Genomic DNA, 144,179 nt, shown 5'->3' on the forward strand with positions numbered 1-144,179 from the left:
AGAAGGGTCTTTGGTTTCTTTCTGGCAACTGTAAATTCCACACGATGCCCACATGATCTATAGGATTCAGGCCCGGCCAGGCTGTTTCCTGGCCAGCTAACAGTTATAATGGACCGTTCTTCCAACCATTTTTCACCTGTAACAAATGTAAACACATTACTGTCGAACCTCTAATGCAGAAATGAAGCTAAAATAACTACAGAAGTGCCTACTTACACTTTTCGCCCGATGACAACGAGCAGAGTCGTCCAGAAAGATGTAGTTACTTTGGCAGGTTGAAATGGTCTCTAATGGTTGGCAGCAATTTGCCTTCCAATATAGCCAGGTATCCATTGGCATTTACGGAACCTTTTATAAACTGCAGGTGACCTACTCAGTGATACGAAATGTACCCCCATAGGGAATTTCACTGTAGACACAATACACTGAGTGATCATTGAATTATGACCACTTCGTAGGTCCTCCTTTTAAAATAAATTTTCTGTTTATACTCCGGCACGACAACCAAGTCAGTAGAGCTTACAATAAATCGTCAATACAAATATTTATTGTATTTAGTAGTCACGGGCTTGGACCCCGGTCCACTCAAGGAACGCGTGCTATGCACTCTCGCTCCTGATCCGACGTGGCATTGATTCAACAAGATGTCGGAAGCGTTCGCGAGGTACGGCCAACCAAGCTGTGTGTAATGCGGTCAGCAATGCAGATATGGAGGTGATTGGTGTATCCAGACGTCTGATATGCCTTTCCATAGTGTCCCACAAGTGCTCTATGGGATTGCTACAGGTGGGAGTTCGGAGGATAATCGATATGCTGAAAGTCAGAACTGTGTTCCTCAAACCATTCCTACAACAAATGCCCGATTGTTCAGCGCATTGTCTTCCTGGAAGACACCATCGCTATTCGAGAAAAAAGTGTAACATAGCGTTGTGTACACAGTCAGCAAGCAGTTGATAGCGGAGACCACTGATACGTTGTTCTACATGCACCAGGGGTCCAAGTTCCTGCCAATGAAACATGCCCCACACCACACAACCGCCTCCACCGGCCTGCACTTTTGATAACATGCATGATGGATGAAGAGCCTCATGTTGTTGATGCCAAATCTGTACACAACCATCCAAGGTGTGGAGTAAATAACGTGACTCATCCGACCAGCACACCTTCTTCCAGTCTTCTAACATCCAACTTTCATGCTCTTTGCACCAGGCGAGTCTTTTACAGCGATGAAACTTGGTAAGGAGAGGATGCCATAGGGGTCATCTGCTAGTATAGCCCATGCGTACCAGCGTGCGGAGCATAGTCATGCCAGATATTGTTCCGCGTTGGCCCATGTTGTATTGGGTAGTCAACTCTTCAACAGTGCTGTGCCTGTTCGCCTGTACGAGTAGTCGGACCCGGCGCTCACCTCTAACATCAACCTTTAGCTGACCTTTCCAGTTTTGCCGTCGGGTCGTTGTTTGACCATTTGGACGCTAGTCCTGGTACACTTTAACAACGGCGGTTCTCGAACACCCCACCAGTTCAGCCGTTTGGGAAATCAAGGCACCAGCTCGTCGAGCTCCCACAATCTGTCCTTTATCAAAGTCTGATAAATCCTTCCTTTTATCCATCACTCTCGGAATTTTACTACCTACTGAACCACTGATACCTTATCTATGCTACGTAGATCGACTAACTCCGCACTCTCGTACATCACGTGGTCAACGGGTCGGATTCAGTTTTCATAGGGGTGGTCATAATTCAGTGATCACTCAGTGTACAGTCTGGATGTTATTCTTCACCACGTCTACGGCGAATCGTTTGTCTCCCATCAGAGCCATGCAGGTTGAATTTCTTCTCATCTGAGAAAATAACTGATCGACTGCCCGGGAGCCCATTTGACACGAAATTAATCGGGCTTTTTTCAATTTTTGTGTGAAGAGGAGCTTCTTCTTAGGACGATGGGCTACAAGTCCATTTTTGAAAAGGCGTCTTCTGACTATTACTGCACTTGTTACCACTCCTGTATGTTCTTCCCATTCTCTTTTTAGCTCAGACGAAGAAGCTTTACGGTTTTTAAGGCATAAGCGCTTCAAAACGCGGTCTTATTTTGGCGTAGAGACTCGTTTGCGTTCCTTTCCTTTTTTCCTATCAGCAGAATCAGTATTGTTGAGTTTGGAAAGAAATCTACTCACAGTCGACTGATTACAAGACGCTCTATAAGCAATATGGCTGGAAGAACATCCTCCTCACGAAAAGCAACAATAGCACTCTTTCTTCGTGGCGTCAACTGCACGTAATTCGCCATCCTGACACGAGCAAGGAATGACTGCAACTCTTGTAGAGCGTGTTTATATAGCTGAAAGTAACAGCTGATGCAATATTACGTCATCACCTACGCTCGTCAAACTTATCTGATGCAATCTGTAAGAAATATTCCCATATACTTTACGTTATACGGACGACAATTATAAGTTTTAAGGGCTGATGCACTTTCTTTGAACACCAGTATGTAGGTAGATATACTTTTCAAAGTTCGCTTCAAATGTTGACGTATAAATCATCTTAGTTTTCCAAGTATTTGCTGCCATCTCTTATCTATGTTTCCAACTAATTGTAAACACAGTTTATAATACTGAACTGAACTGATGGCAAAATAATAGATTCGAGAAGGAAACAGTTATCCAATCAGTTGTCAGTATTGAGCTTACAAAAGTCAGCGACATTCGGGGAAACTCACTCATAAAATTGCTATAAAGGCTATCACCAGTTAGCTTGGAATTTACTTCAATTGTGTCTACCTAACAATGAGCACAGGGTACCTCCGCGTTTCAGGAATTAAAGCATTCTACGAGTAAATCGAAGAGATTTGTAACATGCTTTAATAAATCGGTCAACTACTGAGTGCCGGACGCTCAGGATGAAGGGTCCGTAGTCACGAATGGTTGTTAGTGTAGTATCTCAAATAGAGAGCTTTATGGTAAATGAAAAAAGTTTCTAGTACCCCGGCTTGACCTAAAACTGAGGAACTAACGAAACGTTGTCTATTTGAGTCTTTCCAGTTGTTGTGAATGACAAAGATGGGAGAGCGATTCCGATTTATTCCTGGAGAAGCGATTAAAGTCTTGAGGGAGAAGCGACTGGCAGGTAAGGACCGTGCATGACTCCGCGCAGTCGCCTCCCCACCACCGCCGCCTCAACACTGGCTCTCTGAGTACCTCCTTGCCGGGACAACTCCAGCTTTGAAAATTGAAAAATACTTCTCGTCGCAGAATTTATGAATGTCCTTTATAGAATTATTAACTAACTATTTAGCAACCTTGTTGTCACCAAAAGGAGAGTTACTTAGTACAAAGAAGCGCGCTATCGAAGTGCAATAAAAAATTTGTTTTTTTTTAATTTTAACACAAAAAGTAAGTGATCGATTTCAATCGGAATAGTTTTCCCTTGATAAGCATAAAATAACGCATAGTTAAAAAACTAAGCTAAACTATTATTCAGGCCAAAAAAATTCATCTGCCGTGCTGTGAATCTTATGTCTGTTAATTGCGTGTGTTCTATGGTCGATTTGTCTATTTTGCTGGACGAAAAACCCCAGTTTCTGGGGGAAACCTTGCTCTCTACGCCTGAGACCGACTAACTCAGCCAACGGAATGAAAAAAGGCCATTCAAGTTCCTCGCGTCATCGACGGTGATTCGAACCCGGGCCTTTTTTTTTCACCGGGTGTGGGGAAGACGGTGACGATAACACTGTGCTACTCGCGCAGCAAACTCATAGCTAATGTAATTTTTAAATTTTTAGCTCCATTAGCGACGGAAATAGATGGGGGAGGGACACGAAAATTACTCACATTTTCCTGTCTGACTCCGCCATTTTTAATTGTAAAAATATTTTAAAATTATATTTTAAACCTACTTGTTGTGCTCTTTCCAATGGTCTATAATAAGCTATAGGTTGCCAACAACATTTTGCCTCCCCCATATTTACCCCCTTCTATTTCTCAGACACATTTTTGTCAACAACGATCAATATGGCGTTATGTTGGCCCACATAATGTACAAACCCATTCAAAATTTCAAGTCAATAGGTTGAGTGGTTCCAGAGATACAATCCTGTGATAGACGGATGGACAGACAGACAGACAACCGAGTGGCATCATAAGGGTCCTTCGTTAGACTCCATAGCCGAGTGGTCAGGAATGGGAGTGCAGTAGCATACGCTCTTTGAGTAGACCGAGGTTCAAGCCCCTGACTGCTGAATACGGTCAATCTGCCAACCCTCACTGGACCAGTGTGGCAGATTATGGTCCATTTCCCTCAGCATGAATTGTTGAGGAGGCTTCCATCCTACAGTGGGTTGATAATGGCTGCAGTTTACCTTTTTTTACCATCAGACTACGGACCCTAAAAATGGAAGTCCATGGGCGACAGAGCCCAGAGAAACGACCAGGTAGTCGTAAAATAGTGACTGACGCGAGCCGACGCACTTTGAGACCAATGGCTGGTTAAAATTATTAACAGATAGATAAATCGAGTTGGAGCTGAGAGCAACTACAACCAAATTTAAATTTGGACAGCTCTCTTCGACGCTGAATCCCTCAAGATAGCTCTCTTCGAATCCCACAATCCTTCTATAACAAACAAATCCACGCCGTCATTGGCTTGCTACAAGGCACACACACACACACACACACACACACACACACACACACACACACACACACACAATCACGGAAATGGAAATAGGTCGTGTCACACTACATGCTCTTCCAGTCTGATAGATGTGACTGGGTATGCAGAATGGAGAACACTTCTTATCTGACTCGTTTCAACTGTCAAGAAGTTGTGGGAGAGGAGTTATAACCTAGTTGTGTTTCCCCATACTGTGGTTAGGTTTTGTAGGGGTATCAGCAACTAAGGCTCCGTACATACTGTCTGTAAATTGCATGTTTTCTGTGGTCGATTTTCTGTTATGGTCTTTTTTCATCCAGAGGAAAAAACAATCCTACCCTCGCCTGAGACTGACTAACTCAAGCACGGTGTGATAAAGGCCTATAAAAATTCCTCACATCATCCACGGGACTCGCTCGAACTCAGGTCTTTCTACCCGGTGTGAGAAGGACGACAATTCTACCAACTGTACTGTCCACGAGGGCTATGGTTAGGTAGAAGTGTGTGTGCTAAACGCCAAGTAACCTGAGGATATTAGGTGTCAGTATGATGTGTCTTTTTTCTTTTTTTTTTAATTATTTATTCATTTAAACTTAAACTTTACAGAATAAATCGAAATTGAAGAAGAAAGATATGCATATTATACCAAAATGCAGTTAAGAAAGTATAAAATATTAAAAATAAAGTAACTGTTAAACTCAATATTTAATAGCACTTTTAGTATAGCTTTAAAATTATTAAAGTTATCATATATATCCAATTTTAATCGATGTATAATCTCATACTATTTGATAAATTGATCAACAAAAAATATCCGAATTTTACACAATTTGAAGCTTCCTACCCTCAAATATTACACCAACCAACAAGAAATATACAGTATTTTCCATTACATTGTCCTGGTATGAACTCGTCCCGCTTGCCCCAATGTTGCACAACGTAATGTTCTTCTGTCACTCGGTTGTCCCACAAAGAAAAACAACAATATTTTGTGAACTCCCACCCACCCCCTGCAAACCAATAACCGATCACTGCATATGTGCCAACCATAATCCTGGTATTTTATAGCTTGTAGAACTTTAGACATGTTTTCATTACTTTCTATAAGTCCAACTGAATGAGACAGGAACTGATGGAAATTCGTTGCCAATTATGAAGCATAACTGCTTTTAAACTTAATTTTGAGGCATCTATAAAAAAACGCCATTCATCTTACTTATGCACGACACTTAGTTCTTTTAGAAGTCCAATGATGTCTTTGCAAAAACACATGATGTCCTCCGTAGCAAAATAATTCGAAAACTTTTCATGTCTTTTTCGAAACACTTAAATTTTTGTTCCTGCTGCGAGTATATTCCACTGCTGTAACCTAGAACCTAACAGTTTAGGTAGTTCTTTCGCAACTTTAAGTCTCAAACCAAATCATTCAACTCATCTTGTTTAATTAAATGTACCTCACAACCTGAAATTACTGGTCGATAGTCAACATCATTTGAAGTGGAGGCTTCCGGGGAATCCTCAACTTGAACTTGATCACTATTATCTTCCCCACTACACTATGGGTATCCCACGATTTCTGTCCACTGAGTGGACAGAAATGTACCACCTTTCGCCCGGATAAGGGCACGACGAGGCATTGATTGCACTAGTTCACGAAAGCGTTCCACAGGTATTTCCATCCAAGCTTGCTGCACCACTGTCCATAATTCTGTCGCATTCCTCGGTGGCGGATCCAAAGCGTGAACGGACCTTTCCACAGCATCCCAAAGATGCTCAGAGGGTTTATGTTCGGTGAACAGGGAGGGTACTCCATGGTGGTAAAATTTGCGGAATGCTCTTTGTACCATGTTCTAGTTACCACGGCTCTGTGGGCAGGCGCATTGTCCTGCTGGAAGAGTCAATTTCCCTTTGGGTGCACGATTGCCATGAAGGGAAGCAGATGGTTGCAAAAACGGACACATAACCTCGACCGTTCAGATGCATCTAGACGTACAAGAGGTCCCAACGTGTGCCAGTTGTACATGCACCAGACCATTATCGACCGTCCACTTGCCTGAACAGTTCCTTGATGACATGACGGCTGCATAGCTTCGTGCGATTTCTGCCAGATACACACCCTCCTGTCCACTCGAAATAACTGGAAACAGAACTCATCGGATCAGGAGACCCGTCTCCAATCATTCAAGGTCCAGTGCCGATGTTCTTTTACCCAGTTGAGTTATGTGTTGTGAGTTAGCAATGGGACTCTGGTGGGTCGGCAGCTACGATAACCTATTGCAGTTAATGATCGCCTGATAGTCTTGGTGGAGACGTTTCTGGCACCTCCCCCGTTGAGTCGGCGGTGATTTGTACCGCTGTCACTCTCCAGTTGGCTGAAACAATGCGAGACAGACGTCGACGGCCACGTTCATCCACCACCACCTTTTTCTCCCCGCAGCGCTAGTTTGCGCGGGTAGCACAGTGGTATCGTCGCCATCCTCTCCACACCGGATGGGTGGAAAAGGCCCGGGTTCGAATCCGGTTGATGACATGAGGAACTTTAATGGGCTTTGTTCACTCCCTGGCTGAGTTAGTCGGTCTCAGCCGTAGATAGAAAGATTTTTCGTCTAGCAAAACAGACGAACTGTCGAACGGGGATAGTGCAATTTATGTACCACCACCGCGATAGAGTGAGCCATGCGTCGGGCACCCGCTATCATCCCTTTTTCAAAGTCGGTTAACTCACGTCGTTTATCCATACTGACATCGAATTACCGTCTACGTGAATGCAGCGATGTAGTGTACCTGTATACCTGCCAAGCGGTGGATTCATCCACTAGCGAGAGGGCTGACAGCATCACATTGCCCAGGAACCAGGTATCCCATGAATTCTGTCATTTCAGTTATAGATTTGCGTGTGTTCTATGGTCGATTTGTCTGTTTTGCTGTACGAAAAACCTTGCTGTCTACGGCTAAGACCGAATAACTCAGCCAGGGAGTGAACAAAGCCCATTAAAATTGCTCGCGTCATTGACCGGATTCGAACACGGGCCTTTTGCACCCGGTGTCGACAGAACGGCGACGATACCACTGTGCTACTCATGCAGACTAGCGCTGCGGGCTGAAAAAGGTAGTGGTGGTCTGGAGGATAGATTTACATGTCACGATCAGTTAATACTTGGAGACCCTTGGCACAGCCTACAAAAATCCTCACCAAAAACGCTAAGGTGCTCTCTTTAAATTGTAAATTATTGCATCGGAATTTGAACCTAAGAACCATAGGTAAAAGTCTGATTATGTTTATCCCAAGAAAACCGAGGCCAGAATCGATTGCTAAGATTAAGAGAATTAGCTTATATCTGTTAAAATAAATCAGTATGTCATACATTACTGCTGGATTATGCGAAATAGGCATATTTTGGAGTGACATAACTCCCTCTATATTTAATAACTGTGACATGATGTGTGAAACTATCATGATAATTTTAGAAATCTACGCATAAAATTTGGTGAAAAACAGCATTTTTCAGCATTTCTTGGAGGTAAGAATTTCTCAAAACCTAGTTGTTCTTGTTGTAGGGTTTTAGGAGCATCAGTGACTGAGCTCATATTGCTTGGTGTATATTGTCTGTGAATTGCATGATTTTTGGGGTCTATTTTATGTTTCCTGGACGAAAAACCCGTTTCCGGGAGGAAAACCATGCAACTCTCGCCTAAGACCGACTACCTCAGACACGTTGTGGAAAAAAGTCCATAAAATGTTCCTCCAGTCATCGAACTCAGGTCTTTCCGCCCGGTGTAAATAAAATGGCAATCCTATCAACTGTACTACGCATGAGGGCCCACTTAAATGTAATTAATCTATTATTAAATCATGGTGAAATTACGTCTGTTTTATAGACTAGGCATGAAGAAGACTTGTTTTTGAATAGGGATCTCTCAAATTGTAAGGTAAACCACTAAGAGTTGTCTAGTGCTAACCATGATGACCACTGCGATGCTTGGTCGGCATGTCATCAGTGGGAATTTCCAAGGTCCTTGGGGTGCTTAGCCTCCCACTGAGCTACCAACAAGCATAAAAGCCAATATCTGCGGATGGCACTTCGCACTAATAAGGAACATTATACTTCTCTATTGGAGAGGTATAACTTATGATAGTGCAATACAAGGAAACTCGTGGTTAACCTTATGATTTAAGAGAGACCTGCTCAAATTCCGTCTTTTTCATACCCGGGCTATAAAACAGGAATATAATCTCACCATAGTAGTTTGTACTGTACATTGTGATTCTAATTGTGTGTATTCTTCAGTTGGTTTGCTGTGCATGGAACGAACACCAGAATTTCCGGAAGCAAAATCCATGAAACCGCAACGTTGTGGAAATAAGTCCATAAAAATTCCTCACTTCTTTGATGAGATTCAAACTAAAGTCCTTTTCCCAAAGTTGAGAGGGGGAGCCAGCTTTGATAAATTAATAAAAGTATTTTATTAATTAATAAAAATCTGAAGGGTGCCAAATACATTTCTGCTTAGGGGGAGCCAAAAACCCTAGCGCTGCGCTGGCCTTTTCCACACGGTTTGGGAGATCACTGATTACTAGTCTGCTACCCGCAATGACTTGTGCTATGGACTAGCCCTCGCGGGTAGCACATTTGGTATAATCAACACCCTCTTCACACTGGGAAGAAAAGAGCTGGGATCTAATTCTGTCATCGATGTGAGGAATTTTTACGGACTTTTTCACAGCGTGGCTAAGTTAATTGGCCTCAGGGATGTATCGACAACAGAACACGCCATTTACAGACGTTTTACATACGACGCAACCTAAGTTCTGATACGCCTTTAAAATCTACAACAGCTATGGATTGTCATAGTGCATGAGATAAAAACACTATATTGCAGAAAGTTTATGGAAGCAGCTCTAACACAGGGCTGCAGTGAAGGACATATGGTAGTGTACGTTGTATGCCACTGTCCTTTTGATTAATTACAATTGGTGTGGCTGTTTTACTTTTGTACACAGAGTATCATATTTTGTGGTCTACTCCTGGTTTTTTCGACTTTAACCCTGCCCCACACACCTTCCGATGTGACTATGCTGCGGACACAAAGGGGATTTTGAACAATTGGTTTATAGAGAATTACACTGAAATATTGCCAGCGCAGATTCCAGTTTCAACCTAACTGAACATCTTTGGAATGATTAGAATGCAGAATTAGGGTTATTTCGAGAGGGTCTTCTTTTTGGAGTTCACGAATATTTTATAGGAATAGAGCATAATACCACTTTCAACCAGACATCTTCCACTAACATTATATTTGAATAAATAGGTTTTGCCCTTAACTACAAGTATTTTGGCTGGATAATTACAGCATAATACCAATTTCAACCAGACATCTTCCATGGACATGTTAGCAGGGTGGTAAATGACAGGAATGAGAGTATGCTACTAAAACGAATCTAGAAAAGTTAGGCAGTTGAGCAGTTTTCCGACTGAGAAATGGCAATTGTAGTTTAATACTGACAAATACAAACTACTGCATATGGATAACAGTAACGTACCGTGTGGTATTACAATCAGGGTTGTGGAAAATGTAAGACTTGGGGGCAATTGTTCGGTCAGATATGAAGTTCTGAGCAAGGCAGACAACTGTCAGGGCATCTGATGGTTTTTTTTAATGATATGCAGGAATATTGCTAGCAGGGATAAGGTGATTATCCCATTGCATAAGGCAAGGGGTAAGTCACATATTGCATACAGGACTGAAAGTCACATTTTAGGATGTAGATCTGCTGGAACGGATGCAGAGGACAAGTAGACTGGTGAAGGGAACAAAAGGGTGCTCTTATCTAGAAAGGGTTCAGTTCTGCAAATTGCTTCTTCAGACTAGGAACCTGCAGGCAGGATCTGATTGGTGTATAAAGCCTTGAATAAACTGAATGTTAATGACATTCTTCCACTTGCTCAGAATACACGTGAGGGGAGTATAAAGTCAAGCTGAGGAAGGATGGTTGTAGGACAGATGTATGGAAGTTTTGGTTATGCCAGCAGGTGGCTGATTGTGGAAACAGGCTTTCATCCATCGTTGTATAAACAGATTGGCTGAATAAATTCAAAGAACTAGAGAACAAATTCTTGGAGGGTATGGATGGGTAAACTGAGTAGGTTTTTTGGCTGATGCTATAAGCTTGCTTTCTTGCATCATTTGCCATTACTACTTCTACTTCAAATATGAATCCGCAGACCCATTGTGCATGGTAGACCCACTATACACGAACCTGCCATGTTGCAGTTTTTCCGGACAGAAACAGCATCTTCCAAGTTGATAATGCACCGTGTAATCGGGTATTTACCATGCACGAGTGATTCAAGAAACAATGAAGATATCGCCCGTCTTGATTGCTCAAAATGTGCTTGATTTCAATCCAATGGGATTTTTTGGAACGGGAAGCCAGGTGCAACTCACATCTGTTCAGGCAGATTCTAAGAGTCAATGTCTGGCAAAGGATGGCTATTATCCATGCAAAACCCCGGGGGCTCACATCTGGTGAGAATGGGCTTGGCACACCCAGGGTCTGAGCTGGATATCATCATTCTTCTGTTTTTTGGTGATCTCCTAATTTTCTCTCTCTGTCAGAGTATTCAAATTTTTTTTTTGGCTGGTTCAGCATAAGCCTCAGGCTTCCTTGCACCATATGGCTAATAATAATAATAATAAAAGCTGGTCCAACATGGTATTAGGTAGGTGGTCACAATTCAGCGATCACTGTTTTTTTAAACAAAATCTTTGTACACAATAAATGCAGAAGTCTTCACTACAGTAAATACAAATCAATGGTCATATATTTACTGTACGTATTATGGTCACTTTCAGTAAACTAATTGGACAATAAAAATTAAGGCGAGTGGTTGCTATAATTATTGTTGTTTTCCAGCTCCTTCCGAACAACAATCTGTTGTCGATTGCGCGCTTTACTATCGGCACTTAGTGTCACTGTTGTTGAAGTTATGAATTTCTGCTATGGACCTAATCTGTAATGAAGGATTAACGTCATTACAAATCTTCAGGATTTGATGAATTACCAGATATCTGCTTTGCATTTTTGAAAATGGAAAAGTCACTTTCTTTCTCATTGTTTTCAGAGGAATTCTGAAACATTAGTAATGGTTACTACTCCAACTTGTGGTATGCAGCTTGCAATTTCAATCCCGGAAGTGCTTTGTGCACTTCTGGAATTGAAAGTGGTGGAGTCCTCTATATTGTAGTTGATACAGAATGAAAAATTTTAGACCAGTGGTCTGTTTCGATTACCAGTAGGGTGCAAAAGATATTTGATGATTGAACATGTTTATAACTCTCCTGCAGAAGTTGTGACAGCATTTTTGGCATGAATAAAGGCTATACATGTTATGATTCTTCTGAGGGAAGCACAGAGTATCATATCAAATGTAGTTTTTTATAATAATAATAAAATTTTTTATTAATAGAAATGTACAGTGACACGATTCCCGTTACAGGCAACCAGAGGAATCTAACAATTAATGACAAATTGCATTAAGTACATACAAAACCACGTAAGTACATAGCAAATACCTTGTTTCCATCAAGATAAGCTAAAATGATCAGTTTTGAATTAAAGCTAATTTAAAATTTCAGCTGGTTCTTTTGAAATAGTGATTATACAGGGTTTATATTGTATTATATTGTTATAACATGATACAACACATTGAGACAATCTGGAAATCTTTCACTGAGTCATTACTAGTTCCACTGACAATTGCAGGAATGTTGATGGTGCTTTTCCTCTCTGTAGGCCGAATCTCTAGACCACAGATCCAAATCAATGTTGGCAGAGCTCAGCGCATCGATGATGCTGTTTGGAAAGTGCCACTTGAAGGTTGAGCTTCTGCAGGTCAGAACAGCGTACTGGAGTTTCTGAGGGCTCGACCTGGGATTTTCCAGCCTATGATTCCCCAGATGTTAACGAAGTTGAGAACAGTGGAGCACAGATTAAGCGCATTGTGAGCTTCCTCGCATATTCCAAGTGCTGTGCTGGGGTGTATCTGAAATTTATGCAGAGCTGTGATTTTGATGTTGTATAGGGTATTTTATAGGGTAATTGAGCCCAATTGTTTGCCCACTTTAGGACCCAGAATTCTCAACCCCAGAGTTTCTTCAGACTGAACATAGCAGTAGCGGAGCAAACTTCAATATCATAACTGATGATAAAACTAAAGTAGCAGAGGAGAAATTTTCTGTTTGTTGCTTTTCTGTTTTCTGTTTCTGCTTGTTGTGTGCTCTACAGATCGAGTTTCATATCCCAGAAAGCCCATAATGCTCTAGAACGCAGTTGTTGGATTTGTTCCTTACACCTTAGGTTTTTGTCCATTACCACCCCTAAGATTTTATGGAATGAGTGGCAAAGGGAACATGCCCTGCAATGGAGGGATGCTGGATTGAGGTATGCTTGAACCCTAGGTGAGATGATATATTTAGATTTTTCAGGATTTGGTTTAAGCCCAAAATAGGTGGCATACTCACAGAAAGAAGAGATATCTGTTTTGGATAACAGAGTTCGATAATTCCTTTGCCTGGTCTAGTGAGGTATTAGCAGGGCTTGAGAGGTAACATACAATATCATCAGCGTAGGCCATAAACGCAGGTATCTCATTCATTAGCTGAATATTACTGAAAGTAGCAGTGCCAACAACAATCCGCCTTCGGGTATACAGACTTCCACCTGTTTTGTGATGCAGTTAGTCCCTTGCTGGAAGATAAGAAACCTCTCGGTTAGCAGATTTTTGAGGAGCTTCGAGACATTACCTATGAAACCGTAGTTCTCCAGGAGGCACATCAGAGGCTTAACTTGCACTGAGTCAAAGGCTGCTTTCAGATCCAGAAAAACAGCATGAACACTCCCACACTTGAAGGGTTTTCAAATTCAGAGCCTGTATGCATGTTATTGGTGATCTTTGTGAGAGTGCATAATGTGTAAGCTCAGGTCTCTGGGAAGGAATCTGATTGGCAACCACTTTGAACATGCATTTCTCTAGGCATTTGAGAAAAGGGGAGGAGATTGAAATAGGCCTATAGTCAGCCGTTCAGGTCGGATTTTGCACTTTTGGAAATGGGATGGCTATAATTCAGCCATGATGACTCCCCGTTGTAAAATGCTGTTATACAACTTCGCAAGCTCATTGCTGATGAAGCAGGAGTATTCAATCATCTTATGACATGATCCTAGGATAACTTGGAACAGATCTATGTAACATGATTTCTATTCTTGATCCTAATTTTCAATAAGATCAGATCATTCTGCAATCACTTTGTGTAAATTAACAGCAACAATAATTCAAGAATTAACATATTAGTTACAAAATTACCAGTCACAAGCATTTTGGGACAATCATTACATTCCAATTCAAGGGTTATCCCCAAAGTACTGTGCAAATGCTCCTTACACCTGTGCAACTAACATTTATAAAGATAATCTGAAGCTTAACCTCCATATTAGTGTGTTTGAAACAAAGCGATAATATAGATGTGGTATTGCTTCAGGTCAGATTACAGATTTAGATCAAAGGTCTTGTATCAGAAAGATCTTTAATCAAATTTGAAACTATATGTGCAAAACGCTGACAGATTTATAAATTGTTGTCGGACATGTGTAAACTAAATTGTAGCAGAAAATCATATTCATCTCAAAGGTTTCATCAAGGTCAGCCCAGTGTCAAAGACGAGCAACTCAGATAGACCAAAAACATCTATGGACAACACATCATTTTACAAACCATTACTGTGAAGAAATAGCCAATGAATCTGAAAGAAAGATGATTTGTTTACCAAATTTACCAAACTGAGGTGTTACAAAAACAAAACGTTGCTACCCTTTCATTTTTGAAATGAAATGAGTAAAGCATAAAGAAATTGTAACACAGTTACTCGCATGTTACTGCCAAGGTGAAACATTTTTAAAACACACTGCCATTGTTGAGACATGGAAACTCAAATTTGAACCTGAACTAGTCACAGCTCAGGATATGCATCCATCTTTGCCATGCCCTCTAAATGTTACTGACAATGATCAAAGGTGAAACAAATGGACTTCATGGCCTACATTTACAAGTGGCATTATTGCTATTGATCATGTGCCACTTAGAAGGTCAGTAATTGGAGACTGCTTACAATTTCATCAGAAATCATGCCTGAAAATTCATCAGAAGTGGCCACAGATGTTGGAAGCTGCTGTGCTCATACTCCATATGCATTCTTGCAATTATTTTTTCCCTTAAGCTGATCAATTCCTCAAGAACTGTTACATGCATAAAGATTCCTGCCCTTAGAGGTGTTGGGTGTAGTGACCCAATGGGGCAGACAGTTAAACAACATTCAAAAATTACTGAAATGTCGTGAAGCAGTCATGAGGTGTAGAGGTAACTAAGTTGAATGTTTCTAATGTAAATTATAAAATAATTTTGTTTTAAATTAACAACTTTTAATGCATTTCTTTTAAGATAACCTTTGTGTTTTACTTTATATTTAGCACTCTATATACACCGATGAGCCAAAACGTTATAACCACCTAATATGTTGGTCCTCCACGTACAGCCGAAACAGCTTGAACCCAGTGAGGCATGGACACTACAAGATTTCTAAGTGTCTTGTGGTATCTAGTACCAACACATAACCAGTTGATCCTTTAACTCCTGTAACGTCCATGCGTTAGACATTGCAGAATGGAGTTGCTGTTCCAACACAAACCACAATTGCTCAATGGGATTGATGTCTGGAGAATTTGTAGGCCAGGGCACTACCTGTAAGTCTTCCTCACGTTCCACAAAGCAGTCTCAAACAATCTGGGTGGCATGGCGCATTTTCCTGTTGAAAGATGGCACTACCAGAGGGGAAGACCGTTGCCATGAAGGGGTGTACCTGGTCAATAATGTCTACGTAGGTGGTAGACAGAGTACCTGGTACATGGATGACTGGACCCAGAGTATCCCAGCAGAACATCGCCCAAAGCATGAGACTGCCGCCACCAACTTGTTTTCGTCCCAGTGCATCCAGGCGGCATCACTTCCACAGGTAAACGACACACACACACACCTGGCCATTCACATGGTGTAACAAAAAACATGATTCATCAGACCAGATGACCTTCTTCCAATCACTCAAGGTCGTTTCTATGCTCGCATGCCCATTGTAGGTACTGTCACCAGAGAACCGTGGTTAACATGGGCACTCAGAGCGGCCTGCAGCTAGTCAGCCCCATTTTTCAGCAGAGTTCAATGTACTGTGTTGTGACATTACTCCCATCACCAGGAATTCCAATTACTGGCGAGTTGCACCACAGTTGCCGCATACCATCCAGGAGAGCCTTCGGTCACCTCATGGTCGTTCAAGACCTCACCGGTGGTTTGTGGGTTTTCCTTCCTTCGACCACTTTCAACAGGTACTAACCACAACTGAGCACCCCACCAGCTGTGCCATTTCAAATAGGCTCTGACCCAGTCGTCTGGCCACTGCAATTTGGCCTTGGTCAAACTCGCTTGTCTGCAACCTTTCCCATCTGAAGAACAAGAGTAACACTGATTAACGGAGCTCAGTATCAGGTGTTTTTTTACACATGTATCGACCTGTGCACGTGCTGTAGTTCACCTGCAGTTGCTTCGATTTGCATAACAACTCTCTGGTCAATGTTTTGGCTCATCGGTGTATAGTATTGCTCCCATTAATATATCTAGGCAATTTTCTATTTTTCCAATTGCCTAGATAATTTTCCAAGAAAATTATCTAGGCAATTTTCTATTTTTACTTGATCATTTACAATTGTCAAACATATCTTCCATTTGATAGGACTTTAGGACTCCACAGGCTTGTTCACCTTATCATGCTTAGAGCTATAGGCACTCCATATCAGGAACAACCAATAAAAGTAAATTTTTGAGTTGTATTTTCTAAGTATTTTTTTCAATAAATCTAAATATCAGACTTATTGAAAAGAATGCAATAAAATAAAAAATGATGTAACTAGATTGAAAAATAAAGCAATATACATCTCTCAAAATACTAATATACATCTCTCAAAATGATACATTTGACCTTTTAAATAGCATTTATTTCACACATACATGGTATGTATAACAGTTCCTTCAAAATTCATAAAAAATTGTGTACAAAAATACAACTGAAACTTTCAAGGAATTGTAATTTTATGCATAATAAAATAGTCACTTAATTATATTATAAACATGAAACCATTTGATAAAATACAAAATATAATTGTTTCATAATCACTTTGTAGATATATAAATGTTAATATATATTTGTAAATTAACAGCACATGAACTTTTCAGACTTATACAAATTCAACTATACAAAGGCATTGGATTTATTAAAAATCCAAAAATACTTTAATAGCAGAACAAACAAAAATCAGTTAGAATTCTGCAAAAATAATTATAGTGAACAAAAATCTAAATCACAGTTTTATAAATTTCAAAATAATAAACAGCAAGGTTCTTCAAACAACGTAAAAATTTTTCTGCAGTATTAAAGATTACTATTATTGAGCAAAGTACAGGATTTTCCAGACATAATTCAGAAATACCTATGTAGAAATTTTTCATATTGCTATCTGCACAGGGGCATTATATAAATTCAGGAAATGTATCTCTGGGAAAAGTTTCCACTCCATGGAAAAAAGCACTGAAAAAAATCAATCAGTGGACATCCATAATTTAAAATATGCAAAAGTTACTGGCTTAAGAAGTTTGAGGAAATCTTTATTTACATTAAAATACAGTTAAAGTATGACAAATTTACAGTTGCAACAAAATGATTCTGTCAGAACCTGATTTTATTTTAATCTCATAAAAATTAATACTGATCACATTAGAAATGTTATATAAATAATGGAAAGAATACTCAAAATGAAATTACACCCGTAACATAATTTAGTTTTTTTTTTGTCCATCAATAAGACTGGACATTTTATGTATACGGGAACTAAATGCAGGATCATTTAGACAAGACTTCAGTTATAGCTCAGACACAGCATGGTTTTGTTAAGGGGAAGTCTTGCCTGACCAACTTGATTGGATACTATGATGCAGTCACAAAAGAACTGGATGCAGGGAATAAATTTGATATTATATACTTGGATCTTAGAAAGGCTTTTGATACTGTTGCACATGGAAGACTGCTACACAAAGTGGAGCAGTGTGACATTGGAGGCAAATTGCTGCTATGGATAAAAGGGTGGTTGAGTGGGAGAAGACAGAGAGTGGTAATCAATGGACACTGCTCATCGTGGACTAATGTTATTAGTGGAGTCCCTCAGGGCTCAGTGTTGGGTCCATTATTGTTTTCTGTATTTATAAATGATATTGATGATGGTATATCAAGCTTAATGTCCAAGTTTGCAGATAATACAAAGGTTGGCAGGGTTGTCAAGGACACTACTGACACTACACTGCTGCAACAGGATCTGGAAAGGTTGAGCAGATGGGCTGAGAGGTGGCAAATGAAGTTTAACATTGACAAATGTAAAGTACTACACATGGGAAACAGCAACCCCAGAGCAACGTATCAACTCTGTGGTACTACACTGACAGTGGTAGAGAATGAAAGGGACTTGGGGGTGATTGTGCAGGCAGATATGAAGTTCTCTGAGCAGTGCAGACGGGCTGCAAGAGTAGCTCATGGAGTATTGTCAATGATATACAGGAATTTTTCCAGCAGGGATAAGGAGGTGATTATTCCATTGTACAAGGCAATGGTCAGGCCACACCTAGAGTACTGTATACAGGTCTGGAGGCCTCATTTCAAGAAGGATGTAGAGCTGCTGGAACGAGTACAGAGAAGGGCAACAAGATTAGTGAATGGAACAAAGGGGTGCTCTTACGAAGAAAGGCTTAAGTTTTGCAAATTACAGTGTCTGGAGACTAGGCACCAGCGAGGTGATCTGATAGAGGTGTATAAAGCCTTGAATGGTTTAAGCATGCTCAATGCTGATGGGATTCTTCCTCTTGCTCAGAAAAATCACCTGAGAGGGCATAAATTCAAATTGAGGAAAGACAGATGTAGGATAGACGTGCGGAAATTTGCCTTTAGCCAGCGGGTGGTTGGTTGGTGGAACAGACTGCCATCCCTTGTGGTGGAGGTTGATAGCCTAAATAAGTTTAAGGCTCAGCTGGACAGGTATTTTGAACGAACAGAGGGGTGAAGTGGAAGTGGGGTGTTTTTTTTTTTTTTTTTTTTTTTTTTGGCTGATGCTGCATAAGCTTGCTTTCTTGCATCAAATGCCTCTACTAATGCTAATGCTAATGCTAACTCCCTGACTTACGCAAGGGTTGTGGTCTGCAGAATGCTACATAAGTTAGAATTTTCCCCATGCTTGTGCAGCATTCGCAACTATGCTCGCTGACTTGATTGAATCAAAAATGAAATGTTCGATGAACATGTAAATAGAATTATTTATTGTATTTATTCAATTTTTTATCTCATGCGCAGAAAAAAATTTACAAAAGCATGCAGTTTAAAAAAATTTATTTCAAAATTATAAAATTACAAAAAAAATAAAGGAGACAGGCATAACATCAGCAAGTTTTACCTCTTGAGCATCGTCGCCAGAATCGACATCAGCTGATAAGTATGCCGCTGCGGAGATTTAGAAGGGGTTGGCCGCTCAACCTTACGAAAGAACATAATAATGGATGACTGGACGGTGGCTTTTTTCTTTTCATCATAGATTTCTTTGTAGCAAGCAAGCATATCATTCGCATTCACCCCTCTGTTAACTTTTAAGAATCATTCACTGTCAGGATAAATCTCAAACCTCGCCATTGCCGATGCAATTTCACGAAATGCCGTTGCCATCTCTCTGGTGATGAAACCTCTTGGCTCCTCATTTGGTTCATCTTGAGCTTCGTCAGCATTTACTTCTTTCACTATCACTGCCTGCAAGTCAATAAGTTCTTTGTTAGATAATTCCTTCTTTTCTTCCTCTATTAACTCCTCATCTTTGGCATCAACCTCCAACTGAAGCTCTGCAACCTTTATAATCTTATCTGTAACCTCTTCACATGATTTGTCTCTGTCAAATCCTTCGAAGCCTTTTACGTGCCGTGGGCATATTTCCTTCCATGTGCCATTTAAACAACTTTTAGTAATTTCTGCCCAGGCCTTATTAATGTTTAAGGCGACATGGTAAATACTGTAAGATTTCCAAAATGTAAACTCTTAATGTAAAATTTTTCTCATCGTCTACTGCAGAAAATGCCTGAGCAAATGTTGAGCATGAATAATATGCTTTTAAATTCGAAATAACACCCTGTTCTATAGGTTGGATGAATGAAGTCAAGTTTGGCAATAGAAATATGACTCACGTTCAAATTGAAATCATCTATATGTGTAGGATGTCCAGGAGCACTAATAGAAGCAAAATCTTGAAAGGAACGTCACTGTCTTTACAATAGTTTTCAACCGTGGGAATGAAGCAGCATTTAAACCAATTCTCAAAGAGATATTGTTATCCATGCTCTCTGGTTCGATCAGAAATACACAGGTAGGGTGGTTTTATTGATGTCCTTAAATGCACGAGGATTTCCAGAATGGTACACAAGCAGTGGTTTTAATCTGTAATCTCCCACTGCATTGGCGTGGCCCTATCTTTTGATGCCTTAAATAAAACCTGGCATTGTATTTTCCTCTTTGACAATGTATGTTCGATCCAGCATTTTTTACAAAGCAGTCTCGTCAACGTGAAAAATTTGCTGCGTTGAATAGCTGCCTTCGTGAATAATTTTTTCCAACAAATCAAACAATTTCTCTGCAGCTGCAGAATTGGCACTGGCGACTTCACTGCATACTTTAACATTGTAGAAACCAGCACAATGCTTGAACCTATTAGACCACCCAATGCTTGCCACAAACTTGGGTTGGGGTTTGACGTACTTATCCTTAATATTTTTATAAACACTTGTTGCTTTTGCTTGAATGGTCATTAGACTCAGGGGCACTCGCTTCTGAATCTGATTTTCGATCCATATTATTAACAGCTGTTCCATCTTCGATATGATGGTGCCATCTTCGATATGGCAGCGTTCTGGTGCCATCTTCGATATGGCACCAGAACGCTGTTTTGTGATCACTATTGATCGTAAAAACCCACAGAATTCTAGTTATCGGTATTATCGCAAATGCAATAAGATCAAGTTTACTACCAGTTTATAATCATATGCACTAACAGAAAAGCCCAATAAACCGGAAAGTACAAATTGTTTTTGTTATTTTATGGTCATGACCTCCAGAAACTTGGTTTGGAAAAATATCACAAAGGCATTCAAAATTGATTCTTATAACGGGAATATTTAATACAAAAATAAATGACCTTTCATAAATAGTGCAAAATTCTCTCTAATATTGCACTTCACAAGATTTTTTGATAAAACTAAGCACATACACAGCAGCATAAACAGGTGTGTTTAAATTGCATTTAAGAACTTCAATTCTAAAATTAAACTGAAACATAGGCATGTATCATTATCAATTTTGTAACAATGCCTTATTGGGAAAATTAAATGAACTAATCTTGTGTGCAACCCTTTAGCTCAAGTTCTACCGGTCATATTTCCTAGTTAAGAAAATTAACAAATTTTTAAAATTATTTAATAGCAATTATTTTCAGCTGATGACGACGAAAGTGTATTGCAATTTCCATTATAAATATGACCTTTTGGAGAGATAAATAGCTTAGAAATATAGTGAAATTTTCAACTTCCAAGGATTGGAACGAATTACAACAAAAAAAAAAAAAAAAACACAATATGTTATTGGTTCACATTACGATATTTTCACAATACCTCCATTTATTTCTACAGGATGCAAAATACATTTCCACGATTTTTTTAAGTTTGCACCGGCTGGAAAAAACTTACATAAAGTTGAATTTCGGTAAGAAATATTACTTAAGTCTGGGAGTTCCTGTATTTACAAAAACATGACATGGAAGGGGGGGGGAAGTAATATTAATTCCCTAAAATCAGTTCAAATATTATCAGGAAGTTAAATTTTATCTAATAATCTTGTGGTCTCTTATTTAAACTGAACTCAACTAAATAGATGAAAGCAAAACAACAATTCATAGTGTAAAATCCTGATCTAATAGTACAGTCTCATTTATCCAATATAAATGGGATTTAGAGTATCAGATAATGAAAATGGCAATTAAAATGAATAAACATGTGTCATCATGAGAGGATGGTGGAAGATATTTGAACTAATGATACTGTCATTAGTATGCATTGGTTTAAAATGGAATGTTAGTAAATGCCGATTCTGAGAGCTTTTCTCAGCTCTGTTTATTCCAAGAACTAACAGAAGTCAGTTACTCAATGAAAATCCATTAGCTTGCATTCTACATAATGACTTTTGACAATACTGCATTAACATAATAGGAAATATTTAATACAAAAATAAATGACCTTTCATAAATAGTGCAAAATTCTCTCTAAATATTGCATTTCACAAGATTTTTTGATAAAACTAAGCACATACACAGCAGCATAAACAGGTGTGTTTAAAATGCATTTAAAAACTTCAATTCTAAAATTAAACTGAAACATAGGCATGTATCTGTGTTATCAATTTTGTAACAATGCCTTATTGGGAAAATTAAATAAACTAATCTTGTGTGCAACCCTTTAGCTCAAGTTCTACCGGTCATGATTCCTAGTTAAGAAAATTAACAAATTTTTAAAATTATTTAATAGCAATTATTTTCAGCTGGAAATATTCTTTTGATGATAAATAAAAAAAAAAAAAAACATGGTTTGAGTACCCACATATTTTGTATTTATCTTCACAAAGTTGTTCTGTTGTTTTTCTTTTAAGTGTTAAGGTAACCAAAGCAATGATACTGTTACTGATGTGCACTTAATAAGAAAAATCTGCATTTCTGCTTGAGAATAATGGTAATTACAGCACTGGGCAGAAAAAGACTTTATAGAGAAATCCCCCAATCTGCAACCAAATCAAACCTGAAACAATTTCCACATAGATGACAAGTGGCAATTTTACTTGCCAACAGCCATCAGAAGAAAATATACAGTATATGCAAAGAAACACTCATTGTCCTATGCATTATATTGTTTTCTTCCTCAGGCAGAAGAGGGAGCAAAAAAAAAAATGCATAGTTGCTCTCAAGAAGTAAAAATTAAAACGATAGCTTCTGGATTGAAAACGGAAGACAGAAATTTAACAAAGAATAACAAAACATTCACTTGAAATTATCACTGTCACTTCTATAAAAATACTGCACAGTTTTTATAGAAATGACCAGTTTGTAAAAAACAAACATGTCAAAGAGTATGAAATTGGACTTAAGTAATTCTTGTATTTTATCAATTGAAGTCCCCCAGTATTTGTACAAAAATAAAAGGCCAAAGACTCAGCAGTGATGAATTGCTAGCTAATTTCACTGGGAAAAAAAATAATTAAAAAAATACATACATATATATATATATATATAGAGAGAGAGAGATTAAACAACATGAACACATCTGATAATAAAAATATTCTTTATTGAACAGCCTAGCAGTTATAATTCAAACCTATCCATGCTGAAAAATTTAATGACATTCTGTTTCAATACTTCCATAATTAAGCATTCTGAAGTTTTCATAATGCTAATAATGCAGTTAGATGCACTTATTGAGACTGCATTCTTTACATAATATGAATAAAACTCTGTTAGAAAAATAAGGGGGCATAGTACCAGAAAATGAATTCGATTTAACTGATTCAAAAAAAATTAAAAAAAATTTACACACCCAACATGTAACTATTATTCACATTATACAGGGTGTAATACAATTTTTCCATCTCTAATGGGCACATCCAAAAAAAAGTTTATGATATGGGTACAAACAAATTTTTCACACCGGTAGAAGCATATTTATCTAATATTATGAGCTTATTTATTTTTTTAATTCTAAAACAAGCAATGATGCAGACTGAAGGTCTAAAAAAAGAAGCATACTGGAATAAAATTCACACGAATATCACTCTAACAGACATTTTAATTTCAATTGGTTTTTTGGTGCATTGAACACCAGCATATCTGTTGGTGAGTTAGGAGAAAAACCAGAATGGGATAGGTTCTACATTGTAGAATTTCACCTTTTAAAAAGTAGATAAAAAATATATATCCATATCCTTCCCAAATCACAAATGCTAAATTTATAGGGTTCAATACACTGAAATTTCCAAATGAAAATGTGAAACTATAAATATATACTAGATATTTGATAAAAATGCAAAAATTATGCCAATATACACTTCAGCTTTGTATTTTATGTAAAATTACAATTATCCACTACAGTTTTCAGTGGACAATTAGTTGTGTATTTCGAAAGACATATATATCTACACATTTTTTTTTTCAAAATTAAAAACAGTAACTTAATTATTAAAATAAAGCACTGACATCAAGAAATTTCTGCATGGCAGTTTATACCTACCATTTCAAGCATTAAGTTCCAACACATTTCATATTTTTAATGAATAATAATTCTTATGTTACTACTTCTGTGATCATGTAGTTAATACTTTTGCATTCTATTTTAAAACCTGATGCAGCTGCTTCCAACTCAACTGGAAAACTTGCAGTCATTAGTAAAATGTTCACGTTTAAATAGACACAAATGAAACAGTCTTTGAATGATTATGCACCCAATATTCAAAGTTCGTTATCCCTGATGAATCTATTCCCTTCAGAATGCTTTCCAGAATAACGATATCGAAGAACACCATAAGCACCTAAGAAAATAACGTAATACAAGTGGTCAGGGTTAAGTTTAAGGGTTTAACGTCTCAATTTTTGTTTCCACAAATAAGCCCTTTATCTTATTACCAAGCTGATACTATGAAAAACTTGATATTTAAATATAAGGTCACTGAGGTTCAGATAATGAGATGCTTTATATGCTAATCCCAAAAGGATGGTTGTATATACTACAACAATCATAAAATAAAGATGTCTTTTTTTAATTATACCAGTACTACTTAAAAACAGAATAGCCTTGATTAATTAAAATTAATTTTAATTATTTTGATCATATTACATTTTATTTATTTTTTATAAAACTTCACCAGCATATCATTAAAGGGTACTGTAATAAATGCAATGTAATTAAAGTACTGTAATAAATGAAATCATTCCATTATTAATTAGCTGTAAACAATAAAATCAATTACTTAATTATATCATTATTTAATTGTTTCTGGGATATATACATACATACACATATATAAATGTACTTTAAAAAATGTGTGCGAGAGAGAGAGAGAGAATTTTTGTCACAAATTGTCAGGAAACTAAGTTTCTCTGTATGGCACCCATTTCCAGTGCTAGCATGGGTAAGATGGTGACCATATAAGGAGAAAGCTTGATGCAAGTTATGGTATGTGAAATAAATCTTTTGTGACTGTGCAATCTAATTTTTGGCAAATATAGAAGAGATCCTCCTAAAGCTATTTCTTGTTGGTATAATCAATTTAGAGAAAACAGCAGTGTTAAAAGGAGAAAAGCATGCACACCACATTGGTCAAAGGTAGTGATTGAATGCATCAGATTACTGTGGATATGGAGCCCTGGAAAGTCAATAACTACTGTAGTTCGGTAAATGTAGTACCAAAATCTACTATTCAAAAAGTGTTATGTAAATAACTAAACTTCACACTTGAAATATTCCATTTAAACATGAAATTACAACATCTGATTCAACTTAAGAAATCAATGTTCAACTCTGTTTCTTGAAAATTGACAATCCTAATTTCTTAAATCAGGTTTTTTATTCTTATGATGCCACAATGTGCAATTTATGCTGTAAATTGGCTTACAACTGCATTTAGGATTCTGAAAATCCTTGTGTTGTATTGGAGAAGCCAATGATTTGGCGTGAACTGACTGTTATTGGACCTTACCATTTTGCCAAAAACTAAAAAAACTGGACAATATGTACAGTAAGTTAGTTTCTCTTTCTCAGATTGATAAACCTGATTGGAATACCAGTTTTCTTTCAATAGATTTAAATAGCAAATTTGGAATCAGTGTATTGGAAGAGGTGGAGTGATCATCTGGCTCCTAGGGGGGGAGGGCAGAAAGTAGAGTGGGTCAGATATGCTAGGCTGAATGTGAATGGAAGCTGATTATTACATGGACATTTTTTAAGCAACAACTGGCACCCATATTGAAGTTTACTCAACAAAAAAATGGCAACAAACTTTCTTGACATTTTGTGACAATAATCACTTGTAGCTTAATTATTTAATAAATGACAGCATATTCAAATAGAGGGATTCTTTTCTAATGACTCACTACATTAAGAATCGCCACATGTTAGCAACAAATTAGGGATAAATTTTTAAAAACAAAAACTTCTTAGACAACACTTGAAAATAACCACAGTCGAGCTTGCAATCATATAGTTGAGATCAGTTTAAGTGTGACCTGATCAGAGCTCTACAAAGATGAAATAATGTATGTCAATCAGCACCCCATGACATGGAACAAAGAGATCAGAGTATATTTAATTTCTTTAAACAAATTATTCAAAGATAAGTCATGTGAGCTTCAAAGTTAAATTTCCTGTCTAATATCACACATAGAAAAGGCCTGATAAATAATGTACCTAATAAATAATGTGGACAAGTGGAACTAGTACATTATTATACTGTAGTTCTGAATCAGGATGGAGTGAATGATGTTTGCAAAAGTGAGTGGTGAATTTCTGTTCAACTAGGTGGTAGCCAATGTGTGAGGTCCAGGATTCGATTTTGACTACAGCAAGTTGGAGATGTCTTTCAATAGTTCTCATTCTCTGTGATTAACAGGATATAGTTAGCTTGGCTGCATACATATAAACTTCAATAGTTACTGGAAGGTCTTGTGTCATGCTGTTGGCCTGGATCACAAATAAGATTGCATTCAGTGTAGACTGAATGCAATCTTATTTGTGATCCAGGAATCTTCTCACAGGGATCTACACTGTAGACAGTGTAGATCCCTGTGAGATACTCTACTCTTGAAAATAAGATGTCAACAGCATATTCCTATATAATCTGAAAGGTATGTAACTGAAAAAATTTCTGTATTATTTTAAGAGAGGTGGCCTTTCAGTCTCAGGCAATGTGTGTCCATAACAATACAATGACTAAATGGTTTCAAATGCTTTCCTGATACCTAGGTTGGCCAAAACTTAATGCTGTCTCCCAATGAAAGCATTGCCTAGGACTGAGGATTAATTTTCAGATTGGATTCAATTTTTTTTTTTTTTTTTTTTCCCTAGGGTGAACCTTCTTCTACAAAAGCATACTGATAATGATCAAAGATTTTGTGGGTCCGAGCCTCTTATGGACCATATTTTCAAAATTTTTGCTCAAACTTGGCAATGATTGTGGTTAGTAGTTTTGAATGCTTACAGAAGACATTTTCTGTCACCTTTTGGGAATAGAAAGGCATCCTATTAACATACTACTGTATTGATCCAAACATGTAAATCATTCAGTGAACATGTTTACTGCATAGGCCTCTACATTTCCACTGTATGAATTTATTCATTGTCACCACATGAATTAATTCATCTGTTTTTGTTTGGATGAGGAAGATTGATTTGGCTGTGTGAGAGGCCAGATGTCCCATCTCCATGGTATCATTTGCATGCAATTCTAGCACTGTCATCATTGTCTTGGTGAATGTCTACCTCCATGTTGCCAGTATATGACTACACTTTTTTTCCAGGTTTTTACAATTTTAGGTTTTGTAGCTTTGTGCACAATAGTCTTGTGTGGGTCTCTGAAACTGCACACAAACTTGACCTGTATTTTTTGTATCCTCAAAAAATAAAATATAATTAAATGACATATAAAAACATATTTGCTGCTTATATTTGTGAAGGTCCTTTCTCTGTGCTCTGTGGTGCTGAAACAAGTAGGCACTGCTTTTTTGTAAATGGAAGGATTTCATCTGTGAAGAATCATCACTCCAAGTAACACTGGCATCTATTGTTTGCAGCATTCTAACATCAACAGATGCATTTGAGCAAGATTCAGAATCCACATCATTTGAATAGAAATCTGTTTCAGTATCAGATAACATATTATAAAGAACTGATTCAATGTCATCAGCTTCAACATACAGTCCATCTTGCATTCCTTTTCAGTCCTGAGGTCCCACGCTGTGAATCCATTATAACAACCCTTTGGAAAAAAATTTATAAGAAAACACTTTTCACACAAAATTTTATCAGTAGACGCACACTAAGGATGATGTTTTTTCCTTGCAAACTAAAGAATTAAAATTCAGCAAGCACTACTTCAAAAAATTTAACCGTTTCTTCTTGTGGAAAATACTAAACTATGTTAATAAGTTCAACATAAGCAATGAACATATGAGACTGTAAACCAAGTATACAGCTTTTATAGCACTCTCACTCTCAGAAATGATGAGGAGCCACCAACGCCATCCCAAGACAGCCTCTCAATGAAACTATGAACCACGTATACAGCTTTTAAAGTGCTCTCTAGACAGTGGAAGCTGCTAAGCAAAATCCTAGCTGTAATGCAAATAGTCCATAGTTCATCAGCATGTCACTACTGAACAGTTGTTCATTTCATGTGCCTTTCCTTTTACAGAATTTGTTTATTGACTGCAACTGAAAGGATATGTAGTTGCATCAAGGAACAAAAATTGTAGTTCATTTTTACAAAAGTATCATTTAGCAGCAAATGTGTTAAGAACAATTCATATTAAATTTTCTACACTTGAGTGTAGAAAATTTAGAAAATGTAGATAAAGCAATAGTCAATGAGTCAATAATATTAATATTTTATTGTAGCAGGCAGGCAGAAATATATTCATAATATAATTAATGTTACAAATTTTTTGATAAACTGCTGTGTAGAAATAGGATGTTGACAGTTTTCCCAGCTTGGATGTTCTTTCTTGAATTAGAGATCCAAATACAGAGAGGGAGAAAAAAAAAAAAAAAAAATCTCTTTTGCTTACTATGCTGTTGACAGGGATGACAAGAATTAAATCCCTTCCATTCTCCAATAGAAGGGAGGAATGCAATCGATAAAACTCAGCCACATTACTGCACATTACCTACCACATCAATGAGAATGATACTATACAATTTACACAGATCACTTAATCAGCCAAAAATACAATTGGCATTTGCAATGGGGTAACCATGTCCACTCAAATATAAGAGAAGAAGTATGTGATGGTCAGCACCTCATGATGTAGCTGATAATATTCTCAAGATGTTTAATTTCTTGAAGCAAGTAGTTTTAAGTTGTTTGATATTGTCAAGAAAGGTAATTTTTATCTAACTTTAAGCCAAGAAATACAGTAGGCTCAACAAGTATGACATGGTTGCCCAGCTTTAGAACTGGATCTTCTACAGAAATGAACTGCAACTGTTTTTTCAGATGATATAAGAAACCGTTATCCACAGCTCAAGTTATAATCCTGTTAATCCTCGAAGTGGTCTTTCAATTATTTTCAGGTTTTGAGAATGGCAAGATATACTAGTCATCTGTGCATAAAATAGAAAAACAGTGGTTGGAACATTCTCAGCTACTAGGTTGATTTTTTAATGAAGAGGGTGGCATTTAAAACTGAGCCCTGTGATACAGCTTCTTGGATGAAGTTACAAAATAGGGTGGATTGAATGCAGACCTGGAAAGGCTGCTGCTTCAAAAAGTTCTGTATAAACTTTGGGAGATCGCCCTGAAGTCTAATGTGTGTATAGATTGTGCAGAATTCATTAAAACCAAGCTGTGTGAAAAGCTTTCTCTATGTCTAAATAAACTGTAGTTAAATGTTCCTTTCTTATGAATGCATTAAAGAATCTGGGTTTCTGTTTGAATCAAGAGGTCTAGAGTTGATCTACCAGTACCACATTGGGATGAGCCGATTGTATTTGTTTATCAATCAGGTGAGATGGCAGTTTACCATTTTTTCATTATTTTGTCCATACAGCTGGTGAGAGAAATAGGCTGATAGTGGAGAGGATTCATTGAGTCTTTGCCAGGTTTTAATAATGCTATGACATGGGCATGGCACCAGATATCAAGGAAAGCATTTTCTGCAAAAATCCAGTTATACAGAAGAAGTAAGACACAAAGTGACTCTTCACTGAGCTCTTTTAATGTGGAGTAGTGAACTCCATCAGGTCCAGCAGCACTAGGTCTTTAAATGTCAAGAGAAAGCCATAATTCAATTATTTTTGGGAAGGGACAGTTGTATGGTTGATGGGGATCAGTGTCAAAATTTATTGTCTGTTTTTCGGCAAGGGATTTTAATATCTGGAAAGCTGGAAGTATAAGAATAGGGAAGAAGTTTGAGCAAAAGAATCTCCAAGAGTGTTGCCAATGTCTTAAGGAAATGCAAAATGTGATTCCTATTCACATTCAGAATGCATAATATTAAGGGAGGATATTTATTATGCATTTTTCTGATACTTTTTCCTGATGGTTTGTGTTTTAGTGGAGACCTCACAGTCGTTAAAGTGAAACGTTTCTATGATTTCACTTTTGCTTGCTTACTGAATATACCTGGCACTGGCCTCTGGCTTTCTTAAACTGCATTAGATTTGAAGTGGTATATGATTCTTACAAAAGTTATTCCAGGTTTTATTTTTCTCTCATCTGGTTTGGTTGCATTTATTGTTCCGGCAGAGTTCTGGGCATATTCAATGATTTGTGAGAATTCTTGATATTGTTATTTCTGTAGCCTGCAATATTCAAATTTGTTATATAAGTTACAGCATTGTTAACTGATATGTTCAATACAACTGCTTTGTCTAAGATTGTTAGCTGCCTGTATTTTTCCCAATAAACTTTTGCAAATTCCCATATGATTGGGACAGGGTGGTATATTTGCCAAACAGGGGAAAAAGCCAGTGAGCATGTGGAGATGTCGACTGCTGAACTTGACCAAGAAGGCAAGTGAAAATAAGTGGGTAATGCAGTATTCGGTAGTATCAGATTTAGCTTATGAAGAAACCTTTCTAAATTTTTCTTCCTGTTTATCGTGTATCCTACCACCCACATAAAGGATAGCTGGCATTAAAATCCCCCATAATGCAGAAGGGAGCTGAGATACAAGACTTTCAAGGTTACTATAAGAGATGTTTTGGTTAGGGGGAAGATTATTAGCTATATTGTGCAAGGAAGCCTGAGGCTTATGCTGCACCAGCCAAAAAAAAATTTGCAAGTTACCCTGAGAGAGAGTGTCAAAAGTAAAAAGAAGGGAATCGCCAAGAAAGAAAAAAAATGATGATATCCAGCTCTCTCTCTCGAATTTTTTTTGGCTGGTGCAGCATAAGCCTCAGGCTTCCTTGTTTGCACAATATAGCTAATAATAATAATATAAGAAGAGAGTGGTAAGAGAAAAAGATTGGAACTCATTACAATTGCAATGCCTCCATCAGATGGATTGGTTACATGAAAAACTATTTTCTGTAGATGATGTGATGTTTAAGTGAGGTAGTAACAGATTTTGCTAAGTTAGTTTCTTAAGACAAAAGGCAACTGGATTATACTGTAGAAGAAGTTCCCAAATGTCATCATTTCTGTGATATCCACTACAATTCCATTGAAGGAAACTAGGCATTATTTAGGTTTAGTGCACACCTCGATCTTCTCTGGCTTAAAATCTCTCTACCTCATTGTGTAAAATTCATCTGTTGTCTCTACCGTTCTCCCAACTCCACTAATCACTTGGAGCTCTTTGACTTCCTCTCTTTGCAACTTGACTTTCTCCAGTCCAACTTTCCTAACAGTGAGGTAATTTTCCTTGGTGATTTTAACGTTCACAACTCCAGCTGGCTTCCGTTTTCTAGTCACACCGACCCAGCAGGTCGAGATGCTGAGGCTTTTGCAATTACTAATGACCTAGCACAGATTGTTCATTTACCTACAAGAATACCAGACAATCCTAATCATACAGCCAATACGCTTGATCTTTTTCTCACAAACAACCCTTCTAAGTTGTTTGTGAGAAAGGTTGAAGTGAGAGGTCCTTTAGGCACTTCATATCACAACTTGGTGATTGCCTCTTCTCCAATGGAACCTTTATCTCATGGCTATTCCCAACCTCGTATTGTTTGGCATTACAAGAATGCAAAATGGGATGACCTGCGAGACTTCTTTTCTTCTTTTCCTTGGTCTGATTACTGTTTCAAAACTTCTGATGTCAACGTTTGCTCAGATCGTGTCAGTGAAATTATTCTTGCAGGAATGGAATCCTTTATCCCACACTCCACTTTAAAATCTCGTCCTTTATCTAAACCTTGGTTCTCCAATAAATGTGCTAAGGCTGTCCAAGAGAAGAAAATTGCATATCGTAATTGGCTTGTTTCTAATTCTTCAGTTTCATTTTCTGCCTACACCAAAGCTCGCAACAATTGTAAAGCAGTTATTAATCAGTCCAAACTAGAGTTTGAACAGGCTAAGAGTAGAAAACTTGCTTCTTGCCCTAATGGTAGCCGAGCATTCTGGTCTCTTGCCAAAGCTATTGGCCGCAACTTTTGCCCATCTCTGCTCCCACCTCTGTCCAAACCAGATGGTTCTGTTGTCACTTCAGCCAAGGTTAAAGCTGACCTGCTAGCATCCCATTTTTCTTTGAGCTCATGTATTAATGATCTTGGTAAAACACCTCCCACCATTCCTAACACGTTCCATTCAATGCCTCCTGTGGTCTTCCGTCAAAAGGATATCAAAAGGATTTTGATGAATCTTGATGCTAAGAAAGCTCCAGGTCCTGATGGTATTTCTCCACTTGTTCTCAAAACCTTGCTCCTGAACTTACTCCTATTCTTTGCCGCCTTTTTTTCACTTTCTTATTCCAAAGGTGTTTTTCCTTCTGCTTGGAAATTTGCTCATATCCAGCCAGTTCCTAAAAAGGGTGACAAATCCCTCCCATCCAATTATCGTCCCATTGCAATTACTTCTACTCTTTCTAAAGTAATGGAGAAATCAATTTTTTTTTTTTTTTTTTTTTTTTATGAAAACCCCAAACACGAAAGGTATCAAAACCTATAGTACTTAGTACCGTGCATGGGTTGAAGGAGAAGTATGGGGGGGGGATGCCGGAAACTTTGCTCTGGAGACTAAACATGGGTTTCGCCACTTCAAGCCTCCAATAAGCAAAGTGGTGGTATTTCACCGGTTGATGAAAGTCATCTACCACCTACTAATTTAACCGCCAACTCTTAAACTACTTAGAAACCTTCTGTCTGATCAACGATCGCCAGTATGGATTCCGTCAGTGTTGATCCACTGGTGATATTCTGGCTTATGTTACCCATTTATGGACTAATTCAATGGAAAAGTTCGGTGAAACACAAGTAGTTGCTCTTAACATCTCAAAGGCTTTTGATCGTGTTTGGCATAAAGGTCTTCTAAACAAGCTTCCATCTTATGGTTTGCCAACTGTTTTTAGTAATTGGTTATCCAGTTTTCTCTCTGATCGCTCACTGAGGGTGATGGTAGATGGCTCTCTGTCTTCTAACTTCTTCACTAATGCCGGTGTCCCCCAAGGTTTAGTTCTTTCCCCCACTCTTTTCCTCTTGTATATCAATGACCTTCTTCCATTGACTGGAAATCCTATCCATAGTTTTGCCGATGATAGCACATTGCATTCAACTTTCCATTTTGAGAAACCTTGTCCAGCTCAATCAGCTTCAAGTTCTCGAAAATCTGCTGCCAATTCCTTAAATGCCGATCTTCAGGTAATTCTCCGGTGGGGCAAAGACAACTTAGTTGATTTCAACCCTTCTAAAACTCAATCTTGTCTTATATCTCGCAAAAAGGATTCTTCTGCTCCTATGCTTATCTTTAGTGACACTCCGATTTCTAGGCAAAATGATATATCTCTTTTGGGGATTACCCTGACTTCTAATCTCTCTTGGCACAAGCACATTACAAATATTGCTTCCTCTGCATCTAAAAAACTTGGTTTTATCTTTCGCTCTCGGCGTTACTTTTCTTCCAAACAGCTGCTCACTCTGTATAAATCGCAAATCCACCCTGCCATGGAATATTGTTCCCACATCTGGGGTGGTGCCCCCAAAACCTCTCTCAGGCTTCTTGATTCCATTCAGAAGAGGGCAGTTATGTTAATTAATGACTCATCTCTAACAGAATCTCTCCACTCACTTTCTCATAGACGCACTGTTTCTGCTGCATGCCTCTTCTACAGATACTTCCATGGGCACTGTTCTTCTGAATTGGCTTCTATAATTCCCTCTCTCTCTTTCAAAACAGTCCGAACACGTGCCGCCACCAGCCAACATCCATTTACTGTCCAACTTCAAACCCACAGAACCAACTTTTCATCTTCCTCATTTATTCATTCAACTGCCGTTTTCTGGTACAACCTTCCTTCATACGTATTTCCTGAAAATTACAATCTACAGAAGTTCAAGTCCAATATCAACAAATATCTTCTTTCGTGTTCTCAACCTCCAACCCAAGCACGGTACTAAGTACTATAGGTTATAATACCTCTCGTGTTTGGGGTTCTCATAAAAAAAAAAAAAAAGCCCCCCCCCCAGTTTGTGTCAAAGCAGCTGGTGACTTATAGCAATCAGATTCCCCCCCCCCCCGGGAAGGATGGTCTCCCTATGTCCATAATCCAGTTCTTGACCTCTTCCTCTGGGAAGAGGTCAAGAACTGGATTTTCTTGGTGAGTGTTTTCTTCAAGGCCTGCTCAGTGAGTCTGCATACCATTATCATCAGAAGCAGTGCTTTCTAAATACTTTGGATGAGCATTGGTATGCGGAACAATGTGGTATGTTAATGGCCTTGCTTATCTTAGTTGTTTTACTAGGTAAGGGAGGGTATACGTTCCAAAAGTGATTGAGCCCAGTCTGAGATTGATCGGTTTGAGGGAAATGTTACTTCTGTTTGGGTACTAGCCATTGTTGTTCCTTGCACAGAAGTGGTTATTGGTGCTAGCTTTTGGATTAATTGAGCAAAAGCAGGTTGGATGTTATTTTGAGGTTGTACTGATTTTTTGACCTTTTTGTGAATGTTTTGTTCAGTTCTGACCCGTGAATATTTTTTTGGGAATGGGCAAATTTTTTGAATTTGAAACAATGTACTGGGTTAGGAATATACAGTTTTATCAAACAGTTGAGATATCCTGCTTTGATAGATGCTGGAAGTCTAGGGCTATCAAATCTCAGGATTATGTTCCAGGTCAGAACAATAGCATTGTCATGTTTAGTATAAAATGCACTCTACATGCACAATTCCCTGGTCTTGTAATTCATTTTTTAACCCTTCTTTTCAGAGGTTTATGAGACACATCACACTCCTAGAGGTGTTTAGAGTAGCATGAGGGGAAACAGTAATGGACAATCCTCCAAAGGATGTAATTTTCTGGAGCTGCTCTGACTGAAATTCATCTGAGACCCTCAATGAGCAAAAAGCCAAATCTCAGATACTTGGCTGATTTTGCAGATCCTATGAGGCTTTCTAGGTATTTCTGGATTTTAAAAGGTGAGACAAGTATCTGAGTGAAAAGAATCTATTATTGGCATCTGGTACTTCATTTTCATGGTAAAAGCAGAAAGAAGAAGATTCACTCTCTTCTACTTCTAGGAGAGATCCCATGTTCTCTACAGATATAAATGATTTAATCAATGTACAGGTATTTTGTATGATACAACAGAATGGAGACTTCATTGACAACTCAATGCTAAGCTTAAAAAGGAGTTCTTTTAATATAAAACTGGGAACATGTTACCCTTCATTCCAGATGCCTATTTCATACACTTAAAATGAAACTTAAAGAGCTGAAAATGCTTGTTAGAAAAAGTAAAATGTGATTATGAATGGACAATGTGTGGTGATTTGGGGGTGTTATCCAAATTCTTAGAAAACAGTCTGGTTATATCTTTTGCTTGCAATTTCTTTGCTTTCTGTGTGAATGATACAGCAGGACTATCATGAGTACTGGTGATAGCCGACTACTATTCGTGTTTCAAAAGGGTCACATGCAATGAACATAAAAGGGTTTTACAACAGTTCAAATTCATCTATGCACAAAAAAAAAAGAAAAGAAAAAAGTGAACCACTGCTAAAGGTTCAATTGGTTAAATTATTTTAATTTGTATTTAGTGCAAAAAATTCATGAGACAGAACAAAATCAATTACAGGTTTGGAATAAATACCAAAATTTGTAGGTGTTTATTCCAAAGTACAAGCTCACATACTTGACTTACAAAAGCTTGTTTGTTTGTTATTTGGAGCATTAGCAACTAAGGCCATATTGCTCCGGGGATATGCAGTGGTCATTCCCTGACCTTTCCGCATCCTCCATATTTGGTGGTGATGGGCTCGAACCCCGGTCTAATCAAGAAGCGTGTGCTACCGCACTGCTGCTCCTTCCCACCTGGCTAGGAAACGCCTACTTACAAAAGCAATGTTTTAAAAATGAAATCAGCTTTATAGGAGGTGTCTTTTTTTTTTTTTTTGCTGTATTTGTCACTACTAATACTAAATGATTAAACAACTAAATCTGAGTTCATACCTCTATGTGATCCTTCTTCAGATGGTGATGGGGGCAGAGGATTATATACAGAAACTGAATCAAGAGCATCCTCCACATCATTGGCTTCCTCTTGCAGCTGTAAAATAGTTTGTACCATAACACAATACTCTTCTAACTAGGTGGAGGGGGAAAAAAAAAAAAAATTTCTATTTCATTATCTGATTTTTAAACAATACATTAATTTGCACTAACAATGGGTGCGCCTAACCATGACTTTCCTGAATAGCCAAATAAGCTGCAGTCAAACCAACCGCTATTTCTCAGATATCATAAGGACTTGCATTCCAAAATTGTACAATCCCATTTCCCATCTGTAATTATTATATATCAATTTGTTAAACTGCAATCAATTGTTTTTGTTACAATTTTGATCCACAGCTTTCTTTTAATTCAAAAATCATTCTGCTCATTCAATAGTTTCCTGTACTTCTCCATAAAAAATCCAAGATATTTTTACTGAATAAGTTCAAAATGATCACCAATGACAGATATTTTGTTTGACTGCCAGTAGATTAAAAGTATAAGATGACAAAAAAAAAAAAAAAAAAAAAATTACCCACATTACAGCATAAATAAAAAAAAAAAAAAAAAAAAGGGAATTGTTTATAGTCCAGCATGACCACCAGCGCAGAAAGGTTTACAAGAAATCGTGAATACGCCCAATCATGAATACATACACTCACACGGGACTGAACCACAGTTAACTCATGGAGCGTGTGCTACTGTACTCTTGCTCATGACCACCATTACATCAAGGCTTTAGGTAATTAGTAATCACATAAATATGATAACTGCATTATCATTAGTAGAGGCATAGGATGCAGGAAAGCAACGGTCATGCAGCATCAGCCAAAAAAACCCCTGCCATTTCAACCCTCCATTCGTTTGAAATGCATGTCCAGCTCAACCTTAAATTCATTTAGGCCATCAACTTCCACAACAAAAGATGGAAGTCTGTTCCACCAATCAACCACCCACTGGCTAAAAGCAAATTTCTGCACATCTATTCTACAACTGTCTTTCCCCAATTTGAATCTATGCCCCCTCAAGTTCTTAATCTGAGCAAGTGGAAGAATCCCATCAGCATTCAGCTTGCTCAACCCATTCAAGGCCTTATACACCTCAATCAGATCACCTCGCTGGTGCCTACTCTCCAGGTGCTGAACTTTGTAGAACTAAGCCTTTCTTGATAAGAGCACCCCTTTGTTCCCTCACCACTTGTTGCCTTTCTTTGTACTCGTTCTAGCAACTCTACATCCTAAAATGAGGCCTCCAGACCTGTACACAGTATTCTAGGTATGGCCCGACCATTGCCTTGTATAACAGGATAATCACCTCACTGTTCCTGCTAGCAAAATTCCTATATATCATTGACAAGATTACATGACTTGCCCTGGCAGCTCCTCTGCACTGCTCAGTGAACTTCGTATTTGACTGCACAATTAACGCCAGGTCTTTTTTTCATTTTCCACTTCCCTGAGTGTAGTACCAGACATTTGGTACGTTTCTGTTGGGTTATTGCTACCCAAATGCAGTACTCTGCATCTGTCAATGTTAAAATTCAGTTGCCGCTTCACAGCCCATATGCCCAAATTTTCTAGATCCTGTTGTAGTAGCACACTGCCATTACTGTCATTAACAACCCTGCCAACCTTTGAATCATCTGAAAACTTGGACATTAATCCTGATATACTTTCATCAATATAATTGATGAATACACAAAACAACAATGGGCCCAGCACTGAACCCTGGGGAACTCCACTAATAACATTTGTCCAAGAAGAGCAGTGTCCAGTGATTACCACTCTCTGTCGTCTCCCACTCAACCATCCCTTTATCCATTGTAGCAGCTTACCCGTAATGCCACGCTGCTTCAATTTGTACATAGTCTTCCAAGTGCAACAGTATCAAAGGTTTTCCTGAAATCCAAGTATATGATATCAAAATTATTTTTGACATTCAGTTCCTTTGTGACCACATCATAGTATCCAATGAAATTGGTCAGACAAGACCTCCCTTTAACAAACCCATCATCATCATCATCATCATCATCAGCCATTTTCAATCCACTGCAGGATGAAGGCCTCTCCAGCAACTTTCCAGTTCCTTCTGTTTTCAGCACTGGCCATCCATTTACTACCCACAAACTCATGAATTTAATCTATCCATCTCCGCCTTTGTCTTCCAGGTTTTCTTCTAGCTCCTCTTGGGTACCATTCTGTTATTTTCTTAGTCCATCTGTCATCATGTCTCCAAGCTATGTGTCCTGCCCAAGACCATTTTATTTCTTTAGTTTTGTTAAGAATGTCCTTTACTTGAGTTTGCTGCCTAATCCATGTGTTTCTCTTCTTATCTAACAGTCTGATTCCCAATATAATTCGTTCCATTCTTCGCTGTGTAGTTCTCAGCTTCTCTTCCATTCTTTTAGTGAGCGCCCAAGTTTCACTTCCATAAGTCATGGTGGGGAGTATACATTGGTTCATTCTTTTACGTTTCAGACAAACTGGGATATTGCTCTTCAGTATGTGACTATATTTCCTGAATGCTATCCATCCAAAATTTATTCTTCTCTTGACTTCCAGCCATTTATCATTATTACAGCTAATAACTTGTCCCAGATAAGTATATGACTCCACCTTTTCAATTACTGCTCCTTCAATCATTATTTCCCTTTCTGTGGCATACTTGTTCATCATTACTTTTGTTTTAGCCATATTCATCTTTAGTCCAAAATCCTTACTAACTGTCCATAACTGATTAAGATTTTCCTCTAATTCTTTGAGATCGTGGCTTATGACCACAATGTCATCTGCAAATCGCAAATGGTTTAGGTACTCTCCGTTCACATTGACTCCTTTCTGCGACCAGTCTAATCTTCTGAAAGCTTCCTCAAGGGCAGCAGCAAACAGCTTTTTTTTTTTTTTTTTATGTGAATCCCAAACACGACAGGTATTAGAACCTATATAGTACTTAGTACCGTGCTTGGGTTGTAGGTTGAGAAGACGAAACAAGATATTTGTTGACATTGGACTTGAACTTCTGTAGATTGTAATTTTCAGGAAATACGTATGAAGGAAGGTTGTTCCAGAAAACGGCAGTTGAATGAATAAATGATCAATCAAAAGTCATCAATCATACTGCATGATGGAAGAGATGGGGAAGGGTTGACCGGAACTTAGCTCTAGAGACTAAACATGGGTTCCACCACTTCAAGCCTCCAATAAAACATTGAAAAAAAAAAATAAATAAATAAAATAAAATAAATAATAATAATTAATAAAAGAAAAGGAAATTAAACCTATCTTCCTATGTGCTTCCCTGACCCAAACGTACTATCCAGATGACCTTTGAATTTCCCCAAACTGTCAGCCTCTACCACCCATGAAGGCAACTTATTCCAGTAATTTATAACTCGCTGGCTAAAATAAAACTTCCTGCAGTCCAATCTAAACATTTCTCCCCATAACTTGAATTTATGTCCTCTAGTTCTAGCATCATTTATAATCTTGAAAATTTCGTCCTCATTCATTTTACTGATGCCTCTCAGAGCCTTAAACACCTCAATCAAATCTCCTCTAAGGTGTCTAGTTTCCAAGCTCTGGAACCAACATATTCGAAGTCTTTCTTCATAAGGAAGCCCTTTTGCCGATCTCACCAGGCGAGTTACCCGTCTTTGCACCCTTTCAAGAAGCTTGATATCTTTCTTTAGGTGCGGTCTCCACACTTGAATTCCAATAGTATTCCAATATTTAATGGTAGTAAATGATATCTACTACTTATCAAGGGCCTCCGTAGCCGAGTGGTCAGGAGCGGGAGTGCATACCACACGCTCCTTGAGTAGACCGGGGTTCAAGCCCCTGACTGCTGAATACGGTCGATCTGCCAATCCGCACTGGACCAGCGTGGCAGATTATGGTCCATTTCCCTCAGCATGAATTGTTGAGGAGGCTTCCATCCTGCAGTGGGTTGATAATGGCTGCACTTTACCTTTACTACTTATCAACAATAACCAGAGCAAATGTAACTGAATTTTATTCTTTTAACCATGTGTAATGTGATATAGGATTTTAAGATCGACAACTATAATGGCCCGTTTCACGGAGATGGTTTCTATTTTGAAATAAAAACAATAAAATTCAGTTATACATTTGCTCTGGTCACTGTAGATAAGTAGTAGATATTTACTACCGTGCTGATTTCGCCACTGGAGGGCGCTGGAAGTCCTTCGAACCTTGTCAGCAGAATGAGACTCTAAGGACCCGTAGAAAATACATTACGGGATAGGGTCGTTGCAGAGGGCTGGTCTGTACACGGCAATGCACTCTGCCTTGCGCCAAGGTGTTTATATTTCATATGTTGCCATACGCCTGCGTCCCACCTGCAATCTAGGGTCCCCAGATATGGGACTGAAATTTAATTTCAGACTTTTTTTACTACAAAAATGAGTTCATAGAATATTGATTTGGCAAAAAAGGGCAATTGCCCTTTTTGCGTATAGGAGATAATGCACTGCTGCATGTAACTACAAAATCCCAGATTCTTCAATTCTGCTGCATAGTTTGGATGGCAATAGGTCATTCTTTGCAAAAGCTGAATCTTTCAGTCATTTGCTGCACACTGGACCTTCTATTTTGATGCACATTTTACTTTAAATTCACAGTCTCATTGTTGGAATATAAATCAAAACTACATGGCATATGCACATAGGTTTGATGATGTACAGAATTGGGATGAATGTCTTCTGTTTTGTATTTTATCAGTTTTGTCTAACCTCTGTTTATACTTAGTAGACAGAAATTCCAAAAGCCACTGGGTAGGTAGTCTTCTAGGTATTTCACAATGACAATGTGTAATTTTTTTTCTAATCAGTCTCAATATATTAATTTTAACATAAAAAAAATACAAGAGAAAAGAAATCCTAACCTCATCATCTTTTGGACGAATAACTTTCATGAAGCGTCCAACTCTGCATGATTCTTGCCTTTCACTTCTTTTCACAGGTCTAGAATCCAGGAATTTCAAGCAGGGTAATTTATATATGACATAGTACCTAATAAAAATACATCAAGAAAGTAAGGCTGACTCAACACTAAAGTGATTTAATACTTTTAGTTCAACTTTTCAAAAAATGGAAACTAGTTTATATATCACTGACAACAAAAACACTAACTAAATATACAAATATTTAGGAACATATTTTTTTAAAATTGGTGTCAGTGTATATCTCAATACATAAAAGCATTCTTTTATGCATATTGATACACTTTTCTCATTAGCATATGAATAAATGTTTAAAGGATGAGACTGCTGTGACAGCCCATTTCAAGATGGTCTCCCACTAGATTACAGGTGGTCTCTAGTGACAACTCACAACAAAACAGTTGTAAAGAGGTTGTGTGATGTCAGATACCATGTGGTTTAGCATTAGTAGAGGCATATGATGTAAGAAAGCAAACTTATGCAGCATCAGCCCAAAAAAAAAAAATAAAATAAAAAATTACTTCCACTTCACTCCTCCGTTCATTCGAAATACCTGTCCAGCTGAGCCTTAAATTTATTTTAGGCTATCAACTTCCACAACAAGGGATGGAAGTCTGGTCCACCAACCAACTACCCACCAGCTAAAGGCAAATTTCTGCACATCTATCCTACATCTATCTTTCCTCAATTTGAATTTATACCCTCTCAGGTGATTATTCTGAGCAAGAGGCAGAATCCCATCAGCATTGAGCATGCTCAAACCATTCAAGGCTTTATACACCTCTATCAGATCACCTTGCCGGTGCCTAGTCTCCAGATACTGTAATTTGCAAAACTTAAGCCTTTCTTCGTAAGAGCAACCCTTTGTTCCATTCACTAATCTTGTTGCCCTTCTCTGTACTCGTTCCAACAGTTCTACATCCTTCTTGAAATGAGGCCTCCAGACCTGTATACAGTACTCAAGGTGTGGCCTGACCACTGCCTTATACAAGGGAATAATCACCTCCTTATCCCTGCTAGAAAAATTCCTGTATATCATTGATAAGACACCATGAGCTACTCTTGCAGCCCGTCTGCACTGCTCAGAGAACTTCATATCTGCCTGCACAATTACCCCAGGTCCTTTTCATTCTCTACCACTGTCAGTGTAGTACCACACAGTTGATACATTGCTCTGGGGTTGCTGTTTCCCATATGTAGTACTTTACATTTGTCAATGTTAAACTTCATTTGCCGCCTCTCAGCCGATCTGCTCAACCTTTCCAGATCCTGTTGCAGCAGCATAGCATCAGTAGTGTCCTTAACAACCCTGCCAACCTTTGTATCGACTGCAAACTTGGACATTAAGCTTGATATACCATCATCAATATTATTTATAAATACAGAAAACAATCATGGACCCAACACTGAGCCCTGAGGGACTCCACTAATAACATTAGTCCACGATGAGCAGTGTCCATTGATTAACACTCTCTGTCTTCTCCCTCTCAACCACCCCTTTATCTACAGCAGCAATTTGCCTCCAATGCCACACTGCTCCAATTTGTGGAGCAGTCTTCCATGTGCAACAGAATCAAAAGCCTTTCTAAGATCTAAGTATATAATATCAAAGTTATTCCCTGCATCCAGTTCTTTTGTGACTGCATCATAATATCCAATCAAATTGGTCAGGCAAGACTTCCCCTTAACAAAACCATGCTTTTTTTTGTTTGTTTGTTATTTGGTTTTTAGGAGCATCAGCAACTAAGGCCATATTGCTCTGGGATATGCGGTGGTCATTCGCTGACCTGTCCACATCCTCCGTATTTGGTGGTGACGTGCTCGAACCCCGGTCTAATCAAGAAGCGTGTGCTACGCACTGATGCTCCTTCCCACCTGGCTACGGAGGCGCCTAAAAACCATGCTGTGTCCGAGCTACAACTGAAGTCTTGTCTAGATGATCCTGCAGTGCTTCTTTAACCAGTGCCTCCATTAATTTTCCTGGTACAGAAGTTACACTCACAGGTCTATAATTACTTGTGTCATCCTTTGACCTCCTTTGTGAATTGGGGTTACATTTGCACATCTCCAGTCTATGGGTACCTCCGCTGAGTCCAAAGAAGCTCTCATAATTATGGTTAAGGGTTCGCTTACTTCCTTTGCTGCCTCCTTTAATATAACTAGATAGATCCCATCCATCCCAGGTGCCTTTCTTGTGCTTATCTTCAATAAGTTCTCCTCCACTTTACTCTCAGTTATTACAAGATTATCTAGCTTACTGCGACAGTTAAATACACCTCTGGCATTCCCCTCGCTGAATAACTCCTCATGTGTGAATGTCGATGCAAAATATTCATTTAGTTTGTTAGCTACCTGAGCAGGATCATCAACAGTTGAACCATCGATATCAAGTGGACAAATCTGATTCATCCCCTTCCTTCTAGAGTTTACATAAATAAAGAACTCCTTGCTGTTTTTCTTTGCATCCCCTGCCAAAGATTTCTCGTAATCTGCCTTCGCCTGCCTAACCTCCTATGTAACTTGGTTACAGATCACCTTATATCTATCATAGGCTTCTGTGTCACATGTTAATTTATATGTATCCCATGCATTTTTCTTCTCTGCCATATGTCTCATTAGTTCATATGACATCCATTTAGGCCTAAATCTTAAACAATATTTCTTAGTTGGTATATAAAGCCTAGTAGCTTCCAAGATAAGTTCTTTGAATGCTTCCCATTTTGAATTTGCTGTTGGTAACATCATCAGTTGGTCCCACTGTATAGAATTTAAATACTATCTCAGATCATCGTAGTCGTCTTTATGAAAGCAATAACCCTTCCCTTTACCCCTGGTGGTAGTTACCTCTTTGAGTAAATCCCACTTCATCACACTGTGATCACTGCCACCTTGTGGTTCCTGTATCTGCAGATTCTTAATGCATGAAGAATCACTACTGATAATCAAATCAAGAGTATTACTCCCTCAAGTTGCCTCCCGAACATGCTGATGTAGAAAACAATCATCCAATAAATCCACAAAAGCCTTGCTAGTGTGTGAGTGACTAACCCAAAAATTCCAGTCAATATCAGGGAAATTAAAATCTCCCATTATAAGACTCTATGATTTACTGGCCCACTCTATTTCCCTGTACAGTTTCTTATTATACTCATCAGAGTCATTAGGCATTTAGCACACTCCTACTCTCAATTTTGATCTCCCAGTGCTTATGTCACACCAAACTGACTCGACACTGCACTGTCCTGCGATGTCGCCTGGCTTCTCTTTTATGCATATTGATATACTTTTCTCATTAGCATATGAATAAATGTTTAAAGGATGAGACTGCTGTGACAGCCCATTTCAAGATGGTCTCCCACTAGATTACAGATAGTCTCTAGTGACAACTCGTGTGATGTCAGCTGTCATGTGGTTTATGAAATACAGTCAGTCCTCATATAGCACGATAGTTGTGTTCCTAGAAACCCTCGTGCAATGCAAAATCATGCAATATAAACAATAGGCCGTATGGGAAAAATAGGGTTAGGTGCCGACCACCCAAGATTGAACACACATTTGTAACCAAAACATTACCAAACACAATAAATAATCGTAACAAAATACTTATATATTTTATTACGACTATTACGTAATAAAATATTGCTAATGCTTTTGCTTCTATCTTAAGCAAACTTGTGTTTTGTTTGATTTTCTATCCAAACAGATGACAGCCATTCCATCTCTTCCAATTCTTTGTGTCTTAATCTAATGGATTTTAATTACACTGAGTTGTTCCTGCTATGAAAGTTGTTTTTATTTTCTCTGCATTCTTTGTAATTCTTGGCATTTCCTCATTTAGGTCTGTAGCACGTGCAATATCACATGGTCTTTCATTTCGCTCAAAGCGTTTCACAATTTCATATTTTTTCTCTATCGACAGAGGTGGACTGGCCATAAGCCTTACCGGGGAAACCCCGGTGGGCCAGAGGCCAGCGTGATTTTGGCCATAAACGCTAGTATGAGGCCACTATAAATTTTCCCGGGTAAGAATTATTGACCCAGTCTGCCTCTGTTTATCGATATTGCTTTCCTTTTTCTCTCTGAATCTGCAGTGTCTTCACCAGGACGCTTCCTTTTCACACCTTTAAAGTATTTTACTCATTTTTAGGGAATAAAGCACAATTACAAAATGAGGAGGCACGCTTGATACACAAACAAAGATGCGCACGTGTAGCAACTGAATAAACAACACAGGCAGAGATACACTATTAACAACTCACATTTTACCAAAGCACATTTCTGGGGGTTACTACCAGAAAACAATAAAAACAATTTCCAGTTGCGTTTCTGCTAGTGGAATCTGTTATAAACTGGTAGTAAATTCGATCTAATTGCATTTGCGATAATACCAATAGCTGGAATTGTGTTGGTTGTTGTTGTTATTATTTGGTTTTTAGGAGCATTAGCAACTAAGGCCATATTGCTCCGGTGCGGTGGTCATTCCCTGACCTTTCCGCATGCTCCGTATTTGGTGGTGACGGGCTCGAACCCCGGTCTAATCAAGAAGCGTGTGCTACGCACTGCTGCTCCTTCCCACCTGGCTACGGAGGCGCCGAATTGTGTTGGTTTTTACGTTATTATGGTGAAATGCGTTTCCCCTTCACTGATATAAAAAACAAATACATTTTCAGAATCTTCTCTTCATTCCTATCGTGTTGCGTTCGGTTGGGGTGATTCTGCATTCGACTGCCATTTCTTGTAAATGCAAAGGCAAATCGTGCATAAGCGAATTCAGTTCGTGTTATATAAGAAATCATTCGCCTATTTATAAATCGTGTAGGATTGAATTCGTGTAGTGTAAACACATGTTATACGAGGACTGACCGTACTAATTTTTGAAAAGTGTTTTCACAGTTTTAATACGGTGCAATAGCAGGGCAACTCATTTAAAAGGCAAGTTTGCTCTGCTGTGAAAATTAACACCACTGCATTATCCATGCAGTTTAAATCCTTCCCACAAAAACACATGGAAAAGATACAATAGTCAATATACAGGTTCACAGATATAAGTTCAGTTGATTGTGCTTACCATTAATTGAAATGTGCTCCTCTAAAATGTACTCAACCACTAGGGACATGAGTCTAAAATTCAGAACCTCTAAGCCTTAAGGGTGACAGATCTTAGAGTTTACTGTATTACTTTTATATCTTTTTTTTTGGCTGGTGCTGCAAAAGCTTATAGCTTCCTTGACTATATATAATTATAAGGTTCATCAGTTTTCAGAAAACTGTAGATTATGTTGACTAATATCAACAAAAGGTTTAGGCTATGAAAGATATATAAAAGAGTTACTGTATATGTTGGGCATAGCCTCTTTCTGTATATTATTGTGAAAAACTGGGTTTACTACTTAGTGCACTGATCTCGTATTGTGGAGGTACTACTTGGCCACAAGATGCTTTGGTATTGCACTAGTTCAACAGAGAAATACACTGCTTTTTAATTGAAGCATATGCCACTTTAAATATGCCTCCACAATATGAAATCAATGCACTAAGTTGCAAATCATTTGCTCACAGCTATGTACATTTTCCGTTTTTTTTTCATTTATTTGTACACACAATTATTACATAAATATATATATATATATATATATATATATATATATATACACACACACACACACACACACAATACTTACAAAAAGATATATACAGGGTGATTCACTACCAGTGCTAATGCTCCTAAAAAAAAAAACTACCAGTGTGAGAAACTTGCAGGAGGTGTAGGGGCAGAAAAACAAATCGGAATCACATAGCATTGCAGGATCTGAAATTCCTTCGTCATGTGGTAGACAACGTTGAACGGGAGGTCACGTGAACGGCGATCCCGCTGGAAGTCAGCATTTGCGAACCGTTTCTGTTGAAGAAACCAAGTAGCAAAAGTCCTCTGGAGTGGATAATCCGCAGGCTCCAACGATTGGACACGTTGCAGATGGTATGAACTCATTTGGTTTGTTGACAGTATCCTCCATACAATGGATTGGGAAATACCCAATCGTTGGCCTATCGCTCGAGTACTCGTACTTGGATTGCCTTCTGCAAGACGTAGGACATTCTCCTCATTGCCTGGCGTCCTCGTCGTTCGCTCTCGATTCATGGTACCTCTCATGAAACAACCAGTCTCACATAACCTTCTGTGCACAATTGCGAAAATCGTATGATGAGGAGCACGCCTGTGCGGGAAACGTTCCTGGTACAAGCGCAGAGCGGCACGCCCGTTACAGTCTGCAGCTCCATACATGAGGTGCATGTCGGCCAGTTCAACGTTTGAATACTCATCCATCCTACTGCCTCGGGAACCGGTTCGCAAATGCTGACTTCCAGCGGGATCGCTGTTCATGCGACCTCCCGTTCAACATCCTCTACCACATGACGAAGGCATTTCGGACCTTGCAATGCTATGTGATTCCGATTCGTCTTTGTGCCCCCTACACCTCCTGTAAGTTTGTCGCACTGGTAGTGAATCACCCTGTATACAATTTTATATATATTAACATTCTCATTACCCATATATAAGACATTATATTATACCTCCTGGTGTACTTCGTACGTGTATCCCAGAGTCAAGGGTGGCTCCTAGGCAAAAGTCCATCTCCACCTAGTTCATCTGTTTTGGCGTAGAACCTCAACAAATCTAGCCTAAAAACATGCGAGGTATTTTACCACCACCAATATAAGACAGCTGTTGTCCGGTGCCCTTCTCTAGGCTCAGGTTTACATTATGTATTTGTGCCGAATGCACAAGTCCCACCCTCACCGGATGTAGTGCAATACCAGTGGGTGTCAACAAATGAATTACTAGTGGAGAACTTCCACAAATTATCCCCACTTACACCCACTAATTATTATATTAAACCGATATATACAATACTTTTTTTTTTAAAATATGCTCAGAGTCTCTGAATTACTGAGAACCAAGAAAACAATATATAACATACAATGGACAATTAACAACACTGTCTATTCTGATCACTTAAACTTTCAAACCTGTCAACAAGCACAATCAGCTACTAAATGATTCTCATAAACCTTGTGTTTCACAGAAACCAATCTTTACAATAACAAATTGACATAAATCAACACAATAACAATTAACTTAAATCTTCTGTTTACACTTAAACCTTTTGTCTTTTGGTCATTTGTGAAGTCAATTCCCAGAAGAAGCTGAAGTTCTTAGCTGAGCCCGCAATATGAAAACTGATCTTGAGAAGGTTTGCAGAGCAGTAAAGTTATTATGGTCTTCAACTAAGATATTTACATTGTCCTGCAATAAGTTTGGAACTGCAGAAGACGTTAAATCCGTTCTATGTTGAGAGTACAATGGACAGGTCAGAAGTATATGAATCCATGTTTCATATTACCTACATGTGCAGTACGGATCAGGCTCCAGGCCACAATCACTGAGTCATCCGCATAGGCTATCTTACTGATACCATTGTGTTCCTGCGTTAACCATCGATCCAGAACAGTGTTCCACAGCTATGTACAGAAAGAAGCTAAGTCCATCATGTGAAATGATATTAAAATTACACAACTTCTGTTAGTGCTACTAATTTTTATGAATATCAAAGTGGCTTTGTCCATAATGCTCCATCTTGTATTACGTTACATCCCAGACATTTCCAACTGGATTCAGATCTGTGGAGTTAGGTAACCAGGGAAGATGGTGGAAATCTTGGGAATGTTACTAGCACTATTCATATACAATATTTGAACAGTGGATAGCTGCACTGTAGTCTTGAAAGAATTCATTGCAATCTGGATAAAAATTAAACATTCGATTCTGTAAAAATGTATACTCACAGGCAACTTTGCATGGTGTGTGTGCGGGCTAAAAAACCAGGAATAATTAAGGGGAACAAACTGCTATAGCCTACAATATATCATATTATTACTACTCCTTCCACCTGATATTGTCTAACTACAGCCTTGATTGAGGAGACTATTACGAAATTGCTCCAGTTATTGACAAGATTCGAACCCAGACCTCTCCAAATGAGTGACAACTGGTAAAACCACTATACTGTCACAGCGATATAGTTTAAAAAAGGCTGCATATCATTTGCAATAATCAGTTGTTTTTACATGTTGTTGTATAAATCAATCATGTTGCTTATACATGAAGTGTATAAACAACAATATCAATCTCTTATTTCTTCCATTTCCATTATGGCTATTTCTGTATTCTGTTGATGATCGCCAAGATTAATATAAAGTGAAGGATACTGAAAACTGAAGATGACTGCTTTTTAGCCTTAAAACTACAATATATCATATTATGCAGAAAAAAAGTAGGTGGTCCAGCATTCTTTTGTTTAACACAGATATATATACAGAAAAATGCTTCTTGCAGACTAACTGCCAGGTAAAATTACATATGTTGTGTTTGTCGGCAAAATTTGATTCTGTAAAGTGATTTGTCATTATTATAATCATGAAACTAAGCTAACGAAAAATAACTAAGTTCATGTAAAAGTACAAATCAGTATAAAACTCCTTGCACCTACCTATAACGCTGGTAATCTTCTTCATCTTTATCACAGCATGTAATCTGATCTGGGCAGGCTGCATTTCCTAGTAGGCTGAAGTAAGTGAGATTGGGAAAACATCTAGTAATCTGTTCCATCAAGTGATAGAGATCCTTAAACTGTACAAGCAATTATTAGTACAATTAATTCATTTCATTAAATACAGTATAAATAAAATAAATTTTTTGTTTATACTCTGGGATAACCAGAGGAGTTCACAAGATATTCAAGAAATAGTGCCATTTGACTGCCTATATAAAAGATCACAGCCCATACAATAAAAATACAATACTTTAGCATGCATTTAAACAAACTGAATGCATTTTACAACCTTAAGAACTTTCCTTAGTATTATTTTTAAATATATAGTCTTCAGCTATGCTATTATATTGTGCCAGTTATAAATGGTACTTTAAGAGATCTACAATTTTCGAATTGTCAAAATATATAGTCTTAATATTTATAACTCATATCAGGGAGGCAATGATGCAAAGTTTTTTTTTTGTTTTTTTTTTCGTTTAATTATGGTTTACTACCATGAAAATATTCATGCAGGCAAAAATTTTGGTACAGGTGATTCCATTTATTTATGGCAAACTGTCAGTCAAAATATGCACTAACAGTTTGGAAAGAATAAATAAATAGAGGGCTTCTCTGGTGTTAATACAATATACAGGGCCATTCTGGGAAGTGGAGAGCAGAAGCTTATTAAACTAACAGGGAGCTAAATGATTTTGTAATAACTGAGAGTAAAGTGGAGGAGAAATTGTCACCTGCGGTGGATGGATCTATCCAGTTATATTAAAGGAGGTGGTAAAGGAAGTAAGCAAACCCTTAGCCATAATTATGAGAGTATCATTGGACTCGGGAGGGGGGGTCTCCACGGACAGAAGATGTGCAAATCTATCTCCCATTCACAAAGGGGGGATCAAAGAGTGTCATGAGGAATTATAGACCTGTTAGTTTAACTTCTCATCCAGTGAAATTAATGGAGTCACTGGTTAAAGAAGCATTGAAAGATCATCTAGACAAGACACAGCATGGGTTTGTTAAGAGTCTCGTATGACCAATTTGATTGGATACTATGATGTGGTCACAAAGGAACTGAATGCAAAAAATAATTTTGATATCATATACTTGGATTTTGGGAAAGCTTTTGATACTGTTGCACTTGGAAGACTACAGTACAAACTGGAGCAGTATGGCATTAAGGGAAAGTTGCTACAATGAATAAAAGGATGGTTGAGCAGGAGAAGAAAGAGTGGTAATCAATGGACACTGCTCTTCGTGGACTAATTTTATTACTGGAGGTCCCCCCCCAGGGTTCGGTGTTGGGTCCACTGTTTTCTGTATTTATCAATGATATTGATGAAGGTATATCAGGCTTATTGTCGAAGATTGCAGATGATACAAAGGTTGACAGGATTGTTAATGGAGTCACAGTATGCTGCTGCAACAGGATCTAGAAAAGTTGGACAGATGGGCTGAAAGTGGCAACTGATGTTTAACATTAACAAATGCAAAGTACTGCATATGGGTAGCAGTAACCCCAGAGAAATGTGTACCAACTGTGTGGTGTTACATTCAGGGTAGTGGAGAATGAAAGAGACCTGGGAGTAATTGTGCAGTAAGATTAGGCAACGCTGTCCCAGTAGAGAAGACTGTTGTTACCTATTCTCGGAAATGCCGTGAATATCAGGCTCCCCCTTGGCTTTTCATCGGTAGGTGGGCAGGTACCCTGTTGCAACAGTGACAACCCAGTTATGAAGTATAACTCCATAATATGAGAGATGCTTGATGGTATATGCACGGTTTAATCAAAAAAATATTTCTTAACTGAATGTCTAAGAGTATGAAAGAGGTTGTTTATGATGGGTATGGCACTTCCATCATTTCTACTACCCAGTTAGTATGAATGCATCGTTTATTCATATTTCATATTGTGAACACCTTCACAACGAATAAGTTTTTTTTTTTTTTTTTTTCAGGAGCATTAGCAACTAAGGCCATATTGCTCCGTGATCTGCGGTGGTTATTCCCTGACCTTTCCGCATACTCCGTATTTGGTGGTGACGGGCTCGAACCCCAGTCTAATCAAGAAGCGTGTGCTACGCACTGCCGCTCCTTCCCACCTGGCTACGGAGGCGGCTCTACAACGAATAAGTAATACTTCTCTGGTAGTGAAGTGTTACTTATTTGAAGTAACTATTACCTGGGTAGTAGAAATGATGGAAGTGCCATACCCATCATAAACAACCTCTTCCATACTCTTAGACATTCAGTCAAGAAATATTTTTCCCCATCACTAATGTTAACTATTCATGAGCATTATTTATGTCCTTAATTAACTATTAGCTATTTATGTCCTTAAAGCAGAAATTAACTGCTATCATATTAATAAATTTCCTGCTACATAATTTTTTAAAGGTTATTTTTAAGCCACTTACCTTATTTTTATTCATAGACAGGATTCGTAGCCGTGGGTTATGTTTAAAGTGAACAGCATCATCCAAATCATTATTATCCAAAATTAGTTCTTCCAGCACAGTAAACATATCAAGTCCATCCAATGTGCTACAAAAGATATTATAAAAAATTTATCCATCTATATAGGAAACTACACATCAGTGCTAGTGCTGTCTTAGAAGTTAATTACAATACTATTTTTTTTCCAACTTTCCTTAAGGCCAACTTACTAAACTAACTAAATAACGAAACTAAACTTAACTTAATAATTATTCAAAATAAAAGTATTAGTATTAGCTGCATGGTGCAAGAAAGCCTTTGGCTTATGCTGCACCAGCCAAAAAAAAAAAAAAAAAAAAAAAAACACAATGATAAAAAAAATAATAATAATAAAATAAATAAATAATAATTAATAAAAGAAAAGAAAATTAAACCTATCATCCTATGCACTTCCCTCACCTGATGGTACTATCCAGATGACCTTTGAATTTCCCCAAACTGTCAGCCTCTACCACCCATGTAGGCAACTTATTCTAGTAATTTATAACTCGCTGGCTAAAATAAAACTTCCTGCAGTCCAATCTAAACATTTCCCCCCCGTAACTTGAATTTATATCCCCTAGTTCTAGAATGAGGACGAAATCTTGAAAATTTCGTCCTCATTCATTTTACTGATGCCTCTCAGAGCCTTAAACACCTCAATCAAATCTCCTCTAAGGCATCTAGTTTCCAAACTCTGCAACCCACAAGTATAATATTATAGTATAAGTCTATGATATTCTTAAATTTTTAGAACTAAAATAATGAAAGAATAATTAAAAAACCTTAATTAATAAAAATAATTAATTAACCTTACAAAACTATTGCATATTACCTGAAAGAATCAACTCAGTTGATTGATTAAATAAATTAAATCTCTGGAATTTGTAAATAACATTATTTTAACTTGAATAAATAAATTAAAATTATTGATTAATAAATTCAAGTTATCATAACTTTATTAATCTAATCTAATCTCTCAACATGGTTAGCTGTCAGATATTTTAGATCCAACAAACCAAGTAATTTAACTGTCTGAGTACCATAAAATAAACTAATTTTGTCAATGTGCTTTTTTTATTTTAAAATGAAAGTAATGCCAAAGCAAAACTAATTTTGCTTCACTATTACTAAAATAAAAATTAAATGAACCACTCACATCACATTGCGTGCTAATTTATTTTCTTTGGTTACTGATAGATGCTCACTTAATGTAATATATTCAATGTCTGAAACAGAAACAGTATTTACACGGAAACACAAAAATGTATCATTTATGCAAAATTATGATAAAAAGGACTATATTCAGATTATAAAACAAGATATTGATTAAAACATTACCTGATAGCATTGTAACTAAGATCTAGCCTTTTTGTACTGTGCCCATAAACTTGGCCCAGTATTTCAGGTATTTTATAGCAGTCTTTTCCTATATAAGATAACTGAAAGAAAGTAATGTTAATGATTTAATTGTCACTAAACAATAATACATTTTTAAGATTTATAGAAAGTTCTTTTTTTAAGATAACATAAATAAAACAATGCAAGAATGCCAGAATAATATAATAGTAAGTCTTAAATGCATTTCCTGTTGCATTGTTTTCACCTATTTAATCCATCTACTTTCTTCAAATTTGCGAGTCTTCCACTTTCATAAGATTGTGTCAATTTGTACAAACAGCTAATTAATCTCTGGCTTGAGGAGGAAAATCTGAAAAACTGTAGTATATTAGTCACTAAACAGTGAGCCTGCTACCACTGAATCAAAGATATTTGGTTCAGTGGTAGCAGACTAGCTGTAATGGGCAACTCTTGTGAGAAGCTCTGATCAATAACCAAGGACTTCAAAAGTTTTTAATCCACAAAGCAGATATTTGAAAGTCTACTATATTACTATTCAAAAAATAAACAATTGTTTTCTATGTCATAAGCACATCCCTTATATGGCCTTAATCTCATCTCACCTCCCCCACTATCTGACAAAATTGTGTATCACAGAACAGACAAAAAAAAAAAAAATGATAGTCCGTCTGTATTGCTAATGACACTTCACATCAGATTATATTATTAACTGTGCATCTTTTTCATCAAGAAGCAGAATAACTCAGAGCTGATCACATAGGCTTCAAGATCCCCCCCCCCAAGCAATTACATCAACTTCATGCTCTTTGTCTACTTTGGCTGTGTGGACTTCGTCTACTTGGTCCACACAGCCAACGTTCCCAATAACTTTCAACAGAAGTGTTTTCTTTGATTTCTCCATTGAAAATTGCCAGAAATCACTGTTAATTATCACACAAAAATGAAAAATGCAAAACCAAGTTAAACCAATTCTCGATAATACATGTGCACACTGAAAAACATGAATTTAAAATTAGCAGCATCTCTCACATCCAATTATCAAAACATGCAACCTTTGTTTTATGGAAGAATCTGGCTGGCATCCAATTGTCAAAGCACATGAACCTCGTGATTAATATTTCTCTCACTCAGTAAAGTTAATAAAGGAAATAATACGCAACTATTTGGATATGAGATGATGAAAAAAAATGAATTAAGAAGATAGAGGGTGTTTTATTTTCAAAAAAAATAATGTTTAATTTCAAAGAAACCGTGGTCCATTGAAATGAAACATTTTTTAAACATTGAAATGAAATTAAATATACATGGAGAATGTGCAGAGAATTATAATAATACACTCCTGTCAAAGTGTATTATTATAATCTTGATCTCTTTTGATCACAAAGCTTGGGAAGTGGTCTGATGGCATGGGACTGTTGATGTAGTACCAACAACCACTCATCCATACATAAGACATGGGAGTCAGAGATGCACAAAAGGATGGCAAGGAATGGAAAAGTCAGGGTCTTCACAGATATGCAGTATTAGAATTTTGTTTGGACAAGTAGGAATTCTGTACTTGAAGTAGATACCTTATGGATTAAGAAAGACAATGGGGCTTTGTACCTAAATATGGCTCCCCTAAAAGTGCATTCTTTTGAGGATAGACTCAACCTGATCCTATTTTTTTGATATGCATTCAGTTAACACATATGAGGTTATAGGAGTTTGCTAGTTTTACCTTATTGCAATAGCTTCTATATGGGGAACACAACTTATGCCAATTCTCACTTACATGGAGTCATCAGAAATCTAACCCTTATATATAGATCAGTGTTTCTCAATCAACCTTTTTTAAATTACCGCCCCTAAAAGGCTTTTTAGCCAATTTTTTTCCTAATTGTCACCATGAAATTTTAAACAAAAAAATACTTTATATTCAATGGGATCTCTGACCCAGATGCTTCTTAGCTAAAAGTTCAATGTTCGGTATGCTGTTAGTAAGTTTCATTGTGTCTCCTCTTGAACATATATCAATTCTGCTTCTTTCCATTGTTAATATTTTATTTACTGAACTAAAACCACTTTCACCCATATAAGACAATGGAAAACACAGAAGTACTTTTGCCATTTCAGACCACATAGTTAGATAAAGAAGTTTAGTTGTTTTTGATACCCACAACTCAGCCAATCCAAATTTTTTGAATTTATATTTGCATTCTTCGTTACATTTTAATTCAATGAGTTCTTGAATTTCTTCACTAGCAGACCTGGCATTGCATCCAATTGGATCTAACATCTTTGGCTTCACTTCAAAAGAAAATAAATCTGAAAATCTATTTTTCATTTCACCTTTTAAAGAACACAAATGATCTGAATAATTCTTAAGATCATTCTCGGTGAGATATTCGTTGATTTCAGATAACTCTTGCATACCATGAAATTGTTTTCTAATTAAACTGTTTTCAAATTTTTCCAGTTTTTCAGTGAAGACTTTTAATACATGTTTACAGTCTATCACTGTAATTAATTTCCCTTGAAGTTTCCCTTCATTAAGTTTTCAAAAAATCCAAGCCACACAGTATACATTGTTTTTGTGTTTGCTGATCTCCTTTTCTAAATCTGTTTCCTTTGCTTTCTAAAAAACTAATTATCATGTCAAAAAGGTTTACAAATCTTGTTAGGCAGTTTCCTTTATAAAGCCATATGAGTATTGTATGTAAAAGAAGCCTCACATACTGTTCTTCATTATCAACACAAAATTTTCTGAAAATGCAATCATATTTGCTATGTGACTTTATTTTATTGATGGTTTTAATAACTATACTGAGAAATTGATAAAGAACTGGACTAATATTTTTTGCAACCAGAGGATGTTGGTGCACAATGCAGTGTATTGTAAGAACTTCGGGATATACTTCCCAGTGGGTTATAAAAGCTTTGTGTCTTCCAACCATTTTTACCAACTTTATCAGGATGTTTCCTTTTTAAGTGATCTAAAAGTCTTGATGGTTTCATAGCCTCATTATAAAAAAGAACTATTACACATAAGACACATAGGCTGCCTAGAGTTGAATGGGCTTTCAATAAAACCATAAGCTAGATATTCATCCAGATACTGTTAACACTTTTTTTTTTCTTTTCAGCACTAGACATGACTGATGATGAGTTGAATGAATAACTACAAAGAATTAAATAATAAAAAATATAAACTATTTTTATTTAACTCTCATAGCCCATGCCACTCACAAAAGCACTGTGGATCAAAAATAAACAACTTACACAAGGAAACAATAAATCTTCACTTAGAAAGTGGAAACAATAGACAAACACTTCCTCATCCCATCCATTCCTTATATATTGACTAATGAAACAAAACAATAAATAAAAAAAACCACACTGCCACCAAGGTCGTAGCTGTCAGAAAGGCACAGTAGTCAAAGATTGCAGAGACATTACCTCTGAAAGCACTTAGGCATTTAATGCCTATGAAAAGCAAAAGTGGTTGAATTAAATCACTCCCACTGTCTTCTTTTTATCAAAATTTCTCACTCATTCCTAATATGATATACCTATATGTTAAAAATAAGTTGTCTCAGAAGAAAATAAAACCCAATGAGAGAAATGAAATATTAAGGAATAAGATGTCATTGGGTACGGCTGAACTTTGGAGAGCCACGAGCCACTGCAATACCTATGATTTTTTCACCCCCCCCCAAAAAAAAAACCAATTTTTACCTCCGTTGAGAATGACGGATATAGACAGATAAAGTATATTACTTTGAAATTCCCATATTTGCACCCCTGATTTGGATTTGCACAGAACAAATCCCCATTTGTCACACCCTAATTACAGCTGCAGTCTAGCACGTGAAACTACTAATCATATGAAAATGCAATGACATCATAACACTAATTTACTACAACATGGTAATTTCTCCATAGGTATAACAGTGGAAATAGTTCATTGGTTGCACATAGTGTCGATCAAATGATCAATAATATATATCTATATTCTTTCAACTCATGTATTAATGATCTTGGTAAAACACCTCCCGCCATTCAATTCCTCCTGTGGTCTTCTGTCAAAAGAATGTCAGAAGGATTTTGATGAAACTTGATGCTCAGAAAGCCCAAGGTCCTGATGATATTTCTCCACTTGTTCTCAAAACCAGTGCTCCTGAACTTACTCCTGTTCTTTGCCACCTTTTTTCACTTTCTTATTCCAAAGGTGTTTTTCCTTCTGCTTGGAAATTTGCTCATATCCAGCCAGTTCCTAAAAAGGGCGACAAATCCCTCCCATCCAATTATTGTCCCATTGAAATTACTTCTACTCTTTCTAAAGTAATGGAGAAATCAATTAACCGCCAACTCTTAAACTACCTAGAAACCTTCCGTCTGATCAACGGTCGCTAGTATGGATTCCATTAGTGTCGATCCACTGGTGATATTCTGGCTTATGTTATCCATTTATGAAAAAATTCAATGGAAAAGTTTGGTGAAACACAAGCAATTGCTCTCGACATCTCAAAGGCTTTCGATCACGTTTGGCATAAAGGTCTTCTACATAAGCTTCCATCTTATGGTTTGCCAACTGTTCTTTGTAATTGGTATCCAGTTTTCTCTCTGTTCGCTCATTGAGGGTGATGGTAGATGGCTCTCTGTCTTCTAACTTCTCCACTAATGCTAGTGTCCCCCAAGACACAGTTCTTTCCCCCACTCTTTACCACTTGTATATTAATGACCTTCTTCCATTGACTGCAAATCCCATCCATACTTTTGCCGATGATAGCACCTTGCATTCCACTTTCCAGTTTGAGAAACCATGCCCTGATCAATCAGCTTCAACTTCTCGTATATATCCGCTACCAATTCCTTAAATGCCGATCTGCAGGTAATTCTCCAGTGGGGCAAAGACAACTTAGTTGATTTCAATCCTTCTAAAATTCAGTCTTGTCTTATATCTCGTAAAAAGGAATCTTCTGCTCCTATGCTTATCTTTGGTGACACTCCGATTTCTAGGCAAAATGATATATCTCTTTTGGGGATTACCTTGACTTCTAATCTCTCCTGGCACAAGCACATTACAAATATTGCTTCCTCTGCATCTAAAAAACTTGGTTTTCTCTTTTGCTCTCGGCGTTACTTTTCTTCCAAACAGCTGTTAACCCTGTACAAATCGTAAATCCACCCTACCATGGAATATTATTCGCACATCTGGGGTGGTGCCCCCAAAACCTCTCTCAGGCTTCTATATTCCATTCAGAAGAGGGAAGTCAGGTTAATTAATGACTCCTCTCTAACAGAGTCTTTCCACTCTCTGTCTCAGACGTACTGTTTCTGCTGCATGCCTTTTCTACAGATACTTCCATGGGCACTGTTCTTCTGAATTAGTTTTTATAATTCCTGTTCTCTCTCTCTCTCTCTCTTTCAAAACAGTCCGAACACGTGCCGCCACCAGCCAAAATCCATTTACTGGCCAATTTCAAACTAACAGAACCAACTTTTCATCTTCCTCGTTTATTTATTCAACTGCCATTTTCTGGAACAACTTTTCTTCATACTAGTAAAGGATAGCGAATGCTCAGAAAGCAGTATTCACCTTGAATTAATCTACGATGGCTTACTTAGGCAACGTGGTTAATATTTAGGTTGAATTGTTAAGTTGAATAAAATTAAAAGGGGGGAAATAGGTAAGTGTTGACTGAGTTAAAATAGGCACAAGGAAACAGAAGCATACACATCCAATCCTTGGTTGTCATTGAAGAAAAGAAGCAAAAGAATAATTGAAAATTAAATAGGTGAATACGGTGAAGCCAGCAGTCATTACGGGGACTTTTGTTGGTTAAAACGTCTTCAGTTGGCAATGTGTGGAGAGAGAACGAGAATGGTATTTAAGAGATAAATTATATTCTCGTGATGCCTTTTTTGACATGTGGGAACTTTAATCATGAGATGTTCCAAATTGGGGAAAGATTGAAGGGGAGTTTGGAATTTAGAATTTTAAGGTTTGAGTGGTGCCGATACCATTCAATAGCTAGGGCTTCATATTGAAGTATTCTGTAGCTGGATTTTAGTTTAATGATGGAAATAGTAGTAGTAGTAGTGGCATGTGATGCAAGAAAGCAAGTGTATGCAGCATCAGCAAAAAAAAAAAAAAAAAAAAGAAACACACCATTCCCTCCAAATGCCTGTCCAATTCCTCCTTAAATTTATTTAACCTGTCAACTTCCACAACGACAGATGGAAGTTTGTTCCAGCAATTAACCACCCGCTGGCTAAAGGCAAATTTCCGCACATCTATTCTACATCTGTCTTTTATTAATCTGAATTTGTGCCCCCTTAGATTCGTAATCTGAACAAGTGGAAGGATCCCATCAGAATTCAGCGTGCTCAACCCATTCAAGGCCTTATACACCTCAATCAGATCACTGCGCAGGTGCCTAGTCTCTAGCAACTGCAATTTGCAGAACTTAAGCCTCGCTTGGTAAGAGGATCCCTTCATTCCCCTCACCAATCTTGTTGCCCTTCTCTGTACACGCTCACGTAAATCTATATCCTTCCTAAAATGAGGCCTCCAGACCTGTATGCAGTACTCAAGGCTTGGCCTGACCATTGCCTTATACAGAGGGACAATCACCTCCTTCTCCCTGCTAGCAAAATTCCTATATATCATTGACAAAACCCCATGACCTGCCCTGGCAGCCTGTCTGCATTGCTCAGAAAACTTCATATCTGACTGCACAATTACTACCGGGTCTTTTTCATTTTCTACCACCTTAAGTGAAGTACCACACAGTTGGTACACTTCTCTGGGGTTACTTTTACCCATATGCAGTACTTTGCATTTGTCAAGGTTAAACTTCAGTTGCCACTTCTTAGCCCATCTGCCCAAATTATCTAGATCCTGTTGCAGTAGCACACTGCCATTACTGTCATTAACAACCCTGCCAACCTTTGTATCATCTGCAAACTTCGACATTAAGCCTGATATACCTTCATCAATATCATTGATAAATATACAAAACAGTGGACCTAACACCGAATCCTGTGGGACTCCACTAATAACATTAGTCCACGAAGAGCAGCACCCATTGATTACCACCCTCTGTCTTCTCCCACTTAACCATCCTTTTATCCATTGAAGCAACTTACCCTTAATATCATTCTGCTCCAATTTGTACAATAGTCATCCATGCGCAACAGTGTCAAAACCTTTCCTGAAATCCAAATATATGATATCAAAATTATTTTTTGCATCCAGTTCCTTTGTAACCACATCATAATATCCTATCAAATTTGTCAGACAAGACTTTCCCTTAACAAACCCATGCTGTGTCTGAATTATTGCTGCAGTCTTGTCTAGATGATCCTGCAATGCATCTTTAACCAGTGACTCCATTATTTGACCAGAAACAGAAGTTAAACTAACTGGTCTGTAATTACTCGTGTTACCCTTCGATCCCCCATTTGTGAATTGGGGATACATTTGCACATCTCCAGTACGTGGGAACCTCCCCTGAGTCCAAGGATGCTCTCATAATTATGGCTAAGGGTTTGCTTAGTTGCTTTGCCGCCTCCTTTAATATAACTGGATAGATCCCATCCACCCCAGGTGCTTTTCTTATGTTTAACTTCAACAATTTCTCCTCCACTTTGCTCTCAGTTATTACAAAATCATTAAGTATCCTGCTACAATTTGCTGAAATGGCAGAGTCAATGAGGGTGGTGTGGTTGTGGGTCTGGGCATGAATTGTAAGTTCTGTAACAGACTGGTTAGATATGAGACTATGGAAATGATAGTATGCACGGGTGTTGGATGTTTTTGACGAGCCAAATTTGGTAGTAGTACTTCCAATGTAACATGTATTACAGTTTGGTTGATAATTAATGAGGTATATTATATTATTGAGGTCGTTTGTACGATATATTTGTGTGTGTCTTTATAGGAGCTAAAGAAGGATCCTAATTTGTTGTAGGTGGAAAAAACAAGGGAGAGATCAGTGTCGTTAAATAGGCAGCGGAACTGTCCTATGAGTTCATTGTGATAAGGGAGGACTATGTGGATATTTGTTTTATTGAGTTTAATTTTATTTTTAGCGATGGAGATTGTTTTTTATTTGTTTTTTTTTTAGGAGCATTAGCAACTAAGGCCATATTGCTCCAGGAATATGCGGTGGTCATTCCCTGACCTTTCCGCATCCTCTGTATTTAGTGGTGATGGGATCGAACCCCAGTCTAATCAAGAAGCGTGTGTTACGCACTGCTGCTCCTTCCCACCTGGCTACGGAGGTGCTGCGATGGAGATTGTGTTTAAAATAAGTTGGTGGGGGTAACCTCTGGATATTGGATTTCGTTATAAAAGGTCGGTTGGTGAGGAGCTGTACTTTAGTGCATTGTGAATTTGATTATATAAAACTGCTTTTTTAGTGTTTAGTGGGTGATGAGAGGCAAAATGTAGGTATTTACCGGTGTTTATATTTTTCCTGAAAATGTTCGTATTTAATTTGGTGCCTGTTATATAGATAGTGAGATAGAGGAAATTTATCTGATTGTTTTGTCCAATTTCAACGGTGAATTAAAGTCTGTCGTGTATAGAGTTGAGTTTTACGAAGACGTTATCAATGATGGATCTGTTGCCTATTACAAGAATGTCGTTGGTGTAGCGCATGTATAGTTTTAGTTCAGAGGAAACGGGTGTAGAATTTGAACTAAAACTATACATGCGCTACAAAACCAACGAAAGTCCCCGTAACGACTATTGGCTTCACTGTATTCACCTATTTAGTTTTGAATTATTCTTTTGCTTCTTTACTTCAATGACAACCAAGGATTGGATGTGTACGCTTCTGTTTCCTTGCGTCTATTTTAACTCAGTCAACACTTAACTACTTCCCCCCTTTTAATTTTATTCAACTTAACAATTCAACTAAATATTAAACACGCTGCCTAAGTAAGCCATCACAGATTAATTCAAGGTGAGTACTGCTTTCTAAGCATTCACTATCCTTTACTAGTCTATGAACACGGTACTTGAAGATCTCTAAAACTTCGCCTTTCTTCATACGTATTTCCTGAAAATTACAGTCTTCAGAAGTTCAAGTCTAATGACAACGAATATCTTCTTTCGTCTTCTCAACCTCCAACCCAAGCACAGTACTAAGTACTATAGGTTCTAACACCTCTCGTGTTTGGGGTTTTCATAAAAAAATTATATATATAAAAAAAAAAAAAAAAAATACACTGGTGTTCACAGAAAGCGCATCACCTAGGAATTTCACATTTCTAACCCTTATTCGCAATGGTAAAAAAAAAAAAAAAAAAAAAAACGGCAGCCATTATTAACCCACTGTTGGTGGCAGCCTCCTCAACAATTCATGCTGAGTGAAATGGACCATAATCTGCCACGCTGGTCCAGTGCAGGTTGGCAGATTGACCGCATTTAGCAGTTAGGGGTTTGAACCCTGGCCTACTCAATGAGCATGTGCAACTGAACTCCTGCTCCTGACCACTCAGTACAGAGGCCGTTTTTCACAATGGTATGTTACATTAATGACTAGCATCACAAATAGAAATATAAACAAAAGATATTTATTAATAGTTAAGGCAAAGCTAAGTAATATTTGACAGGTGCTTTCAAAATATTCCAAAATGAGCATTTGCAAGCTTTATACAACAGTTTTTTTAAACTTGACAATTAAGGCTGAAATTTTATTTTATTATTATTAGCCATATGATGCCTTTTATTATTATTAGCCATATGATGCCAAGGAAGCCTGAGGCTTATGCTGCACCAGTCGAAAAAAAAAAAATGTCTGAATTACCCTGAGAGAGAGAGAGAGAGAAGTAGAAGAGAATCACCAAGAAAGAGAAGAATGATGATATCCAGCTCAGGACCCTGGGAGTGCCAAGCCCGTACTCACCAGATGTGAGCCCCTGGGGGTTGATGTTATCAGAAGTCCTCAATTTGCTTCAGTTTATCATTTTAAATGGAAAACAAAATGAAAAGTTCACCAGGTGCAAACTAATATTTTGTTGAACTGCCTCTGGCCCCAATGACAGCAGCACACTGTCGAGGCAATGACAAGATCAATTTCTGAAGACAATCATCTGATAGTTCATGATTCCAAACATGAATTATGGCTTGCTGGAATTCACAAAGGGTTTTAGTTTACTTCTCGTAACTGCAGATTCCACACAATGCCAACAGTTCTCTATAGGATTCAGGTCCAGACTGTTTCCTGTCCAGCTACAAGTCCATTTCTGAAGAGGCATCTTCTGACTGTAATGGACCATTCTTCCAGCCATTTTTTCACCTGTAACAAATGTAAACACATTACTGTGGAACCTCTAAAGCAGAAATGAAGCTAAAGTAACTACAGAAGTGCCTACTTACACTTTTTGCCCAATGACAAGAAGCAGTCACCCTGAAAGATGCAGTTATTTAGCAGACTGAAATGGTCTGTAATGGATGGCAGCAATTTGCCTTCCAAAATAGCCATTCGTATTTACAGAACCTTTTATAAACTGCAGGTGACCTACTCCGTGATACGAAGTGCACCCCCATATCATTTGGCTGGTGGAGAATTTCACTGTACACACCATATGGTCTGGATGGTTAATCTTTACTTCTATGGCAAATCGTTTGTCTCTCATTAGAGCCATCCAGGTTGAATTTCTTCTCATCTGAGAAAATAACTAGACTTCCACTACATGGGGGTCCATTTGACATGCTCCTTACACCAAATTAATCGGGCCTTTTTCATTTTTTGTATGACAAGGGGCTTCTTCTTAGGACAACAGGCTACAAGTCCATTTCTGAAGAGGCATCTTCTGACTGTTACTACACTTGCTATCACTACTGTATGTTCTTCCCATTCTCTTTTCAGCTCAGACAAAAAAGCTTTACAGTTTTTAAGGCACAAGAGCTTCAAAAGCCAGTCCTATTTTGGCATAGAGACTCTGTTGTATCCAGTTCCTTTTTTCCTATCAGCAGAACCAGTATTATTGAGTTTGGAAATAAATCTACTCACTGTCGACTGATTACAAGACACTCTATAAGCAATATGATGGGAAGAACATCCTTCCTCACGTGAAGCAACAATAGCTCTCTTTATTCATGGCATCAACTGCACATAACTCACCCTCCTGACAAGCAAGGAATGACTGCAACTCTTGAAGAGCATGCTTATATAGCTGAAAATAACAGCTGAAGCAATATTACGTCATCACCTACGCCTGTCAATCTTATCTGATGCAATCTGTAAGAAATATTGCCATATACTTATGTTATTCGGATGATAATTACAATTTTAAGGGGCGATGCATTTTCTTTGAACACCAGTGTATATATGTGTTGCATATCCTAAATGCATGTTCCAGAAGCTGCCATTTCTGTGCATTCCAAAAAAAAAAAAAAAAATCATCCATTTCGAGGCTATATAATACTTACATTAGACATCTATAGGCCAGACAAAATGTATGTCAAAATGGTTGAAACCAAAGGCCATTATATTCGCTGCTTAAAATAATAAGATCATAGCAACAGATGGTTTGACTCATTTAATACTACAACTACTATTTTGATTATCAAATAACAATGGTTACATGATGTTAGGTAACTCTGTGAAAAGAATACTTAGCAAAATAATACTTACTTTGCTTATATGTGGTATTATGACATTTGATAATGCAACATAATTTTGCTAGCAGGGATAAAGAGGTGATTATCCGCTTGCATAAGGCTATGGCCAGGCCACACCTTGCATACTGCATGCAGGTCTGGTAGTCTCATTTTAGGAAGGATGTAGAGTTGCATGAATAAGTACAGAGAAAGGCAACAAGATTGGTAAGGGGAATGAAGGGGTGCTCTTACCAAGAAAGTCTTAAGTTCTGCAAACTGCATTGTCTGGAGACTAAGCACCTGCAAGGTGAGATCTGATTGAGATGTATAAGGCCTTGAATGGATTGAGCAGGCTCCATGCTAATGGGATTTTCTCTCTTGCTCAGATTACGAACCTGAGGGGGCATAAATTTAAATTGAGGAAAGATAGATGTAGAATAGATGTGCGGACTGGACAGACTTTTGGAGTAAACAGATGGATGAAATTAGGTTTTTTTTTTTTTTTTTTTTTGCTGATGCCGTATAAGCTTGCTTTCTTGCATCATATGCTTCTATTAATGCTAATTTAACTTAACTAATGTCTGGTTATGATCAATCTGATTTTATAATTACAGTAATAATGCATTACATTTTTTTTTTTTTTTTTTTTTTACAATATTAATCTACCCTTACAAGCCCAAAATTTTGTTTCCAATTGTACTTTATATAATTAATTACAAGGACTCTGTTGCTCTACCAATGAACCTATCACACTTCAATTGACAGCACAAGAAACCAAATAACGAAAGGGAATATTTGACTAAAAGCAACTGCCCGGTTAATAACAGCCAAAATAATACTGAAGCCTCGGGGAAAAAAAAAAAAAAAAAAAAAATTACTAAAGTTTTTCAACATAAACATCTCATTACAAACTATTGCAAAAAAAAAAAAAGAAGTAAAAAACTTCTTTTTGAAAAAAAATTTTTTCGAATCTGCACGCCACTGGTGGCGTGCTGATTCGAAAATGCAAAGTGCACAGGAGCATGCTCAAGCGAACAAGTTTATTAGTATTTTGTAAATATCATTTACTGGTTATTTTAAAAATACGAATGTTTTAACATATTATTTTTCCGGTTTAAAATTAGGAGAAATTTTTCTTACAGTTTTGTCTCTGCCAATTGCATTCCCCATTGTCGCGCCGGTTCGGATGTTGCGACACATGAAAAAAGTTCAATTCTAAAAAGTCCTCCTTACCGTGGCGAGAGAAAGCACGTTATGAATATACTTAGTGTTTAGCAGATTATTGTGCAACATCTGCTAAAATTCAACATCCCTGCATCTTGGATCATGAATTTCAAGACGTTCCGCACTGGCAGTTATTAACGCTCATAATGAAACAAATCTTTCTCAAAATGTAAACTGTTTTCGGTTGTGGTTTAGAAAAGACATATACCACTCTCTTAATTAAAGGACTACATACAGTAGTACATCAGGTTGAAGAATTTAATGACTCCACTCAAAAAAATGAATTGCCAAGAACGTTTTCTTAACCACTACCCTTTACAGACCAACGAACGGGAACTGTATAAGTTCAGTTCGTATGGCGCAACAGACGTCTACATGTCAGCCGAAACGACATTCTATAACACAAATTAACCTTGAACTTTCCTACTACTTCAGCTCATCAGTTTCCTTCTTTTTCAAGCAATTACTTAAAAAATAAACAAAGAGGAAAGAATAACAAGCGGTTTTTCACCAGTGTTGGCTCAAAACACATTCTCTAAAATGCTGTCGTTATAAAAATCAAGTAGGAGGTTTTTTAGAGCGCCTTCGTATATTATGCGTATGTTGTCTTCACCATGTCCGTTCAAATGTAATAACTCCACTCCCAGTGGACATTTTCATGAAAATGTTTGGTTCTTCGGAATAATTTGTAGAGCCATCACAAATTTCATTAATATTGGAAAAACAGAAATCCACAATTATTTTATTTATTATTATTATTTTTTTTTCCCATAAATATTACATCGTATACGAAGCTTACACACTGGATATGTTTGTTTGCTTCCGTGCTGACTGGACGAATAAATAGCAAACATGGCAGATGATGCACAGAAAAGAAATGTTTTTGGTTCGGATGTGGTATGAAGTGGTTGCTCTTTGATGAGCTTTTTTTTTTTTTTTTTATCAATTTACGAAATATGAAAATCATGAATCATTACTATTTACTTATTAATCATATCAGGTAGGTCAATTTTATTAAACTCACGGGGAAAATAAAGTACATTACAAAAACGTTGCCTGCGTACAAAGATCTGAGTACAGTATACGTTGCTATTTATTTCATTCTATCAGAATAACCAAGAAACACGTGGAATTAAATTTTTTTTTATAAAAAATCCTGGAAGAAGGTAAGTACCGTACAATACAGTATTATAAAACGTTGAGTGAATATTGCGTTGTGCGGTACATGCAGTGATGTGAAAAAAAAAATTACTTTTACATATATTATTAGTTAATTAATAAGTAACAAAATCAGTTATTATAACTGTCATTCTGAAGTGTTTTAATTATTATTACAACAATTACACGACAAGTCCCCCGACTAACATTATACCCTGGTTATTAAAATATTAATAACCATAGTGTTAGTCGAACGCGAACTTCCCTTATGAAATAGTCCCAGCGCCCTAAAGTGGTCGATAGGGATATACTTTGCTTTTCGTTTTTTTTTTTTTTTTTTTCGCTTGTTATGGTTATTTCTTATATTTTTAAAGAAAAATTAAAGAGTGATAAAGGTAGGAAATTAAAAAAAAAATTCATGCATGCAACTGTTTACTTACAGGCAAATTAATACTTTTAACTGCTATTGCGAGGGGAGGGCGCAAAAAACAGCCTTAACATGTTTAGATAAAGTCTGCACGACAAAAGGACGTACTGGAGTAAGTATCAGCTGTCCATACTTACAGTCTTTGGAGTATTCCTTATATGAGGCAGAGGTTCCCAACCACCGGTACGCCGGCTGCAACTTCCCTCAAGGGAGAGTAAACTTTTTAAATGTTATATATATTACTAAAGCCAAAACTTTATTTTTCACAGTTCGTATCTATGCGAGTATTTCAGTCTTTCTTCTTCGAAAATATACCTCTTTTCTTTCTTGTACTTCTTAATTCACAGAACTTTATCTCTTTACAACCCCAGGGGCTCAACATCTGGTGAGTATGGGCTTGGCACACCCAGGGTCTTGAGCTGGATATCATCATTCTTCTCTTTCTCACTCTCAGGGTAACTCGGGATTTTTTTTTTTTTTTTTTTTGGCTGGTGCAGCATAAGCCTCAGGCTTCCTTGCACCATATGGCTAATAATAATACTTTCTCCTCTTTTTTAGGGTCCGTAGTCTAACGAAGGACCCTTATAATATCACTCGGTTGTCTGTCTGTCCGTCCGTCTGTCAGAGCATTGTATCTCTGGAACCACGCAACCTATTCACTTGAAATTTTGAATGGGTTTGTACATCATGTGGGCCACCATAACGCCATATTGATCACTGTTGACAAAAAATTGTCTGAGAAATAGGGGAGGATAAAATATGGGGGACAAAAATTTTTTTTCGGCAACCTACAGCTTATTATATACCGTTGGAAAGAGCTCAAACAAGTAAGTTTAAAATATAATTTTAAAATATTTTTAAAATTAAAAATGGCGGCGCCAGACAGGAAAATGTGAGTAATTTTCATGTCCTCCCCCTCTCTATTTCCGTCGCTAATGGAGCTAAAAATTTAAAAATCACATTAGAAAGCAAAGAACTTTCTCACGATATCACCTGCGAAAACCTCATCCATTTTCCTTAAAGGCTCTCTCGACCTGCGTATACCACCCCAAATTAAAATTGATGAAGCACGATAACATTGGGGCCACAGCTCAGATATTTAGGTATTCTCCTAGACAGCAAACTATCCTTTCAGCCACACCTTAAATACACCAGAACGAAGATCAGGAACTACTCGGCCTGGTAGCCAGGGGCCTCAACAAGAGAACGCTGGCACTCTATAAGACCACGCTAGTAGTAAATAGAAGAACGCTGGATTCTACCTAGCGATCCATCCTCTGCGCATAACCAGCCTTATAAGTAATAGCAGGAATGCTCCCAATAGATCTAGAAATCGTTAGAACTGGAATGCTCTATTACCTTTCCAAGGGAGTCCCAGTTACCTTCCTGAATTTTACAACTGATCCCACTAATAATAGGAAGGCAGAAAAAGTACGCCTACAGAACCACCTGCTGCAGGAGTGGCAAAACAGATGGACCGGTACCACCAAAGGAGAGATCACCCGCAAATTTTTTCCACAGACAAATAGAGTATACCCGAAATCACCATCGTGGTTTTTCCCAGGACTTCATACAACGTACTTAATAACAGGGCCCCTTCAATGCAAAGCTCGCTGGCTTCAGACTCACAGAAAACCCACATTGCTCTTGTGGAGAGATAGACTGGAACCATCTTACGTTTTACTGTCCCATCTACGAATACCTAAGATGTATTCTGATTACAAAAGTGAGATATCTTCCAAGAGGACAAGAATTTCTCCTCCTTGAAAGGGAAGATTATAAAGCATTGTCACGATTCGCCCAGGACCTCTTCGCGAGAAGAAAGGTGCAAATTGCCATACACTGAGGAAAAGAGGAAATGCCACCCAACTATGATAACCAAAGACAAAACATATCACCAACCAGGACTTCTGCTTTAAACGGAAGAAGATTAAAACCGAAAACTTCATGACAGACTGCAAGCGCAACCTCAACAACCTGACCTGCAAGTATGGGATTTGTCCCAGGAATGACCCACAACCATAGAAGTTGACGTCTCTTTAGAAGAACTAGAACTTAAATAGATGACCTACCATGGACTTGACCTCATTGCAACTCTGCAACGCCACAGGAGATCCTATACCTATGCTCTCTTGCACGGTACTTTCTTTCCACTTCCCCGGGGAGGGGAGGGGAGGAGATGGTTTCACTGTCTCTTCCCCCTCCTTTTCCTCCTGGTGGGACATGGGCCTGCCCCACTAACCACAGGGGTCACCTCTATCGACCCCTTACTTCCTGTTTCCTTCCCCCCAGCCTTCAGTCTCTCCCCTACTCTGTTCACTTTCAGTGTAACCCCACAGTCTACATTTAAATCTAAAACTTTGACCTCGGGTCGCCTTCATTATTGGCTCCATATTTCTGACTTTCCCCCTGTCTTCAGTTTCCCCCCCCTACTCTGCCTAAACACCAGCGAACGCTCCATACAATGTCAAGTTTTAAAAATTGTCAAAATTTCAACTGCATACGAAAACCCGTCTGCGGCCTCACCTTTCAGCGACTACTCCCCAATACTATAAAATTATTATTTTTTAATATTTTTGGTCCTTGCCACTGAAATCTCAGGAAATTAGGACCTGCCAGAGTGAAAACTTAAAATTACTTGGTACCTGGTCTGCTTCCACGAGGCATAGTGTGGACAACACTAGGCCCCAGCAGGGTTCTAGCGGCTAAATGGCCAGAAGAACAACGATACACAAACTACACTTACAAAATCTCTGGCCTTCCCACTGAACTGGTACACCTACAGTGAAAGCAACGCGGAGATGGGGGAAACCCCTGGTGCCGTTAGACACGAACACACTATAAAAGCTATGCATGATTCGATGCTTATCAAGGGAAAACTTTTCCGACTGAAATCTATCGTTTACTTTTTGTGTTAAAATTAAAAAAACAATTAAGCTAAGCTATACATACGATCTAGTAAAAACAATTTTTTTATTCCACTTCGATACCGCGCTTCTTTGTACTAAATAACACTCCTTTTTGTGACAAAAAGGTTGCTAAACAGTTAGTTAACAAACAATTCTATAAGGGTAATTTATAAATTTTGCGATGGAAGGTATTTTTTTAACAATTTTCAAAGCTGGAGTTGTCCCGGCAAGGAGGTACTCAGAGAGCCAGCGTTGAGGCGGCGGTGGGGGGCGGGGGTACGCCTGCGCGGAGTATTACACGGTTCTCATCTACCAGTCGATTCTTCTCTAAGGCTTTAATCGCTTCTCCAGGAAGAATTCTTCCGGAGGTAACCTTTGCAACCACTAAAAATAACGCCCGATGGTTCTCCCTCAGCCTCGAATCTTCCTTTCTCATTACCGGACACGGTTCTCTAAATGAGAAACTGCATACACTGGGACTCACTGACACTCCCTACTGCTTTTGCGGACAAAGTGAAAGTTGTAAACACTTGCTTCTGGAGTGTGTACCAACGGCATCAGAAACCGTCTCCAGAATAAGATCCAGAACTTCCCCCAAGCAGATCTGCATCAACTGATATGTACCCAGAACAACCTCGAAGCATTCCAGACCTTTGCAGCTGAGGTATTTGACTGGAGGAGGACACTGATCGCCAATCACCGACGTGGAAATCCCGATCATTAACAATGCCACTGCCAACTGAAAGTCACTTCTTCTACTGACTGTTACTACAGTGCAATTTTTATTATTATTTTTTTTTCCTAAGTGGCAGGACCTGCCAGAGTGAAAACCAGTCCTAACCTGCGTTCTGCACTGTTTCCGGATCCTGCCCTGGAACTAGGAGCAGCCTTGGCTCGCTTTTTTCTCCTTTCTCGCTCTGTGCAGGATAGATAACCAGACCTTTGCAGGTCTCCCATTTTTTTTATTTTATTTATTTATTTACTCTCTCTCTCTCTGCTGGCACCCCGACTTACATCTTCCTCTTCACTGTAGCCAGGGTGTGGGATTAAAATTATTTATCTTTTCTTTAATTATTTATTTTTTTTTTTTTCCATTTACTTAGCTTCATTTTTTTTTTTTTTTACTCGCGCTCTTTTCTGACACTTGGGATGTCACTGGTGACAGACAGCTCTCTTCCCTTTTTTTTTTTTTTAATCACAGGGAATTTATTTATTTATTTTATTTTATTATTTTTTTTTATTTATTTAATATATTTTCTTTTTCACAACGGGGAAATTATTATTTTTATTTTATTTTATTTTTAGTTATTAGTTATTTTTTGCACCATGGGAAATTTATTTTTTACTTATTTTATTATTTTTTTTTTTTTTTTCTTCTCTGGAGTGGGCCCCCAGAGAAATCTGGCCCACCTTTTGGCAACATCAGGTGGTTCGGAGTCTCGTATCGAGACAGTACGTGCTCCCGTGGTGTGGACGAGTACCCAGAATCATCTGTCCAGGTGACTGATGCTTCTGGGTAGCCAAGAGACCAGAACAGAACACACACATAATACACACAAACCTACGTCACACACATCTGGCCCGTTTGTAGTGATACTGATCTTCACAGAGATACGAGGCGGAGATGAACTCACGTTCTAGGAACCGCCCTTTACAAAAACACATGTCCACATGTCTCCAGGAAGAAGTCGGAGTCGCTTCTCCCACCGTTGTCATTCACAACTGGAACTCAAATAGACAACGTTTTCGTTAGTTCCTCAGTTTTAGGCCAAGCCGGGGTATTAGAAACTTTTTTTCAGTTCTCTATAAAGTTCTCTATTTCAGATACTACACTAACGACCATTCGTGACTACGGACCCTTCATCCTGAGTGCCCGGCACTCGGTAGTTGACCGATTTATTTCTTCTTATTTTCTACGGTCAGAGTTTGGTTAGTGAACATTAAAGGTAGTGTTTGCAGTTGTAGTAATTTCACAGGTAATTGGAAATTTAGATCATTAGAAATTACGACATACTGCTATCCTAATTATTATATTTTTATTCCAGTGATAAAATTAATGCTTTTAAAAGAAAATTAAAACTAATGGAAGAGCAGTTATTAAAAAAACATAAGCATGTTATCTTCACGATTTTATCCAAGAAAATAACATATCTATGACCAAAAATTTGACTGCGACATCTACGAACATATAATATCTTTGGACACAAGTTTTGAAAAATATTTCCAGAAAGACTTTACAGCACAGAATTGGATTAGGAACCCTTTCGCATCGTCGAATGAGATCCCAGAAGATGTGATGTTCAAGGAATCATTCATAGCTCTAACAGAGGCTTAAATGTTGCAGTTTAAGAGTTCAAACTTAAAATTTTGGCGATCTATCCGCCAAGAATATCTCCTACTTTCTGAGCAGGCACTGAAAATTTTAATGCCATTTAATTTGACTTACTTGTGTGAGGCTGGATTTTCAGCGATGACTGGAATGAAAAATAAATACTGTATAGAACTTCGATGAACATTGAATCAGATCTTCGACTGAAGCTGACACTAAGCAATCCAGATTCGCTAGTAAAAGCGAAACAGAAACAAAAAAAATCAAGTAAAGAGGAAAATGTTTAAAACACATGTTATGTGAAAATATAAAAATCTCATTTATAAATTATATTTTCTTAATTAATTTAAAAATAACTAAATGCACAAGGCATAATACGTTAATAGTTTATTATCTATATAATATCGGTGTAGATACACCATAGACAACTCTTAAGAAACTACGAAGTTGTTGTTGTTGTTGTAGGCATCATTTGCTCTGTTTCTCATATTGTGCTCTGCCTTCACGACGAGTTGCCATGATATTGCACTACCTCAAATAAGTAAAGCTTCACTAATAGAGAAGACTATTGTCACTTATTCTCAATGAGTACCACCACTCAGACAGCACCGTTTCAAGGCTATTGGCCTATCATCAGTGGATGGGCGGGTACACTGGTATTGCAGACATGAGGACCCAGTTGTGAAGATAATCACACAATATGAGAGATGCCAAAAGGTGTATATGACAACATTTAAAAATAACTAAATGCACAAGGCATAATACTAGTGGTCAGGCGCGCGGGTGCATAAGTACACGTGCCTTGAGTGACCGGGGTTCAAGCCCGTGACCGCTGAACACGGTGCTGTTTCATGTATTCTGTCTACCTTGTGAACTCCTCTGACCGTTTGGTCGTCCCGGAGTATAAACAGATAATTTATTTTATTTATTTAGTTAAGAGTTTATTATCTATATAATATCGAAATCAAATAGATACACCATAGACAACTCTTAAGAAACTACGAAGTAGTTGTTGTAGTAGGCATAATTTGCTCTGTTTATTATATTGCGCTCTGCCTTCATAATATGCTTTCTTAATTAATGAATATGTTTTTCTGTTTTTAGTAGAATAGCTCGGTTTTTCTTAACTAATTATTCATGTGACTTTTCAAAACAGATTAACACACCGGTACGTCATAAGTTACTAATGTGGTGACCGGTACGCGGGCTTATAAATATTAGGAACCTCTGCCTTAAATTTATTCAAACTGCCCATCCCTACAACACTAGATGGGAGTTGGTTCCAAAAAGCAACCACCCAGCTCTGAAAGAACGCAAATTTTCGCACGTGCGACCTGCACCCATTCTTCCTCAATTTCAATTTATGCCCCTCACTTCAACTTAAAAAATTGAGCGTGCGCAAAACTTCGAGAAAATAATGGTTTTAATATTTTTAGAAAGGAAGAAGTTATCTCAGTCTAAACGAATTATAACTTACGAATTATTAAATGTATTTAATATATGTGTGTTTTATAATTAGTATTAAACTTGTCATTATTTATTCTGTCTTCCGTTTCGCTCTGTGTCACACAATAATCCACAAGTTCTGCAAATTGCAGTGGCTGGAGACTAGGCACCTGCGAGATTATATGACTGAGGTGTAATAAGACCTTGAATGAGTTGAGCACACTGGATTCTGATGGGATTCTTCCACTTGTCCAGATTACGAACCTAAGGGGGCATAAATTCAAATTGAGGAAAGACAGCTGTAGAATAGATATGCGGAAATTTGCCTTTAGCCAGCGGGTGGTTAATTGTTGGAACAAACTTCCATCTGCCGTTGTGGAAGTTGATAGGTTAAATAAATTTAAGGAGGAACTGGACAAACATTTAGAGGGAATGGTTGTGTGAATATTTTTTTTTTTTTTTTTTTTTTTTTTTGACTATTGCTACATAAGCTCATATGCTTGCTTTCTTGCATCACATACCACTATTACTATTACAATAATAATGAATCCAGAGCACACAAGCCTCTTTAATCAAAATATCAGAAGTTCCACGAATCTTCTTGCTAGCTTCCCATAAATTACGAAGACTTCACAGTATTTCTATCTACACCGAAATTTTAAAAAAATAAATAAAAAATAAGAGAAAATATTACCTTTATTTCCAAAATTTCAGTTCTGTTTTTACACGTAATAACAAATAAACTTGCAATAGGTATACAGATACGACAGGAAGTAGCAACAACGGCATCCTTGCTGTTGTCTGTAGCAAACTCTGAACTCCTCTGAGAATGAGATTTCTCCGATTCCAGCTGCATTAGCACTGTGGTAGTGGAAACTGGAAGGAATGCCAGAGTGCGATAGAGGATAAAGAAAGTGCCATAAGGAAACAATGCATATTAATGAAGGTCGAAGATTTTTCGGGTGGTAGCAAGAAACAAAATATGGAATTACGGCGGAACATGGGAATAGACATCACGTGTTAACTTGTCTTCGGTATCGCAACACGTGATGAAAAAGGATCTTGAAAGAAATATGAACTTCCTCCTTGGCGTATGCTCTGGTTTCTACAGCTTTTTGTTGTTCGCTGTATATGCGGGCGCTTCCGATATCCTTCAGTGACACACAAGGTCCCACTTTATTCCGTGACCTTATATTCTGATGCATTACTGAAATAAGAAGTATGGGCAAAATAAACAGCCACAATTCAGCTTATTTAAAACTTGTAGTAGAATAAGAGAAATGGCACTGATCCACCACTAAATTTACAGTGCGTACGATTCTTATTTCAGTCATTTGCATACTAAACGAGACAAAGATCGCGTAAATAAATATTAAATAACTGCCTTAAATAATGCAAACTGCTTCGTTCAGCTCAAAGAAAATAAACAATTTTACTAGGAGTAAGCTGACTACGAAACCATTCACAGGGATTGCTATTCCATGAAAGAATTCAATTTTCGGTGCCTTCCCACAGTGGTACTGTTTTCGTGGCTGAAGACACCGGATACTATAAACCTAATCAAAACAACCCGAAACCTTTACGACCGAGCAACAGAAATATACTGCGCGCGCGCACACACACACACACACAAGGAAGGAAGATAACATCTGTTTAATAAAATAACTGTTTGAGGCGCATGCTTCTCTTCTGGGCCACACAATCACATACACGCGATTCATAATTCAACAGAAAATATCTCGGTTGGTTAATCGCTGATGAAATGAATTATTTCTGGCATTTTTGCCACCATATTTCATCACTGCTTGAAGATGAAAGGTCGGCATAGTCGCTGGTCATCCTCGACAGTTTTCGTCCGTTTTATCCGCTGATAAACGAAAGTCTTACTTAAACAAACATCAATAAATTCAATTCTTAACATCTGGAGAATTTCAACTTCGTTTTCCAGTTCATTATAATAGCCCTCTACCTCCATTACGTTTTTTAGAATGGCAAATGATGCAAGAAAGCAAGCTTATACAATGTAATAAAGTCTTGGAACGTTTTTTGATCAGACACCATATTTTAGTCATATACATCCAGTGTCTTGTAAGGGGGTCAGCAATGATAACACAAAACATACTGCAATTTTATTTTCTCCGTCTGATTATTTTTTTAAAACAGCTCGTGCAAACATCTTCCTGAAATGATCCATCTTCCTTTTCCTCCACTGGGGAAAAGTTTGCCAACAACATGAAGTTATCTTTGTTTTAAAGATATGTCTCTGCTGTATGCCTTTTCCATAGATACTTCCATGGGCACTGTCCTTCTGAAACGGCTTCTGTAATTCCTCCTCTTTCTCTCTCTTCCCAACCAGTGCGAATACGTGCCACAACTACTCAGCATTCATTTACAATCCAACTTCAAACTCACACAACCAACATTTATTCCTTCAACTTCCGGTTTCTGAAACAACTTCCCTTTATGCCTACTTCTTGAAAATTACAATCTACAAAAATTCAAGTCTAATGAAACAAGTATCTTCTGCTTTTTCGGCCTTTAATCCTATAAGTATTAGTACTATAAGTTCTAATACCTATCGTGTTTGGAGTTTTCATGAAAAAAATCCTACACCCAGGAGGTGTAAGAAAATAAAGGACCACCTTAAGATGTACTAATCCTTTCCATCAAGCGTGGTGAATATGTTCAAAACGATACTACATGCACAAGTCATGGCAGCTGTAACAAGCTCCTTGGGTTTGCAAATATTTTAATGAATATGAAGATAATGATTAAAATAAAAATAAATTTAAAAAAAAAAACAAAAAGGTCTTTATAAATGGGGGGGGGGGAAGCTGATCCTCGTGAGCGTCATAAGTGTACCCTTGGAACTAATAAAGTGCTTCAACGAATTTTGAAATAATGCTCACGAGCACTAAGGGTTCTGCATTTCTTCTCCATATTAATTTGACTGAGCGTGATGATGAAGAGCTGACCTATTAGAGTGCTTGCCAATTTAAAAATAAATATGACTGGCAAAAGGACAAAATAAAACGCCTTGTAGAATGTCAATACCTGTAAACATGAGAAAATCACGACAGCCCAATTTTATTATTAAACATAACAAATATTCACACGCATTATGCAGAGATTCGACAACCCGGCGCTAGTACAGCTGATCACAAACTTTCAGGATGCGACCCCATTCTGACAATTCATTATGACTACGTTACCCAAATCAATTCAAACTTGTGAAGAGGTGAGGAAGTAATCACCAGAAACTTTTTTTTTTTTTGAAAAAGATACAGGGAAAAAAAAAAAATCTTATTGCCCTTCTTAAATTGATCGTCTTTAGTGTATAAATGCCGTTGCAATTTTACTTAATTCCGGTGATCAAAGTAAATCCGTACTTGATGTATTTGTCAACGGACATTCTTTTGCGCTGCAATCATTAGCATTAGCATTAGTAGAGGCATTTGATGCAAAAAAGCAAGTTTATGCAGCATCAGCAAAAAAAATAAAAAATAAAATAAAAAAATAACCACTTCCACATCACCCCTCTGTTCGTTCAAAATACCTGTTCAGCTGAGCCTTAAACTTATTTGGGTTATCAACTTCCACGACAAGGGACGGAAGTCTGTTCCACCAACCAACCACCCACCCACTGGCTAAAGGCAAATTTCTGCACGTCTATCCTAGATCTGTCTTTCCTCAATTTGAATTTATGCCCCCTCATGTGATTATTCTGAGCAAGAGGAAGAATCCCATCAGCATTGAGCAGGCTCAAGCCATTCAAGGCTTTATACACCTCTATCAGATCACCTCGCTGGTGCCTAGTCTCCAGACACTGTAATTTGCAAAACTTAAGCCTTTCTTCGTAAGAGCACCCCTTTGTTCCATTCACTAATCTTGTTGCCCTTCTCTGTACTCGTTCCAGCAGCTCTACATCCTTCTTGAAGTGAGGCCTCCAGGCCTGTATACAGTACTCTAGGTGTGGCCTGACCATTGCCTTATACAAGGGAATAATCACCTCCTTATCCCTGCTACAAAAATTCCTATATACCATTGACAATACATCATGAGCTACTCTTGCAGCCCATCTGCACTGCTCAGAGAACTTCATATCTGCCTGCACAACCACTCCCAGGTCCGTCTCATTCTCTACCACTGTCAGTGTAGTACCACAGAGTTGATACATTGCTCTGGGGTTGCTGTTTCCCATATGTAGTACTTTACATTTGTCAATGTTAAACTTCATTTGCCACCTCTCAGCCCATCTGCTCAACCGTTGCAGATCCTGTTGCAGTAGCATAGTGTCAGTAGTGTCCTTGACAACCCTGCCAACCTTTGTATCGTCAAATACGAAGGTTGGACATTAAGCTTGATATACCATCATCAATATCATTTATAAATACAGAAAACAATAATGGACCCAATACTGAACCCTGAGGGACTCCAATAATAACATTAGTCCACGATGAGCAGTGTCCATTGATTACCACTCTGTCTTCTCCCCCCCTCAACCACCCCTTTATCCATAGCAGCAATTTGCCTCCAATGCCACACTGCTCCAATCTGTGCAGCAGTCTTCCGTGTGCAACAGTATCAAAGCCTTTCTAAGATCCAAGTATATAATATCAAAGTTATTCCCTGCATCCAGTTCTTTTGTGACCGCATCATAGTATCCAATCAAATTAGTCAGGCAAGACTTCCCCTTAACAAAACCATGCTGTGTCCGAGCTATAACTGAAGTCTTGTCTAGATGATCCTGCAGTGCTTCTTTAACCAGTGCCTCCATTAATTTTCTGGGAACAGAAGTTACACTCACAGGTCTATAATTACTTGAGTCAGCCTTTGATCCTCCCTTGTGAATTGAGGTCACATTTGCACATCTTCAGTCCATGGGTACCTCCCCTGAGTCCAAGGAAGCTCTCATAATTATGGCTAAGGGTTTGCTTACTTCCTTTGCTGCCTCCTTTAATATAACTGGATAGATCCCATCCACCCCAGGTGCCTTTCTTGTGTTTATCTTCAACAATTTCTCCTCCACTTTACTCTTAGTTATTGCAAGATTCTCTAGCTTACTCCCACAGTTGAATACACCTCTGGTATTCCCCTCGCTGAATAACTCCTCATGTGTGAATGTCGATGCAAAATATTCATTTAGTTTGTTAGCTACCTGAGCAGGATCATCAACAGTTGACCCATCGATATCAAGTGGACCAATCTGATTCATCCCCTTCCTTAAATCATTTTTCAAATAAAAGAAGAAATAAAATTTATAATACATTGCTGTACTAATAACAAAAACAGTGCATAAGTAAGATCACTGCTTTATTAAAAATGCAACATTACTATCAGAGGTCGATCCAGGTAGGGGCTGAATTCCGCCACTTATGATCCAAATAACGTGGATTTTTTTTTTTAAATATTACTACATGTTTAAAAATTAACGTTTCCCCAGAACACTGCTTTGGTCTTTAGAAAATCCTGGAACCACCCCAGATTACTATATTTTAAAGAAATGAAATTATACTTTAGCATGAAAGTACTGAAAAATAAACTTTGGAAATAGTCAACGTTATAGTGAACAAATTGGGCAAGCAATCTACGGCGCTATACACAGGGACAAATAACCACTTAGATGAATAAGAAAGCTCCACATGTGAGTGCGATGTCACGTGGTCGCTTTTTTCTTCAATAATTTTGACTTGCGTAGTAACTAGTGACAGCAAGTGTATTTAGGGTCAAGCAGCACCAGCGGTGCTCCCCATCTCCACGTAGTTTACGTTGTGGTGTGTTACAGTACGCTTTAAATGCCAGAGATTTAAAAGTGTGTGGGTCTTGGATCGTTTAGTGTCGTGTACCGTTGTTCTTCTGGTCCTTTAACTGCTGAACCTCAATTGGGTCTAGCGGTTTAACCGTTTCCCCACTTATGCCCCGTGGAGGCAGACCAGGAACCCAGTAGCTTATATACACTCTGGCAGGTCCTGCCACCTAATTTCCTGAGATTTCGGTGGCTAGGACCTTAAAAAAAAAAACTACATATACATACATATAAAAAATACAGATACACATGTATATTCTTCTTTATATTGTGTGGGGTTTGCACTAGGGTTTGAAAAGCAGAAAATTGGGTGTAACATATTTTAGAAGTATTTAAGTTTCAACGTGTCAAGCTTTTGCTTGTGTACAGGTAGACAGAAGGCTGGGGGGAGAAAGATAGAAGTATGGTGCCAATAGGGGAGGCAGCCCCGATTTTGTCAGTGGGCATGCTTATGACCCCACCAGAGGGAGGAAAAGGAGGTGGAAGGGGAGGGGGACAGAAAACAATCCACTCCCCCACCATGGAGTAAGAGTGAAAGATGAACCGCTTAGAGGCCACAATGGTGCATGTGTGCAGGTGGTAGATGACTTTCATCAACCGGTGAAATACCACCACTTTGCTTATTGGAGGCTTGAAGTGGTGAAACCCATGTTTAGTCTCTAGAGCAAAGTTTCCGCCATCCCCCTCCCCTCTCCCCATACTTCTCCTTCAACCCATGCACGGTACTAAGTACTATAGGTTTTGATACCTTTCGTGTTTGGGGTTCTCATAAAAAAAAAAAAAGTTAAACTGCTGTTTCATCAGGCAGGTTGTAGTCTTTCCTGCGACATCATCCTGTCCTTGGTTATGGGTTTCTTGTCCGGCAATTGTCCTTCCTGGGAGCCGACCGGGCTAGCCGAGTGGGTAAAGTACCTGCCCGGCAACCCAAAGGTCGCAGGTTCGATTCCCGCCTCGGGCTTGGATCAAAGTACTGCAAAAACCTTGGGAGGTGCAATATGGCCACAGAAGCCGATGCGCCAACAACTACCAAATCAAAAAAAAAAAAACCTTCCTGGGAAAGGATCCCATCCACAGCTTCTAGGTCTGTTAGTTTAGTGTCGCATACAGTCTCTCAGTTTGTTCCATCCCGGTAGATGGCCAATTGCATCTTCCTCCCGGAAAAGACGTCCTGCACATAGCAACTGATGGCCACACACTCCACTTGTGTCTAGGAGGTATGTTTCTTGATTAAGGGGTGGGTATCTAATTTCTGTGATGAGTCTACATCTGAGATCTTTGTAGTTTTTGCACTCATGCATGACATGGTGCCATGTATCCAGTTCTCCACCAAGGCAGTGTGCTTCTTCGATGATGCACAGAGTGCTCAGTTTCGCCCTGAAGGGTCCCTGAGGAGGAATGTGATGTTAAGGCCCGAGTAGTACCATTTTGGAGCCTTGGGATATAGTTTGGTAACTTGCGGAATAAATTTTTTTGTAATCGCTCCTTTGTCCGTATCGGTCCATCTTCTCTGCCATATTTGTGTTAGGTGGTCCATTACTGTTTGCTTCTCACTTCGTTGGCTATTTCTGACCTCAATGGTGAGACCATTATAGATAGTTGGGGTTCCTTTTGCTAGCAGATACATTAGCCCACAGCAGGTTACCTCCAGATCCAGTGGTAGGGTCCCCACCAGGACCTGAAGGGCACTTGTGCTCACTGTTTTGCACACTCTGGTTATTGTCAGCAGTATATTGCATTGTATCGTTTCCAATATTCTTCTGTTCACTGCTGTTCCCACTTTTGTATACCATATGGGGGATCCATATGTTATGGTTGGGATGAAGATAGCCTTATGGTACAAGGACAGGGTTTTCCTGTTTAAACCCCAATCCCTGTGTGTGTGTGTGTGACTCTGGTGACAAGTGCTTATCCCAACAAGCAAAGTTCATGTATATCATTGATACATGAGCTGTCCTAGCAGCCTGTCTGTATTGCTCAAAGAACTTCATATCTGACTGCACAGCTACTTCCAGGATTTTTTTATTTTCCACTATCCTAAGTGTAGTACCACACAATTAGAACATAAATCTGGGATTTTTGCTACCCATATGTAGTACCTTGCATTTGTCAGATGTCATTTGTAGGATGATGTTAAACTTTTCTCAGCCATTTGACCCAATTTTCCTGGATCTTGTTGCATAACTCACTCTGATTACTGTTGTTAACCACCCTGCCAACCTTTGTATAATCTCCAAATATGACATTAAGCCTGATATACCTTTATCAATATCATTAATAAATATTAAAATCATCAATGGGCCCAGCACTGAACCCTGAGGAACTCCACTGATAACATTAGTCCACAAAGAGCAGTGCCCATTGATAACCACTCTGTCTTCCTCTTAACAATCCCTTTATCCATAGCATTGACTTGCCCTTAATGCTACACTGCTCCAGCTTGCACATCAGTATTTTATGTACAACAGTATCAAAAGCCTTCTTCGTATAAGTGGGGTTCCCCAAGGATCAATATTAGGACCATTGTTGTTTTTGGTTTTCATAAATGACATCGATGAAGAGATAGAGGGCGTGATGTCTAAATTTGCCGATGATGTAAAGATTGGTAGAGTAGTTAATGACTGCCATCTAGCAGAGCTTCTTCAGAATGATCTAGATAAACTTCAAAGATGGTCAGAAAAATGGCAGCTATGTTTTAACCCACCAAAGTGTAAGGTATTGCACCTAGGGAACAGTGACCCCAAAATAACTTATACACTTGGCAGAGTTGAACTAAAGCCGGGTATTACATTACGGTCAGATATGAAGTTCTCCAAGCATTGTAGACTGGTTACAAGGAGGCCCCATTGGTGTCCTATCAATAATTTATTGAACAATCGCTAGTAGAGATATGGAAGTGATAATCCCATTATATAAGGCTATTATTAAACCACACTTGGAATACTGTGTTCATATATGGAGGCCACACCTAAAGAAAGAATTGTTCTTCTTGAAAGGGTCCAAAGATGAGTAAACTCGCCTGGTGAGATTGGTAAAAGGACGTCCATATAAGGAAAGACTTCAAATATGTGGGTTGCAGAGCTTGGAAACTAGGCACCTTAGAATAGACTTGATTGAGATGTTAAATGTCTGAGAGGCATAAGCAAAATGAATAAGGATGAAATTTTCAAGGTTATAAATGATTCTAGAACTAGGGGCCATAATTTCAAGTTATGGGGGGGGGTGTTGTTTGGACTGGATTGCAGGAAGTTTTATTTTAGCCAGCTAGTTATAAATTACTGGAATAAGTTACCTACATGGGTGGTAGAGGCTGACACTGGAGAAATTCAAAGGTCAGCTGGATAATTACCTAAGGGAGGAAGGAAATGCATAGGTTGTCCATTTCCTTTTCTCTTATTAATTTTTATTTTTTTTTAAATTTTCTTCTTATTAATTTGTTTTTATTCTTAATATTTTATGCATTTTTCGTTATTATTATTTTTTTTTTTTTTGGCTGGTGCAGCATAAGCCATAGGCTTCCTTGCACCATGTGGCCATTACTAATACATACAAGTATATGATATCAACAAAAGTATTTCTTGGTCACTCCATCATAGCAACCTATCAGATTGGTTAGACGAGACTGCCCCTTAATAAATCCATGCTGACTGCAGTATAATTTCATTCCTGTCCAGGCTGTTTACTTCCTTAACCAGTAACTCTATTATTTTCTCTAGAACAGATGTTAAGCTTCCAGGTCTGTAATTACTCATGTTACCTTTTGAACCCCCTTTATGAGTTGGGGATACATTTGCACATCTCCAGTCCACAGGGATCCCCCCCCCCCCCCGTCTCCCAAATCCAAGAATTCTCTCATAATTATGAGAGAATTTAGCTCCCATTGATAAACTTCTGACATTCCCTTCCATAAAGAATTTCTCATGTGTGAATGTTGATGTGAAATATCTATTCAATTTGTCAGCAACCTGAGCAGGGTCATCAAAAATGAACCCGCTGACATCAAGTGGCTCAATGTGATTCAACCCCTTCCTTCTACAGTTAATATAATCATAGAAGTCTTTACTGCTTTTCTTGGCATTCTTCACCAGACTTCTCATAATCTGCCTTAGCTTACCTAACCTCCTTTGTGATTTGATTATAGACTAATTTATATCTATCATGAGCTTCCGTATCAAGCAAACAAAGCAAGTTAGTGTAGCAACACAATTTTCATAAAAATTCAGAAAAGGGATTCAAAGTCAAGCAGAAAGCCTCCAAGTTTTTTTTTTAATCACCCAATAAAAATTATAAAAAAACTTAGACATGTCATTCTCTGTACCAATTTGATTGCAATGTCATTAGGCACACAAACCCAAGATAATTTATATGCATCCCATGCACTCTGCCACATGTCTCAACAGTTCATCTGATATCTATTTAGTTCTAAGCACTGAACAGTATTTCTTCATTGGTATGAGGGTGGTTCAACAAATAATTGCCCTCACCTACTTCCACATAACACAGAGTCGTGATATTTTTATCTATTTAGTTCTAAGCGCTGAACAGTATTTCTTCATTGGTATGAGGGTGGTTCAACAAATAATCGCCCTCACCTACTTCCACATAACACAGAGTCGTGATATTTTGTGTGTAGCTCTCATACATATCTCTGTACTAAAGGTGTAAAATTTCAGCCTGTGTCTTAATTTGTTTTTCTCTTACAGAGCTGAATGTGTGACGAAGTAGTATCATGGACAAAGTTGAAGCCAGAGCTGTAATCTGTATCTGTTCTTAAAGGGGAAATCTCCTAAAGAAATCCACGAGGAGATGACTGCTGTATATAAGGATGAAGCCCCATCCTATGGCATTGTGAAGCACTGGCATAGACAGTTTAGGTGCGGTCAGACATTGGTAGAATCTGAGCCCATTCCAGGTCGTCCCCATTCAGCCATTGATGACAGCACGATCAGAAAGGTGGAGTTGTTAATTGTGGAATATTCCCGGATATCTGTGCATGAATTGTCCCAGGAGTGTGGGCTCTGTTGAAACAGTCCTTCATGACCAACTCCATTTACGGAAAAGAGGGCAAGATGGATTCCCTGATTATTAGTTTCTAGAAGGCTGATCGACAACAGAAATCACAAGAGTTCTTAGCCCTGTGCCAAAAAATGAGGAAGACTTTTTCTCTCGTCTAATCACTCACAATGAAAGTTGGATATGCCATTTCAACCCTGAAAGTAAAAAGCAGTCCATGGAATGGCAACCTCATGATTCCCTACCCCCTCAAGAAGGCAAGGGTCCAAGCGTCAGCAGGAAAAAAAGCGTCAGCTGACAGTGTTTTTGGACAAGAAAGGCATAATAATGACTGATTACCTGCCGAAAGGTAGAACAAATACAGGTGCCTATTATGTTCAAATTACGGGAAAAAAATCAAAACATGTAGGTGTAGCATGCTGTCCAAAGGTAGTAGTAGTGGCACATTAGCATTAGCATTAGTAGAGGCATTTGATGCAAGAAAGCAAGCTTATGCAGCATCAGCCAAAAAAAAAAAAAAAAAAACCACTTCCACTTCACCCCTCTGTTCGTTCAAAATACCTGTCCAGCTGAGCCTTAAACTTATTTAGGCTATCAACTTCCACCACAAGGGATGGAAGTCTGTTCCACCACCCAACCACCCGCTGGCTAAAGGCAAATTTCCGCACGTCTATCCTACATCTGTCTTTCCTCAATTTGAATTTATGCCCTCTCAGGTGATTTTTCTGAGCTAGAGGAAGAATCCCATCAGCATTGAGCATGCTTAAACCATTCAAGGCTTTATACACCTCTATCAGATCACCTCGCTGGTGCCTAGTCTCCAGACACTGTAATTTGCAAAACTTAAGCCTTTCTTCGTAAGAGAACCCCTTTGTTCCATTCACTAATCTTGTTGCCCTTCTCTGTACTCGTTCCAGCAGCTCTACATCCTTCTTGAAATGAGGCCTCCAGACCTGTATACAGTACTCTAGGTGTGGCCTGACCATCGCCTTATACAATGGAATAATCACCTCCTTATCCCTGCTGGAAAAATTCCTGTATATCATTGACAATACTCCATGAGCTACTCTTGCAGCCCGTCTGCACTGCTCAGAGAACTTCATATCTGCCCGCACAACCACCCCCAAGTCCCTTTCATTCTCTACCACTGTCAGTGTAGTACCACAGAGTTGATACGTTGCTCTGGGGTTGCTGTTTCCCATGTGTAGTACTTTACATTTGTCAATGTTAAACTTCATTTGCCACCTCTCAGCCCATCTGCTCAACCTTTCCAGATCCTGTTGCAGCAGCATAGTGTCAGTAGTGTTCTTGACAACCCTGCCAACCTTTGTATCGTCTGCAAACTTGGACATTAAGCCCGATATACCATCATCAATATCATTTATAAATACAGAAAACAATAATGGACTAAACACTGAGCCCTGAGGGACTCCACTAATAACATCAGTCCACGATGAGCAGTGTCCATTGATTACCACTCTCTGTCTTCTCCCCCTCAACCACCCCTTTATCCATAGCAGCAATTTGCCTCCAATGTCACACTGCTCCAATTTGTGTAGCAGTCTTCCATGTGCAACAGTATCAAAAGCCTTTCTAAGATCCAAGTATATAATATCAAAGTTATTCCCTGCATCCAGTTCTTTTGTGACTGCATCATAGTATCCAATCAAGTTGGTCAGGCAAGACTTCCCCTTAACAAAACCATGCTGTGTCTGAGCTATAACTGAAGTCTTGTCTAAATGATCCTGCAGTGCCTCCATTAATTTTCCTGGAACAGAAGTTAAGCTCACAGGTCTATAATTACTTGTGTCAGCCTTTGATCCTCCTTTGTGAATTGGGGTCACATTTGCACATTTCCAGTCTATGGGTACCTCCCCTGAGTCCAAGGAAGTTCTCATAATTATGGCTAAGGGTTTGCTTACTTCCTTTGCTGTCTCCTTTAATATAACTGGATAGATCCCATCCACCCCGGGTGCCTTTCTTGTGTTTATCTTCAACAGTTTCTCCTCCACTTTACTCCCAGTTATTTCAAGATTCTGTAGCTTACTGCTAGAGTTGAATACACCTCTGGCATTCCCCTCGCTGAATAACTCCTCATGTATGAATGTCAATGCAAAATATTCATTTCGTTTGTTAGCTACCTGAGCAGGATCATCAACACTTGACCCATCAATATCAAGTGGACCAATCTGATTCATCCCCTTCCTTCTAGAGTTTACATAAGTAAAGAACTCTTTGCTGTTTTTCTTTGCATCCCTTGCCAAGGATTTCTCGTAATCTGCCTTCGCCTGCCTAACCTCCTTGGTAACTTGGTTGCATATCAACTTGTATCTATCATAGGCTTCTGTGTCATGTGTTAATTTGTATGTATCCCATGCATTTTTCTTCTCTGCCATATGCCTCATTAATTCATCTGACATCCATTTTGGCCTAAACCTTGAACAATATTTCTTAGTTGGTATGTAAAGCCTAGTAGCTTCCAAGAACATCATCAGTTGGTCCCATTGTATAGAATTTAAATACTGTCTCAGTCCATCGTAGTCGCCTTTACGGAAGCAATAAACGTTCCCTTTACCCCTAATGGTAGTTACCTCTTTCAGTAAATCCCACTTCAGCACACTGTGATCACTGCCACCTAGTGGTTCATTTATCTGCAGATTCTTAATGCATGAAGAATCACTGCTGATAATCAAATCAAGAGTATTACTCCCTCTAGTTGCCTCCCGAACATGCTGATGTAGAAAACAATCATCCAATAAATCCACAAAAGCCCTGCTAGTGTGTGAGTAACCAGCCCCCAAATTCCATTCAATATCTGGGAAATTAAAATCTCCCATTATAAGACACTCTGATTTACTGGCCCACTCTATTTCCCTGTACAGTTCCTTATTATACTCATCAGAGTCATTAGGCCTATAGCACACTCCTACTCTCAATTTTGATCTCCCAATGTTTATGTCACACCAAACTGACTCCACACTGCACTGTCCAGCGATGTCGACTGGCTTCACTTCCTTGGTTTTTATGTGTTTCTTAACTAATAGCATAACCCCCTCCCTTCCTATCCTTTCTGTAGATGTTGTACTCCCCAAATTGCAGTTCTGCATCCCTTATATCTGTGTGACACCACGTCTCTGATATCCCAACAATATCTGCCTTCGATGTTTTGAGCAATACCTCAAATTCATCAAATTTATTTACTAAACTCCTAGCAATGGTGTACACTCAAGTATACCTGCACCTGTTCCTGCACATGATGCAAGAAAGCAAGTGTAGGAGCTTATGCAGCATCAGACAAAAAAAAAAAAAAAAAAATCACACCATTCCCTCCAAATGCCTATCCAGTTCCTCCTTAAATTTATTTAACCTATCAACTTCCACAACGACAGATGGAAGTTTGTTCCAGCAATTAACCACCCGCTGGCTAAAGGCAAATTTCCGCACATCTATTCTACATCTGTCCTTTCTTAATTTAAACTTATGTCCCCGTAGGTTGGTAATCTGAACAAGTGGAAGGATCCCATCAGAATTCAGCTTGCTCAACCCATTCAAGGCCTTATAGACCTCAATCAGATCACCGCGCAGGTGCCTAGTCTCCAGCCACTGCAATTTGCAGAACTTAAGCCTCTCTTGGTAAGAGAATCCCTTCATTCCCCTCACCAATCGTGTTGCTCTTCTCTGTACACGCTCAAGCAAATCTACATCCTTCCTAAAATGAGGCCTCCAGACCTGTACGCAGTACTCAAGGCGTGGCCTGACTATTGCCTTATACAGAGGGACAATTACCTCCTTTTCCCTGCTAGCAAAATTCCTATATATCATTGACAAAACCCCATGACCCGCCCTAGCAGCCTGTCTGCACTGCTCAGAAAACTTCATATCTGACTGCACAATTACTCCCAGGTCTTTTTCATTTTCTACCACCTAAAGTGTAGTACCACACAGTTGGTACGTTTCTCTGGGGTTACTTCTACCCATATGCAGTACTTTGCATTTGTCAAGGTTGAACTTCAGTTGCCACTTCTTAGCCCATCTGCCCAAATTATCTAGATCCTGTTGCAGTAGCACACTGCCATTACTGTCATTAACAACCCTGCCAACCTTTGTGTCATCTGCAAACTTCGACATTAAGCCTGATATACCTTCATCAATATCATTGATAAATACACAAAACAACAGTGGACCCAACACCGAACCCTGTGGGACTCCACTAATAACATTAGTCCACGAAGAGCAGCACCCATTGATTACCACCCTCTGTCTTCTCCCACTTAACCATCCTTTTATCCATTGTAGCAACTTACCCTTAATACCATTCTGCTCCAATTTGTACAGTAGTCTTCCATGCGCAACAGTGTCAAAAGCTTTCCTGAAATCCAAGTATATGATATCAAAATTATTTTTTGCATCCAGTTCCTTTGCGACCACATCATAATAACCAATCAAATTTGTCAGACAAGACTTTCCCTTAACAAACCCATGCTGTGTTTGAATTATTGCTGCAGTCTTGTCTAGATGATCCTGCAATGCATCTTTAACCAGCGACTCCATTATTTTACCCAGAACAGAAGTTAAACTAACTGGTCTGTAATTACTCGTGTCACCCTTCGATCCACCTTTGTGAATTGGGGACACATTTGCACATCTCCAGTCCGTGGGAACCTCCCCTGAGTCCAAGGATGCTCTCATAATTATGGCTAAGGGTTTGCTTAGTTGCTTTGCCGCCTCCTTTAAAATAACTGGATAGATCCCATCCACCCCAGGTGCCTTTCTTATGTTTAACTTCAACAATTTCTCCTCCACTTTGCTCTCAGTTATTACAAAATCATTAAGCACACTGCTACAATTTGATAACCTTCTTCCATTTTCAAATTGTAATAATTCCTCACGTGTGAATGTAGATGCAAAATACTCATTCAGTTTGTTTGCTATCTGAGCAGGATCATCAACAGTCGAACCATCGATGTCAAGTAGACCAATCATATTCATCCCCTTCCTTTTAGAGTTTATATAAGTAAAGAAATCCTTGCTGTTTTTCTTAGCATCTTTTGCCAAAGATTTCTCATAATCCGCCTTCGCCTGCCGAACCTCCTTTGTGACCTGATTACAGACTAGCTTATATCTGCCACAGGCTTCTGCGTCACCTGATAATTTATATGCATCCCATGCATTTTTCTTCTCTGTCACGAGTCTCATTAGTTCATTTGATAACCATTTAGGCCTAAACCTTGAACCATATTTCTTAATCGGTATATAAAGTCTAGTAGCTTCCACGATTAATTCTTTGAATGCTTCCCACTTAGAATTTACTGTTTGTAACATCGTCAGTTGATCCCACTGTACAGAATTTAAAAACTGTCTGAGACCACTGTGGTGTGAGAATGCTTCAAGACAATGCCCCAGTTCACACTTCTGAAATTGCAACAACACAACGGCCACTTGTGAATATGAAATACTGCCCCATCCAGCCTACTCACCCAATCTTGCACCATCAGACTTCTTGTTTCCTTCTCTCAGATCATTTCTTCATAGGACCCACTTCCCTGACAATGACACACTCATTTCTGCAACAGAGTCATGGTTCAAAGACCAACCTCACCACTTCTACAAAAACAGTATCCATAGCCTCATCCATCAGTGGGAAAAATGTGTAAATCTGCATGGTGGCTATGTAGAGAAGCACTAAAACCTGTGCCAAGAATCAACAGGCTAGCACCTCTGCAGCTAGGTCAGTGGCGATTCTTTATTGAACCACCCTCATGTGCAAAGACTAGTGGCTTCTTTGATTACTTCCCCTGAATGCATCCATTTAGATTTTGCTGTTGGTAACAACATCAGTTGGTCACACTGCATAGAATTTAAAAACTGTCTAAGATTACTGTAGTCTCCCTTACAAATGCAAAAGCCTTTCCCTTTACTCTTGAGATTAGTTGTCTTAAATTCACATTAGTACACTGTGATTGCCACCACCCAGTGGGTCTTTTACCCATAGATCCTTAATTCATGTAGAATCAATGCTGATAACCAAATAAAGAGTATTGTTTCCTCTTGTTGCCTCTTTAACATGCTGCTGTAAAAAGTAGTCATCCAAGAAGTAGTAGTAGGAAGAGTCACGCTAGATTTAAACTTAGTCTTATGCATTACTCTATACACGTGGTTATACACAAGCGATAATCATTATAAAAACATACAAATAGATGAACCTGCATCAAAAGGAGGAAGATTTGTACAAATTCAGATAATAAAATTGTATTCACTGTTACTGAACGTTTTGATAAAAATAAAAAAAAAGTATACTAATAAAGCAAACAAAGCAAGTTAGTGCAGCAAAGCAACACAATTTTCATAAAAATTCAGAAAAGGGATTCAAAGTCAAGCAGAAAGCCTCCAAGTTTTTTTTTTTTAATCGCCCAATAAAAATTATAAAAAAACTTAGACATGTCATTTTCTGTACCAATTTGATTGCAATGTCATTAGGCACATAAACCCAAGATATTTAGATTCATGACAAAAAAGTACCAGCTATACCTAAATTAATCCCAATATTAAAACAGAAAATAAATTATAATTGGCAAAAAGAAAACTCTAAGAAAAATGCTTTATAACTTGATTTGTTGGAAGAAATCTCAAAATAAAGTTTTAATGGAATGAAATGACATCATACTTTCTTATTCATTTGAATTAATATGAATTAATTTCTTATTCATTTCTGGGAAATGAATAAGAAATGAAAGTATTACTATTGTTTACATTGATGAAACTTATAACAACTGTAATTTGACAAGTGGAAAATCTAATTCAGGAGAAACAATTACCAGTCATTCCAATGATGATGATAATGACTATTAAAAAAGTTTGTCACTAATAATATCAAATATATTTTCAGTGGGCAAGTACTACTGAAGTTCCTAATTTTACTTTTCATATATTTTTAAATATTATCTACTGGTAAAATACATAGAACAAAAATGGTATTTTATAAGTATTCACTAAGAGTTGTATTTTTAAAATATTTTTTATTATTAAACAAAGCTTATGCTTCATAAAACCTGTAATTTGTTGAAGTGTAAAATCCATTTTCTAATTCTCCAAAATTTTATTAGTTATCTTTAAATTCAAGTCACCAGCAAAAAAAGGTATTTTACTTCTCCCACAAGTCCACTTGAGCTTGGAATTTCCTAAACTGCCAGATTTAACTTATTCCAGTATTAATAATAAAAAATAAAAAAAACTGGCTAAAGGAATTAATGTGATGAACCCAAAAGTTGAACTTACTTTCTCATTTCAGATAATGAAAACTGCTCAGTGCAGAGAGGTTCAGTATGCCAACTAGTGTGGATTAGCTATAGATATTGCATTTTAGTGTTATATAATGTTCAAAATGCTGCCACTTATTTCTGTGGGTAACCTTTGTTGCCTTACAAATATTTTCAGAATTTCCCCTTTATGTAAGTGGCAGCATTGATGATGTGATAAAAAAAGGTTTACTTTGTCTCCATTTTGTGCTTAATTTCCATTTCATTTACACACTTTTCAGCAGTTAAAAATTAATCAAACTTCCAGAAATAAAAATCCATTTTGTATATGTAGTGACTGGTATTTCCTTTCCTAATTTTGAAGTACTACAAATCTCACATCTTTAGTTTAAATGCTCATTGCTTTTAAAAAGGAATTGCTTTTTTGAAAAGGAATACATGTTCATATAATATAAATAATAAATTATTTCATATGTAACTATCTATAAAAAGTTTAAAAATTAAATGAATATATATAAAAAATATATAGGGATAAATTAAAAATACTTTAAACTGTCCGTATATAGAGGAAATGCTTGACTACAGACCTATAGCTGGACAATAGCCTCTTAAATGCATTTAGATTCTCATATGGATAATTTACCAAAAATCAACTAAATCCTAAAATTTGGCTACTGTTTTGCCAAACTTTTCAAGTATGGAGACCTCGACTGAAAAAAGACATTGATCTTGAAAGGGTCCAAAGACAGGCAGCTTGAATGGTGAGACTGGCAGGACAACTATATGAGGAAAGACTCCAATTATGTAGCTTTGCAACCAGGTACTTCATTGGTGACCTGATTATGGTTTATGAGGCTCTGAGAGGGATTAGTAAAATGAATAATGGTGAAATTCTCACTATTATAAAGAATTCCAGAACTAAGGGTCATAAATTAAAATTACAGGGATTTAGATTAGATTGTAGGAAGTTTTCTTTTAGCCAGTGAGTCGTTGATTGCTAGAACAAGTTGCCCTCGCAGGTAGTTGAGGCTGACAGTTTGAATAAATTCAAAAGTCAACTGGATAGTTGCCTGTGTGAGGAGGGAAGCATATAATTTGTATTTTCTAATCTATTTGGGGTTTTTTTTTTTTTTTTTTCCAGTCCAGTGCCTGTGGCTTCCTTGCACTGTATGGTGAATACTGTTACTATTACTAACTCTTGATATCTACAAAATCTTCTAGTACCCTATTAAAGTATAGTTAAATAAATTAGCCCCACTAAATGTTTAAACTGTACAATATTGTTTCTCTTTCATTTATTAAAAGCTTTAAAATAAAATTTAAATTTTCTCAACCTTTTTACCACTGGCAAACACATTATTGGGTTGCCAGAGAACATGTACATTTCATGAGAGAGAGAGAGAGAGCATTATGGTGCTCATTTGCCATGCGAAAGCTGCCTTATCTAAACAAAATGGGGGATCTGCAAGACCAACTTGTGTATAATCATATGAATTTATCTTGGAGGTAGAGGATACCCTCCATTTCCTCAATGTGTTGTTAGTAGGAATGACCAGGGTAAGGAATCTATGTGTCAGGCACAATACACATATTACAGTATGGCACCAAACAACTCATAAAAATAGTGTAATTAGGACCCTCTTGGATAGGTCTTGGTCCCACTGCAGCATCTCCATTGGAAGAAATTGGTCATATTACAGCAGATCTTCAAAAACATTGCTATCCTCAGAAGATTTTGGACAGGTATATTTAGTAAGAGGAACACAGGCAGAGAGAGAGCCGTTCACACTCATTGCCACCACATATATTCCTTACTATCTGGGCTTAACAGGCCAGATTTTGAGGATATTACAGCCCTGACAGACACAGTGTGAGCTGCCAGGGCAGAGGCTGCACGCAGTTATGTCAAGGGCAAAAGATGCTGTACTTATTGAGCATACAAATGGAACTGTATACAAGATCAAATATCTGAATTATGGGGAATGTTATATAGTGGAGTCAGTGCACAGGTTCAAAGCTCGTATGAGGGAGCATAAGCAATAGAATCTGCTGATTATGGGAAAGGTGCTGTGGCTGAACACTTTTTGGAGGAAGTTCGTCAAATTTCTCCAGGAAACGCAATTTTGTTGATCATATATCCATAGGCTCTCGAGCCATTTGCAGTGATAATACATAGCTACTAGCATCAGGAATGGCTTGAAAGCTTATGAATTTATTCTTTGGAATGTAACACTATCAATAGAGATAGGAGAGTCCATATTCATCTCCTCTTTGAGATTGGAATACTTGGACGCTTAGCACTTTCTCGGGCCATTTCTGGTCTCCATGTGCATGTGGAGGGTAATTCCCATGCTGGATCATCCTGGTATTATTTAAGAACACCACCTTGGCTGTAAAGTTTTGCTGCTGACAAAGGAGGCAGTCATCTTTGAAAGCTTCAGTTTCGTTTTATTGCTTTTAATTCTGTAATATTCATATATTTCAATTTTATCTATTTATTATTTTATCACTTAACTCCATACCTTAAATATTTTTTATATTAAACATACTGTTATTGTGTTTAATTTAATTTTCTTATTGTCTCTGTCACATGTACAGGGCTTCTGTAGCCAGGTGGGCAGGAGCAGCAGTGAGTAGCACATGCTTCTTGATTAGACCGGGGTTCGAGCCCGTGAGCCACCAAATACGGAGGATGCGGAAAGGTCAGGGAATGACCACTGCATATCCCCAGAGCAATATAGCCTTAGTTGCTAATGCTCCTAAAAACCAAATAACAACAACAACATGTACAGGCTCAAGAACAGAGCCCAGAAGTGCTGTATAAAATAAAAGGGTTACTGAGTGACCTGGACTTTATATTGTTTTTAAGAATCCAATACTGTATAACAACGTTTTCAGCAGGCCACAGCAAATGGTGTTCTCATTTGTTGCAATGTGAGTATACAAGTGGATGCCAAGCACCACCTATGAAAAAAAGGCACAGCAGTTGACCATGAACCATTCCCTAGTTGTCTGCCAAGTCAGATTCCCATTCACTTTGCAGCGAGACAGGGTTTCATTACCTTGTGTTTTTGCAGTTTTCAGAAAAATTACAGAAAAAAAAAATTCGACAAAGAGTCAACCTCAAATTTTCAACAAAACTAAAGAACACACCAACTGAAAACCTTCAAGAATGTCAAAATCAAAAATTTGAAGTTCAGACATGGCTGCATGAAAAAATTTGTGAACAGAGACCTGAATTGTGGAAGGATAGTTGGATGCCCCATCAAGGCGATGCTCCAGCACACAAAGATGCAGCCTAACCACTGCCTTGTACAATGGAATAATCACCTCCTTAACCTGCTAGCAAAGAACCTATACAGGGTGTTTCAAAAGTGATGGTCAATAATTTAAAGGTGAACTGTACAGACTACAATATGCAAAAAAAAGCCTAGTAGACATGGGTCCTTAAGTGAATCATTTTCGAGATATTGCACATTTCTAGTTGGGATCCACCACTGACTTGTTTGTTTAGGTTAGGTTATGCTCATTCTTTCCGTTTCCCCTCTCTCAATGCTCTGAGACGTAGCAGGCATACTAGTACTTGTCAAAGAATAGTCAACATGGAAAGAGGTTACAGCAAAAAAAAGCGTATGTGGACATTATTATTATTATCAGCCATATGGTGAAAGGAAGCCTGAGGCTTATGCTGCACCAGTCAAAAAAAGACATTCCTGAGAGAGAGAGAAGTAGAAAGGAATCACCAAGGAAGAGAAGAATAATGATATCCCGCTCAGGTCCCTGGGTGTGCCAAGCCCATACTCACCAGATGTGAGCCCCTGGGGATAACATGCACTTCATGTATGGTAAAGCCAACGGCAGTGCACTTGAGGCTGCACGTTTATACCAAGAAGCATTTCCCTGCCAAAGGCAGCCCAACAGGCACACATTGATCAGGGTACATCAATGCCTTAGAGAACATGGGCGCTTTGCACATTGAGTACGAGCAGGTAGGCCCAGAAGCATAAGACCTGATGTTGAGGAAAGGGTGTTAGACAGAACATCCTGTAACATCTGCAAAATCCTGTGGTGTTGAAACTAAAAATTAAAAATGTATTATCTTATATTTAATAAAACCACCCTTAGCAAAGGATTCACAGCTTTTTGCTAAACTAGTGCTTCCATAGTCAGTGGTGGATCTTAACAGAAAATGTGTATTATCTCAAAAACAGTTCATTTGTGGACAATGTTCACTGGGACTTGTTTGCTTATTTTAGTTTGTACTTTTTATCTTTATATTATTACCCATCATTTTTGAAACACCCTGTATATCACTGACAAAACCCTATGAGCTGTTCAGATAGCCTATCCACACTGCTCCAAAAATTTCATATCTAACTGCACAATTACCTTCAAGTCTTTTTCATTTTCCAACTACCTTAAGTGTAGTTGGAAAATGAAAAAGACTTGAAGGTAATTGTGCTAAAAGTACTACATAGTTGATATGCTAATCTGGGATTACTGCTACCCATATGCAGTATGGGTAGCAGTAATCTTGCTTTTGTCAATATTAAACCCAACTGCCTAATTGTTCTAGATCTCGTTGCAGTAGCATACCTTGATTACTTTCATTAATCACCCTGCCAACCTTTGTAGCATCTGTAAATATAGACATTAAGCCTGATATACATTTATCAATATGATTAATAAATACAGAAAACAAAAAAACAACCAAAGCACTGCACCCTTGGGAATTCCACTAATAACATTGGTGCATTAAGAAAAGTGTTCATTAATAACTGCTCTGTTTTCTCCCACTCAACTATCCCTTTATCCATAACAGTAACTTGCCTGTTACACTGCTCCAATTTGTATGGTAGTCTTTTAGCATTAGCATAGGCATATGATTCAAGAAAGCAAGCTGATATAGCATGAGCCAAAAAAAAAAAAAAAACCACCCCTCCCATTCATTTCACCCATCCATTCACACACTCCAAATATTGCTCTAGTTCTGCCTTGAACTTATTTAAGTTGTTGACCTCCACTAAAATGGAAGTTTGTTCCAACTCTCTCTCTCTCTCTCCAGGGCATACTGGATGATAACAAAGAACTTACTTCTCATCCTCTGTACCTAACTTCTGGATTAGTTTCTAAAACAAATTTAAAAAGTTACTGGGCTCTTAAATTAACCCTTTTGGTCAGGTCCATTGCTTGTATGCCAGAATGGCTTGGTTATTGTCTTGTTTAGTTATAGTCTTGTCAGTGATATACAGGAATTTTGCTACCAGTGATAAGGAGGTGATTATTCCCTAGTATTGAGCAACCTTGAGCACTGCATACAGGTCTGGAGGTCTCATTTTAGGAAGGATGTAGAGGTGTTGGAACCAGTACAGAGAAGGGCAAATTGCAGCATCTGGAAACTAGGCACCTGCAAGGTGATCTTGATTGAGGTGTACAGGGCCTTAAATGGTTTGAGCAGGCTCAATGCTGATGGGATTCTTCTTCTTGCTCAGATTACAAACCTGAGGAGACAAACTCAAACTGAGGAAAGACAGTTGTAGCATAGATGAACAGAAATTTGCCTTTAGCTAGCGGGTAGTTGATTGATGGAACAAACTTTCATCTGTCATTCTGGAATAGCTTAAATAAATTCAAGGAAGAAGTGGATACACTTTTGGAGTGAACATATGGGTGAAATGAGAAGGTTTTTTTTTTTTTTTTTCCTGGCTGATGCTGTATAAGCTTGCTTTCTTGCATCATAAAAAAAAAAAAAAAAAAAGGTAAACTGCAGCCATTATCAACCCACTGCAGGATGGAAGCCTCCTCAACAATTCATGTTGAGGGAAATGGACCATAATCTGCCAAGCTGGTCCAGTGCACGTTGGCAGATCGACCGTATTTAGTAGTCAGGGGCTTGAACCTCTGTGTCGTAACACCCAATTGTAAAAAAAAAAAAACTGTCACTTCTGGCCATAAAATAGTGTATGTTTCTTGACGCTTGTTTAATATGACTTGTTCACATTTTTGTCATTTCTTTTTTTTTGTGAAGTTGCAAAATAGTGACTATTATGTTTACTTATGAAGAAAACTGCCATAACTTCAGTGTGAAAAGAAATATATATCTGTTATGGCCCACCTGCTATGTGGCATGTTCATATGACACAAAGGCCATTGAGAGCTACAAGTAACAGGTGGGACATAACAGATATTTATTTCTTTTCACACTGAAGTTATGGCAGTTTTCTTCATAAGTAAACAGTCACTATTTATGTTGCACATGCAACTTCACAAAAAAAAAAAATGTAATAATATGTGGAGAAAGTTTTTTAAGATGGCCTTTCACTGGACTAACAACACTACTATTTTAAAAATATTTCAATGTAAAGTTTATTATTATTAGCCATATAGTGCAAGGAAGCCTGAAGCTTATGCTGCACCAGCAAAAAAAAAAAAAAAAAAAATTGAGTTACCTGAGAGAGAGAAGAATGATGATATCCATCTCAGGACCCTGGGTGTGCCAAGCCCATACTCACTACAGTGTGAGCCCCTGGGTTTATATGAACAGTAAAAGTTTATATGAATAAAAATATGAATTACAAATTTTAATAAAATTTTCATTGTTACAAGGTATTTTTCTTATCATTTCAAAATATCATGCTTTATTATTTTTTCATTACTGTATTTTTCAGAACTATCACATAGTTACCCTATGGAATAAAAAGGTTGGAATCTTCAGCAGATCAATCCAGTTATCCATTAAAAAGTTTCAAATAACTGCAAGGTTAAATCACAGATTCCACATACTTGAAATATCCATAAGATACACCGCAAAATCGGAAGTGTACCATCTCAGAGTTGAAATGAACATACTGTGAACTGAAATGCAGGTCTCGTGGCACACCAACCAGCAGAGGGCGAGACCTGACTATCAGATCTCATGGTGGTTAATGTTTTAATTATTGCACTATTATTGCCTGTGTGTCAGGCTATTTCATGATATGCTTTAACATATTTTCATCCTTTTATGTGAGTTCTTGGTTTCACACCAATCTAATTTAATTATATTGCAAAATACATTAACAGTACGAAATTAAATTAATAAAGAAAAATTTTTACAAGACTGACTGCCACATTTTGGCCTCAACTGCCCTTGTGCCCTTAAACGCCAATACAAGACTGACATATTGTGCTGTTGTAAACTGTTCCTGGCCAAGGTTAACATATTTTATTAATTTACTTTTTTTCGTTGTTTTCTGATTTTTAAAAATTAATATTGCAAATAATTCCTAATTGTGCTGCCATTATGCATAGGAGTTAAGAAGAAGATATTAGATCAAGTGACCCACACACGAGTTCACGCTGACAGCGTTAATATTAAAAATGTTCGCACATGAATATATTTAATGTCTTATCAAAAGGTTCAAAAAATGATATTGAAAGTTAGAATTTCTTTTTTTCATGCGAGAATTAGAATACCTTATAAAAATTCAATATATAATAATATAAAAGTATGGTTGCACTTAAAAATAAGAGTCAAACATAAAACAATGCATTTTACATGTGAAAACACAAGCCAATCTGTAGACACTGGAAAATTTTTTTTTTTTTTTGAGATTTCTATTTCATTAAAAATTGTACGAAAATATATTAATGTTCAAATCACTTATCATCTAACTGAAACTTCCTATCTTACAACATCAATGCTTGTAAATGTTAGCACAATATCATGAATTAATTACCTATCCTTACTTAGATATCTTATATGTGAACCAACTTTTCAAAAAGCCGTAGAGACCTCACACTACGCAACCTATACATCCCAATGAAAGAGAAAGCAAGGGTCTTAGATGTGCAGATCGGCTTATTAATCTGTATATGTTCAAAATGCTTATCGGTGAGTGGAGATGGTTGACACACCATCTCCCCTCACCGATAACATAAATTACTTTCAATTGTGAAATATAATATCATTTAGAGTTTAACACTAAAAACCTACTTGACTATCCTGCCAAACAACGCCATCATTTGTAGTTCTCATACTTTGTTGAGGGTGTATCACACTGTTAGTTTTCATTGTTTTTTGATTTTTCTCGTAACGGACTGAGATGCTCATATTTAATCACTAGACGGCGCGTAAGTACATATCTCCTAGTTACTGAAAACGGACAGTTCTCACATACTTAAAAAGATTTTTTTTCAATCTGCACAATATTTGAAACTAATCCCCCTCTTCAAATGCGACTATGATTGCCACCAGCAATTGGTTGATGGGAAACAAATGATCACTCTGTTTATCGCAATCACTGCTCATGTGACCTACACTTCCAGTTTGAAAAAGTCATTCTGACGTCATTTCCGTAAAAACTGCAGGCAAGGTCGATGTAGAGGTTGTTACCCTTTTTTGGATCAGTTCGAGTTCTGTGCAAGGAAGAACACGATATATTTCTATATATATTTGTTATAATATATTCCTGTAATTATTATATTCTACATCACATGTGATTACTCACTATTTGATAATCTATTTGTGAACCTTTGGAGCTTGTTGCCATAATGAACTATTGTGCTGTATTCAATATCAACTTTATGAGCTGTTGAAGTATTTAACAATAATTATCCTGCTAGAAGGATTATATTATTTCAAGGCATCTCATTTTCATAAATTCCTTTTAATTGCTTTACATTAATTAAATGTTATGATTGAAATATTTATTTTATACACACACTTATTCATTGACGCACCAACAAGTCTTTTACGATAAAAAAATATAGAGGTCGCTACCAGTTCTTTTGTTCATTGGAAAATCCATAAGCAAAACATATGTCAGCATAGCTGATAATGGTTATCTACTGTCCTTGGTTCAATAACTAAAGTTACGTAGCAACACCCTTTAAGAAATATTAAAAAAACCATCTACCTATGGAATTAAATTTCTCTTTCACTCGCTATCAGACGCTACAGTTATATACATAGATTGCCAGGAACAACGAGCGAATAGTCATGTACGACAGCGGATTTCTTGGTTTAAATACTAATATGGAGTTGCAAAAACAACTGGCATTCGAAGTAAGCAATGCCTTCTTGCGTAACTGGGCAACTTCCGCCGCCTATTGTAATCAGATTAACACCCAGATAAGCGGTAAGCCCTTCCTAGAAAAGAATTTATAATTCCCTGACCCTTTGAACTCAATCTGCGTAACAGGCTTAAATCATTTTACTGCCATTTCATGCACTCACAATGTGGTGTCACTAAATGGGTGAAACGGACTCGAACTGAATAGTTCGGGAACACGTGCAGGGGCCGTTGAGCTAAGAGGAAATTCCGTGGTGGGATCGACCCCTGCAAGTAGATTCCAAGCAGCAAGACCGACTGAATATATAATCGCACAAATCTTAAACTTCATATCTTACTTTTTTTTCTAAATTTGTGACAAAATGCTGCTAAGAAGATATAAATTTATCAAGGTTGTTCTTGACCGGAATTTTTTTCCCTCATTCATAGACCAAAACAGCTGAGTCTTAAAAATCCCAATCGAGAACAACATTGAGCTACTTTAAAAATTATGAAGCTGCTCTATTACCTTATAAAGAGCACTATTAAAAAAAATGAACAGCTTTCAATTGATTTCTACCTCAAATATATCGTTTATTGCGTCTATTTTCTTCTATCAACAACTCGCCCCATCCTCTCCCAATGCCGAGCCTCATACGTTGTCTTTTTGGAATTACTGGTTCATTAAACTTAAATTATTTGTCCTTCATGAGCATTTACAGTCACTAACTCTCCGCGATCTGCGAGGAATAACAAGTTAAAAAAAACGTTGAGGGTGGGCTCTTCAAAATATTTCCTGGGCCTCCCTTATAGATATTGAATGATTCAACGGAAATTGAATGAATTGTTACTACCGGATTATATACCAGGACTGTCATTGCCAATAAATGACGGTATCAACGCTATCGGACTAAAATATGTACATGTATCCAACCAACATGTTGTAATACACACACAGCTTAGCAATTGTACCCGTAGCAGTGTCGATCTGTGAGGATTTTACGTACAAGCCGAAAATTTGGGAACTAGGGTACAGCAGTATTCAATATTGATCAATGACGCGGAGAGGAACATAAACCCTACTCCTCAAGGCATGAAAAATATCTCAAACTCCAAAAGGTATAATAATAATATACTGTATCCTTATTGCAATCAATAGTAATATATATGTTACACTGATGATTGATACAACACCCATAACAGCAATGTTAGAGTTAATAATAATTATTATTCAGTTTATTGCTTTATACATTCACCCAATGGCGAATTACAGGCTACAGAGGTGATTGACGGGTTATTAAGGGACTGTTTGTCGATATGAACATAAATTACACAAATTTTAATTAAATGAATAATGAAAAGGAAGAGGAAATATTAGTAAGACATACGTAAGCATAATGACAAATAACACAAACAGGATATGAAAATTAGGAAGTAGTAGTCAGCAGAAAGGCAAACCAAATATGGAGCGAATACAAAAAATCAGTATTAAAACAGGAGGATCTAACAAAAGAGTAGGGAATTATAGAAGCAATACCTTAGCGAAATAATTTAGATAAAATGTCAATATGATCAAATTTAAGTGGCGCTCCCTTGATGGCACCAAGTCTGAATTGAGTGAAATATCACTATAAATGGAAACTCAAAACCTACCACAATGCTCGACGATTACTGTGAAACAATATAGGTCTGGGCGGATAGCACAGTGGTATCGTCACCGTCCTCCTCACACCGGGTGGAAAAGGCCCGGGTTCGAATCCCGTGGTTGACGCGAGGAACTTTAATGGGCTTTTTTCACTCCGTGGCTGAGTTACTCGGACTCAGGAGTAGATAGCAAGGTTTTTCCCCAAGAAACTGGGGTTTTTTGGTCCAGAAAACAGACAAATCGATCATAGAACGCAATACTGACATAAGACACAGCACGGCAGATGGATTTAATTGTTCGGGTGGCTTAAAAATAATAGCTTGGTCTTGTGAAACTATATAAATTATGGCAATTAAAATATTGTCTTAATTTAATTTAACATTAAAACATAACAATTAAGACAGTCTTAACCCGATTCCCATCCTATTGTTTATTTTGTTTCACATAGTGTTTGGGGGGTGAGGCGCCACCAGTGGTTTCCCACAATTGTGCCTTTAGTACTCTTGTGAGGATAACAGTACTCTGTAAATGCCAGAAGTATGTGGTGAGTGTGTGTTTATGTCAGGTTCTGTTGTTCTTCTGGCTTCTTGGCCGCGGGACCGCTGTTGGGACCTCAAGTGCCCATACACACCACTAGGAGGTGAGCCAGGCTGTACCACAGAGAAGTATTGGGTAGTACAAATTGCTTCTCTGACTGGTCACCTAAGCTTCCTGGACGGAGACCAAGTTAAAAAAATAATAATAATAAATAAAAAAAGGGGGAAGAGAAGAAATAAATAAATAAAGGGGAAGGGGAAAAAAGAGAAGTAAAAAAATGAAATAAAATAAAGGGGAGGAGAAAAAAAAGAGAAGGGAAAATAAAATAAAGGGGAAGGGAAAAAACAAGAGTTTGTTGCCATGAGGCCAAGACAATCTTAGGAGTAGAAGAAAGTCCTATATAAGTTCTTATTTTAAATTTGAGGGGTGATCCTAATATCATAATTTTTTTAACCCCCCCCTTATTTTGGTTGTTGCTGTTGTTAATATTGATGTTTTTTGTATTTGATCTTTACTCGGCTTGCGTTTTTGCTGATTACTTCCGAATTTACATATCGTACTTGTGTTATAAATGAACATACTATGTACAATGAAATTAATATATAGAGAATCGTTGTCTATAAAAAGGAGTATTCTAAAAATCTGGGTAAATTGAAAGAGGTTCTCGTATAAGTGTTTTAAAGGTACATTGGTAGTTTTTTAAGTTACTAAGTGTTCATTTCATTCTACGGTCACAGAAAGTAATCATCACTGCTTCTTTGGATGAAGTGGGCTTCGTAGTTGATTATTCACTACTGGGTATCTTATGGGTTTGGATATAAGTCAAGCAACTCAGCAATACAGGTTGGTTGTCTTGGATTATTCTTCCGTGCTTTATTTTCAGTTAATTTGTGAGGATGTATTTGAAGTTCATCGAAGAATTAATGAGGTTCTGTTTATACTCCGGAATGACGACTAAGACAAAGGAGTCAGCAACCAATTATTTTGAAGATAAATACAGTCATTAACCGTATTTAGTAGCCACGTGGGTTCACACTACAGTCAACTCAAATGCGTGTGCAGCAGGCACCCACGCTGACCACTCACTTACTTCAGGCAAATCTCAGTCGACATGGATTTAACCAGGTCGAATGATTGAATCAGTAACCACATTCCAGCACTATACCAACTCAGCTATCGACAGTATCTTGGAAACATTCTACCGAGGCAGGTGAAATTGACGAGTTTTATTCTTTAGGGAGGGGGGGGGTGATGTTCTGTGCGCTCCTATAACGGGATCTGGGAGTTCTGACAATGCCATTCATGTTGGGATCATCTGTCCTCTTGGTCAGAAGTTTTCTCAGCATGGCGATATTTTTTTTTTTTTTTTTGCAAGAACAAAGAGCTTCCAAGGAGTCATGTGCAGGTTAGCATGCAACATCGATCGGAAGATGGTGAATGACTTCCCTCCAGTCTATGAGATGGCCATCTTTGTCGATTTTGAGGAGAGTGCCTTTGGTGGGAGAGTTCCCTCGGGTAACCTAGACTGGCAAACTGCAATCAATATCTTTACAAAGTCATAAGCTCCTACTTCAGTAACAGATCAATTCAGGTCACTGCTCAACGCCTGTCATATTCAAAATTTATAAACAGAGATTGCCCACGAGGATTAGTGCTAGGACCACTCCTTTGGAACTCTGTACTTGACCAGTGGCTCACCAGAAGCTTTGACAACTGCGTCAATTTCGCCTCTGCAGATGACTTGCTTATTTGCATTGCAGGAAGATCCAGGAGAACCCTTGAGGACCGAGCAAAGACTGTCCTGATAATGGACCCTCACAAATAAATTAAAAACATCAAACGCAAAAACAAAGCTAATGATCTTCAAAAACAGGTTGGATTACCGCAGATCCCCTAAAGTGCTTATTCACGGGAAGAAAATTCCATATGTGGCACAAACTAAACACCTTGGAATAATATTGGACAACAGGCTCAGTTTCCAACCACACGTGAACAGTTTAGCAAACAAAACCAAAGCCTTCACTGCAGCCGTCATCAGGATCTCCAGTTCGGACTGGGAACTCACCAAAAGAACCCTATCTCTCTACTATAAAGTGTCTTCTTGCCAATTGCCTCTTATGCTGCTGGGGAGTTGTGACTCATCCGGTAAAGCGAATGATTAGAGGCCTTGGGGCCCAAACGACCTCAACGTATTCTCAAACTTTAAATGGGTGAGAAGTCCGACTTGCTTGACTCGAAGCCCGGACGAAAGGATGTGAGTGCCCAGTGGACCACTTTTGGTAAGCATAACTGGCGCTGTGGGATGAACCAAAAGCCAGGTTACGGCGCCCGATGCGAGATGTCCGATGTCTCGCATCGGGCGCAGTAACCTGGCTTTTGGTTCATCCCACAGCGCCAGTTCTGCTTACCAAAAGTGGCCCACTGGGCACTCACATCTCATAGAGTCACTAACAGTAAAATCCGGGGAAAACTCCTTTCCATGCAAAGAACCATGCTGCTTGCGACACACCGAGTACCAAGAACAACCTCAACTAATGCACCGCAGGTTCTATCAAGGGCCCTTCCCCCTGGATCTATATATATAGCTTATAGAGGCTTCATCTACAAACACAAAAAAGGCCTACCAACCTCACTCCTTGGAATATACCGCAATCCGGCTACAAATATCAAACAGGAAAAAATAAACCTATGGAATAAACTGCTCTCCCTTTGGCAGGTTAGATGGGAGGAAAGTCCCAATGGAGAGGTCACCAGACTTTTTATCCCGGATGTCACCTTTGCCATGAATAAGCCGCATTGTAATTGGTTCTACCCATCCATGAGCGCATCTTACATCCTAACAGGACATGGTGCTCTTAAAGCGAAACTGTTCCAATTCGAACTTGCGACAAATCCTCATTGCTCTTGTGAGGAAGAGGAATCCTGGAACCACATCCTATTGTCCTGCCCCAACTACGAAGAACAACGGACAACACTTGAAAATAAGGTTCAGAACATCTCAGAAGTCAATCTTAAAGTCTTAATTGAAAATGCGACTAACTTTCAAGCCCTTCAAATCTTCACCAACGATGTCTTCAGCAGAAGAATGAAGATGCTTCACCACACTGGATAATTCAACAAGCTCTTGCTGAGCTGTTCCCTGCGTCACATACCAGCATGCTGGATTCTTTTGATCTCTGAGGTTGTTCAGAGATGTCAACCACTGGTGGTTTTTATTATTATTATTATTATTATTTTATTTATTTATTATTATTAATTTATTATTATTATTATTTTATTTATTTATTATTATTAATTTATTATTATTATTATTATTTTATTTATTTATTATTATTAATTTATTATTATTATTATTTTATTTATTTATTATTATTAATTTATTATTATTATTATTATTTTATTTATTTATTATTATTAATTTATATATATTGTTTTATTATTTTTTTCTTTCTGCTGGTACTCAGGACTGGGCATCCTGAGTACGGGATTGCTGGCATCCCTGGTATTGCACTACATCCGGTGGATGCCGGATTTTAGCGCACTACTGAGGGGCGGATAGTAGAATATGCCTGGCTCCACGTGCCTTGGGATGGGCATCAGGCAGCAGTTCCTCAGGTGTTGGCTGCTCACATTTCAGGCCCTGCTTACACAGATTCTGTAGTCAAGACAGAGACAATTTGCGGAGATGGACCCAGGTTCTGGAGCCGCTACAAGCAGACCACACACATAAATGTCCTTGAGTGTGTATACATGCATTTCTTTTACTTTTGAGTCTTGAAAGTTTTGTTGTGTTTTACAATTTTGTAAGAGAAGCTCCATTTTCTGCTGGAGTTTCTTCAGCAGTGCGTAGCACACGCTTCTTGATTAGACCGGGGTTCGAGCCTATCACCACCAAATACGGAGGATGCGGAAAGGTCAGGGAATGAACACCGCATATCCCGGAGCAATATGGCCTTAGTTGCTAATGCTCCTAAAAACCAAATACAAACAATCTCTCTCTTTTTTGAAGACATGGTACGGTTCCTTTTTCTTTTAGGTTTACAGCATCGGTTGTGTGCTAAAGCAGATTACTAACGTAGCAAATAAAGTGTGCGATTTCCAGTAATTTAATCAACGAAGTTATGCAAATTAATTGCAAAAAAATAATAAAAATCAATTTTTATTCAGTATCTCCAGTATATTAAACATGCGCTTTTTATCTTTAAGAAATATATATTTGGTTTGAAATATATAATTATATGTAAATTGTAAACTGGAGTATTCAGTATGTTTCTTATCTGTTTATAAATCCAAAGATTACTGAGAAAAATTGTTCATGGCGTGACGTTCCTTTTCCTCCCTCTCATAAGTGAGACCAACTAACCTGCATCTAAATGGAAGAAGCCCGGAAATTTTTCAAAGGTCTTTGACCAGAATCGAACTCCGGTCCTTTGGTACAGCATGTGAGCGCATTGCTGCTCTAGACGTGAACCCCGCATATCTAGGTTGCTATTTCGGCTTCAGGAGGTGCAGTATACATGCAAATGTGAACAGCCGCGACAGAGCGAACTACAGACCTTGTGAGCAGAGTTCGAGTGGAAGTTCGAGAGACGACCTACTAGGGTTCATATATCAACGACCCCACATTTTAAAGGCAGCTATTTAAAGTCCTTCGATTATCATAGACAATACAACAAAATAGCAACAATAATATCCAGAGTGGAAATATTGCAACATCATTAAAAATAACAGAAAGAGAAACAGTGAACAATGAATCTGAGCAAATGAAGATGACGTAATGGTCTCTGCCAAATATCCGGTATATAGCAAAGACGAGCCCATTACCAAGAAAAGGAATGAGCTGTTTAATTAAAAAGGAGAATCCCAACATATCAGTGGCGTATCCTGGGGGAAAGCAGGGGGAGTGAATGCCTTATTATCATATGATGAAAACTATAAAAAAATTATATATAATCAAACAATTGGTGCCTATTTTACCCCTTTGCTTCCCCTCACTTCAAAACCTGGTTGCGCCACTGCAACATATACAATTTAAAACTCCAACGAGGCCTCTTTTATAAAATTTATAATTATCTCCGTATATGAACAAATGTATGACTTCATCCAGCCTTATACTTGCATGAATCTCAACCACAGGATAATTTTTAACATTAGTATTAGCATCAGAAGAAGCATATGATGCAAGAAATAGCTTATATAGCATCAGCCAAAAAAAAAACACACACACACACTTCCCATTTCACCATTCATTCGTCCAGTTCTTGAATTTATTCAAACTATCAGCCTCCACAACGACAGATGGAAGTTTGTTCCAACAATCAACTACAAGATTTGACAGACATTAAATAGACCAACTGTCTGTTTAATGAAAAAAAAATTAATAATAATATTTCACGGTTGAATTCTTTAGAAATAAGTTTTTCTTACATTCGAAATATTAAACTTATATACGATGGGGTCGTTTTGTACAGAGACAGTTCCAGGATGTTCTACAGCGGGAGGTAGTAGGTGAGAATTTTTTTTTTTTAGGAGCATTAGCAACTAAGGCCATATTGCTCCGGGGATATGCGGTGGTCATTCCCTGACCTTTCCGCATCCTCCGTATTTGGTGGTCACGGGCTCGAATCCCGGTCTAATCAAGAAGCGTGTGCTACGCACTGCTGCTCCTGCCCACCTGACTACAGAAGGACCATACAGCGGGAGGAGACTAAAGTATTGTTCCGCGGAAAAATATCTTTAATCATCATATAGTAGTAAACAATCCAGATTACTCTGATCATAAGGTGGGGAGATATAGCCCATACCTGTGACCCCTGGTTTCTCAAGATTTCCAGATTTATTCCACATAGAAATAATGTGAGACCAAGCTGGTATTTTCAGAGTGAAACAACAACAGATTCTGAGACACCATCACCATATTATACTACTGTACAAGTATTCTTTCTGATATAATGATGGTTGAACTTCAAGAATTTCTTTCTACAGAAATTGGAAATTCTGAATGTTTGAAAGATGGCATACTGTGACTTAAACTCTGGTTGTTTCAGTATTCCCTACACGAGGACTTAGATGGTTTCACTGGTTTTCTCATGACAATGTTTGCAGTATATCTGGTATTTACCCAAAAGATTACACCACTTAGTTCTTATCAGGTTTTTAGGAATTCACTAATGCTACTGGCTGAGTCTACATTTGCAGAAAAAGGTATTTCCTTGGCACAGTCAGTTAAAGGACAACCAGAAATGAAAGATTCCAAAGATGCTTTCGAAGTTGTGTTTCTAGAATCATCGGGATATTTGAACCTTGCCGCTTCTCTTTCAAAGGCAAAATTATATCGGGTACAGCATGAAGCACAACTAAGTCTCAAGTTTTTTGACTTAAATCCAGAAGAAAGTGCTGGTGATTTGTTTCCAAATGAAATATCATTCTATAGAAAATTTGACCATCTGATCCATTTGAGTGATCTCTCTCAGATGGGTAGAGCAGTCTTGTTTCTGAATATGGAATCCAAAATTTTGGATCATAATGGTGATGCAGTTGCTGTTGTACTTTCAAATCCAAAATTTTGGATCATAATGGTGATGCAGTTGCTGTTGTACTTTCAAAGATATAATGGAGCTTTTGAAGAAAGGGCTGGAAGACAGAACTTTTGTTATTAGATTATCATTATGGATTTACCACAAAGTGGTCAATTCATGATCCTCCACCACATCCATATAAAAAAAGCAGAGTTAAAATTGGAATATTACTCAATCCAAACAAATATAATAGTATCCTTACAAGAGGACCTGCTGGTGACAGTCCAGACACATCTGACTTACGAAACTTTTGGGGGGAAAAATCTGGATTGAGAAGATTTAAAGACGGAAAAATGTGTGAAACTGTTCTCTGGCCTGCAAAGAACTTATTAGAGCGACGTTTAGTGATGTCTCATATTGTTGAACATATTTTAGAAAGGCATTTTCATATTAACGATGCTACTGTGCAGTATATTGGGTGTGAACTTGAATCTCTGTTACATATTCCTAACCTCAAGCTACCAGCAGAATGGCCGCCATATGGGTCAGGAGATGAAGTCCAGCAAGAAGTTCTTAATACCTTTACTTCACTTTGTAAAGATCTTAGAAAACTAGATGGTGTTTCACTGCCAATTACTTCCATACAAGGGGCCTCCGTAGCCAGGTGGGCAGGAGCAGCAGTGCGTAGCACACGCTTCTTGATTAGACCGGGGTTCGAGCCCGTGCCCACCAAATACGGAGGATGCGGAAAGGTCAGTGAATGACCACCGCATATCCCCGGAGCAATATGGCCTTAGTTGCTAATGCTTCTAAAAACCAAATAACAAACAAAACTTCCATACAAGGAATTTCACCTGTTTTTAGTTTGACTGAGGTATTTCCACGTTTGCCAACCAGCTGTTTGCAAAAAAAGCATCTCAAATTTATCAAGGATAACAGAATTATACCAAGGAAAAGGCCAAAGAGGACACCAAGATGGATTCAACCGCTAGAAGTTGTTATGCACTTCGAAAAAAGTGGTAAGTGGCCAGATGATTGTGACACTATCAGATATTTCAAAGCTGCATTTCATGTTGAATTTGCAAAGCTTCTAAAGGCCCAGCACTGTGTTACTGCTATTCCACAAGAAGAGTATCTTGTTGTCCTGAAGAATGGCTATGTATTTAGAGTTAGTGTAGCTTGCCATAAAGAAATTACATTGCAGATTATGGCAGATTACTTAACAGAACCTTGTATTGAGCTGTTAATGGCATATATTTACCTTTCTCCTTATCCTTTTTCAACTCCAAGCTCTTCCCAAGTAGGATTTCTTCGTTTTCTTTACTTATTATCTGCATATGATTGGGAAGCGAAGCCACTTATCATTAACTGGAATGATGAGCTTACAAATAAAGACTACAGCAAAATTCAGAAAATGTTCAATGTAAAACGGTCAACTCTTCCTGACATGGTCATTTATACTCCATTTGATCTTAGTGGATGCTTGTGGACTAAGAAAATGCCAACCTATTCAATATTTCATAGACTTAAGAGTTCTTTCCATGGAAGGATTGAAAATCTTAGAACATCAAATGGATCAATATCAGGGTGATGATTTTAAGAAGACCCCTGGTTCTGCGTACCATCCAGAGACACTAAATGCGAATCTGCAGTTTTTTTTTCTTTCATTAGCCTCCGACACTAATCCATTTTCTGCAAATCGGACAGGTTGCGTATTTCTTAGCGCAACAACAGCTAAACAGAAATATGTAAATACACTGAACAGAACAGAAATCCTTTCCATATTAATCCGCAAAGACTTTCTTATCACAAGAAGGCTATATCTGACACTTCTAAATCTATCCAAAGCATTATATATATATATATATACATCGCACATTCATTAATCTTTCATGTTTGTCATCACCATAGAAATGAAAACAAATCTGGTGATAGAGGCGTTTTCTTTTACAAGTCGTGAGACGAACTGATATTCTAATACAATAGAATCATAATAATTTATGGTAAGGAACACGACTTGGCAGACGGCAATGCACTCAACTGAAATGAATTTTCAGTGCATGAATTCTGTAACCATTCGCACATCTGTTAGTAAAGACATCTTTCAAAAATACACTCAGTTTTTAAAGGTTAGTTTCTTGTGCGTGTGTCCTTGGAAGGTTCATTAGGTGCATTTTACGCGTGCAATACCGCCGTAAATTTTCAAAAAGCAAATTACAGATAGCATTATAGAGGTAATAAAAAGGAATGTAATAACGTTCCTTCTTTTTGTCACTTTTAATAAGTTTCATAAACTTTTACGATGTGCGTCATCGGGTTTAAACTGAAGCGTAAACAATCTTCGAAGGAAATGGCACACAAAAGCAAACTTACCAACAACAAAACTGCATCAGCGCAATCACTTGCATTACTGAGAGTCTGGAGATAAGGCTCCTTTGACGCAAACCCTGCTAGAGAATTTAGTTTACAATGTATGTAAACCAACTCACCAGTGAATAACAAATGTTATACAAATCCCGCTTTCGTCATCACCAAATGAATATCGCAGCAAATTTACCCCCAGGGGCTCACATCTGGTGAGTATGGGCTTGGCACACCCAGGGTCCTGAGCTGGATATCACCATTCTTATCTTTCTTGGTGATTCCCTTCTACTTCTCTCTCTGGGTAAATTCAGAAATTTTTTTTTTTTTGCCTGGTGCAGCATAAGCCTCAGGCTTCCTTGTACCATATGGCTAATAATAATAATAATAATAATAATAATAATAATAATAATAATAATAATAACAAATCAGGGTTTCGTATGTCGTTAAAAAAGTTCATCTGTAGAAACGGATCTAGGGACCGCAAATTTATAAATCTTTTCCTGGTTTATATGTAAATATTGATCTTTATTCACCTAGCAGGAAAAAGGAGGTGATTGTCCCTCTGTGGTCAGCCACAGAGGGACATAAGGCAGTGGTCAGCCACGCCTTGAGTACTGCGTACAGGTCTCGAGGCCTCATTTAAGTTCTGCAAATTGGAGCGATTGGAGAGTAGGCACCTGCGAGGTGATCTAATTCAGGTGTATAAGATTTTGAATGGGTTGAGCACGCTGAATTCTGATGGGATCCTTCCACTTGTTCAGATTACGAACCTAAGGGGGCATAAATTCAAATTAAGAAAAGACAGATGTAGAATAGATGTGCGGAAATTTGCCTTTAGCCAGCGGGTGGTTAATTGCTGGAACAAACTTCCATCTGTCGTTGTGGAAGTTGATAGGTTGAATAAATTTAAGGAGGAACTGGACAAACATTTAGAGGGAATTGTTTTGTAATTTTTTTTTTTTTTTTTTTGCTGATGCTGCATAAGCTCATACGCTTGCTTTCTTGCCACTACTGCCACTACTACCACTACTACTACCTAGAGAATAAACGGCATACACAGAGGGTTTTACAATTAACTAATAATAATTATTCTTCTTTCGTTTTTTTTTAAACATTATGTTTCATTAAGAGTCATGAGAGAGGCCAAAAGCAGTGGCGGACTGGTCAGGGTGTCAGCTTGCCTGATGGCAAGTGGGTCCCCTTGCAATAACATTAGACAATATGTTAAAAATGTTAATGACCTTTTAGTAGTTAGAAAATATAATAGAAGTTCCAATATTATTACTGTATGCAACTAAAATTTACCTTGTATTACTATTTTAATAAAAAAAATTTAATAAAATCATTTTTATTAAAGGGTGGCCCCCCCCCTTTGTCTCTTGGCAACCAATATTTTTAGACCCAGTCCACCATTGGCCAAAAGTTTATATTAATAATAACATTATCATTCTGTATGTACTTCGTCTAATTGCCTTAGAGACTGTCCCGATTAATGTACCCAATTGCCTTCGCCACCCAAAGTCTAAGGTTGTCTCCTCACCGGTTTAGGCAACCACCGACGAAGAGACAATCATCGGTGGCGTTTCGGAGTGTTGTCTCTTACGTGCGGTCTCCAGTCTTGAATACGATATCCCAAAAGTGATTTAACCAACCTCTTGTACTTTGTATGATTTATAACCTACAGAATCGATGTTAAACACACTACAAATTATGTGATATGGGCCATGCATTTGTTCGGTCCTTATTTCTCTTGAGGGATCCTGTAAACCAAATAAATTACCTTAACATATTATGGAAATGCAATTATACCTCAGGGGGAACATTTAGGGCTACTTGGTCAGGTGTGGTTTAACAAAATTATTTTGAAGGATCGAAACTATCTTTGTTTCATATTTTATGTGATTACTTCTGGAAGGCTAAAAGTTTTGTGTGCCAACTATGTCGCTTAATGTGGGGGGGGGGGTGAATCTGAGGAATTACTCTCAATATCTACGTAATACTTGTTCTTTCAAATTAATTCAGTAGTCTGTTCGTTTGGGAGGACCAAACTTCAGTCTGAACTGAAGAAACTTGTGTAATAAAGGCAAGTGTTATTCCCTAAGTTTAGAAGTTTGTTGGCCCCAGTTAAAACGGAATTAAAAAATAAAAGATTCCTGGCAGCAGCAACATGTAATGTAACTCAGTATGTAACTGATATATAAAAATTAAAGCAAAGGCTACTTGAAATAGTATACAAACTGTACGTGTGAAGAGGAAAATAATAGAAACCTAACAAAGAATTTGCTGTTTAACTTTCAGTTTTGTTCCTAATGGTTTCTGATAATGTCTTTTCGTGTGAATACTTTTCTGTTACCAAGAATCCAGGGATTCGTGATAATAGAAAAACCGATAATGTTAACTTATAAGACATCGCGGTAAAAGTGACCACAAATTAGAAGAAGATGAGGTAGGACTGAAGATGGTAAAGAGACCAAGGAGAAATGAGGTATGAGATAAAGTAAAAGAGAATGAGGAAGGAGATAAAGTAAGAGAGAATGAGGAAGGAGATAAAGTAGCGGAAAGGGTAGAACACTTATGCAACCTTGGAAGTATTATCTTCAAAAAATGGTCGAGCAGAAGAACGCAAGAAAACCAAAATAAATAAAACAGTGGAGAGGGAAGAAATTGGCGAGCTAGGGCTAATCTGGAGGGTAATCTTTATTTGGATTGGAAATATGCAAAAATACAAAAGAAATAACGAATAGATTAGAAAAAAAAATTCATAAATAAAGCTAAGATTTATATTAAATTTAGCGATTGGTAGTATCAAATGAACATTTATGCGAACTAAAAACCTGATTGTTGTTGTTATTCGGTTTTAGGAGAATCAGCGACTAAGGCCATATTGCTCCGTGTATATTATCTGTAAACTGCACATATTCTGAGGTTGATTTTCTGTTTTGCTGGACGAAAAACCCAAGTTTCCGTGAGGAAAAACCATGCTACCCTCGCCTGAGACCGACTAACTCAGCCACGTTGTGAAAAAGGCCTATAGAAATTCCTTACGTCATTGATGGGACAAGAACTCGGGTCTTTTCCACCCGGTGTGGGGAGGACGGCAATCATACGAACTGTGCTACCCACGGGGGCCAAAAACCTGAAAGAGAAGAAATAAAAAAAGGGGTATACTGGCGATACATTTAAGCACCGCGCGGGTAGCAAGGTAGCACTGCCTTCGCTACACCGGTGGAAAAGGCCCGCCTTCGAAACCTGTTAATGAAGCGAACAACATATATTCAGGCCTTTACAACTGATACTTTGAGAGGCAACATGTATTTTAGACAATAATACTAGGCGGATCTGGGCGAGAGTCTTGGGGGACACCAAAGAACAGAACACAGATGAGATGTCAATGAAGCGAGTAATTTTTTCATTGTGTGGCTAAGTCAATGTGAACAGATGTGAACAGCAAGATTCTAGCCTCCCCCCCCCCCCCTGGAAACTTGAGTTTTTCCACCAGCAAAACAAGAATTGAACAAACATACACAATTTATGAATATATTACACATAGGCTGATAAGTTCGTTCTCTGTTGGATGTAACATAACAGATTTTTTTTTCTTTTTTTTTGATACATTTAAGTGAGAAGTAGCCTATATAAAGGTGATAAGACAGAGTCGGCAGTGAAATGCACTCTAAAGCAGGGCTGCCCATTCATTTTATGGGAGTAGTACAATGCATTTCCTAATTCATGTTTCAATACCTGGAATGTGCTCCAGGGTTACAGACGAGAAAGGAGCCTGGAGGAAGGCAATTAGAGAGAGAGAGAGAGAGAGAGAGAAAGTTGAAGAAAGAAGCTAAGAACTGAGTTATACGGCAAAAATTTGTCAATGGACTGTGTTCCACCTGAATGACTGAATTAAATAGAAAATAATGCAAGAAATACAAACCCATCTGATAGGGGCTAAATTGCCATAACAGAACGAGATTATAATGAAAATAAAAAATATATATATATATAATTATTGTTATTGTCAGAAACTCTTTTAAAGTCATTTGAGACGCATTCCTCGTGACTTTAAAAACAATGCATTCCTTCATCCTATCTGACGATCACTACTTACCTTCGTATTACCTTTTCCCATAATGGCAGCTGATTTTGCTACTTCATTAAAAAATACTTTCTGAGTGCTCCAGATATCTCAGAGTTGAACTTCTGAAAGCACAGACGTTACTGCTTAAGCCAGACTTGACAACTGATACTTTGATAGGCAACGTAAACTGACAATAGTTGAAATGCGAGACAGAGTTTGAGTTAACTCTGATATGTGTCCTTCGAATAAAGCAAACTTATATTTCTATAATCGATATAAAAAGCTTTAATTATTTTTAGCATCTTCATTCTAAGTAAGCTTTTATTAATTACTTTTCATTTTAGTTCCACTCTTCATAGTCCATTCTTTAATGCTTTCTCGTTTTCACTTCCATTTCTTCTCCGATAAACTTTTTCAAGGCCATTAAGAGCCTATTTAAATTGAATCAGAATGGCCATCAAGGCAATTATGATTCAAGTTAAAAAACATTTCGATTATGTGCCCTCTACTTCCTTCCAACTTACACCAGAAAATTATTAAAACACATCAGTACTAGCAAGCAAAAAGGGTTCATACACAAGTGACGCGAATAGGTAAACAGAAAAATGAAAACAGCACAATTACTGAATCCAGTTTCTAATATTTATTTAGTACTGAAATTGGTATCTAATAAATAAATGGAGCGATACATTTCGAGGATTAGTTGCTGGAAACATACCGCATCTGGATCATCCAAGGGTAACTATATCCAAACTTTGTATGGCGATGTCCCCATCTCAACAAGGTTTGATTGTATTGTCTACTCATCTGACATGGTGAAAAAACCATATTTAATATGAGTAATCCATCTATTTTTAAGTATGTATTCGTTGCCACATTACATTCTCTAAACGTTGGGTGTGAAAAACCACTAATAAAAACCACATGAGTTCCGAAGGTTTTTCACTACTCAGAAACATTCATAACTGTTTGCGCTATAAGCTTCCATATATTTTAAATTCAAATTGTTATTACTTTAATTTTGAAAGATTTTTCAAAAAAAACAAAAAAAAAAACAACGAGATATGGAAAATTTTTCAGGCTCGCCCAATTTTCTCTGTTCTTTGCAAAATTGTGTTTTCCATATAAATCCAGTTCTTATATTCCCTTTGTCTTGTGAGCTCCTCCGATCTTAGGCAGTTGCCCAAGAATACAAACAGAAACGTTACTTTTTTATTTATTTTTTTTTGACCCAAATAAGTACTAAATACGTATGAGTGTCCTAACACCAAGCACTTCATGTTGCACGTGTCTAATGCAGTTGCGGTTCTCGAATCTCCTCCATATCCTCTGTTCACCTGTGGTACGGCAACCAGCCGAGCCAGTCATGTGGGATGTGTTGGCTTAATGTATATGTAGTGAAGTTGTATTTTGTTGGAGTGTTGTTATGACTAGTGACTTGAGCTACCAGGAAGCAGCGATCACTGGAAGGCTGTTTAAAGTGTAAAGTGTAAAGTGTGTTTAGGGTCAAACGGCACCAGGGGTTCTCCCCATCTGCGCGTAGTTTACATTGTGGGTGAACCAGTTGACTGGAAAAGCCAGAGATTTAAAAGTGTATGGACTTTGTATATGTGTGATGCCTTGTACCGTTGTTCATCTGGTCATTTGGCCGTTGGGCAGCTACTGAGGCCCAACGTTGCCCCACTTTCGCCCCGTGGAGGCAGACCAGGAACCCAGTAGTCCGTTTGGAAGGCTGTTTAGTGGGACCCCTCCCTACGAGGAGGGCCACCTACTAGTATCCTCGTATTGAGTTATTCCCCTGTACGAAGTTCAGGGTCTGCGCGGATAGCACAGTGGAATCGTCACCGTCCTCCCCACACCGGGCGGAAAAGGCTCGAGTTCGAATCCTGTCATTGACGCGAGGAACTTTAGTGGGCTTTTTTCACTCCGTGGCTGAGTTAGTCGGTCTCAGCAGTAGATAGCAAGGTTTTTCCCCTAGAAACTGGAGTTTTTTCGTCCAGCAAAACAGGCAAATCGACCATAGAACACACGCAATTTATAGACACAAATACGGGTTAATGTATTAAATTACGGGTAACCCTAATATAGTAATAGTAATACCCTCCTGGCACTTTGCCGTCCCGGGGTGGTTTCCTTATGGAAATAATAATAATAATAATAATAATACAATACAATACAATACAATTTTATTTATCAAGAGAATAATAATAATAATAATAATAATGTCCGAAGTTCAGGATCTGCGAGGGTAGCATAGTGGTATCGTCACCATCCTCTCCACTCCGGATGGAAAATGCCCGGGTTTGAATCCCGTCGATGATGCGAAGAACTTTAATCGGCTTTTTTCATTCTGTGGCTGAGTTAGTCGGCCTCAAGCGTAGATAGCAAGGTTTTTTTCCCCAGAAACTGGAGTTTTTTCGTCCAGCAAAACAGACAAATCGACCAGAGAACACATGCAATTTACAGACAAAATACACATAAGTGCAAATGTAATCAATTACGGGTGACCCTAATATAACACTTTTTTTTTGTTCCGAAGTTCAGGAGGCAATTCTAATTCCAAAAAAATAATAAAATATATCAAAAACCGACCGATGATCTTGCGGTGGGAAAGTATTTGAATTTTCCAAATGCAAAGTAAGGTCATGAATCGTTAGTGTACCGTATCTGTCAGTTGCGTGTATTGTACAGTTGGCTTAACTCTTTAGTGGGATGAAAAAGGAGAAAATACCACGGAGCCATTGTCTTCTCAGTGTGGAAAGAGAGTGATTACAACCACAGTTCTAACTATATTAACACTGAGTACAAGGTCTAGATGAGTGGTCGTATAGTCACCTCAGATCACAACTTAGTGCTAGTCTCTTCTCCAATAAAGCCTCTCGCTTATGGCCATTCTCAGCCTCATGCTGTATATAATTTCTATATATATATTTCCTTGGTTAGATTATTGTTTTAAATTCTTCTTCTTATCCCAATGTCTGCACAGATCGTGCTGGTGTAATAATTCTAGTAGGGATAAAATCTGCTATTCCGTATTCCACCTTAAAGTATTTATTTAAATTTAGTTTTATTCTTTATTTAAATTTAGTTTTTTCAATGACTGTGCAACGGCTTCCAATATAAGACTGCAATATATAGAAATTGAATTGTACCCAAAGCTTAACTTCATTTTCTCTCTATACTACAGCTAGTTACAATTGTAGAACTGTTATTAATCAGTCCAAACTCTACGCCCTTGCGGTAGCACAGTTGGGCGTAGAGTCTGGTAATTACCGTCTTCCCCAAACTCCTGGTGGAAAAGTCCTGATTTTGAATCCCGTCAATGACGTGAGAATGTTTATGGATCTTTTTCACAGTGTGGCTGAGTTAGTCGGTCTCAGGGTAGCATGGTTTTTCTTCCAGCAAACAGCAAATGGATCACAGCACACATGCAATTTACAGACATATTACATACAGCGCAATATGGCCTAAGTTGCTGATGCGCCTAAAATCCTATAACAGCCAACCGAACTCAATTTTGAACAAACTAAGAGTAAAAAAAATTTGTTCCTATGCAAATGATAGTCTGCCATTCTGGTCTCTTAACAAGGATATTGGCCGCAACTTCTGTCCGTTATAATCCCACCTCTATTACAATCTTATGGTTATAGTGCCTCCTAAGTTAGATCAAGCTGACCGACTACCATCCAACTTTTTTCCTAACTGTTGTAGCAACGATCTTGGTATTAGAAGAATTCTGAACAATCTGGACCAAGGAAGTTCCAGTTCTTGTGGCATTTCTCCAATTATTTTCAAAACTGGAGATCCTGAAGTTGCTCTTGTTCCATATTGCCTTTTGACATTTTGTTATTCCACTTGTGTTTTTCCTCCTGGTTGGAAATTTGTTCATATACAGCCAGTTCCTAAAAACGTTGCCAAATCCGTCCCTTAGCTCTCTCCCATTTCACTTACTTCTACTCTTTCTAGAGTAATGGAGAAGTCCAACAACCGCCAATATTTAAATATTTCGAAACCTTTCATCTGATCAGTGATCCAATAGGTATTTCCAGTATAGAACCACGGTAGTGTATTGATTTATGTTACCGATCTTAACCTGAATTCGTTGGAAAACATTGGGGAAACTCAAGTTGCTCGTCACATTACTAAGGCTAATTCAGCAGAAATGGGCGACGATATTACTCTGTACATTTGTACAAAAATGGGGGAATTACAGATGCTGTCCTTCTGAATTAGCATCTGCAATTCCCCAACTCTCTTCCAAACCAATCCAAATATACGTTACAGCCAGCCCACATCCATTCCCTGCCCAACTCCAACTTCACAGAGCCAACCTTTTTTCTTTCTCATTTATCTCTTCGACTTCTGTTTTCGGGAACAACCTTCGTTCACACATATTTCCCCAAAATTGCAATCTACCGAAATTGAAGTCTAATGTGAACAAGTTGCTTCTACCTTCTCAACCTTCACCCATACACGGTGCTGAGTACTATAGGTTCTAATATCTTTCATAAAACAATAAAGAGTTCTAACAGTTTTTTTTTTTTTTTTTTTGTCATGAACCTGAGTTTCTACCCAGGCGGAACAGAGATTCCTGATCGTGTTAGGCTGTGTTGCGTAATTTTTTTTATATTCGTATGTTTCTAATAATTTATACAAAAGCGCTCGTCGATATTGCACTGAGTTAAATTAAAATTCAGTAACTAGTTGGGGTGGAATAATGCTTGAAGCATATTTTCTCGACCAATATTTTACAATCGAAAATACAATATTTGTAGCTTCATATTTACAATTTTAATATAAGCTAAAATACAGGCCCGTTTTTTCTGCATCTTAAGACGTCTTAAGATTCAGAAAAGTCTTTAAAAGCATTAAATTCTTATGACAATCCTAAATTTTTTTAGAAAGATGCATATAAGTTTGGATAATGTGTTGTAGTGGAAAAATCCATCTTTTTCATTATTGATTTAAATTATAAATAATTTAATAACCAGTTGAATATTACACGTTCTTAGCGTTTTTTCACCAACCTTTCATGAAATAAAATAAAATAAAACACAACAAATTCCCGATAACTATATTTACAATAACCTGTATTTACAAAATTAATATATACGTATTACAATATTAAAAGTATTAAAACACAAGATTAAAATGCATTAAAATATACTAAGTTAAAAGCGATAAAATTCCGTAGCTTTCAAAGGCTCCAGCCTTCTTCTTCAGCAGTATTCTCTATTATTCAGTACACCTTTAAATATCAGCAGGGTAATGGTAGACATCACATGTTTTCATTCTCACGTGTTCCGCTCTCTTGCATTGTGGAACCGGAAGTGGCTCGAACGGAAGTCGTACGGAACCGTTTATCCTTTTTTAGGATAATAGTCTCTAAAAGGGGGTGAATCCGTACACCCCTATCCCTATTAATGTTAGTTGTAGAACTGATCCGCAAACTCTCGAGCCACTTACGGTCCCAAAACCTATGCGCCCGATCGGTGATAGTGGCATCGTCTGGGGAGATCTGGTGTTGCTTCTCCCAAAAATGCTCGGCCACGGCGGACTTGCCATACTCCGCATTCCTTATTGCTTTTTTGTGTTCCCCCAGACGATCTTTGAGACGACGTTTTGTCTCGCCTACATAACATTCCCCACAATCCGGGCATCTAATATTATATACGACCCCACTAACATCCTCTTTTTGAATGGGGTCCTTAACTTGAGACACAACTGTGCGCAGTCTTCGTCCCGGAAGCTGCACACAGCGTGTCTGATATTTTCTTAATACTCTAGTTATATAATCCGTCAAGCCCGGATAATAGGGAATGTATGCAGTAGATACTGGTATAAAAGATTCATCTCTCCTCTGATTTTCATTAATAAATTTATCTATAATCCTCTGGGGGTAACCACATTTAGCCAGATCCGCCGTGACACGTTCATACTCTGCTTTCCTATCATCGGGGTTACTGCAATGTGATTTCGCTCTATTAATTAACGTTCTTATCACACTGTTCCTATGATGGCTGGTCAGGGCTGAATCATAATGCGTATATTGTCCTTTACACATCGTTTTTCTAAAGACTTTTGTCTTTAACTGCTGGTCTTCCCTACAGACCAACACATCCAGGAACGGGAGAACTCCTCCATCTTCAACTTCCGATGTAAATTGTATGAATTGGGAGAAGCCATTTAAGATATTCAACACCTGATCTTCACTCCCCTTCCGAATAAATGTAAACGTATCATCCACATACCTTTTCCAAGGGCGCATAGGGAGAACACTAGCATTAAATATTCTGGTCTCGAGCTCCTCCATAGCTAAATTTGCTATAATTGCGCTAATGGGGGAGCCCATAGCTGTACCATTAACCTGCTTATATATAATGTTATCAAAAACCATAGTGTTACTTGAGAGGCACAATTCTATACCCTTCCTGATATCTTCTGGATTAAGTTGTGTCCTAGTATTTAGGGTAGTATCCCTCTGTAAGACTATGTTTGCACACCACACTCCATGGTCAATAGGAATACAAGTAAATAGCGATTTTACATCAAATGATATCATAATCTCATCCTCTTCTATACGCTGATTCCTAATAAAGTGCACAAATTCTTTACTATCCTTGATACTATAATCAGAGAGTCCTACTAGTGGAGACAATAGTTTGGCTAGAAAACCCGAAAGTGCATACGTCGGACTACCTATAAATGAGACTATAGGTCTGAGTGGCACATCTACTTTGTGAATTTTAGGTAAGCCATAAAACCTTGGCATTTGGCTACCTGTAGCATGTAGTGTCCAATATTGTTCTTTAGAAATCTTATTAGATTTAAGCCAACTCTGCAACATTCCGTTCACTTGTCGCTCCAAACTAAGAAGTGGACTCTTCTGGATAACCTTATATGTTGTCTGATCTTCTAATAAACTCAACGCTTTATTCTTATACACTTCTTTATTAAGAACTACCGTTGCTTTGCCTTTATCAGCGGGTAAAATTATAATACTATCATCTTGTTTAAGGCTTCTTAATGCTAGTTTTTGCTTCACATTATGATTCAGCCCTGACCAGCCATCATAGGAACAGTGTGATAAGAACGTTAATTAATAGAGCGAAATCACATTGCAGTAACCCCGATGATAGGAAAGCAGAGTATGAACGTGTCACGGCGGATCTGGCTAAATGTGGTTACCCCCAGAGGATTATAGATAAATTTATTAATGAAAATCAGAGGAGAGATGAATCTTTTATACCAGTATCTACTGCATACATTCCCTATTATCCGGGCTTGACGGATTATATAACTAGAGTATTAAGAAAATATCAGACACGCTGTGTGCAGCTTCCGGGACGAAGACTGCGCACAGTTGTGTCTCAAGTTAAGGACCCCATTCAAAAAGAGGATGTTAGTGGGGTCGTATATAATATTAGATGCCCGGATTGTGGGGAATGTTATGTAGGCGAGACAAAACGTCGTCTCAAAGATCGTCTGGGGGAACACAAAAAAGCAATAAGGAATGCGGAGTATGGCAAGTCCGCCGTGGCCGAGCATTTTTGGGAGAAGCAACACCAGATCTCCCCAGACGATGCCACTATCACCGATCGGGCGCATAGGTTTTGGGACCGTAAGTGGCTCGAGAGTTTGCGGATCAGTTCTACAACTAACATTAATAGGGATAGGGGTGTACGGATTCACCCCCTTTTAGAGACTATTATCCTAAAAAAGGATAAACGGTTCCGTACGACTTCCGTTCGAGCCACTTCCGGTTCCACAATGCAAGAGAGCGGAACACGTGAGAATGAAAACATGTGATGTCTACCATTACCCTGCTGATATTTAAAGGTGTACTGAATAATAGAGAATACTGCTGAAGAAGAAGGCTGGAGCCTTTGAAAGCTACGGAATTTTATCGCTTTTAACTTAGTATATTTTAATGCATTTTAATCTTGTGTTTTAATACTTTTAATATTGTAATACGTATATATTAATTTTGTAAATACAGGTTATTGTAAATATAGTTATCGGGAATTTGTTGTGTTTTATTTTATTTTATTTTATTTTATTTCATGAAAGGTTGGTGAAAAAACGCTAAGAACGTGTAATATGAATATACCCAACCTCAGAGGCCTATTTGAGGAACCAGTTGAATAGACAGGACAAAACAAACTACATATTTGATCAAAAGAATTTATTTGTTTATCTCTTAGTGTCAGAAATCGAGTGCCAAATAATAAAAAAGCGCTATATCCGATATCTTGAATAATCTTAATTAATAAACTGAATAATTGATGTTAGCAGTTCTGTTGTATTCACTGAAACGAGTAGTTCATAAATTTACCACCATTTCAGGATGGTGTTAGTTACACTATTTTTTTTAATATATTTTTTATTTTTCTATTTTACCGAATGTCCAATCAAATCATGATAAGAATAGCAGACGATACCGAATGAAGACGCGGAAGGGAGAAAATATTTTAGATGTGAGAGAGTAGTAATGGCTGTGTAAATAGAGTTGCATTTTTACGCTACGCAAGGAAATTTGGTTAGTATTTTAAGAAATTACTTTACCGGATATGTTTATTTGAGATTTTAGTTCTAGACATATTTGAAAGTCCCAGAATAAGTGTATAGAGCATCTGTTTACTCTCATATTTAGTGCTTTAGCTGAATATTTGATTCATGCATTTTCTCTCTCTCGACAGTCTCGGAGAACAGCTAAACTATGGTTAGTACAGCTTACGTATTATAATCCTCTTTATGAAAATAATATAGAAGCTATGTTTGCTAGAATTAGAGAATCCAGTGTTGTGGTGAGTTAATGAAGGAATGGCACTTCACAGGAATCGTCTACCAAAAGAGCGCTCTCTCAAGATAAACATTTCTCAACGCTAAAAAACTGCTGGCCAATCCTCTCATGTAGGAATACCTTCAAATTGGCAGTAAGTTGGATGAACAGGAAAATCACAGAATATATTAAAAGGTAGGGCTTTTTATATTATGCTCCAAAAGTTCACACTTTATAAGTTACCAAATACCACATTAATACAGAAATTTCCAGATCATATTTTGATTTCACAGCTTATTATTTAAGTTGGAAAATAACTTTTTTTTTGGTGAAAAAAGCCACAAATATTATGTATAAAATTTAACAGCTGCAGCTTTCGAAAACCAGTGTTCTTTTTCAACAGCATAAATTCAAGTTTGACGAGTATTTATATTAGAGAAGCAGAAGAAAAAAACATCTTTTTAACCGATTTAACGTATTTATTTTTAAACTATTGATTGGTGTTGAATACCTAGTACAAAACTGGAACTGTTTATTTAACCAAATTAAATTATCTGTTTACCGTTATCAGTGGCAAAATTGTAATGCCAGGTAATAAAACAGCTATGCATGCTGTATAATTTAAATAACTTAGCTTGTGTGGTTTATAATATGAAAAAAGCAGCATAAATTTATCTGAAGTATTTATATTACAGAAGCAGGTTTTTTTTTTATGTATAGTATTGATTAATTGATGTATAGTATTTATTTATAATTTATTGATTGGTGTTGAATACCTAGTACAAAACTGAAACTGCTTATTTACCAAATTAGATTATTTGTTTACTTTTGTCAGTAGCAAAAATGTAATGCCAGGTAATAAAAAGCCACACATCCTGCAAAATTTTAGTAATTTTGCTTGTGTTGTTTATAAGACTTAAAAAAGCAGCATAAATTCAAGCTTAATTGATGAGAATTTATATGCAGAAACAGGGGAAAAAAAACTTTATTTTTATTTTTTGAAACTGCATATTTAACCAAATTATCTATTTACCTTTGTCAGTGGCAAAAATGTAATGCCACGTAATAAAAAAGCCAAGCATCTATTATAATTTAAGTCAGTTGTGTGATTTATAAGATAAAAATAGCACTATCTACAATTGTATGTGATCAGGTAAGTTCTCTCACTGGTGCTTAAATAATTCGCCTGATTTTAATTACATATACTTTGTAACATGTATGGATGAAGTGATGTTTACAGTAACTTGTTTATTAATTTTCTAAGTTTATGAAGTAATACAGTGAAGTGCCGCGACTGATGGAAATGCTCTTTAGAGTTTTTTTCAGGATGCTTCGAGTGACGAAAGTTTGAGAATCATTGGAGTAATATGTATATCATTTATATATTTCGTTGTGTACGTTGTTAGTAAGTAAAATGACGTAACAGTGTACTAATTAATGGTCAGCAGCTTCCGAATATGCAATACTGAATACGACTTTTATTTTTTATTTATTTATTTATTAAATCTGTTTATTGCTCTGCCAAAGAGCAATAAACAGATTTAGCTCTTTTCTAGCTGTGTACAGTTAAAAGAAGAAAATAATGTTATATTATTTGATTAAAAAAATACCAGGCCGCGCTTAGGAATTTTATAAATCAAACAAAAAAATAATAAAATAAAAAAGCAGGAAACATTTTTACAGCTTTCCTCGTAATATGCGCATGGGCCTGAGCGTCACGATATAAGGGGCAGTCATCTGTCCCGGGCACCGGAGAGTGGAAGTGTTGGGGAGGGTGGGGGAGCTTGGAGTACCGGCCCACAACGGGAAACTCGGGAGAGTACCGTGTAGCTGTTTGTCACAAGGTACGTGTTTAATATCGATGTCCCTGCTTGTGTATGCAGGGCAAAAGGTCCACTTCCACGGCCGTTCCCGTGTGTGTGTGTGTGTGTGTGTGTGTGTGTGTGTGTGTGTGTGTTATGATGTAGCATCTGCTTCATAAATACAATAACTATAAAGTACACCATATAACAAATTAAATAAAAAAAAAAAAACAAAAAAACACAAAATATTACATATACTGTATATATTTTCTCAAATATATACAAATTTATGTAATATGTTCTGTTTATTCCGGAACATAGCTCTATCGTACATAATTTCAAACGACTTCAACTATTATACCACTTAATTTACTGCGTTTGTTTATTAGTTATGTAAGCCTTTCCCAAAAGATAACACTATAAGGTATCGTCATCTCGTGTATACTTTTTTTTTTTTTTTTTTGCAGTGAGCAATTTAAAATTATGATTTTACTTAGTTATCATCTGGATCTTCAGTTATCAGGTTTCATCGATGAGATAGCTAGTTCGAGATAAAATATTATTGATAAAATGAGATAAAATGTTCTTTCTCTCTCTTTTTTCCCCATGTTATTTTTTTCTGTTCTTTTCTTTTTTCCTCACGTTCCCTTTTTTAATTTATTTTTTTCTATTCTTTTCTTTTCTTTCCGTTTTTTTTTTTAAGTTGACCGGTGCTTAATTCTAAATGAAAACGTACTCACCTATGCACAAGTGCTATCTAGGTCTTTCCGAAACAGCTATTTGATAATCATAAATGACATAACAATAAATATCCGCTTCCACGAAGGCCGCCAGACATTCATTAATTAATTTAAGTAATTGTGGAACTCGAGAACGAATTAATTATGAATGAATAAATTGGCAATTAGCGTCAACTATAATTGACGTATCACTTCCTGGAAAGTGTTGTCATGTGACTGTTTAGGATTTTACACAACAGAGCGCTCTCGCAGCCGCTTACTAAGAAAATTAAAAACATTAGAAATTGGACATTTTATTTGAAATGAAAAGCAGCTGCGTAGCACGAGAAACACCATTGGAATAACAGGATAAAAAAGGTGCTTTATATTCTTATAAATGGCAATAACGCCATCGGGACGAAAAACATCTGCGATTGTAAGGACCAAAAATTGTTATTGGACAAGAGGCATGTTTTCTATTTTTAAATCTTACTAAATAAATTTTGTATTCACGAAGTATTAATAATATGTTTGGAATTGATAAACTTTTAATGAAGTAATAATGATAATTAATTTATGATTAAAATGGTTAGAATATTTCGTCTCTAGTGACGGAGTGAATGCAATTGCATGAGTATGGTGATTTATAATTTATTAAATCACAGTGACCACATACGCTAAAATTAACAAGTTAGTTGATGTAATAGAAATAATTCATGATTTATAACAAAAAAAAAAAAAAAAAAAAAAAGGACGCGTGAACCGAGATCGTTTTGTTTTATAGTAACTTGATAGAAATTTATTCCATCCTCAGTTAGCGCACAGCAACAAACACAATATTGAGTACTTCAGCTAGAATATATGCATAGTTTGTGTAATATATATATGAAAAATACATAAATAATTTGATGGATTTCTATTGCCTGAATTTTAGTGAAGTTTGGGAAGGCTCGACAACTCTTCCTGATAGAGCGAAATATAAAATTTAAGGAAAATTCAACTACTATGACAGTGGTTTTTAACCGGGGTGCTGCGACAACATTCTAGGAGTGCCATGTAATTTGGCACTCCCAGAATTGGCCTTAAGTTATTTAAACTTATTATTTTTTTAAAAATTATATAATTATTTCATTATAAAAAGGTGTACGGTGTGCACTGTACCGCATCTTTTTAATTTATAACACAAAAAAAAAATATATATATATAATAAATATAAAATCGTGAATATAATTGATGTTTATTTTGTACCTCTATATAAAGAATAAAATTATTATATAAGTATATATAATTTGTATTACGAATTGTAATTTTGTTTATAATTATATTATTATAACTACTATCATATAACATATATTTTTAATATTATATGTACACAGAGAGAATCGGATTATTAAAAGTTCGAAAACCACTGTGTTAGGTATTTCTTTTGGTCCAGGGGCGCCGTGAAAATATTACTGGGACGCTTACTAAGGGCGACGTGAACCGGGAAAGTTTGAGAACTTCTGCACTAGGAGTTCAGTTATTACATACAGATGGACAGACAGGCATACGGAAAAAGGCGCTTTATGCATATATGCTATTGCACTTACAATAAGACTATTCTCTGTAAATCTTTGACTTTGCGATGTGAAAACTCTACTGAGAGGAGGATGGAAAAGAGGAGGGGAGTCAACGATAGTTCATATGAAGGAATGGTTCTCTGGCAGTTTTTTAATGAAAGTTTTTAATCATAACCTTTGGAGATACTTATGCATAGACCGATAAATAACTTCAGTCTTGATAGTACATTTGACATCCTGTATGGTAACATTCTGTACGGCACAGATTATTACTGTAAACGTGTAATTTGCATGTTTTTTTTAAAGATATTAATAAGCATAAAACTAAGCTGCCTGAAAACGTGAAAGCTCGATTTTCTTGTTCAAAAACTCTGCTCGAATAATGCCCAGAGTAACGTTATTCTAATGGGTTATGGGACTTGAACCTATATCCTTATCCAAATTGGTAGCAAGTGATAATTAATACGGAAACTGAATTGGGGGGTCAAATCCATCCACATTAAGGGAATCATAACGTGGATGGTTTACTCCACACCCAGGAACAAAATTATCTCTCAGAATGGATCAATGTTATAGAATCAGTGGCGAATTAGTGCTGCTTTAAAATTAAACAGACGAGAAAATTTTTTAACACTTTAATGGTTTCACGTTCCTGACTGATGGGAGTTGGCTCTCGGATAAACGGCCATATTGCATTACGGGTGTAATGTAACTTTGGGTGTTAACTCTAAAATATAAAATGTTTCACCGGTGGGATATCATTCAGGCATATGCTCGAAACCTTCCTTGGGTGTCTCCATACTATAGATGAAAAAAATTTAAAATTCTAAGTCTGTTCAAAATACCGATATTATTCATGCTGAAATGCATTCCAGTTGATGTGTGTCTGTCTGTTTATTTAAAACCCAAATAAAATTGATTATAAACTGAACCTAATTTACTTACCGATAAACTGTGGAAGGAGTTATTTCTTTGAAAGTAATTCGTCTTGTAGCAATAAGAAAACCTCAGTATATTCCATTTGTCGAGTTTTAGGCGCATCAGCGACTTAGACTATATTGAGCCATACATTATTATGTTTGTAAATTTGGTGTGTTCTGTGGCCGATTTGCTATTTCCAGAACGAAAAACTTGGAGTTTCTCGAAGAAAAACCATGCAATCCTCTCTTGAGACCGACTAACTCAGCAAAGTTGAGATAAAGGCCCTTAAAAATTCTCGCATCACGTTTAAACTATTCAGGATTGAAATCCTGAATCCTCTATTATAAATTAATCATTATAGATTATAGACTAATCACTTGTATTATAGACTAATCATAATAAATGTCGGGTGCTTTCTTGTTTTCGACGGTTCAGGTGGTAGATGACTTTCATCAACCGGTGAAATACCACCACTTTGCTTATTGGAGGCTTGAAGTGGTGAAACCCATGTTTAGTCTCTAGAGCAAAGTTTCCGGCATCCCCCTCCCCCCATACTTCTGCTTCAACCCATGCACGGTACTAAGTACTATAGGTTTTGATACCTTTCGTGTTTGGGGTTTTCATAAAAAAAAAAATAAAATTTACATTCAAAAGTGCACTTGTGGGTTAAATAACTTCGGTATAAATGGACTGACCGAATTTAATGATTTTGAGTGCTATTTAACTGTAATGCCTCAACCTAATCCTTAATCCCAAATTCCACAACAGCCCATCCCCTCATTATAAGCATTAGAAAACTCGTCGCAAAAATAGAGATGAAAAAATCAAGTAACGTGATTATTTGAAAAGGAAATTAGGGGATTTGTCACAGGGCGTTACGACCGTTGTGAGTGATCACTCTAAAGATATGACAAAGTACACGTGATAAGACAAAATACTTTGATATTTTGTTGTTGTTGTCGTTGTTGTTGTTGTTGTTTTGGGTTTTTGGCACAAGGGCCTCCTGGGCCATATTGTGCCTTTTCGTTATTAACTTATGACTGAGTTATTAATATAATTGTTGTCAGAGGCCATTATATACATTTATGCTCTTCAAGTATTTAAACAGTGCTTCAAAATTAGCATTATTTCCAAGTATGTGTAGTAAATTTAAAGGTTCCAGCAGATTGGATGCAGAATAAAAACTGGATTTCCGGTTACTTGAATGATATTTTGTAGTAGAAATCTCTGTATTGTAAATATCCCTGACTGTGATCGTCTCTCGATATTACGTTTGTGGCGGTTTTGAAACTGATCTTCATGCACTATTCGTATGCAATTTTCCAGTTTGGACTCACTGTACCTTCCATAAATTCGCATTGAAAGAGGACACTATTTAGACATTAGGCGCTTAAATAAAATATTATTGGGGTGGATTTCCTGTTATAAACATTAATAACCTTAAGGTCTCCATGCGAAAGTGCAGTTTCAGTGAGATCTGCAGTGAAGCTTGTTTATCTGGAAGATAAGCTGAAAACAATTTTTTGTTTTTTATTTATACGAGTACGAGAGTGTGTATATCGGTAAAGTTGTATCTGTATGTGCAGATTTATGCGATTTGGTCTCTTTAATTTTGCTACTCGTTGTGTATTGCTTGTTTATTAATTTTTATTATATTTATTTTATATTTAATGTCTTTCCTGAATTCTTTTGCATTTTTTCGATTGTATTGATTACTTTAAAAATTATATCGGAGATCGTTGCTCTGCTTGATAAATAAATAAAAGATACAGAGTTAAAAATGAACCAGACGTAGAAAGTTAAATGCCTTGCACTGAAATCTATGCAAGACTAGGGGAAAACTATAGGAAAACACACGGATTATAGGAGGTATGTAAACCGAATTACTTCAGACAAGTAAAATTGGAACTCATGATAGAGTCTCAAAATATACAAAGCTTCAGGATTGAAAGATGGCAATACAATCGACGAAGTTAGGCATAGCAGAAGATAAAACAAGAGCTAGACGAGCATCATCTCTCCAGAAGGGAGTCATGAGAGAAGACACGTGAAACCGGACTGGCACATGTTTTTATAGTGGCGAAATTCTATAAGTTATTTAGCTGTCCTCTTCACTCTCATTCGTTATATCTTTCACCCATATACTAACCCCAGGAGCTTATATCTGGTGAGTAAGGGCTTTTGGCACACCCAGGGGTCCTGAGCTGGAAAAAATCCCTTTTTGGTGATGCCGTTTTCTTTCCCTCTCTCTCTCTCTCCCTCTCTCTCAGGATGACACAGGAATGTTTTTTTTAGCTGGCGCAGCAAAAGCCTCAGGCTTCCTTGCACCGTACCGTACTACATGTACGAACCTCAGGCAGTACTAGAGACCCCAACGCACAAGCTGTACTGGAACTGCGCCATAATAACGGATAAGACAATCCTACACAACAGACTGGACATAACCCTTGTGGACAAGAAGGAAAAGGCTACCTATCTGATTGACATAGCGGTACCCAATACTGGCAACCTGCAGAAAACCATTGGGAAAAAAATCAGGAAGTACACGAACCTAAGACAGGAGATCAAAGAGATGTGGCATATGCAACAAGTTGCGACCATCGTGTCAATTACAGGTATGGTGCCAAAGACATAACATAACAGCCTAGCAGCAATAGGTCGCCCAGCGAACACCTACAAGGTTGTTATTTAGTTTTTAGGAGCATTAGCAACTAAGGCCATATTGCTCCGGGTATATGCGGTGGTCATTTCTTGACCTTCCGCATCCTCCGTATTTGATAGTCACGGGCTCGAACCGCGGTCTAATCAAGAAGCGTGTGCTACGCACTGTTGCTTCTGCCCACTTGGCTACGGAGGCGCCACACCTACAAGGAACTCCAGAAAGTTGCAATCCTGAACACCTGTAGGATAGTTAGAGAGTTCCTCGACCAACAGTAACACCATACATAACAACAACCACCCTGTGTACTTCGTAGCAATACCCGTCACGGGATGAAACCCCAATCAGGGAGTAATAATAATAATAATAATAATAATAATAATAACTAGGAACTTCGCCCCCTGCTCGCTGCGCTCACTTCTTTTGATGAAATGAAATAAAATAAAATACTTACAGAAGCTTTCGACTCTGTGTGTGTGTGTCTTTTCCTCAGCTATGAATATATAAATACGTTACTATATCTATATAATATCGGTGTAGATACACCATAGACAACTCTTAAAGAAAACTACGATCGTAGTGTGAAAGGCATCATTTCATCTGTATCTCATATTGCGCTCATCCTTCACAACGAGTTACCAAGTATTGCACTACCTCGAATAAGTAACGCTTCAATAATAGAGAAGACTATTGCCACTTATTCTCGGTGAGCACCACCACCACCCAGACCGCACCGTTTCAAAGCTAGTTGGCTTTTCATCCGTGGGTGCCTTTCACACTGTGAAAGTAGTTTTTCTTTAAGAGTTGTCTATGGTGTATCTACACCGATATTATATAGATATAGAATCTTAAACTCTTAAAATACTATGCCTTGTTGCATTTAGTTTATATAAATAAATCCGTTACATATGGAAATCAAGAATGGTACCGCTAGTCATGTTAGATAAACATAGTGCGTGACCACGCTTAAACAGAAGTTTGTTTTACCACAGTAAAACAAGCTTCTGTTACGTATTTTTGTATTTGTTGCGTATTACACGTAACCCGCATCTCTCTTCTCCCATTTGCTGAATAAATATCATTAGGAGGAAAATTATTTTTATATATAGAAAGAAAGATAACAATAATAATATTAATTCGTGGTACAGGCTACCTGTAAGCAGTGCGTTCCTTAGACGAACAGTTTGTTGACGAGAAGGGATATAATTGTAGCGTGGATGTGTCGTGGAATAGCTAGTGAATGACTTTGATTCGCCTAAGAAATTCTCTAGACTATAGATTAATAGATGACCCACAATATAGCTGTAGACTGCCTCTGAATCAGTGGATCGCAATGCTGATTCAGTCCAGGAGGAGCCCGGCTCCTAATCAACAGAAAAAATAAAAGGAAAGGCCGCCGTAGCCGAGTGGTCAGGCGCTTGTGCATAACTAAACGTGCCTTGAGTGACCCGGGTTCAAGCTCGTGATTGCTGAATACGGTGCTGTTTTTTGTATTCTCTCTATCTTGTGAACTCCTCTGACCGTGTGGTCGTCCCGGAGTATAAACAGAAAATTTTATTTATTTTAATGGAGGATTATGAAAATTCACAATTATATTCAGACTTATATATATATATATATATATATATATATATATATATACAGGCATACCTCGAATAACGAATAGGATGCGTTCCACGAAATTACTTCGTAAAAATACTATGGCTAGAATAGGGATACGTTCCTACTTAAAGAAAATGAAAAGCTTTTTTTTCGGACAAAGAAAAGTTTTATTAAATAAACAGTCAACTTACATACAAAGTGAAATCACATTTTAAAATACGAGTCTAAAGTTGATTGTTTATGCTCTTTTTCTCTTTCATTTAACAATTGCCTATACGGAGTTATTGCATTTAACACTGATCGCTTAACTATAACACTTCTTCCTAAATCAGGATCATTTTCACTAAAAAAATTTAAAACGTTTTCAATGTCATTTAAGCACCTTTTTAAATCTTTGGTTGTTAACACTTTTTCGGCAGGAACTTCTTTAACTTCGTCTTATTGCTAACAAGGTTTTCTAAATCTTCCACTGAAAAACCATCATCTTCTGCATTCAATAAATTTCTAACATCCTCTTCATCGACATTTTCGAAACCTATTGATTGAGCCATCTGGATAACTTCATTTCTAATTTCTTGGATGTTATTTTCTTCTTCTAGTACAACTTCTGGCCATATTTTGCGCCAAACTCCATTTAAGCATTTCTTAGTGACTTCTTTCCAAGAACTATCAATGTTTTCAATTGCGTTTTTAATGGTGTAGTTTTTCCAAAAAGTTTTAACTGTCATTTCCTCTTTAACCTCTAGTTCAGTTAAACTGCTTAATGTTCGACGCAGATAATAAGCTTTAAATGATGCTATTACTCCCTGATCCAATGGTTGAATCAGGGAAGTTGTGTTTGCTGGAAGAAACACAACTTTGACAGGAATGCATGTGTCCAACGTGTTAAGATCAGTAGGATGTCCCGGAGCATTGTCTAACAACAAAAGAGCTTTTTCTTCAAAGTTGTTTTTTTTTTGACAATACCGTTTTACTTCATGACAAAAGTGGTTAACAAACCAATCAGTAAATAACTCCTTGGTAACCCGCGCTTTTCTATTTGCTTTCCATATTACAGGTAAATTCATTTTTATGTTACCTTTTAACGCCCTCCAATTTTCTGAATGGTAAACTAATAACAATTTTAATTTATAATCGCCAGAGGCATTTGATCCAAAGAGTAACGTTAAACGGTCTTTGGCTGCTTTGAACCCAGCAGCTGATTTTTCTTCAATAGAAATGAAGCTTTTTGTTGGTAGCCGTTTCCAGAACAAACCGCTTTCGTCAACATTGAACACCAAATTTGGAAAATTTTCACGTTCAATTATTTCCTTTAGTTTTTCTGGAAACTTATTTGCAGCTTCTCCTGTTAATTTTACACTATGAATCCTGGCCCGTTTTTTAAATTTCTCGAACCAACCACGAGAAGCTCCAAAGGTTTCCCTAATTTCTTCAGTTTGTTTAGATTTCAGGTGATTAAACTGGAATATTTTTTTTATGTTAAATGGGGCTTGAAATTGCTGACTTCGTTATATCGAAGCTTCGTTATCAGAGGTAACTTTAACCGAGGTATGCCTGTATATATACGCACACACTCAGTCTAATTCCCCCCATGATATTTTTCCCTATAGTTTCTAAGAAAATAATCCAAGTTAAATATTTATTTCGTTAGAAACTGAAAGTATAAAATATCAGTGTAAATAAATGCTGAATAGTAAGTACCATTCTCCGTTTATCAATATGGTTTCATTATAATGATAGAAATATTTAATAACTAATATTCTACATGAAACGAGATGTAAATAATGCATCTTTAAATAATCCTTTCTTAGACAAATTAATATTTACAGAAGTATTTTTTCGGAGTCATTTCAGACTTAAAACTTTCTAGACGAAATAATTAATGAAATTTGTGTGTTCTCATTGAATTTCCCAAAATAATAATTTAATCAGTAACAATACAACATATCCAGTGACAAAATTTTTAATAACTAAGTATGGAGTTTTTAGGGTAAACGAACCCCTTCTTCAGGAAAAGACGTATACAAAACCTTATTCACTAGATTGGCGTTCATTGTTGCTGCACAGATGAGCAACAACAGTGAACCCCCATCTAGTGAATAATATTCAATCACACAGCCATGTGCGCATTACAGCACGCGCAACTCACTTGGTATTTATTTTATTTTAATTCTATCGCTAACGTCTATAATTTGTTAGTATTTTCTATCCGAAGGGTTCATTTACCCTAAAAACTTCATACTTATTAAAAATTTTGTCACTGGATATGCTGTATTGTATTGCTGGATATGTCGTACTGGATTCCATGATTCTTTAATCATAGAATCCAGTACGACATGCCCATTTGCCTTCAATAATTTAATGCTTTTTTTTTCGATAATTCAGATTAATTTCTCATTATTTTATTTCCCATCTCTATCTTTCATTGCCTGAAAATTATTATTATGTTTTAAAATATAACTTTTTTATTTTTAAAAATATTTGTTTAATTTAAAAATTTTATTTATTAAAGTGTGCAAGTGGTGTTTACTTTGGCTAATAGATGGCGCCACCACTTAGAATCATTACATGTGTCATTTGTTTCGATGCTGGCATGTGGTGCATTCACTGACCTCAGTGCTGAGGAATATTTTATTATTGCACAGTATATGCACGTTTTATTTTATTTTAATTCTATCGCTAACGTCTATAATTTGTTAGTATTTTCTATCCGAAGGGTTCATTTACCCTAAAAACTTCATACTTATTAAAAATTTTGTATTAGTACTGTATATGGTTTCTATAAATGATTAATATGTTTGTATTGTAGATATGTATATTATTTGTATTTATTATTATATGTATGAATTACAAGATAAATTATGTGTATATATTTTATTATTATTATTATTATTATTATATATTGAGAGAGTTGAGAAGGGGTGGAGGAATAATAATATACTACAGAACATGCTTTAGGGCAATACAGGTTTACCACTTAACTCAGTCTTGTGAAAACTGCTGTGTCAAATTATTAGGAGAAGACCCAGAAAACACATTCATGATTTGTGCTTTTTACAGGCCACCATCAGATTCAATAAACAGCTTCCTAATAGAATTAGAAAACATTATTTTGCAATGGGACGACATACAAACAGATAAGACCATACTAGTAGGAGATTTTAATATTAATTTACTAGCCGATGGAACTGATAATGTGATACCCAGATACTCTGCAATCTTAAACAATTATGGATTTGAACATACCTTAATTGGAATAACTAGACAACAAAGGATCGAGGGTAATAGAACAGTCAGCTCTTGTTTGGACCACATAATTACAAATATCAAGTTGAAGTATGCTAATTCCTACATATTACATACTATTAAATCAACTTTCAGATCACAGAACATGTATACTAATAGTAGATATGTATTCAAAACAACACCCATGTGAAGAAAAAAAATTAACAAATGCTATGAAGAAAAATTATTTATCAACAGGGAAACTGAAACAGAACATAGGAAACTTGTTAATACAAGAGCAAGCATCATACACAACAAATGTAAATGTTTTTTCAAATAAGATAATACAAATTATAAACAATTCGAGGTTTAATACCGAGAGAAAAGTTAATCACACAGCCAACAACACAAACACTGGGAGTAGCAGGATTAAGCTTAGGAAACCTTGGATGACAAAAGAAGTAGAAGAACTAATGGTACAAAGGGATAAATATTACAGGCAGTATAGAAATTGTCCATCAAAGAAAGAACATTATCACAATTATAAAACACTCAGAAATAAAGTGACAGGTATGATAAAAAAAGCAAAAAAACACTTATTACAATAATCTTTTCATGGATAAGTAGATAACACAAAAGGATAAATGGAGCATTATAAATAACATGTTAAGTACAAGGAAGAAAAAGTCAAGGGGAAACCAAATTAAAACACTAGTAGAACAGATTTCTGGTGCAAACAAACAATATGAGGCTGCAAATAGGTTTGCCAAAGCTGTATTAGATCTCAACAGATATTTAATACATTATTGCCAAGATTCCTTTACTCAACAAGATAGGCTTCCTCCGATAATGAACTCTTGTGTAGTCTTAGCTCCACATTATACTGAGATTCTTAAAATTATAGAACAATTAAAGAACAAGAAATCTTACGGACTGGACTGTATTACAGTAACCGAGGTAAAGAGAAACAAAGAGCAGTTCTCTGTTCTCTTGATAGAGCTAATAGCACGGATGTTAGAGTCGGGAAGCTATCTTACAAACTTACTGTCATTTAAGATAATTCCTATATATAAAAAGGGACCACCAGATGACTTTTGCAACTACAGACCAATAACAATACAGTCAGTTTTAAATAAGATAATAGAAAATTATATATTTTCCCATATAAGCAAATATTTACATCAATATGGACTGTTAAACAACTCTCTATTCTCATATCAGAAGGGCAAGAGCACACAGACATTATTAGAGAACTTAATAGACTCTCTAAACTTACATTTAAACAAACAATAACTTCATATTGATTTTATTTATAGATTTGACCAAAGCATATGACCTAATTGATATCCCAATATTGCAACAGAAATTACTGAAATATGGAATAAGGGGAAGACTCAATCAACTACTAGCAAATTATTTAACCAAGAGAAAAATAACAGTAGAAGTAGAAAATACAAAGGGGAAATCTTATAATGTAAAGAGAGGAGTACCTCAGGGCACTCATGCTGGGCCAATCATGTTCAACATCTATATAAATGACATATTCAAAGTAATTAAGAACTCCTTTATAAAAATTTATGCAGATGACATAATCTTATATACAATAGGAAAGGACCTAACAAAAATGGCGAATGATTTACAACAGGATGCAATACATTTACAATCTTGGCTGCACGATAATAAATTAGCACTCAGCTTTGAAAAAACTAAATTTTTGGTAATAAGGCCTCCTCATCAAACCTTGGACATTCAACCCTCTATAAAATTGCACAAACATGATTGCCTACATGAACAGAATTTCCAGAATTGCGAATGTCTAACTGTGGAAGAAGTCTCAAATAATTGTTACCTTGGGTTATGGATCGACTACAGTCGATCCATAACCCAAGTTCCCAATCGAATACAGAAAACATCAATATTGTACAAAAAAATGAGATTTTATGTGTACTTTTTCTACTACATTAAGAATAAGTTAAATCTTAGAACAAAAGTAACCTTATATTATGCATTAGTGGACTCCCAACTCAATTATTTAGTAAATATATGGGCACGAGCAAATAAAACAGAAATAAGGGCAATAGACAACTTAATGAATAGGATTCTGAAACTTTTAATGGGGACAAACTCTTGGAATGACCTGAATAAGAGAAGGCAATTTTTGTTGAAACATAAAATATTGTATCCAGTTCAAAAACTAAAGTTAAATCTATTCTTAAAAAATCTTAACACTATTTTTGAAGAGTCGAATCTGCAAAGAAATGTCTCACATAATTTAAGGAACCCAAAAGCAATTACTTTGCCTCACCCTAGGATACTAAATAGATTTGGAGATAGGCACACAATGAATATAATAAACAACTTGCTGGCTAGTGTTGATTTCAGGCTCAGGAGAAGTTATCCCATCTCCAAATTAAAATTCCTAATAAGAAAATTCTTGATACTCAATGACACAGTAGATTAGAATTGATATGCAGATAAACTACCTCTGTTTACAGTGTGGAATATACTATGTGTAGTGACTTCATAGTCTTTTCTGTAAGATAACAAATTTGTACAAAACTTGTAAAGGAAGAACTACAACTTGTTGTCAAGAAATTTACTTTTCTTAACAAGTTCATTTATTGTGTTTGCCGGCTTTTAAGCCGTTTAACCTGAACTGAGAGGTTATGTTCCTCGTTAAACATTCTCATTATAGATTCAGGAGATGTTCTAGGTCCAAATCTGGATGCAAAAATCTTGGCTTTGGTGGAAACTACCGAGATGTTATATTTCTCGGCCAGTGTCAGACGAGATTTAGAAGCTGTTACTAGGCGGGGCAGGGAGATCTGGTTATGAATATTAGCGTGATGGGAAAGGCAATCAATATTGATATCAGAAAGGCATCCAGAGGAATTTGAGGCAGGGTTGGCTGTGGTAATGAGGGAACTTTGTTTATCTCCAGATGGGACGTAAGTATCGCTAGAAGGGCTGTTGGTAAGCATACCAGCATATGACGTGGGCAGAGCTTGATGGGCGTTTATTGAATTACTGTTTAGTTCTGGGGCTTGTAGGGAGTGTTTACTATTTTCTGGTGGTTTCTCTGGTTGGGGTACTTCTTCATAAGATTGCAGCTGTGGTTGGTCACCAGCCTTCTGCTGAGGGCGTGATTGGGCCCTGTTAATGTGCTCAGTCGGAGTGTCTGGAGATCTATCTACTGATTGTCTCGAGTGAATTTGAGCATGGGAGCCAGGCTTTATAAGGCTAGGAGGTTTGACAGTTTGTGTAGATTTTGTCCGTTTATTTATTATTGGTGGCTGAGATGTCAGCTTTCCATTTTCGCTCACCAAAGAGCAGAGGTCAGAGAGCATATGTGTGATATGTTTATTTTGGTTCCTCAGCGAGTAAACTTCATCCTTCAGATCCTCAATTTGGGATCTCAACTGGTGAATTAGGAGGACCAAGAAGTCTACGCTGTCTGACTGTAGAGGAGATGTCGACACTGTAGCTTCGGCGTTAATTCTTGGAGATTCATCTTCACGTTGAAAAGTACCTGTTGTGACTAGCGTCTGGTTTGAGGTGGAGGACACATTAACGATCGAGGCACAATTTTGATCATTAGTTTCCGGTGGAGACTTGGACTGATTAGCGCTGCATACACCGTGGTTGGCAATCCCGTCAGGTAGTGTTCCGTTGACCACTGTTTCGTCGCATGCGATGGTCATAAGTTCAGGCAAACCAGTATTTGAATGTTGAATGAGATCAGTTAACATCTGGTCGATACGGCTAGTTTCAGTCTGGGATAGAGGAAGTTCAGATACTTCAGCGTCTTCTCTAAGGCATTTATCACATGCGAACCTTCTCCGACGTAGTTTAGAAAGATGTGCGATGTCTGTTTTAACTGAGTGGGCACAAAAGTTTAATTTGCATACATGACATCGAATGGTTGGTTCCTTCCCGTCGCGGCAAGCTAGGCAGACGAATTGTTGCAAGTTACTCTGTTTCTGTGACATGCCTGATTTAGGGTCTTTAAATTGCTTGGAAGTAGTGAACAATGTTCAGTTTTATTAGTTAGTTTTTAATTCCGAGTAGTTTGTTTGCTCTGGCACTATTAAGCTTGCAGCTTTTATATTCGCGTTTCCAAAGAGATTACTGAGAAAACACAAGAAAACATATATGGTTGTGACAGGTGTGCTAAGCACAAAAGACAGAAGAGAGGGAGGATTTCCCTAGGGAACTCAGTAGTGGAGATGCTTTCTAACTTGGTCAAGGTTGACTCATTGTCCACTTAAGCCTTCAGGGTAGTGGGGCGTTTGCTAAATTCTTGAGGGCTAAAGCGCTGTGCATACATCGTAATGAAGAACTTCAAACGTGAGCAGAATAATTAAAAAATCAGAAATACCTGTTTATTATATCACGAAGATGATACCACATCAAGCTTGAGCAGAGGAAGAGGAATTCATTGGTAGGCGAATCATTTCATAACGTCAAGTATAACTAATCTAAAACTTAATTAATATGAGGAGCGTAAACGAACACCACATGCCACAACTCGCCCACATCATACTGCGTCTCTCCTGAATCCGAAGGTGGCCCTACAATTATGACTAAGAGTGTGCTTACCTCCTTTGCTACCTTTCTCAATATGATTGGATAGATCCCATCCACTCCTGGTGCCTTTCTTATTTTTAATTTCAAAAATTTCTTTTCACTTTATTTCAGTTATTACAAATTCATTTAGCTCCCCGTTAGACTTTGATAAACTTTCAGTGTTTTTGCCAGTGACTTTTTGTAATCTGCCTTAGCTTGTCTAACCTCCTTTACGACTTGATTGTAGACGAGTTTATCTCTACCATAAGCTTATATCGTGCCTGATAATGTATACGCACGCATCCCATGCATTTTTTTCTCTGCCACATGTCTCAACAGTTCATCTGAAATCCATTTAGGTCTAAGCCTTGAACTGTATTTCTTAGCATTAGCATTAGCATTAGTAGAGGCATATGATGCAAGAAAGCAAACTTATGCAGCATCAGCCAAAAAAGAAAAAAAAAAAAACGCTTCCATTTCACCCCTCCGTTCGTTTGAAATACCTCTCCATCTGAGCCTTAAATTTATTTAGGCTATCAACTTCCACAACAAGGGATGGAAGTCTGTTCCACCAACCAACTACCCGCTGGCTAAAGGCAAATTTCTGCACATCTATCCTACATCTGTCTTTCCTCAATTTGAATTTATGCCCTCTCAGGTGATTATTCTGAGCAAGAGAAAGAATCCCATCAGCACTGAGCATGCTCAAACCATTCAAGACTTTATACATCTCAATCAGATCACTTCGCTGGTGCCTAGTCTCCAGACACTGTAATTATCAAAACTTAAGCCTTTCTTCGTAAGAGCAACCCTTTGTTCCATTCACTAATCTTGTTGCCGTTCTCTGTACTCGTTCCAGCAGCTCTACATCCTTCTTGAAATGAGGCCTCCAGACCTGTATACAGTAATCAAGGTGTGGCCTGACCATTGCCTTATACAAGGGAATAATCACCTCCTTATCCCTGCTAGAAACGTTCCTGTATATCATTGACAAGACGCCATGAGCTACACTTTCAGCCCATCTGCACTGCTCAGAAAACTTCATAGCTGCCTGCACAATTACCCCCAGGTCCTTTTCATTCTCTGCCACTGTCAGTGTAGTACCACAGAGTTGATACATTGCTCTGGGATTGCTGTTTCCCATATGTAGTACTTTACATTTGTCAATGTTAAACTTCATTTGCCATCCCAGAGACCATCTGCTCAACCTTTACAGATCCTGTTGCATTAGCATAGTGTCAGTAGTGTCCTTAACAACCCTGTCAGTCTTTGTATCGTCTGCAAACTTGGACATTAAGCTTGATATACCATCATCAATATCATT

The 144,179-nt window shown here is 37.6% G+C and overlaps 2 protein-coding genes across 4 annotated transcripts; one reads left to right on the plus strand and one right to left on the minus strand.

The window, feature by feature from the left end:
- Nucleotides 1-24,260: 24,260 nt before the first annotated feature.
- Nucleotides 24,261-117,145, minus strand: LOC150083767 (leucine-rich melanocyte differentiation-associated protein). 3 transcript variants are annotated; one of them, XM_090377475.1, is made up of 7 exons: nt 117,051-117,145; nt 53,665-53,765; nt 52,266-52,392; nt 49,798-49,937; nt 41,192-41,318; nt 36,248-36,344; nt 24,261-24,456 (listed from the first exon to the last, which is right to left on the minus strand). In XM_090377475.1, exons 1-7 carry the CDS (start codon nt 117,069-117,071, stop codon nt 24,377-24,379), a joined length of 693 nt encoding a protein of 230 aa, XP_090233601.1. In that variant the 5' UTR covers nt 117,072-117,145; the 3' UTR covers nt 24,261-24,376. The 3 variants fall into 3 exon arrangements, with proteins under 3 accessions (XP_090233601.1, XP_090233599.1, XP_090233600.1); XM_090377473.1 differs by lacking the exon at nt 117,051-117,145 and adding an exon at nt 100,828-101,112; XM_090377474.1 differs by lacking the exon at nt 117,051-117,145 and adding an exon at nt 66,428-66,553.
- LOC150083768 (nucleolar protein 6-like) lies at nt 101,833-112,175 on the plus strand. Its single transcript, XM_090377716.1, is given in 5 exon segments — nt 101,833-101,898; nt 109,833-109,997; nt 110,000-110,644; nt 110,752-111,248; nt 111,449-112,175. Coding segments are annotated over 5 exon segments (2,100 nt in total).
- Nucleotides 117,146-144,179: the final 27,034 nt, after the last annotated feature.

Source organism: Mastigoproctus giganteus, chromosome 7, assembly GCF_048544385.1.
Source record: "Mastigoproctus giganteus isolate SK-2022 chromosome 7, ASM4854438v1, whole genome shotgun sequence".
Classification (NCBI taxonomy): domain Eukaryota; kingdom Metazoa; phylum Arthropoda; class Arachnida; order Uropygi; family Thelyphonidae; genus Mastigoproctus; species Mastigoproctus giganteus.

What these genes read in the sequence shown, in the direction of transcription:
- LOC150083767 (XM_090377473.1), bottom strand. Translation starts at nt 100,944, where the DNA reads ATGAGCATCTCAGTCCGTTACGAGAAAAATCAAAAAACAATGAAAACT. An exon ending in TGTCTATGAATAAAAATAAG is followed by an intron (nt 49,938 to 52,265) that starts GTAAGTGGCTTA and finishes TTGCTTGTACAG; the next exon opens with TTTAAGGATCTCTATCACTT. An exon ending in TGAAGAAGGATCACATAGAG is followed by an intron (nt 24,457 to 36,247) that starts GTATGAACTCAG and finishes TTATTTTCTTAG; the next exon opens with GTGCTTATGGTGTTCTTCGA.